The sequence below is a fragment of the Cibotium barometz genome, chromosome 62 (genome assembly GCF_041138505.1).
Source record: "Cibotium barometz isolate CiBa-2024 chromosome 62, ASM4113850v1, whole genome shotgun sequence".
Lineage (NCBI taxonomy): Eukaryota > Viridiplantae > Streptophyta > Polypodiopsida > Cyatheales > Cibotiaceae > Cibotium > Cibotium barometz.
Window position 1 is genome coordinate 17,531,622 of NC_141107.1, and position 136,524 is coordinate 17,668,145.

At 44.7% G+C, this 136,524-nt stretch overlaps 3 protein-coding genes across 3 annotated transcripts in view; 1 reads left to right on the forward strand and 2 right to left on the reverse strand.

Moving 5' to 3' along the window:
• The first annotated feature begins 24,806 nt into the window (after positions 1 to 24,806).
• ECH2 (enoyl-CoA hydratase 2) lies at positions 24,807 to 116,692 on the forward strand. Its single transcript, XM_086795225.1, has 11 exons — positions 24,807 to 24,964; positions 38,408 to 38,430; positions 64,753 to 64,858; positions 64,972 to 65,042; positions 65,147 to 65,219; positions 102,380 to 102,419; positions 102,526 to 102,598; positions 113,401 to 113,566; positions 113,654 to 113,724; positions 115,656 to 115,835; positions 116,366 to 116,692. The coding sequence occupies exons 1-11, from the start codon at positions 24,905 to 24,907 to the stop codon at positions 116,448 to 116,450; spliced, it is 948 nt and encodes a 315-aa protein (XP_086651351.1). The 5' UTR covers positions 24,807 to 24,904; the 3' UTR covers positions 116,451 to 116,692.
• Positions 93,995 to 96,121, reverse strand: LOC147604200 (uncharacterized). The gene has a single exon (XM_086795224.1). It carries the CDS (start codon positions 95,823 to 95,825, stop codon positions 94,785 to 94,787), a length of 1,041 nt encoding a protein of 346 aa, XP_086651350.1. The 5' UTR covers positions 95,826 to 96,121; the 3' UTR covers positions 93,995 to 94,784.
• Positions 116,693 to 135,469: 18,777 nt separating the features above from the next.
• LOC147604201 (uncharacterized) overlaps positions 135,470 to 136,524 on the reverse strand; it is a 2,479-nt gene continuing 1,424 nt past the window's right edge. The window contains exon 3 of the mRNA XM_086795342.1: positions 135,470 to 136,524. This exon is cut by the window's right edge and continues 233 nt beyond it. Coding sequence (XP_086651468.1) covers positions 135,626 to 136,524 — 899 coding nt within the window. The 3' untranslated portion in view covers positions 135,470 to 135,625.

Here is a 136,524-nt window from a genome sequence, read left to right on the forward strand (position 1 = left end):
AAAGTAAGTCTCCTTATCGGCTTAGTTTTAAGGAAGCACAAAAAGTCGATAAGGAGACTTACTTACTGGCTTAAAGCCAGTAAGTAAGTCTCCTTATCGGCTTAGTTTAAGGAAGCACAAAAAGTCAAATGAAAGTTAAAGGAATACCTTAAAAGTGGATTCATTCAACCAAGCATTTCACCAATTCTATTGGTGAAAAAAAAAGATGGGTCTATGTGATTATGCGTAGACTACTGTGGTTTGAATCAACTCCAAGGGAAAAAGTATGTTATGAAAAGGATTTCCACACCAATTCTATGACATATGTTACATAGATGAGTTGTTTGATCAACTCAAAGGGAAAAAGTACTTTATGAAAATCGATTTACAGTCTGGATATCATCAAGTGAGAATTCAGGAAGCGGATGTCATCAAGTGAGAATTCAGGAAGCGGATGTCATCAAGTGAGAATTCAGGAAGCGGATGTCCAAAAGACTACTTTTTGAACTAAGTTTGGTCACTATGAGTTTTTAGTCATGCCCTTTGGTTTAACTAATGCCATATTCATGACACTCATGGATAGTGTCTTGAAACCTTATTTAGAAAAATTTATCGTGGTTTTCCTAGACGATATCCTGATCTATAGTCACTAAGAAAGAATATCTCGAACACTTATTACGACAAGTATTTGAGTTAAGAGAGTAAATGTGAATTCTTTATAAAAGAAATCCAATACTTAGGCCACATAATCTCGGAAGATGGCATTTGTATGGATTTAACGAAAGTTGAAGCTATATTGAAATGGCCACATCCCACAAACTTAGAAAAATTACAAATTTTTCTTGGTTTGTCTAGATTTTATAGAAAGTATGTTCAAGATTATGCTAAGATAGAAGTTCCCATGATGGGTCAACTTAAAGGAAAGGGAAAGACCTTTGTTTGGGGGGATTCCCAGCAGAAGTTTTGAAAAACTTAAGGTAACTATAGCTATAGCTCCCATTCTCCAAGTTGTTGATCCGAATCAACCCTTTGTGGTAGAGAGACGGATACTAGTAATGATGTAGTAGGCACAGTCCTTTTACAAGGGGGGAAACCTATTGCATTCGAAAGTAACATTAGGTAAAATATGGACTCTCACTTTTGCCCCTTAAGGATTTCCACACCTCCTCTCTCTAGAAAAATGGGATCATGGTGAAGTTTTTGCAAATCGACTCAAAAGTGAGTGGAGTATGGACATTTGGAATCTACTCTTCGAGGAGACCTTTCCAATGATATATAGCATGATAAGCAATTTTGAATATTCAAGAAGTCCCCAAATTGGTGATGACATGGCATGTAACATGCCATGTCATCACCAATTTGGGGCCTTCTTGAATAATCAAAATTTTCCATCATACTATATATCATTGGAAAGGTCTCGATGAGTAGATTCTAAATGTGTAATCTCCACTAACTTTTGATTTGATTTGCAAAAATTTCACCATGAGCCCATTTCTCTAGAGAGAGGAGGTGTGGAAATCCTTAAGGGGCAAAAATGAGAGTCCATATTTCACCTAATGAAAGTTGGACCGAGCTCAACAAAATTATTCAGCTTATGAAAGGGAGTTATATGATATTATTCATGCCTTAAAGAAATGGAGGCATTATTTATATGAAAGGGAGTTATATGATATTATTCATGCCTTAAAGAAATGGAGGCATTATTTATATGGTGCTAAATTTGAGATAGTCTTTGATCATGAGAGTATCAAATGGCTATCTAGTCAAAAAGAGTTGAAAGGATGCAAAGCTCGATGGGTAGAGTTTCTCCAAGAGTTTGACTTTCAACCGAGATATAGAAAAGGACATTACAATGTGGTAGCCAATTCATTGAGTCACATGCCCATGGTTAACGAGTTAAGTTTTACTTAAATTAAGAGTGATTTTTTGGAATCACTTAGGGGGAAGTGCATTGATGATCCACATTATGCCCACGTGTGGAGTTTCATAGAGAAGAGGGATCCCTTGACTATAAATAAAGATAGCCCCATTCACGAGATAGACACTTCCACTAGCAGTAAGTCTCGAGAGATGTCTCAAGGAGACATGTCACTTACAAGTGATGAAAGAAATTGTTGGAAGAATTTTTCCATCGATAATGGTTACCTACTTTACAAAGGTAGAGTATGTATACCTTCGGACTCAAATATTAGGCATCGTATTTTATATGAATGTCATGATAGTCTGAGTGGGGTCATTCTGGAATACAGAAGACATATGCACTAGTTAAGAGACAATGTTATTGGTCTAGCTTAAGTAAGGACAGACTCCAGGACTATGTCTTAAAATGCCAAAAGTACCAGGTCAATAAAGCAGAACTCCTAAAGGTAGGTGGTCTACTAATTCCACTAGAGATCCCAAATGGCAAGTGGGAGAGTATCTCGATGGACTTTATAGGTGTATTACCTTAAAAAACCAGAGGCCAAGATTTGGTTTAGGTGGTCATGGATAGGTTGACTAAAATGTGTCGATTTTTTCTGACAAAAACAATAGTAACTATGCCTCAATTAGCAAGGCCATTCATTGAAAATATCTATCTATTATATGGCTTACCCTGCTGATATAGTTAGTGATATAGATACAAAGTTTAATAGTCATTTCTTGCATGCTGTGTTCAAGAGATAAGACACCATGCTAAGTATGAGTACGGCGCTGATCATCCTCAAAGTGATGGTCGAACACCGAGAGAGGGTCAATCAAGTCCTGGAAGATATGCTATGAGCATATGTAAGCAAAAAGCAAACCAATTGGGAAGAATATTTATTCATATTGGAATTTGCTTATAATTGTGCCAAACATTCAACAATAGAATTTAGTCCATTTATGTTGTTGATGTATGGTTTTCAACCGGCGGCAAGCTCCCGTGGTTGGCCGTTAGACTCGAGAAAGAAAAGATACAAAAGGTTAAATATTTTCTTCAAGATCTTCAGGAGATGACAAAAATTACAAAAGATAATGTTAAGAGAGCACATGACCATGCTAAACATTATGTAGACAAAGATCGTAAACAAATCATCTTTGAGGAAGGTGATAAAGTGTTTTTAAAGGCTCACACTCTGAATCTTTGAAAACGGGGAGAAGTCCGAAGCTATCTCCAAGGTATTGTGGTCCATTTACAATACTTAAAAAATTAGGTAGTGTTGCTTATAAGTTAGCTTTACCAAAAAGCTCTAAAGTTCATCCACTTTTTCACGTCAATGGACCGAAAAGGAAGTTGGGTGATGACGATAATCTCATCAGTCAAGAGATCCTAGTAGAACTTAATGAACCCCCATCCTTACCACATGAAAAAAAAAGTCTTGGATCTTGAAGAGAAAAGAACTCGATACTCTATACGATAGGAGTGTTTAGTCAAGTGGAAGGATAGACCAGAAGAAGGTTCTACATGGGAAAAGGTAAGCACACTCAAAAAGAGGTTCCCGAATTTCGTTTTTGAAGAAAAAGACTCCTCTTAAGGGGGGAGTAATTTCATGACATCAAAATTATTGGGAGCCTAGAGAGCTCGACCATCTGGATAAGTTATGGGCGGGGTTTAGGGGAGCCGAAATGACCCGTAGGACTCAAGAGTGGTGGCCAGACACTAGTGAGAGTGGCCAAGCACATGTGAAGAGCTTGCTAGCTAATAAAAGAATTGAGTCCATGTATGGGGGTCTAGAGTTTATTTTGGCTATGGTTGAGAGGTGAAACGAAGGGCTCTCAGCACTCTTGTTCTTGAGAAGGTCACCTAGTTGTAGAGCTTGCTAGCTGCCTTCATAAGCTCCAAAGCTAGCTCCCTTGAAGAGGAAACTACTAGCAATCTCCCACTCAAGCCCACTCTACCCAAAGAAAATAATCCCATGGAAACTATGAAAACCTTCTAAAGAAACTCAAGGAGTACCCCAACCTCATGTTAGAAAAAGAGAGAATGAAACTCAAGGAGTACCCCAACCTCATGTTAGAAAAAGAGAGAATGAAACAACCCCAAGACCTTGTGAGGAAGGTATATGCTAAACTAGAGCCAGTGTTAGAGAGCAAGTGGTCAAGTACAAACCACCACAAAACATACCTGAGCATGTCCGAGACCATAGCTATACCAAAGTCAAATATAGAACTAGTGAGAATTCCTCAAGAGTTTGCCCAAGGCCTCAGGCCTCAGACAAATCCAATTTTGAAGCCTTTGCCTCTAGAACCAATCCAACCAAGCCTTTGCCTCTAGAACCAATCCAACCAAGCCCCACATTGCTAGATGCAGTGAGGGAGGACTCAATGTGGGAGGTGAAAGTTGGCTTTCCATGGGTTTCATGGGTCACCAAAGCTAATGCAACATCTTTTCCAAGGTGATCAATGATGACTTTACCTCATCCCCTATAGAGGCATTCCTTCTTAGGGAAGGATCATTGCATATACCTTACACATTAGCAGGTCCTAGCCCACCTCAAAGTGTGAGTAACGAGCCCAATGATGGGTGCGAGTATCACCCACCGTAAGCCATAGAAAGCCTCTCAACCTTCTTGTCCTCGTTGGAGGTCCAATTTTCGATAAGTTCTCTAATACAAGGAAATCCTCAACTTGGAGAGAGAGTCTTCATTGACTCTTATCCATTTTTTGGTTGGGTCTCGTCCTCTTCATTGAGTCTTATTCTTGCTTAGTCTAGCCTTATTTCCATCCATGAAGCTCAACAATTTGGACGTAGGCACACTCTCACAAGGACTAATAGACTTCCATCCATGGGGAATAATAAATTTGTGAGCTTCTAATTTAGAGCTTTTTGCAAGAAATTTAGAACTTTTTTAATTTGGGGCTCAAATTTACATTTCTTACCTATACGATGCGTTTATCCCCCACATACACAACCATTAAATTTGAGTAAATGGATATTATTGAGAGATAAATTACTTACCATGCCTTTGGAAGCTACGTCCAAGGCACATTTTTGAAGGGAAGAATAAACAACTATTCATAGAGCTCTGTATGTGGCCACACATGAGGTTGAGCATTTCCACATCGATTACTATGAGACACAATGCCTTGCAAGACATCCTAGGATACGTTATCCCATAAAAATTTTCATTTTGTACTATGGAGGTTGAGCAAAAAAAACATTTACTTTGGAAACCATAGATAATATCTTAAAACGATCAATATCTTACTCTACAAAACAAGGAGCCCAAAATACATGTCTCTAGTTGCAATAGTTTTTTTCAAAAACAACACATATAAACATAGAGATAAAGGTAAGAGAAGTGTGCAATCAAAATGCCCACACGACTACTCTCATAATTGTCATTAGGAGATGGCCCTGAAACCTTCTTTTGAAGGCACTCACTAAAAGCATAGAAATCAACCTCTAACAACAAACAATGGCGCATCTCCTCAGCACAAGCTACTCCCAATCCACCACATTAGGAGATGGCCCTGAAACCTTCTTTTGAAGGCACTCACTAAAAGCATAGAAATCAACCTCTAACAACAAACAATGGCGCATCTCCTCAGCACAAGCTACTCCCAATCCACCACATCCAGCCAAAACATCAATAACATAATCCTCCTCATATGCGAATGTCTCCATCAACCAACTATAGCCAACAAAAAAAGGAATCAATGAAACCACACACATTTTTGTAGTTTGTGAAAACTCACTACTAATAGACTATATATAAAAAATAAAACTCACAAGCTACTCCCAATCCACCACATCCAGCCAAAACATCAATAACATAATCCTCCTCATATGTGAATGTCTCCATCAACCAACTATAGCCAACAAAAAAAGGAATCAATGAAACCACACACATTTTTGTAGTTTGTGAAAACTCACTACTAATAGACTATATATAAAAAATAAAAACAACTCACATACATATTTTTGTAGCTAATGTAATTACCAAAAAAAGCATTGGAGTGCTCAGCCCCTCCTCTGACTAGTACTCCATCCACTCAGGTGGTGAAATCACTGTCGACGCGTGCATGAGCCTCTGTGATAAAACTCCTAGCTGCTGGGAACAAGAGATGAGATACCTCCTCACCCACCTCTCTATCATAGTGGGGCATACGCATGTTCTTACGATAGTCATTCTCAGCTATAGCAAGTCAGTCAGTCAGTCCAAGTCCCTTAACCCACTTGAAGAGATGCATTCATGCATGAACAGTCACTAAAAACCTTAGGGTTTGCATTAGAAAGCATTTTGAATATTGCATATCATTTATTCATGGCATGTAGACCATTGCAAAAACCCCATATATCATCTAGTAATTATCTGAATATTTACTAGGAATTTTTTGGTATTTTTTCATCATTTACAGTATTTTATAAATTATTTATGCATTTATTATGGACATAAGCAGTCGGCCAGCTCTGTACGTAGCTAACTCCTTTGGTCCATATAAATAGATCATCATCATATTCATCCATTCATTCATCATATTTCAACATAAGCATTCAAGCACTTGGCATCTTCAACACAAGGAGCATAAGCGATTGTAATTTTAGCCACCATCCCTCAACATTTGTCTCCTAAAGCCCTAGGAGCCTCAAACGCATGAGCATTTAGCACTTCTACATCAGCAAGACGCATCGATTCAACATTCAACCAACAGGGATCTCACACATTTAATCCAATCACCATATTGATTTTCCACAAGTACTTTGAATTCTTTGAACTTGCCTAAGGCTTCACTCTTCTCTTTTAGAAAATAAATCCATGTCATCCTGCTGAAATCATCAATAAATGTGATGTAATACATGCTCCCATTTATTGATTGGGTTTGCATGGGACCCCATATATCACTATGTACAACCTCAAGTGATCTTCTACTCATTTTACTATCCCTAGGAAATGGAAACCTTGCTTGATTCCTAAATTGTCATTCATCATCACAAACATGTGTACTCCCATCATACTTGAATCTAGGTAGACCACCAACAATGCCTTTTGGTTACATAGATTTCATCTTTTGACTCATCAAAATCTGGGGAGTCTCCACCTCTAACCCTAATAGAGGTTTCAAATGCTTTGTAATCCTTGCCCAAACCATTCAATGTAATGGCAACCAAATCATCATCTTCCATTGGGGCACCAATAGGTGCAAGTGCATCAGCACATCATTTAATCTCCTACACCACATAATCATTTATGCTCATTTTGTTTCAAGTCACACTATGTATCTTTTGCTTCAATTGCATCTTCTTTGGTTATGTAGTTGTATCATACAACTTCACCTATGTATCCCATGCATCCTTGGGATTATATGTCCTGAATATTGTATAACATGGTATTTGTCACACAAATTAAGAAATAATGCAGCACTTTGAAAGCCCTCTCTGTCCAATTCCTATGTGCTATAAGTTGGGTGGGTGTTGCATTCTTAGGGAGCCCTTGGCTCCGTCTCCTCACTTGTCACCAAATTCCAAAGCCCTTTTCCTTTAAGAACGTTTGTCATGTGGTACTTCCAAATATGGAAGTTGTGTGTATCAAGCTTTTCCCCAACAATCTTTTCTGGACTATCACACATTTTTCTATGCACAATGTTCACTGAGTATTGCAAACAATCAACTCAAACACACATACATACATGTACTTTGTCACCAATGATGACCGTACATTCCACAATTTTTATGGCGATAGAATCCAAGACTCAAAATCACTATTTGTATAAGCTGAAAATAACTTAGTTCCACTTAAAAAATCTAAGAAACACATCCAAAACAATCCTCCACTTTCTGAAACACTCCAATGAACTCACACTTTGCATGATGCAAGTTCACCCAAGTAGCATTTGAGCTTGACGATATATGAACAATCCACTATGCCGAAAGAAAATAAAATTTAGGGTTTATTTATGGGACTTAATACTACAAAGCTTTATAGTACATTATACCTAAAGAACTCTTCTCCTTGTTCAGGACTATAATGATCACCACATATCTCTGAGTATTTTTCCTTAGCTTTGGATCAAGCTTGTAGTATGTAGCCTCACCGTTCCTCGAATTCCTTTCAAGGGAGCTGATCTTTCAATATCTCAACTTCTTTTGTTGCTGCCAAGTACTCATCCTAGAACACGACATAATATATGCGAGTTTATATATGAATCAAACCATTGAAATTATGGTAGAGTTTTATGATTATATTGTGGTCACCTGGAATACTACTTGTGAGAGTATACCAAGTAGATAATTATACCAGGATGGTCGACCAACTCTTCTTTGGTTCTCAAAGTACTTCTCATTTCACTTCTTATTCAACTATGAAGCTTGTTGAAGTATTGTCTCCTCGTTGGATTGTCCCAATGCTCTTATCAGCACAATCTTGTCAATGGGAAGGGAAATAACATATCTAACCTCATCCATCCTGATAGAGCAAAATTATTAATATTGGATTACCATAAATGTGTATATGTAGAGATACATGGCATGCTTAAAACATGCATACATGTTCAATCTAGCAGTAAGAAAGAGCACCTCCCTCTTTGCCTCCTCCTCAAACTCTAAGAGAACCATGTCCAAAGTTGGGTGGTAGTCCTCTCTATGTCTGAATATTGCATTTTAAACTTCAAAACCTCAGGACATTCATTGCTCATAAATTTCAAGAACATTTAAATAATTGATTGGTTTAAACGCATACATATATTTATCTCCTCCATCCACACAACCAACCAAGGGTTTCCATCCCAAACGTAGAACATTTTCTTTGAGAGGAACAACCACTCTGTATCTTTGATTAGGTTCTCAAAGTCCTCATTTTTATTGTGCCATATGTCATCCCAAGATGCCTTATCAGCTTTCGTTGTGTCTCTTATAGGCAACTTTGATGACTTCAACGAGCATATAAACTTCGCCTTGTCCCTCACTTATCCATAATTTAAAAACTCATAACTGAGTTTTTGATATCTAGAAAGCACCCTTCTTATGCAAGGGTTGCTCACTAAATGACAAAGAGGGATAGGAGACATGGGAGTGGACTTTGTAACCTGTATGAGGATAAGAAGTGTGCAATTGCTATTATGTTACATTTCATGAACAAAGCATAATCCCAACAATGAATGAGGTAAAAGGCTTACCATAAGTCTCTCTATTGCGTTCTATAATATATTCAAACAAAGCTTGGTAGAATATGTTACTTTAAACATATCTTTCCTTACTCCTTCCTCTATCTCTACCTCTACCTCATCCTCCTCTTCACTTTCTACAATCACCTCCACTTCTTCCTCTTTGTCCTGCTCCAATGTGTTTTGAGTGATCTCCTCTGTCCTTTTTGTCCTCTAGCTAGGTGCAAATTTTCCATGGTCTTTTCCCCTTTGCCTCTTTGACTTGTTTTTTTGTTCTCCTAGAACACCATGAACTCTATGTCGTCGAGGTTTCATTTGCAATACGAAACCAGAACCAACATGTACATTGTTGTGGACAAGATTCACGTGATCTCCTCTTCAAAAAGCCATACTATTTGCTAAACATCAAAAAAGGCTATGAGCCCATATGGAAGGTTAAATCTCTAGGAAAACAAGAGTACCACAAAAAAGGTAGCATGCTAGCACTATAGACTGGTACTATTGCAAGCAAATTCAAGAGTAGTCTTCTAGCTACTATTAGGCATAAGGCTACTTGTAGTTGTCACTAATAGCCCATACCCTATTTCATAACCCTAATCTAGGGTCCAAAAGGTTTTACATTTTTTTTTACACATCATGCATCTCTTCCAATTGGCTCTGATAATAATATTCTATGCATAGGTGGCATCATATCAATGACATCAAGCAAGGAAAGTGCATGAAAAAAAATTGCAATCCTAGATTGCAATAAACCAAGAGATAAAGCCTGAATCTTCTAAGTAGCAAAAAAGAATAAGAAATACAAGAAAATGATTTGTAAGTAGAAAAAAGTTTCTATTTTTAAGCTAGTACTCCTTCAAAGAAACGTGTTTACAGTAAAAGATATAACCTTCAGCGTACGAACATATATACCAAGTAACTACCTCAAAGAAATGATTTCATGGTTTTTGTGACCTAAGAATATGTAGATATCAAAGGCTATAAGACCATATGGAAGCTCAAAAATGCAATAAAAGAGCACATCACACCATCATACACCAGGATCAGAAAGAAACAACCTCAAGAACTGCAACAATAAAAGAGAACATCACACCATACACTAGGGTCAACCAAAACTTAGCCTCTAGAAATGCATCACTAGCCATCCTTCAGGACCTCCAGCATTGCTTGCAAGATAGAATCATACACTTGAGTGAGCAATCTGTATTATGTAAACAGGATGAAAACAAATATCCAAGAGTTTCTTGCCAGTAACCACAATCACACAGGCATTGGCAGAAGTGCATCCTCACCTTGTGAAACAAGCCATATCTTTGTGGGCTTTGTCAAACAAGCCCATGCTGCAACTTTGAGGAAAACACAAGGCTATGGAGATAAACTAATCAACCATTGCATGATTTGTCAAACAAGCACATGCTTTAACTTTGAGGAAAACATTAGTGACAAGACTATGGAAAACATGCTTCATTCGATAAACTAATCAATCTTACATATCCACAAATGGAGAAAGGTAAAGAAACATGCATGTATGATGATATACTAGTAAGGCTATAATGAGGGAAAAACCTGAGAGCACAACAAAGATTGAAGATGTGAGTGCTAAGAGTCTGATTGGTGAGCCTTCAAAGTTCGAACTTTGCATTCTATCACATGTGACTTGCCTATGAATTTGCCCTCCTTAAGTCCTATACAATAGACATAAAAAGAAGGGCCTAGAGGGGCTAGAAGGCTAGCCCTAAATAGATTTGTCAAACAAGCACATGCTTTAACTTTGAGGAAAACATTAGTGACAAGACTATGGAAAACATGCTTCATTCGATAAACTAATCAATCTTACATATCCACAAATGGAGAAAGGTAAAGAAACATGCATGTATGATGATATACTAGTAAGGCTATAATGAGGGAAAAACCTGAGAGCACAACAAAGATTGAAGATGTGAGTGCTAAGAGTCTGATTGGTGAGCCTTCAAAGTTCGAACTTTGCATTCTATCACATGTGACTTGCCTATGAATTTGCCCTCCTTAAGTCCTATACAATAGACATAAAAAGAAGGGCCTAGAGGGGCTAGAAGGCTAGCCCTAAGTTGGCTACCGGCTGCTGCTAGGATCAGAAGCCCACCAACTGCCCAAGGTCAACGTCTAGGCCCCAAGGATGGTCCAGAGCTGTCCTAAATTCTAATAGGCTAAAGCCTAATATGATCCACGAATTGATTAATCATTAATCGACTAATAAGTTAATAACTACTAGTAGTTTATTAACTAGTCTAGACTAGAGTACAACTTAATAATCAATATATTTATTATCTACTACTAACTACTAGTGATGACGACTAGTAGTTAGTTACTAGTAGTTAGGCTATAGTTAACAACTTAATGATAAGTATATCTATTAACTACTAGTAATGACTAGTAACTACTAGTAATGACTAGTAGTTACTAGTCTAAACTTTAGTTAAACTATAGTTAATAACATAATAATAAATATATATATAATATCTAGAGCAACATTGAAGGGAATGGAGGAGAAGAAGTGCATAGAGAGGAGGGGGTGAGGTGAATGGCGGGCAAGTAGAAGTCTGCATCAAGCTAGATGAGTAGTCAAAGAGGAGGGGGGAGACTAGAAGGCTTGGAAAGGAAGAGGGGGCAGCAGTGGGGCACATATGGGCATTGACGCCCCCCCCCGCCCCTTATCTCTCCTAGATACATGCATTTAAATCTAACACCATTCAACTTTGGTCCCTTAGTATGCTTACTTTTGATTGAGATGTGTAGATTCTATCCTCTGTATGTGTTTATAACATCATATGCCCCAACATGCAACATTCACCCATCAATGGATGTGCACATCAAGTTTTATTGTTGCAATGTGACATTATTGAAATGTGGTCACGTAAGACCTGAGCATTTTTTGACATATACATATTTTAAATTTCATATGACCATATTCTCCATCATTATAAGGTAATAAAATTAACCTCCAAGATTCAAGCCTTTGGCAAGGAGATAAGATGTCTTTTTAAAACTAAAAATTATATATGCTTTTCTTACCCCTCCCCACCATCCTCATCATAGTGAATACAAAGGGGGTGTAAAGACACAAGGGTGTGTGTGGAGAGGGAGCCATCCATCGATGTGAGTGTGGAGAGGAAGCTATCCATGATGTTTGGCAGGGGTGGGGTGCATATGGGCACCGATGCCCAACCCCCCTCTTCCTAAAGGCAAAAAAGGAGGTTTGGGGGGGGTGCATATGGGCGTCAGTGCACACCTCCCCCCCTCTAAAGAGAATGTGGAGGAGAGAGGGATCTTGAGTTCCTTGCAAGCAAGCACACACACACAAGAGAGAGAGGGATCTTGAGTTCCTTGCAAGCACACACACACAAGAGAGAGAGGGATCTTGAGTTCCTTATTGCAAGCACGCACACACACACACAAGAGAGAGAGTGAAAGACACACGAGAGAGATGGATGGCTGAATTTTTTTCTATCTTCTTTTCTTTTGTACAACCATATAACTAAAAGATAAGAGTACATACATAAAGAGAAAGTAATCTCCTATAAAAACATACAAAATGGTCGGTCTATAGTGTGAACCCGACTATATGAGCTGGCGCTATAACTATGCCATAACTCTAGTACTCCAAAGTGGTTGTCACACAGCCTGTCATCCAGTGGCGGCATATTGACCATAATCTCACCAACCATGCCAGTGGCATAAGTGCGGAAGCTATCACCCAGGTGCGCTATCAATGCCCTCCGTGTAGCACTAGTTGAGCTTGATATCTCAACACTCCCCCTCGAGCTCAAATCCATACACAGCACTCCAAGTAAGGTCCTAAACCTGTAGAGATTCTTTGTGCCCAATGCCTTTGTGAAGATGTTAGCCACCTGATCCTTTATGCTAACATATACCAAATCTACATAACCTACTAGAACTTTCTCCCTCACAAAGTGATAGTGCACCTTAATGTGCTTTATTCTAGCATGGTATACTGGGTTACTGGCCAACTGTATGATACTCATGTTATCATAATAAATGACAACTGCCCTATCCACGAGCTCGCCCATATCACCAAGTAGCTTCTGAAATCAAGCTGCCATCATAGAGCAGCTTCTAAAACCAAGCTGCCATAGAGCAGCGCCCCTGTACTCTGCCTTTGTACTCGACAAGGCAATTGTTGGCTGCTTCTTACTGCTCCAACTCACAGTAGCACTCCCAAATGAGAACATAAAACCACTGGTAGATCTCTTGTCTACAACACTACCAACCCAATCAACATTTGTGTACCCATGTAGCTATATCTCTATACCAGCCTCATAGAAAAGTCCATAATCAATTGTGGACTTTATGTACCTAAGAATCCATCTAGCCGTATCCAAGTGTGACTTCCTAGGGGTTTGCATAAACTGACTCACAAGTCCAACAACATAGCTCAAGTCTAGCCTAGTAATGGTCATGTAGATCAAGCTACCCACTATGCACCTATATGTAGTGGGGTTCTCTAAAAGCTCACAAGTCCAACAACATAGCTCAAGTCTAGCCTAGTAATGGTCATGTAGATCAAGCTACCCACTATGCACCTGTATGTAGTGGGGTCCTGTAAAAGCTCACTTGTATCTGCGAAAAGCTGTGTTATGTTCCAATAGCACTGAAATAGGCTTATAGCCTATCACACCATACTCGGACAACATGTCCAAGTCATATTTCCTCTGCAATACCCACTATGCACCTGTATGTAGTGGGGTCCTGTAAAAGCTCACTTGTATCTCCGAAAAGCTGTGTTATGTTCCAATAGCACTGAAATAGGCTTATAGCCTATCACACCATACTCGGACAACATGTCCAAGTCATATTTCACACAAAGCTTGGAGAAAAAGAAGCAAGAATGCACACGACACAAAGTGTATTAGATTGTGTCAATGTACAAAAGATAAGTTAGCCCTAGAATTATGGGCGTATATACAAGCCACGGGAAAAAACCTCCTAAAGAGGGAAAAAGTGCCCCGGCGGTCCTAAGTGTGTTCACACACATCACTGCCTATATATATGGCAACAAATCCCCCCTGGGAGTGATGGTGTGAACGAGAGCTGGCACTCATGTATAGGGGAGTGCCATGCCCGAAGTAGATCAATCCACAAAGGGGAGCAAGCCCAAAGCTTTGCGGAAAGCTTCAAACTTCTTACGAGGAAGCGCCTTTATGAAAAGATCGGTGAGGTTGTTCTGTGTTGGCACATAGGCCAAGCTGATCTCTCCTTCTGCTGAGAGTCTCTCCCTGACATAGTGATAATGCACCTCAATGTGCTTTGTGTGAGCATGAAAAACTGGGTTTCTTGCAACTGCCAATACGCTCTGACTGTCACTGAAGATAGAGGTGGCAGACTCCTGTCCAACACCCAAGTCAGCCACCATAAGCCGTCTGAGCCACACACACTCAACCGTAGCTGTAAAAGCTGCCCTGTACTCAGCTTCACAACTAGAGTGGCCACAACTGCCAATGCGCTCTGACTGTCTCACTGAAGATAAAGGTGGCAGCCAACACCCAAGTCAGCCACCATAAGCCGTCTGAGCCACACACACTCAACCGTAGCTGTGAAAGCTGCCCTGTACTCAGCTTCACAACTAGAAGTGGCCACAGTAGGTTGCTTCTTGCTCAACCAAGATATGCATGAGCTACCGAGCATGAAACAAAAACCACTTGTGGACACTCTTGTGTCATAGCAACCAGCCCAATCTGAGTCCGAAAAAGCATGCAAATCTGGCGGCAACGATCCCCCCTTGGGATAAAACAACCCAAGATGTATGGTGCCACTCAAGTAGCGAAAAATACGTTTAACTGCCTTCCAATGCTGAGACCCTGGGCTATGCATAAACCTGCTCACCTGTGAGACCACAAACTGAATGTCCGGCCTCATAATGCATACATAAATGAGGCAACAGCTGTCTGATAGAGTGTGACATCAAAGTGATCTCCAGCATCATGTAGACTCAACTTCAAACCTGTCTCCATTGGAGTGGCAATAGGCTTGCAGTCTTCAAGGCCAAATCTCAGCAACAATGTCTCAATATACTTTGTCTGACACAAAGCAATACCTCCATCACACTGCTTAAACTGTATCCCCAAATAATGATGCAAATGTCCCAAATCTGACGTCTCAAAAGAGGCATTCAAATCAGCCTTAAAATCAGCAATATGACTCTCATTTGGTCCTGTGAGCAGCATGTCATCAACATATAGAGCAATGATTAGATGTACATCATCCACACGTTTAGCATACAAAGTGCTTTCTGTTGGACTATTTTGAAAACCTTGTGTAGTCAAATATGCATATATTTTTTCATACCAAGCTCGTGGAGCTTGCTTTAAACCATATAAAGCCTTTTTCAACCTGCACACTTTGTTTTCCTTCCCTCTTTGAACAAAACCACGAGGCTGCGATACATACACCTCCTCATGCAAATCTCCATTCAAGAACGCAGTCTTTATGTCCAACTGATGTACATTCCAACCATTATGAGCTGCCAATGCACAAATGCTACGAATGGTAGTCATACGACAAGTGGGAGCAAAGGTCTCATCAAAATCAATGCCCTTTTCTTGAGCATAACCCTTTGCAACAAGTCTAGCCTTATAGCGATCAACACTACCATCTGGCTTTCGTTTCAACTTAAAAACCCACTTACATCCAATGGCCTTTTTACCAATAGGAAAATCACACAAAGACCATGTATCATTCTTCATTATAGCATCATATTCACTTTGCATTGCAGCCAACCAATTTTTTGATTTTTGTGCCTCATCAAATGAAAGAGGTTCTTCCTCTTCACACATACTAGACACAGCCAAAGCATAACAATCCGATGCATAAGAGGCATGTTGAAAGCCTGAACGCGTACGACTAGACATAGGTACATCAATTTTACTATCATGCAAGGTTTGCACCAGCCATTGAGGCATACCTCCAGCCTGCTCATTTTCAGCCCTATCCTCATAGATTACATCCTGTAAATCTGCATCAGAAATAGGCTGATCTATGATATCATTTCAAATCTGCATAGGCTAAATATTTTCCTCATTAGGACTTACATTTGAATTCCCACCTGTAAACAGAGGCAACAATGTATCAAATACATCCCGTGAGCTCACACCTGTCTCTTTGGCACATGATAACAAAGGCTGTACAGCATCTTCCACAAAAACAACATCTCGACTAATCAAGATACGCTTTGACTGTGGATGATACAATCTGTAACCCTTGCTTTCAGCATTGTAACCAACAAAAATGCATTTGACAGCCTTATCATCCAATTTTTTACGTTGTTGCACAGGCACTAAAGCATAGGCCAAGCAACCAAAGACACACAAGTGACTAATAGAAGGCTTCCTACCATGCCAAGCTTCATATGGAGTAATAGACTGCAAGGCCTTAGTGGGACACCTGTTGAGTACATATGCAGCACACATGACAGCCTCAAGCCAAAACGCATGTGGCAAAGCTTGGCTCTTGACCATACATCGTACCATCTCCATAAGTGACCTGTTTTTCCTCTCAGTAACACCATTTTGCTGAGAGGTATACGGCACTGTACATTGGTGTTTTATCCCACGACTAGCCAGAAATGCATCAAACTCTTTAGACGTACTCCTCTCCTCGATCAGAACGGAGGGTGCCCACAGTACAATTGGATACATTTTCAACCATAAGCATAAACTGTTTGAAGCACAAAAACACTTCAGACTTTGCCTTCAGTGGATATACCCATGCATGCCTTGAGTAATCATCAATGAAAGTCACGAAGTACAAGTGTTTACCAAATGATGGAGTTTGCATAGGCCCACATACATCACTATGTACAAGTTGCAATTTGCGAGTGGCCCGCACAGAACCATCCTTTGGAAACACAGAACGCTGCATTTTGTCCAAAATACAGCCTTTACAAACATGTTTCAATGGTGTCCCAAGAGGGGGCAATGAAGCAACCATATCAAATTTCTGCAAAACGCAGCAAACTAGCAAAGTTCAGATGACCAAAACGAGCATGCCATAGTTTTGCATCTGAAACTGCCTTTTCATCAGAAACTGCATTTGCTAAATCTTCCACACACTTGTCATAAGAATTGAGCCTATATAGCCCACGAAACAAGGTGCCAGATACAATAATTGTATCACCAGAAGTCAAATCGTGAACAGTACATCTGTCATCCACAAATTTGACTACAAGTCCAAGTCTAGCAAGCGCAGAGATAGACAATAGATTCTTCTTTATCCCTGGCACATACAAAGCATCTGAAAGTGTGAAAGCGCTGCCATTTGTAGCAGCAGTAAGCATAATTTTACCAATGCCCTTCACTGGGTAAGAAGCATGATTGGCACATGTGACAGTATTCCCATTAGGGATAGCCTCAAGAGAAGTGAACATATCACGATGCGAGGTAATGTGCTTTGTAGCACCACTGTCAAAATACCATACATGAGAGTCAACAGAAACTGCCAAACATGCATCATGTACAGATGGGTCATACTGGCAATACACGCTAAATGCCCATTCTGTATTCTGCACAACATTTGCAGAATCTACATTTGTAGAAGCATCCGCTATTGTGGCTGCATTTGACTCTTTCTTCTTTGCCTCTTTAGTCTTTAGCTTAGGGCAATTCTTAATGACGATCATTTGCCTTACAATGGTTGCACCTGATCTTTTTCTTGCCTTTATCAAGAGCCTTCTCAGACTTATTGTTGCTACCTGTGGAAGGAGAAGAAGTTACAGACCTATTAATAGGAGAAGAAACAGTGGAAGGGGCTGCCTTACCACTTCTTCTCTGCTGGGCAGCAACAAATGCCTGATCAACTGCACGTTGCCTAGCCCTGTTTTGCCTGGACTACGCTTCTTGCAAGAGCTTGTTGACTAAATTATCATACTTGACAACATCAGGTCTGTCCTCTCAGTAACAAGTCTCCATGTGGAAGCAAAAGTCTGATATGACTCAAGTAAAGCATTAAGAACAGTCTGCAGAAGAGAATGATTAGGAATAATCTCACCTGCAGAAATCAATTGTTCCTTGATTAATCTCAGCAAGAAAAACATTCATGTCATCATCTTCCTGCATAATCTTCGATTCTAGCTCTTTACGCAGGTAAGAGATTTTTGCCTCGTTACGACCTACATACAAACCAGCTAGAATATCCCAAGCCTGTTTTGCTATTTTAGCTGACCATCCCAAAACGAGCTTGTTCAGTAGTGGGTAAAACAGCAGCAACAGCAGTAGAGCTGCTAGAACCTGCAACATCCTCAACAGATCCTACATCCACAAAACCTGGACGTACATCCATACCCTGCACAATGTTCCACACTCCTTTTGCAACCAAAACATGCTGCATCATGTATGCCCAAAGTGGGTAGTTGTTGCTGTCTCCATCCAATTTGTCATCAAATAGATAACATGCGAAATACATCATTGCTGTTATCAGCCATGGCCACTGACTGAAACTGATGCAAAAGCTACCTGTAATGAAGCAAAGACTGAACAAAAAACAACTCGTGCTATGTAGCACGGTCCACAATAGAACACGTATGCCTATTTTGCAAAAAACTGCACTGTCGAAATTTTTACAGAAAATGACGAAAACACCTGTACAGAACTTGAAATGCAAAAACGGAGCCCAAAACGACCTCAGATGCGATTTCTGCGCGAGCGCAAAGCCCTACGAGCTAATTTACAGAGTTTAGGGACTTGCAAGCGCTCGTGAAAGCTCACCTCAATCGGAGAATGTGAGTCGGAGGGTGCCGCCGGCGTAGCCCTGGGAGCCGATGCCTGCTCTGATACCAATTGTTGGAATTAGGGTTGCAGGAAAGCACACAAAGCTTGGAGAAGAAGAAGCAAGAATGCACACAACGCAAAGTGTATTAGATTGTGTCAATGTACAAAAGATAAGTTAGCCCTAGAATTATGGGCGTATATACAAGCCAGGGGGAAAAACCTCCTAAAGAGGGAAAAAGTGCCCCGGCGGTCCTAAGTGTGTTCACACACATCACTGCCTATATATATGGCAACATTCTGCAATGTGCCTGTTTTTTCTTTCTATAACACCATTTTGTTACGGAGTGTACTTGCATGTAAACTGTCGCTTGGTTCCCTGCTTCCTCAGGAAATCGCTAAACTCATTGGGAAAATATTCTCCCCCACCATCTGATCTCATGCATTTTATCTGCATGCCTTTTTCCTTCTCAACCAAGACTTTATATCTTTGAATGTGAGCAAACACCTCACTTTTCTCCTTCATGAAGTAAACCCACACTTTCCTAGTGTGGTTATCAATGAATGTAACATAATACCTGCAACATGCAATTGTTGCAATCTTGGCCGGTCCCCATGCATCTAAATGTATGACATCTAATGGCCTTGCATTGACATGCTTATCATGTGGCAAATCATGTTTGGCATGCTTACCAAGCTCGCATGCTTCACATACTTTGTGCATACCATCAACCTTAAACTTTGGCAAACCTGCAACAATATTTTGGGCCTGCATAGACTTCAGTCGTCGCTATACATTCACATGACCAATGCACTTGTGCCATATGCCAATATTTGCAATAACTCCTGTTCCATGCACAAACATAGATGCCTTTACTTCAGGCATATTCACATCCAAAGTAAATGTTCTACCATTTATGTTACCCTTTGCAACCAAGCGACACTAATTTTTGAAGTCTTCCACAAAACATCCTTGAGGATTAAACCTCACTTTGCAGACCCTACTTAACCATCTGTCCCAACAGAAACCATGTTCTTTGTAATATTTGGGACATGAAGTACATCTGCTAAGTACTTCATTTTGCCATCTTACAATGGCACTTTACCAACATCCGCAATGGGATGCGCAGTATTATTACCTATTTCTACATAACCTAGTTTTTTCATTTTCTACATGTCTCTAAACCACTCAGCATGACTGGTCATGTGGTTAGAGATGCTAGAATCCACATACCACATACCATGTATCGTGAGATCCTGACACATCTCTTGTTATGGAATTAAGCATGTGGTCAACCGCTCACTTCTGTCATCACCTCCTTGTTTACTAGATGATGCATAGTTTCCTTATTGTAACTTTCCACTTTTAATGTCATTTTGCTTTTTACAGTAGTCCTTTGCCATTTGCCTTGGTTTGCCACAATAATAGCACTCTATGCTATTTGCATGCTGATTCCTTTGCCAACCACCTCGACCTCTTTGGATCCCCCTGCCTCTAGACTAGCCTCTTCCACATATGTGTAACTGATGCCTGCAAATCATTGGACTATTGTTGTCTAGAATTCTGATTTCCTTGTCGACCATCACCTTGGCCTCGACCATGACCTCTACCTCTGCCTCTACCTGAAGTAGAGTAAAAGTCATGTTCTGATGTGTTCTTGCTTTGTGAAGAAGAGTCCTCACCTAGTGACTTTTCTTCTATTATCAGCATAGACACTAAGTCCCGAAAGTTGAAAATATTCTCCCTGATTGCAATGGAGGCCTTGAATGGCTTGTACTCTTTGCCAAGCCCATTCAAACAAACACTCACAAAATCATTATCTTCCGCCAATACATTGATGGACCCAAGGGATTCAACAGTGCCCTTGATCTTTAAAGCATACTCATTGATAGACATGCTTTTCTTTTCCACAGTATGCAGCTTTTGCTTTAGCTGCAAATTACTAGAGTGTTGGCATCCTATATGTGTCTTATCATCATGTCTGTGACACTAAGTGAAAGCCAATACATGACTTTCCTTGCACCCTGGTTCTAATCCTTAAATGCCTTTATGTCTGTTGGAGTGGCATTCTCTTCAGACAATGCAGGAGGCTCCTCATTGTCTCCTTCGACATAGTCCCAAAATCCTTTCCCATAAGGAAATTGATCATTCTGAACTGCCAAGCATGGAAGTTGTTCTTGTCCACCTTCTCACTGACAATATGATTAATTCCGTCAGACATGTTTTCCTACAACAATAAAAAAATTGTAACAGTCAATTTCCGTATGCAACCTGTAACACAACAATATCTTCTATAACTACTGCAGCAGTACTTCAGCACAACTTATAGGTCACCAAATCTGACCCAAGTACATGTACATACACCCAATGTCCACAATACATATGCAAACACTATCTGCACTCCCAAAATGCACTGCTGCATTGCAGCAACTAGATTTCAACCAGAGATAGTTCTCAACTAGAACTTCCCAAAAGTATCAAAAATACCTCTTACAGTGATAGAATGGAGACCAAGACATGCCCAAAACACGATTCTGGCTGCAAAACCGCAATATAAAGTACTATGTACTTCACAGGCACCTCCAAGCTTACGAAGACAGCTCCTCAATCGGAGATGTATAGCTCCCGTAGCTATCGAGGGGTGTTGTACCTAAACCAAGAAGGGAAAGAGATGATGATGCCCGTACCCGTGTACCGCTTCCCCGTGTGCCGCTTCCTTGCTTGCTTGTTCTTGCCTATTGCTTTCCTCCTTATCTCTCACACGAGCCGAAGCTTTGATACCATAAAGAGAATGTGGGGGAGAGAGAGAGAGCTTGAGTTCCTTGTAAGCAAACACATACACACACACACACACACACACACACACACACACACACACACACACACACATACATACATATGAGAGTGCAAGACACAAGAGAGATGGATGGCTGATTTTTTTAATGTCTTCTTTTCTTCTCTACAACCATATAACTAAAAGATAAGAGTATATACATAAAGGGAAAGTACTCTCTTACAACAACATACAAAATGGTCGGGGGTCTATAGTATGAACCTAACTATATGAGCTGGCGCTATAACTATGCCATAACTCTAGTACTTCAAAGTGGTTGTCACACAGCTTGTCATCCACTCGCTGCATATCGACCATAATCTCACCAACCATTCCAGTGGCATAAGTACGGAAGCTGTCACCCAGGCGGGTCATCAATGTCCACCGTAGCACTAGTTAAGCTCGATATCTCAACACTCTCTCCCACCATCCTCATCATTATGGATATAAAGGGGGTGTAAAGGACACGAGGGTGTGAGTGTGGAGAGGGAGCCATCCATTGATGTGAGTGTGGAGAGGGAGCTATCCATGATGTGCGGTAGGGGTGGGGGGGCGCATATGGGCACCGACGCCCAAACCCCCCCTCCCCCCTCTTCCCAAAGGCAAAAAAGGGGGGTGGGGGGGGCATATGGGCACCGGCGCCCAAACCCCCCTTTCCCCCTCTTCCCAAAGGCAAAAAAGGGGGTTGGGGGGGCATATGGGCACTTGTGCCCACCCCCGCTTCTCCCCCACCATCCTCATCATCATGGATAAAAAGGGAGTGTAAAGGACACAAGGGTGTGAGTGTGGAGAGGGAGCCATCCATCGATGTAAGTGTGGAGAGGGAGATCCATAATGTGTGGTAGGGGTGGGGGCGAGCACCATCACCCAAACCACGACGAAGGCAAAAAAGGAAGGGGGACATATGGGCGTTGTGCCCAAACCGCCCCTCCCTCCCTATCTTCACCTTACTCCTTCTCTCGCTCTCTCCCTCTCCTCCTCTTACTCCCTTACTTCCTCCCTCCCTATCTTCACCTTACTCCCTCCCTCCCTCTCTCCCTCCCTCCCTCTTTCCTTCTATCTTGTTGCCTCTCTCCCTCTATCTTGTTGTTCTATATTAAATGCATAATATTCTTCATTAAATGTTCAAAATTCTCCATTAAATACATAATATCTTTCATTTAATGTTGAATATTCTTTATTAATTTTTAAATATTTATATCTTTCTATTTTTAATTAATACATATGAATAATTTATTAGGTCATTATTAATGGTAAAAATGTTTGAGAGTTTTTTTTAAAATTAAGTGTATTAATATTAGATTATTTGTTTCATTATTTAAATTCTATTCTTCATTTTTTTATTCTTCTTCTTAGATTCTAATCTATCTCTCTTAACATTTTTGAGCTGATCACACTTCTAGCTTCTCTAAGTGTACATTTAGAGCTTTGTGTTTGATGGATTGCTCTGCTATATTAGGATTCTTTGGTGCTTGCGGCGACCATATATTCTCCTTCCCATGTGTAGGTCAATATTTCGTACTGAAAGATTGGTAGTTGCAATCTCCTCTCTTTCGTATATATAATGGCAACATTGCTTTTAAGCTCCTGTGCACATGTGATTCTTCACTTTCTCCCATGCATGGAATGGAACAAATGTATGATGGCCATTGTTGGACCAAACTAGCGAAGACTACTGTGAAGTCCCGAGTGTTGTGATGAGGAAGAGGGTTTTGAATTCACCAATAGTCTATGTGGGAGCTTTAGAATCAATGGCCAACTAAACAAGATGTCATGGTGTGGTGAGTGTTTGTATATATTTAATTTAGTACTCACACAATATGATGCACCTAACTAATATCTTGAATTGTAGGTAAATTATCAGAGAAAGTACCCCAAGTGGGGACTTCAACCCATGGTATTGGATCATTATCTTGTTTTTATGGCAAAAGCATGCCTATTTGCATTGCAAAGTGTGGGGCCTTTGTATACTACTGCATGCCTGACCTTACTCATTCAATGAGGGAGCTGATGATACACCAAGGCGAAAGTGCCTTGTCATGGATACAGTTGGTGAGCCGGAAAGTGTAATTGATAATCAGATCACCCTAGTGAAGCTTGGGAGTCTTTTAGAGGAAATGCAACCTCTCATTCAAGCACATAGGTGTAGGGTTCTATAATGTATATATTTCAATCAGAGTTTAATTGAAAAGATTTTTTATTTATTAATAATGCCATATTTCATTTGTACTACTTAGGTTCAAGAGAATGGTTAAGGCTTCGAAGCATGCTGAACGCTCTAGTGGTGAAGAAACAATGTGCATATGAATTCTTTCACGGGAGTAGGTTCCTTGGACAAGGGACAAAGAACCACGAGCGTTGCTATGTCTTTAAGATGTCTACTGGACCATCTTCGTGTCAGTTGCAGTGGGTTGGAGGGGGAGAGAGAGCATGAGGGGGGGAGGGGGGAGGGGCTGGGCTGGAGAGGTGGGTTGGGTTGGGTTGGGTTGGGCTGAGAGTAGGGAGGAGGGGAGAAGAAAGAGAAGACATGGGTAGAGAGAGAGAGTGGTTATAAAAAAAAACCCACTCCAAAACCTGCTCGCTCCGAGAAACCCGCTCCATGCCCATCCCCTTGAGGGATAAGTTTTCAGGACCATTTCAACATCCTCCTCCTCTCTTAGAGTTGGCTAGTTGCACTCAACATTCAAATGCTCAAACTTAAGAAGATTCACTCTCTTCACATCCCAAGACCTCAAAGGAGTTCTTTGAATATATAAGGGGAGAGGGGATTCACACCTTCTACCCCTACCGACACATTTCACAATAGATTTTCCACTTGTCTTTGTTGCGAGTATTTCACGTCTTCACCCGTTGATAGAGCTTTTCCAACTGTCAATACAAAGATAGGTGTTTTAAAAACTACCAATATCTTAGTTCTTAGGTGCTTCACACAATTTGCAAATGCGGGAAAAGGGAGTGAATCTCAGTAGAAGGGGGAGATCTCTCTCCTACCCATCTCATGGACGGGGAGTCTCCCTGTCCATTTTCAAAAAATTGTCGAAGTCTCTAAAGACCCTACTAGACTTATTGGGAGGATGGTGTGTGTGCTACACTTGCCCCCCTTTTTTAGGTATGAAATTCACATATTCTAATACTCTATATATATATATATTATATTATATAGAGAGCGCCAAGTTCGGTGAACCTATGACTGCTGAGCAAGACTCAGATTCTCTCACACGTCGTTAATTTTATTTAGTGCGCAAATACTGTAGTTGATCTGCAAATTGGAGGATGGAAGGAACGGTTCCTCGCATCGATCCTGAAGCTGTACTTTCTTACCAAATACCAGAGGTACGCTTCTTCACAGATATCTTAATTTCTACGAAGGGTTTAATTTACCTTTAAGAGAAAATCTGCTCGTAAAACTTGCAAAATTTCGGTTCTGGATCACCCTGCTCAATTTGCTAAGAATCATGGCTCTCAGAAATAGTAGTAATTCTGTGGCATTTCTATAGCATATTGCTATACTTAATGGAGGCTATGGGCCCAAAATTGATGCCAAGTTTATTTCTGCTGCTTGCATGTCGCCCCCAATTTGAAACAGTCACCCAGAATTGTGTGCCCATGACCTTTCAATCAACTAAGAATGGCTTAGTTCGCCTCTTGGAGGGCTGGGTAGCTGGACCCAGAAGGCGTCCCCCCTCTGTGGCTCATGCTCTTCCCACACAAGACACTTTTTCTATATAAACTGAGGGCAGCCGTGCAGCTTTTTGAAAAGATGTGATTGGTCAAACCACAACAAAAAATGAGGTGCCCATGACCTTTCCACCAACTAAGAATGGCTTAGCTCTGCTCTTGGAGGGCTGGGTAGCTGGACATGTAAGGCTGGGGTCACACTGATGCGGCGGACATGCGCAAGGGCTGATGTGGTAAAAAGAAGGGTTAGAGAAAGATCCACCTCACAGTCCAGAGGGGAAAATTTCTTCTGTCCTAGAGAGGTCGGAAATGTGTTGGACATCTCACTAAAGAACAAGCAAAACCTGCAGCTCGTGGAATTTGAACCCTGGACCCACTTGAGGAGCCCAACGTTCTAACAAGTTGGGCTAAGCCTATTTGCTAAAATGGGTTTGTGTCATATTTTACTTTACATGTCCGCCGGTGTGTGTGAACAAGGGCATGGGCACCGCTTCGGTGTGACACGTGCAACCTGGGAGGGTTCTGGGGGAAGACAAGGGCGTGGGCGCTGCTTCAGTGTGACCTGGGCCTAAGGTCGCCTTCTCTAGTTCATGCACTTCTCACACAACACTTTTTCTATATGAACTGAGGGCCTTTGACGTTGTGCAACTTTTGAAAAGATGTGATTGGTCAAACCACAACAAAATTTACAGTTTCTGCTTGCATGTCTAAACTTCTGAGGCCAGATACCTTAGGCATGATATGGAAAGTTTGGTATAACCTCAATCTGGCCACAGCCTTTGTGTGAAGTGCATCCTACATTTTAGCCACAGCATGAGGTTCCACCTCATCTCAGAGGGATGTCTGCCATTTCCTTGTTGCCACCCTGATTTTCATATATAGTATTGGTGAGTCCTAAAGATCATGTGAGGAGAGCTAGCTAGCTCACCACCCAGCCATGAGCAGCCAGGAGCCTCAGGCTAGATCAACACCAAGTTGAGCCATTTGCTCATATCTCGTTGTCCCATACCTTTTTTGTATGGCTAGAGCTTAGCGGAGGCAAGATCCGGATTCTAGTAATCCATTTAGTGGGAACCCTCACTATCCAAGTGAGCCATTCGCTCATATCTCGTAGACAATTTGTCCCATACCCTTCTATTCAAGTGTATGGCTAGCTCGAGGCTAGATGTGACTTGGTTGAACACAACGCTAATCAATACACTTAAATACACCAAGATTTAGTGGACAACATGCTCAATACAAGAAGTAATTCGCTGAATTGACAAGAAACGCACAGTGAGCTGGAACGGCCGGCCCCTCTCTCAAATAAAGTATATTGATCTTGGGAGAATCAAGTACATAGTGTAATGGGCATTTCTGACCGGATTTCCATACCAATGCATATGAATACAATATTGCAAACAATGTAGTTGTCGGTGTAGACTTGCAACTCACACTACCCTCTCAAGTGCCCATGTGCCCTACCATATGCTCTCTATTGTTTCACCAACACATGGTAGCAACAATTTGCAAGAGAGCACGTAGGACAAGAGAATAGTTGGGAAGGAGAAATACAGCCAAAGAGGCCTCATGAAGGGGGCGCCTACTTTTAGAGAGAGAGGAAAGAGAAAGATAGTGAGTTGTCTACTCTAGGTGTCAGGTAGAGAGGACAAGTGGCTTGTGGTGCAAGCTAGAGCGAACACATGGCTGGTTGCTCTCTTTGTACAAAGGGGATAAAGTTTGGGCGATGAGCATTGGGTTTTGTTCACCTCGGGACATCAGTGTGTGCGAACACAGGGTTGGTCATAACTTATAAGTGAGTTTTGGTTTCCCAAAACTTAATGAAGTGTGTACACACTCACTTTTAAATTAGTGCTAATTTCTAAAGCTAGGTTTATGACCAATACTTACCACTTGTCACATGCCACATAACCATGTCAGGAGAGACAATTATACGCACGGTTCACAGGCGGGCGTCCTCTTACTCGGAACTACACATTGGTCAAGCAAGCATGAATACAACATGCAATTTCAATTGCAAGCAAGCACATAAAGATGCTATGCAATGCAGCATTGGTATGGACAATCCCCGTTCATGAGACTATACCAAAATAGACGTACTCCAAGCAAGTACACCAATCCACCAGGCATTTCCGGGCATGTACACACAGGCACAAGTCCTAGCGGAAACAATCCCTGGCATATGCAAGTGCCATAGACGTCAGTCCAATGTACATAGATAATCAGGAAACACGGGTGGACCAATTGGGTGGCCACATGGTGACATCCCTCCGGTTTCTAAACAGTTGTTTGCAACTGCCGGCATAGTTATGGGATGGTGTCAATGGCTGTGTGCGTTCTTTCATCTTCCTTAATTGCACACCCTAGGTGATTAATCAAACACATGACGCTGGTCCGAGAGATTTGGCAGCACTTGACTTCTCTGTATAACAGGGTATCACCTATGAAGCGGATTTCCTTGGAAGTGCAGGTGTGAGTGATGAATCCTACAAAGTCTTTGACGATGCGAGAGCACGTCAACAAGCTCCAGGCTCTTCAGCAGGAGGTTCTTTAGGCTGGGAGGGAGATATCGTCAGAGGACATGGCCATCATTTTGCTGTGTCATCTGACCTCTCAGTATTCAGCTTTTTATTCCTCTTTGATCACCAGTGGGAGGCTCAACACCATCACATGGGAGGAGCTTGTGCCTTTGGTCTTGGACCAGGAAGAGCAGTTTACGAACCCTCCATGGGGCGGAGGTTCTGAGGCCTTGACTGGCCAGCGGTCGAAAGGCCGAACAACAACAACAATAAGGGCAAAGGGAAGTCTTCTGAGAAGAAGCCCGACTTAGAGCGTGATGCTTTGAAGGCCGATCGGACATGTAACTATTGTGGCCAAAAGGGTCACTATTGGAGGAAGTGTCCTCAATGGAGTACCGAGAAGAGTGCTGATAGGGTCACTATTGAAGGAAGTGTTCTCAAGGGAGTACCGAGAATAGTGTTGATTCTTCAGCTGCAGCTGCAAAGACTCCAGCTTTTGTGCACTTGGAGATTATGGACACAGTTGCTTCATCTTCTTCGAGCAGGGATGTAGTTGGTCTCACTGCTAGGGATACTTGGGAGTGGATTCTTGATAGTGGTGCTTCCAGGCACACGATTCCTTCCCGAGAGTTATTACAGGATCTTCGACAGCAGTCAGGTCACATCTTCATTGGTGACAAATCCACCTTCCGATTCACAATGAGGGCAGGTTGGAGATTATTCCCGATGGCAAAGGGGGGAAGCATTCCTCCCGGGTTCTTTATGTCCCAGCTCTTGGTTTTCATCTTTTGTTAGTGCATGAGGTTTGCAAGGCTGGCATACGGGTGGAGTTTGATGAGTATTTTATTGCTCTCCGGGACAAAGCAACAGGCGAGGTTGTTTGGGAAGGTAGTGGAGAATGGGATCTACAAACTCTCATCACTCTCTTCTCTGACAGGTACTCAGCTTGGTGATTTGTGGCATTTCTGTTTTGGCCACTTGAATGTGGATGCGCTGCGGCGGCAGGCTTTCCAGGACCAGACGGTGGATGGCTTGCCAGATGTTGGTAGCTGGCACGAACACTGTAGTTCTTGCATTCATGGTAAGCAGCACAGCCTACAGGGAATCTTTTCCGAAGCAGTTTAGTAAGCGGGCTTCGAAACCTTTGGAGTTGGTACACATTGACTTGTGTGGACCTATGCAGACCCCATCTTTGGGAGATTCTTTGTACTTTATGCTGCTTGTGGATAATTGTAGTAGTTTACATGGGTTTATTTTCTTTCCCAGAAGGACCTAGCCTTTGCTTGGTTCAAGGAGTGGCATGTTATGGTGGAGTCGTCGTCTGGATTGTAGGTGAAGACTCTTCGGGCTGACAAAGGAGGGGAGTTTTCTTCTAATGTCGTTGTGCGGTTTTGTGTGGAACATGGCATCAAGTGGGAGCTGGCCAATACAGGATCGCCTTCAGAGAGAATGGAGTAGTTGAGTGTAAGAACCGGACTGTGGTGGAGATGGCGAGGACGATGCTGGAGCATTGGGATCTTCCTCGTCCACTTTGGGGAGAGGCTGTGGCTACGACTGTCCATACCCTCAACCGATCTCCGACGACTTCAGTACCAAAGATGACTCCATATGAGGCTTATTTTGGCGGAAACCAGATGTCTCCCATTTCGGTGTGTTTGGGAGTGATGCCTATGTTCACATTCCAAAGAAGTAGAGGGGGAATCTTGACTCGAAGTCATAGAAGCTTGTATTTGTGGGATATAACTCTCTTTCCAAAGGATATGACCCAGAGCGGAACGAGGTTGTTGTCAGCAGGGATGTTGTCTTTGATGAGCATGTTCTAGCTTCCACTGTTGATGAGCCACCACTTCTTGGAGAACCAGATGAGTCTGAGGATGATTCCCAGGCTATTGTTCCAGCTAAGTTCTAGAGGTTGAGCTCGAGGCTGGAGATGAGCCCCAGCAGCAGCAGCAGGAGGCTCCGCGTTTTGTTTTGAGTACCAAAGTGGTTGTTGGACACCATTTGGGAGTCGGGTGTTACGGAGTATCCCTCCGAGTGGACCACAACGGAAGGACCTCGAAGATCGCACATAATTCATGATAAAAGTCAATCAGAGGAGCTGTTATAGGTGAACTATGCTTTGATGTCTCGTATCATTCGGGACAAAGAGTCCACTTCCATTAAGGAAGCTCTTTCCTAGGAGACTTGGAGGAAAGCCACGCAAGTGGAACTTGAAGCCATTGAGAAGAATAACACTTGGGAGTTGGTTCCGAGGTAGTCAAAACGGTCAGTCATTGGTCTCAAGTGGATCTATAAGACCAAGTATACGTTTGATGGGTCGGTGGATAAGCACAAGGCTAGACTTGTGGCTAAGGGTTATGCTCAGCGACCTGGCATTGACTATGAGGATACCTTTGCACCGACAACGAGGATGACCATGATTCGGACAGTTCTTGCCCTTGCCTGTTCTCAGCGGTGGCCAGTGTATCAAATGGATGTAAAATCTACGTTCCTTAATGGTGACGCGGAGGAGGAGATATATGTTGAGCAACCTCCAGGCTTTGAGGTTTCGAGATCAAAGGGGATGGTTTATAGGTTACGGAAGGCCTTGTATGGTCTTAAGTAGGCTCCTAGGGCTTGGAATCAGAAGATTGATTTCTTGTTTCTCCGGAATGGTTTTTAGAGATCATGTCATGTGCACACACATGTACATGCTTCTCACAGAGGCTAACCCTAAGGAGGCAACAAGATAAAGAAGAGGAGATCAGAACAGAACCAGATTTTTGGAGCATTTTCTGTGGAGTATCTTGTGGAGGGACACATCATTATGTGAATTATTTGTCCAGGAGCTGGCCGACCAGCAGTTGGCCAGTCCATGGGATATTCTCCAGCCTATAAAAGGCAAGTTTGCTCATTGTTTTAGTGATTCAGCCCCTTGTTGGCTGGGTCATAGAACTAGGAGTTTGTTTAGGTATTTTACTACCTTTCAAGGCAGCCCATGGCTGCAAGGATTTATGTACCTTTTTGTACCATATGAAATACTGAATTTCCAGCTCTGTCTCTCTCTTTCCATACTCCCATCCTCAATGCATCTGTGGTCTTATAGACCCTACACCATCATGTGGGGTGTTTATCCGTAATGATGATCGGTCATCACAATAAATGGCCCATTTTCCTGCCTTGTGGGTGTGTTCCACCTGTAGGGGGGTGAGGTCATCTCCAAGGTATATTCTGGTGGTTCGGAGGGTGGCCTTCTTCTTCAGGAAAGTCAAACGGGACTCCGTATGTTTGAACTTGAGGAGAGGCCTCTCCCTCGTCAAGTCCTTCCCAGCTCGCCAAGCATCTACAAAAGGGGTGTCAGTGAGGCCCATCTGTTTGCATAAAGTCTCACCGTCCTCTTTCCGTGAGTTGCCCGCTTGCAAGCCTGTTACTCTCACATGTAGAGCCCTGGATTGGTGACGCTTCTCTTCCTCAAGCGTGGCCGTCATGATGGATGTGGCATTTGGGATGTGGATTGTTTTTTGCTTTTTTCACAACCTCAACCAATTTGGAGCTTTCTCCAACCTCTTCTTTGGTTGCTTCCATGTCTTTTTGGAGGTTTGCATGCTCCTCCCGGAATCCTGATTTGGCCTCTTGAATCTCTGCTGTGATTGCCTTCTTAGCCTTCTCTAGTTCCTCCTCGAGTTTGGCATTGGCGTCTTTCAACTGGGAAATCTCTAGAGCAAGGGCTTCTTATGTGGCTAGCTCTTCTTCCTCTTTGCCATACTTGTGCATCTCTTTCTTACATAATTCCATACATTTCTCCATGCATGCAGCTAGGCATGCATCATTCCAAGCTTCGATCTCTTGTCGCATCTCATCTTGCAGCTGTTTGTACATTTCCTCTACCCGGTTATCTTTGCCCTAGATTTCAGTCCTGACAGCATGAATCTCCTTTTGATGCTGGTTCAATGTCCTCTCTATCAGCTTCTTTTGGTTTGAAAGGGCCTTCTGAGCCTGTTCTTCGATCTTGTTCACTCTGTCTTCAAGAGGGAGCACCATTTTCGCTTTTTCTCATTTAAATCTTCATAATAGCCAAAGTTCTTGATTTGTGCTTTTATAGCTTCAAGGCCTTGCTTTTTTAGCTTCAGGGCCTTGCTTTTTGGCCTTGGAGCTGCTTTTTGGAAAAGTGGCTTTTAGCTTTTTGATCTAGTTCGATGTCATCTTTCCAATGGTGCCCTTAGCTTTTAGTCAACACTTTTTGCTTCTTCCTGCTTTTTGACCAAGACTAGTGCTTTTTCCTGTGCCAACCAAAGGATCCCTGTTCCCATGTGTCCATCAACTTGTCCAAGTGTCCGGGCATGAGTTCCATCATGCGAAAAGAGCTCGGAGGGCCAAATATAGGATAGGTATAGGTGGTGGACATATAGGACACAAGAGGCTCCGGAATACCCAACACCGCTGGCCTCTTCTCTACTCGGACTGCTTTCACCGCCCTGTCCATTGCTTAGCCCTTGTCCATTGCTCAACACTTGCTCTTCAGCGTCCTTCGTCGACCACTTCCAAGCAAACTGTCCTAATTTCTCTCACAGTAGTCCCTTCACAACATTAACTATGACACCTGATTCCCTAGGTGCGTCTTGCAAGCTTGCCATGGGTCTGGAGGGTGCTCACTCCATGGGGACATCTAACTTTGTCCTAGTTCATGTGTCCTGGCAAATCTCATAGAGGCAGAGTGCCAGCCCAGGTTCTCTGGTAGGGGGGAGAGAAAGAAAGAAGAAAGAAGTAAGAAGAAAGAAGAAAGAAAGAGAGTTGTATTAACGTCTTCAAAAGGCCAAAATGACCTATGAGACCAAAAGGTTACATCATATCCATGAGGTACATCATTCTGGGTACAAAATAGTAATAAAGAAAGATAACAAAAATCTAGAACTTTAAAATCTGACCTAGGTACATGAGGAGAGAGCTCTCATATCACCCTAATACATCCCTCATGGGCCGTTGTGACATGGTGCTCAAGGCGGTAAAACTGAGCTGGTGCGAGAAGGTCCTGCGATGATGGGAGATGATGGCCCGGATCCTCTTGTGGTGGCATGGCCGTGGGCGAGATCCATCGAGTCTGGGCGTTGAGCTCTGCATAACTCAGTGGCTCTGTCGAGTGTCACACCTCTCGGCTGAGCTCATGCACTAGCGTGTGGTCTGGGTATGATGGGTGGATCGGCCCTCGGAGTGCTGGTATGGAAGAAGTCAGTGAGAGCTCTTGTGCTGGTCCTCGAGCAAGCACAACTGATCTGGATCTCACTAAGGACTCCCTGTGTCTACAGAGCTCTAGAAGAAAAAGTCCCAGGCATCTCTGATCTAGGAAGTCTATGATCCTGAGTGGTCCGAACCTAGCTCGGAAGAGGCAGTGGAACATCCCCCGAATCTCATAGCATACAGGGCATTGGCATATGTAATGATCCTTTGTCTTGGGCTCTGTGTGACAGAGCTAGAGCTGGCATATCCTGTCCTTTGGTGTGGCCGCCCTAGGCCCATATCTGGCAGTCTCCACTCTCAGCTGGTGGGATGAGGTGCAGATTTGGCCGATCGCACATCTCACCCCTAAGGATAGGTGTTTGTCCATGTAGTGTGGGCGGATGATGAACCCATCCTCTGTCAGGCATAGGAGGTGATCTCTGTAGAAGGCCATCTTCGTCCCCAGTGGACGACTAGGTGAACTTTATGTCCTCTGAGTATCCAATGTGACAATGTCCTTCTTGATAACCCTGCTCCGCTCTGTGCGGCTGAGAGCAAATGACGGGGCCTCTATGTTGTACTGGAATGGGGGGAGTGCCTCCATCTGCATATTGTGCATGCCAAACCAAGTGCCTACTTGTGCATACCAGCACTCTGTATCTCCCTCAAATGTCAACTGTCTCGGGGACTCCAGGGCTAGCCGGGGGTATCTATCAAGTGGAAGCTCCCATAGCCTATGGCAGTATGTCACTGTCTGGAATAGAGCCTCTGTCACTATTGGTGATCACCATCCTCATCATCATTGATACAAAGTGGGTGTAGGGGATATGGGGAAGAGTGTGGAGAGGGAACTATCCATCGATGTGTGATAGGGGTCCATAAAGGATGTCCAGCATCGGGGAGGGGGTGAGGAGGGCCCCTAGATTTGCAATGGAGGTATCCATCGATGTGTGGTAGGTGTCCATAAAGGATGTCCAGCATTGGTGAGGGGGTGAGGAGGGCCCCTAGATTTGCAAGGCTGAGGAGAAGTTGGGTCGAGGTAGCAGCTACAGATGCTCGGTAGTGGGCGAGGATCTCATCAATTTTGGGCTGGTGAGTCTGGGGGTGCTTGAGGTCCAGGAGGATCAGGCTGTCTGGCTCTCCGAAGTACGATGGCACAAGGTAGGGTAACTCCAGTTGAGAGGTGAGATGGTGGGCCCCTTGTCGGTACTGGTGTGGCCTCATCCGTCTTAGTGTCCTCCTCCTGTGGGCTAGAAAAACTGGTGATGGTAGAGTGAGATGGGTACCGGGGTCGAGATATCTCTGAATAGTAACTCTCTATGTCGTCGGATCTCCAACAGGGACAATGCTGAGCCACTCCTTAACCCGAGATAATGGTCCCCTTGATCTCATAATGCTCCTTAGACTCTACTCCTCCATAGCACAATCTACAGTCTCCCCTCTCTAGGGATCCTTGTTGCTCTGCCAACGTCAATCTCAAGCCTATGGGATGAGACCCTAAGCTGACCAAGTGCTATCCTCGTGGCATGTGACATGAAAACATCGAGCTACCCTAGCCTCTGTATGAATCCATCCTCTGTAAGCCTCAGAAAATGGTCACTGTAGTACTGCATCTTGGGTGGTAGGGGCTCCCCTGGGTAATCCATGTATCTTGAATGTGTAATTGTAGTACTGCATCTTGGGTGGTAGGGGCTCCCTTGGGGTAATCCATGTATCTCGAATGTGTAACTGTAGCAAGTCATATTAAATTACCCATTTCCTGTCTACATGTGTGAGCCTAGTGTAGGGGGAGCCTGGGTCATACTGAAATGGGGGTAGTTGGCTCATCTGTAGTCCATGTGTGTGCTGAACCATGCGAGGACATAAGCATACCAGGATGGATGCACCCCTCTCTCCGCTATCGCCCGAGAAGATTGTAGTGCTAGGTATGGCAGTCGTGATGAATCCATGGCTAGTATCCTCTGTATGTACGTGACAGTCTGCAGTAAGGCCTCTACCACCATAGATGCTATGGCAAACTCTGCTTGAATGATATGGTGAGGGACAGATGATTTGTTGTGTATCAATCTGGATAGCATCAAAATTTGTGGACACTCTATGCACTGCCAATCTACCCGCTGATAAGCTTGGTGCCCAGAATGGGGATGCATACATCATCGCCGGAGTCACTAGTGTGTCAAAAAGCCAACCCTTCGTCCTGGGCTTCTGAAGCGTGTCTAGTGGCACTGTCTCTCTAAGAGGGCAAGTCCAGCAAATCCCCCGGTCAATCTGTCCTCTGTGATACCTGTCTCATGGAGAAGCGTCTGCGAGAGCTCGTGAAAGTGGTCCCCAAGTAGGCATATGAGTTTGCTACCTCCACTTGGCTGCCCATGTAGGTGATCTCTGTATGTTTCCTCACACTAGGGGAAGTATAGAAGACCATGACCTTGGTCTTCGCAAGGTTAACTGACAAACCTCTCTGCAAACAGAAGTCCTGTAGGGAATCCATGTGCTTCAGTAGTCCCTCTTGTGAGTCTATAAGCACTATATCATCAGCATATAAGAGAATAGACACAAGTATGCCTGCTAGGGATGCCCCTCCACCTCCTGCTCTATCAATAAAGTTTGAGATCTCGTCAATGTATAGCCCGAAGAGGGTGGGTGAAACAAGAGGGGGACCCGGAACAATATACAGACACTTCAGATGCCAACAAAGATATGAAAACATAGCGGAAATAACCATAAACAATATCAAAACACAGCATTGAGCCGGAACGGCAGGCCCCCCCGTAGGAACCGCTTTATTCCAATAAATAAACAGATACAGATAAACCAAGGTGCGGGTGCAGTCTTGCACCGGATTTTCCACAAAGCTCAGCAAACACTTGCTCAAAGGTTTGGGGTACCAATCAACACCACAACTAGTGCAAATCAACCCCTGAACAACAGCCCGGTACGGTGCCAAATCCAGCCCCGAAATCCGTGCCAGAATAGCCAGGGAGCCTCAAATCTGCCCTAGAGGAGATCTCAAATCGGTTGCATGTGATAGGTGCTCTGATCTAATCCCCTCATTATCTTGGGAGCAGCCGTTTTGGAGTTTCTGGATGGCCTTTTCCACCGTGCTTGATGTGAAGAAAGTGGATGTTGTGGGGCGAGGTTTGGGTGGGTGTGGAAGTGGAGGCTGATTGGGAATATGGTAAAGTGAGTGTGCATAAGTGTGCCAGATGTGAGGGTCTGTGATGGGTGTGGGTGGGCGTCACTCCCTCAATCTATGCCGGGGCTCCTCAGAGTTGCTGCTCAAGAAGAGTTGGTATATCTCCCAGTATTGCCTTATCGCATATGCTCGTTTCTTGCAGCGAGTGAGAGAGCGGTTAATCCTTTGAGCATCATGCTCGAGGATTTGACCAGTCGCTACCTCCCGCTTGAGACGAGCATGTGTGGTGTGGCACTCGTCATCATACCAACCATTCTAGGGCATGGTATACCCGTTGAGGCTTAGCGTTGGAGTGGGGAGTGTATGGAAAGCTGGCCATGGCTGTAGAATGTAGTTGAGAGGTGAGGGTGGCAAGGGGAACTGATGGGTCCATATCTACCAAGCCATGATCAATGTTGTTGGCATATATGTGGTCATAGTCGTGTGTGAAGTGGATTTTGGTATAGCGGGAGGTGGGTGGGGGTGACGGTGGGCTGGGTGGTGTACAGGAAATGGAGAAGGAGAGGTAGGGCATGTGGAGATGGTGAACTCGGAGATTAGTGAAGGCTTGCTCCTAGCGTTGAAGTCCCCAATGAGGAAAACTTCACCGAGTCCCAACATGGCTGAGATCTCATGAGACAATGATGCATAAGGGGACTCCTTGCTCTCCTTTTCCTGAGTGGTTAGGCTGTCCTGACTATCCTGTATAGCATATCGCGAAGTATCTGGTGCAAAGTAGCAAACCGCCACATGTATGTATCTGGTGGGTGTAAGCTGTTGCTGTAGCCTAGCCCACATGTGTGTGGCATCCTCATCCTGCCTGACTATACTGATCATACCCTGAAGGTGTGACCTAAATAGGACCGCTTCTCCTCCTGACCCCCGTATTCCTGTCCTGTGGGTATGCCCACAGCAAGCCGACTCCCACTGGTATCCGGCGACACGAGGCAATCCCCTCTCCGAGCTCTGGTGCGTCTCCCCACATCTGACCATAGAGCCCCATTGGCTGCCATCTTGATGCCTATACTAGACCTTGCACCCCTATTTAAGGGGGGGGGTGGGGGGGGCGCCTCTCTGTAATGATGACTCCCATCTCGGTATACTGCCCACTTCCCTTCCATACGGGCTGCCATGACCACCTGTGTGGGAGTCAGATCCTTGTCCAAGTAGATTTTCTCCCCCTTCAAGGCTACTATGGTATCTAAAAATGCTTGGTGACTCCCTAAGTCTGGGAAACAGAGGAAAAATGGACGTGGTGGGGTGGTATCCTTTCCTGCTCTCCATACATCCACAAATGGGAACCTTCCACCTTCAGTTTCTTGCATAATAGCTCCAAGGCATCTGCCTTGGGTGACCTACCCTCTGCCATACCTGTGACGCGAATGTGTAAGGCCTTAGTCTTCCTCTGCTTCTGTTCTTTGAGTGTCTCGTGTATAATGTTCCTCTTCTCTTCCACTATGACAGGTGGGGCGGAGGCTCGATGTTCCTTGACCACTGCTGTCTACTCCTCCGCTTCCTGTTTTACTAGGTCGGCCCATCCCCGCACAAGTTCTTCTTTTGTTGCTACCATACTCTCTTGAATCTTTGCTTCTACACTCTTGGTAAGCTCTTCCATGTGTGAACTCCCCCTCCTTGATAGCGCCTTGGCATTCTTTGAGCTCGTATGTGAGACATGCCACTTGCTTTTTCAGTCGGCTCACCTCACTAGAGAGCTTCTCAGCCTGTAAGGTGTGGGCTTCCTTCATTTCCCCCAATGCTTTCTCATAGGAGTCCTCTTGGATCCCCATTATGTTCCAGATTGCCGTAAGGCCATCTTTGAGTAGTGAGCCCAGAACTGGTTTCTCCGTGCATGCATTCAAATTTCAGGTGTGTTTCCATCTGACCGATAAGACTGTTCAGCTGTTGGGATAGGTCATCCCATTTCCCTGACCTTGGTGGCATTCTGTTCAACCTGCAGAGCTCCATTGAGAGAGAGAGGATTATGTTGCTGCCTTGGGGGCCTGAGTAAGGATGGATGGGGAAAGATGAGAGAGAGACATCGGCAGCGAAGAGAGAGAAGGGGCGGGTGGGGGCAGCGAAGAGAGAGGACAGATTTGTTGCTTACAATTTTAAGAGCTTGATCATGGTGGTCTTACTAAAAAATAGTGAATGTCTAATCTTCATTAGAGATAAATCGTCTCATTGTTTTCATGAATTGTCGTGATATTGATGCAGGGGAGATGCAGCTATACGGAAAGGTTAGAATTGATCTTTAAATTGTCACTACAAATGGATGCTTTTTGCCTTTTTCTATGGTGCAAGGTTGTAAATTCACATGATCTTCTTTTTAATGCTTGTATATGCACAAAACAATAAAGAGTTCCAAGCTTGATGGCACGGAGTCCCTTGTGTGCTTCTGCTGGAATGATTAATGATACAACATGCGATTATGTAGCAATTTGGTTTTGTTTTAAACCTTCTGAACTTCTCTTCTACGTACAGTATTCCTTGCTAGTATGGATTTTTAAACTTATTTTGATAATAAGGCTTGGCTATTGTATGGACCGGATTCCAAATCTCTCTCTGAATAGGCAATTGAACCAGTCAACGAAGACACATTTACCCAGTCTTCACCCCTGATTTTTACGTGATCTTACTCCATTGAGGTAAGTGATCATTTGTAATGCTGCATCTATAAATGGCAGAGCTGCCTTGAATTTTACAAGCACGATATGGACCCCAGATATTCACGCGAGTTCCACGCGAGTTTATGCAGTCTACGCAGCCTTTTAGTCAATGTTATTCCCAACACGGTGTCTAATTGGCTATATGAGAAGCTCCCAAACATTAGCTTTGCATCACCCCAATAAGATACTTGCTTTGTTGCCAACCACTAATGCATTCCCAAGAGTAGACAGCCACCTAAAAGGGACCAAAACCAAGCCAGAAATGATCCAAATGCTGAAAATAAGTCTGCTAAGAAGCATACCTACAAAATGGCAAACTATGGCCATATTGCTGAACAGAAACAACAATATATGCACGAGGGCAATTGCTGTACTTACGGAAGCACTTAGCATATCGCAAAAGCATGCCCAAGCGTGATAATGCAAATGCACCAAAGTCCAATGTGCAGGGGGATATGGTTTCCGATGTGCAAGGGAATACATCACATTACGGCAAACAGAAGGTTATATGCAAAGCTTGTTTATGTTTGACGATCTTGCAATTGAGAACTTTTTCTCTAAATGGCAGATGCTTTGGGTATTGAACTGGAGGACATGGGTCCTCAAATAGAAGCAGGGACTGCCCTCGTTGGTAAAGAAGTGCATGTTATGCCAATCATTGGCAAGTTGCACATACACATTCAAGGCTATTTGGATCATGAAAACTTTCTCTGGTAGCGCCTTTGAATGGCTGTGATGTATTGCTTGGTAAGCCTTGGCACGCACAAATTGATCTGCACAAGGCTTACAAGACCAACTAGATCACCTTCATGCGTAAAGGCCGAGACCATGTGATTGATTCTCGCGAAGAGGGTGAATCGCCACTTAAGCACGCCGCCTAGTAGCAGCAACAGCTCCGCCTCTTCTGCTCACCACTCCACGAGCATGGCTTGCATCCTGCCACTCTGATACCATTGCTGCTGTGAGTTGCCCATGTGCTGATTCCTGTGTGTCTCCATCCTTGTAAATGTTGTCTTGCTGCTTGAGTGCCACCCCATTGCATAGCCGTCGTGATCCCTTCATTGTATCTAGCAAGGTTGAAGACTTCAGGTGGGTGCCATGTCAACAACTCTACATCCGGATTCACATTGATGTGATGGACTTTCACATGCTCTCTCTCGGAAACCGTTTGGGCAGAACTTATTAACCAAGCCATTATACATATCAAGTTGCTTACAAACAAAAGAAAGGGGGAGTTTTTAGACTTGGTTAAAGAAATTGTTTTGTGCTTTTTGGTTTTGAAATTGTGTACTCTGGTGGGCTTTCACAAAGTAAAGAGCTTTGTAACAGCATAGCCCAAAAGAACTGTATTCTTCTTATGAAATCATTTTTATTTCATTCCAAAAAAATGTAAAGCTTTTTCTTTTTGTAATATCTAAGCTAAATGATTCCACTTAATTGGAAAGAACTAGCCATTGTTTGGACTTTCTGAGATCACAAAGATAAGAAGGCTTTGGGCATCGACACTTGTCATTGGACTGTTTTAATTTGCTTGATATTGTTTGGTTTTGGAAATATGTGTACATAGGTGGGCTTTCACCAAGTAAAGAGCTTTGTAACTCTCATAACCCAACATAACTCTATCCTTCTTATGAAATCATTTTGATTTCCTTTATTTTATTTTAAAAAATCTAAAGCTTTTTTTAAAGTAAAATCTAAGCTAAATGATTCCACTTAATTGGAAAGAACCATCCATTGTGATGGATAGATTTGTGTATATAAAAAAGTAGCTACTAAAGAGAGACCACAGGTCATGGGAGACCCACACAGTGGGTTAGATCATAGATTGTGCACTCTCACCTATATGTCTGGAACGGGCACCTATGGTCAAAAACTTGAGCCTGCTGTAAGAGTCTAGTTTGGACATAAAAAGGATTAATGTCTCGGAGTGTGGGCTAGATGTTTAGGACAAGACAACCACAGTCAATAGGATGGCATGGTCTAAGCCCTAGAAGTCATGAATGCTTTGGCTTCTTAGCATTGATATTGTTGTTGGACATCAATGCTCCACCCTCATATTGTATTGCCCAGGCACCTGATAGCTCATGTTTGTACGGCTCCCATTATGAGGAGGAGCCATGGTTGAGTAGTTTGGGCATCCAGCATCCCCGTATTCACATGGGAAGGTGGCCTAGAAGGCTAGATTGTTTACAGACAGCTTGGATTAAATAGGATTCATGCTACATTGGACCGTTATCTCAAATTGGTCTACGCTTGGAGTAGGTAGAATTTACTCTTGACATTGTGGGGCTCGAATGGTGCCCAAGATGAGCTTGGATGGCCGTGGGAGGCGAGTCTACACTGAAGATGGTGGCACTGACTATGACCGTGGACCTACGTGGTCATGTCATGGTCGCCCTTCGTATACAGGTCTATATAGATACATGATGAAGTTGGATCTTGGATTAGATCCTGCTGATGCATGCCTATCTACTGAACCATATAAGATAACTTTGCTTATTCACATCTTCCGTGATGATGAACTCTAGATGCTTGTGTTAATGGTTGAGGATTGCTTTCAAGAGTTGTATCCACCATGTATATGTGCAAGATTGAGATGTGAGATGCCTTAAATGAGAAAATCATGCACCTTTGTTCCACTTCTATTCGAGTCAAACTGTAGGCTCAGCTCCATGTCCACTTTGTCTATCTCCAAGCTCTTTGGCTTTGTTACTGGATCGTCTACAAGAGATGTAGACTCATCCTCCTATGTATCAGACTTGGGAGAGACTCTTCGCAAGCTCCTCAGAAATTGGTAGAGCTAATCTCAACCTCCTCTCAGAATTCGGAGAGATCCACCACTTTGAGAATTTGTTGGCTCCCGATCGGGTTGTGGTGCTCACAGCTTGTCACATGCACACCCGTGCCATGGCTAATCTCCAGCATGAACAACATAATCCTTGATTAGGACAGCAGTTAGGACAACATTTAGAGCATCATCATTATCAGCAGTAGCATCATCATCATCATCATCAGTGGTAGTAACATCATCAACATCATCCTCATCATCAACATCATTGGAGGGGATGAGGACCCAATCGGCAGCCCTGGACATCAGTTGGCAGCCAGCAGGGGTACTCAAGCAGCAGTTAGGCGAGCGTTAGAGTGAAGACCAGCAGGTGTGGGCAAGCATTGAATGAAGCGCAGCATTTATAGGATTTATTCCATGAATATTTGTCCAAGAGCTGGTCGACAGCAACTCCAGAAGCAGGCCAACCAGCACCTCAGCATATAAATAAGCATATTTCTGCATTTTGCATCATTCATATCAAGCACATTCATCATTTACAGCATTGAAGGAGTAGAAACATGTAGAAGAAGGCTAGAGGTCACCCTTAACGGGGTAGACCAACAGCCTAGCGGATGAACAGACTTTTCAGTCACCTTTTTGTACCATATAATAAACAAAACCTTGACACCAACTATCTCTCTCTTCTTCTCTCTCCTCTGGCTTAATCATGTTTATTCAACATCTTGTTCTTAATCAAGCTTAGGGCTGTGGATCAGTACATCAAGGCTTCCGCGCATGCAACATTGGTATCAGAGCATTCAGGCTCAGCCACTAAGCAAGTCCCAAGTAGGTGCACAGATCCATTAGAAGAATGCAGCTAGGGTAGCATATGGAGTGGTTTGCAATAGGCGAAGCTGGAGGAAGGCATTCTGTGGGGGTATGTACTTAGAACCAATACATCATTAGGTCTCATATTAGTTCCAAAGGCTTACCAATAGGCATGATTAGTTCCAGTAGGTGACCCGTTGCCGTTGTGTTAAGGGAAAGGGATAGCAGGCATGGGGATAGCAGTGGAGCAGATGCTCAGTTCTTCAGCAAGACTTGGAAGTGGAGGTCAGAAGTGGAAGGTGTTCGGACAAAGTGTGAAAGTCAGAGTCAAAGTCAAAGTAGAAAGCCAAAGTCAGTAGTCCAGGGAGGAAGGATGACAGGGTGTTCACCCCGTCATCAAGTTTAGCAAGAGGGGATGTCACGTGCACGCCCGTGCCATGGCTAATCTCGAGCATGAACAACATAATCCCTGATTAGGACAACAATCAAGATAGCATTTAGAGCATCATCAGTAGTAGCATCATCATTATCAGTGTTAGCAACAACATGAGCACAAGCATCCTCATCAGCATCATCCTCATTATCAACATCATTGGAGTTGGTAGCCCCAGACATCAGTCGGCAGCCAGTAGGGGTACGTACTTAAGCAGCAAGCAGGCCAGCATCAGTGTGAAGACGAGTAGTGTGGGCAAGCATCGAATGAAGCGCAGCATTACAGGATTTATTCCATGAATATTTATCCAAGAGCTGGACGGCAGCAACTGTAGCAGGCCAACCAGCACCTATAAACATATTTCAGCATTTTGCATCATTTATATCAAGCACATTCATCATTTACAGCATTGAAGGAGTAGAAGCATGTAGAAGACGGCTAGAGGTTACCCCTACGGGGTAGACCAATAGCCTAGCAGATGTACAGACTTTTTAGTCACCTTTCTGTAGCATATAATAAAGAAAACCCTGACACCAACTCTCTCTCTCTTCTTCTATCTCCTTTGTCTTAATCATGTTTATTTAGTATCTTGTTCTTAATCAGGCTTAGGGCTCTGGATCAGTACAGCAAGGCTTCCGCGCATGCAACACAGCTCCACCCCGAGCAACGATACCTCTTCGAAAACACCTTCTTTTGTGATTGCATCTCCTAGGAGGTTCTTCTATCTTGGAAGCTCTCCCTTACTTGGACTGACGTTCTTGGTCTTAGGGTGCTCCACAACCCTAGAGATTCCTCTACAATCCTTACCCATGGTTGTAGTGCCTTCTTCACCCTTTTTGTCACCATCTTGATGAACTCTGTTGTCCTTTGCTCTTCTTGAAGCCTTGCTTCATGTTCTTGTTGTTTCAATTTATATTCGGCTACAATCCTTTCAGCTTTCTTGCTACAGGGTGTCCACTTTGTGGATGTAGGGGGGAGAGAGCATTTACATATCTGGGTATATGCGGCTTCCTTGCCATGAGACGATTGGCTACACCCACTGTAACCAAACCAGGCCGGGGGGGTCTCTGATAGACTTTTTTGTGACCATCAATTTGAACTTAAACATTTAAACACTGGGCACATCCATTAAGCATAATCACACGTGCAGACAAATAAAATCATATGCACAGGACACCACATTGGGACCGGAACGACGGGCCCTCCTTCGACAAAATGAACAATGTTGAACAAATACTAAAAAATGTGGGAAAAATACCAGATAAAGTTCTAATGCTTCTGCAATGGTCTAGATGGCCTACATGCATATGGGATGAATGCTATGCATAAATGCACACGTCCTGATGCAAACTCTAAGGCTTCTATGACATCTATATGCATGAATGAATCTCTTCAAGTGGGTTAAGGGACTTGACTGACCGACTGACTAGCTATGGTTGAGGAATGACCTACGTAGCTCGTGCCTGACATATCCTGAACTGAGGATTACAATGGGGTCAAGGTGTATGACAATTATCATCCTAAAGGGTACTAATATTATACAATGTTGCACTGATGATTATGAGTCATCTTGTTACCATGCACTACAGTGCAGAGTGCATGTGACAAGAAGAAAGGCTGTCAGCTAGTTCATCTTGGACAAATAATGCCAAAAACTAACATTAAATGCGAGCGCAAACATGAAATGTTGGGCATAACATTTAATGCTAGCTGATTGGACTCCTGTCACCCGACCTGCTGCTGCCTCTTCCAATGCTGGCCAACTGGTGCTCTAGGGCTCCCATGCTTATGGGCTGGCCAACTGGTGCTCTAGGGCTCCCATGCTTATGGGCTGGCCCATAGATAATTCTTCAACACTCTACATGCTTACTAATGAAACCCTACTACTAAGGATAGACCTCTACATGCTTTATTTGATGAATTCTCCGGGTGGGTTAAGAGGACTGACTCCCGACTGACCTCTATGGCTCGAAGACTGACCTATGTAGCTCGTGCCTAACTGTCCCTGGATCGAGAGCTCACAATGGCGTACTAATTCTGTACAAATGTTTGCACTGATGATCATGCCAATGTGTCACTGTGTACCCCAATGCAGGGTGCACGTGACATTGCTATGTCCACGACAAGAGTATAACTACATTGGTCCAGGCACTGACCACACCAGAACTAGCCCCTCTGCCTCTAGATGCTCAGCTAGCATGGTAGACACCACTGCGAAATCAATAAACTACCACACTTGGAGGTGATCCAGACAGATGGAGGACAGCCCATCCCAGAGTCCATTCCAGGGGATTCCTAGGCTCATCCTAAAGAATCAACTCCTTTCTTGGGGACTCCTTCACCAATACCACTTCCTTTCTTGAAGGCTTTCTAGCATCCTAGGACACTCCCTCCTGTTAAGCTTTATCTATGGATGGACTTACCATTGTATGTGCTGCCTTTCTTGCTTGGATCTCTCGTTGGCAAGCTGCCAACAACTAGCTCTCCAACTGCTTGATAGTCTCGTCACCCCTCACTATCCCATATGTTTCCATTATGCTCTTGTAGAGATCAAGGTTGGTGGACCATGGTTTCTCTAAAAATACCAAAGAGCTCTCTGACATCTACCAAAAGCCCATGTTCTATGCACATGTACCTGCCGCATATCTACTTGAAAAAAACACACACATCTTTGTGAACTAGGTGAAGGTTTCATACTTGCACGATGGAGAAAAGGTGGGTGTCACCATTTGGTCCACCCTTATGAATTTGGACAATGTCAGGTTAGCTTGAACTTATTTTTACAAAGGATGTGAACAGGAAATTTTTCCAAGGTATGATGGGTTACCAGGGACCCTAGAACTCATGTGGACTATGGTTTCACATATACATGGTATGATGTGCACAAGTACTGGCTCATATTTTATAAGATATGGACATTTTTTTTTCAGAAAGGAGACTTCTATTAAGTATGAAAATTTTTTACAAAATGGAGATTTCACACCAAGCGAGGTGGAGATCTCAACCAATCAGGAGCCCTGTGCTGCCAATAGGGTTCCAAATGAGAGGATGTGAAAAAGATACCAATGTCCCACTCTCTCATAAACTGGCCGCGCTTCCTCTCTGCAGCCCTCGAAGATCCCTGGATTCTGGGCCAGGTAGCCATAATGGCATGAATAATATCACTCCAAATCCTGCAAAGACACTGAGAAACAAGGACGAGAGTACCCTCAATGGCCTCAGTGCATCTAGCCTTCCAGATATTCTAGGCTGAGCTGCTAGTAATAATCTCCCAAGAGCTATCTAACCTCTGTGCCAGAGGGACAAAGTGTGAAAGTGGCAAATCGTGAAGACAACACTGCCGAGCAGCTCCTTGCCTAACCATAATGGCCAAGCTCCTGTTGGTCCCCTCGAATCTCAGCTGAGGCCCAGACTGTGTCAATCAAATGATAGAACCAAAAGAAATGATAGCATCTCTCTTAATCCTACCAAAGAGGTGTGCAATCGCAGACCAAACCCTCTGTGCTTCCCTGCATTCCCATAAACAATGGTAAACTGACTCCGAAACTCATGCACATCTAGGGCATGCTGGGCAAGCACCAGTAACAGACCTCCACTGATTGGTGGCCAGACCACCATGAAAAGAAACCCAGATAAAGGAGGAAATCTGTGGCTTCCTATAAGAATGCCACAATCTCCGCCAAAATACCCTCTGAATGTCAGTCGAAATGCCGTAAGATTTCCAATGGGGCCTAAGAGTAGGGACACTCTGATTGTGTCCCAAGATAAGATGTCTCGCATTCTACATCGTATAACTGAGAAAAGGCATGCTTTTCAAAGGGTTACAAGCATCCATCCACTCCCACTCACCGGGGTCCCAATGCAAATGTCTGATAGGGCAACCACCACACAACCAAAGGCTAACACTCTCTGTGATCATCCCTGGGGGGGGGGTCAACAAAGACGTGCTTCCCTAACCTGCCAACAACTCTGGCTGGACGAATTTGGGGGCCCTCAATAAGGTCCTGCACGTCACATCTCTCTAGTTGCCATCCATCTTGTACATAAAAAAAGACCGGTACATCATCCTCCCTTGGCAAGGGGAGACCCATAACCTGAAGAGGAACACCTGTCCGAGAAAAAACCCCAAACCAAGAATGATGACGGCCATCCAAGAAAGATCCAGTAATCCAGTGGGTTGGGAATGGCTGTGAAACGTAGACTAGCAATCACCTATCCAATTGTAGTCCAGACAATTAACAAATAAACAAGGGCTAGAATGCTCCAAAACAAAAAGGAGAACGACACCTGTTGGCCCCAAAGCTTGGCGCCCCTTTCGGTATTTCTTTATTCAATTTCAATGGAAAAGCTTAACTGAGTACAATAAAGCCAGTCAAGGAAAATAAACCTGCATGTCCAATCTGGCAACCCTCAAGACCTCTTAGCATAGAGGATACACATACAGATCTGTGTCCCACAAAAGCAACACACTGCTGTCTCCTCTAATCAACCAAGACAATGCAACAAGGAAGCCTTGAGCATGCATCTGGTTGTTCCATGATCATAGCTTGAAACTCAGCCAAAGAACAAATCCACCATCTAACTCTGTTTCCACCCTTCAAACTGCCACACCCCTTCTCTCACAAAGGGCGAGAAGAAACTACTCTGAAGCAGTTGTAAGCCAGTGGAAAGAGAGAAAGATATTCAGCAGATTCACTGCTGTCCCTCAGTCCAATCCTTCTCAAAAACACCAGCCCTGAGAGTATAGAGTATGCTGTCCTGAAAGTGCAGCCACCCCCGCCTTTGCCCTCCAGAGCTCACACGAGGGGAAGAGAAGAAGAGAGAGACAGAGAGAGAAAAAGAAGGATTTAGCGTGTACCAACAACTGCCCTGTACAGCTCTGCACCAGTCGGCCTGCACAGCCTGTACCTGTCTGCGCCAGTTGACCTGCAGCCGCCTGCGTCAGAAAACCTGCAGTAGCCTGTACCTGTCCGTACCAGTCGCCCTGCAGCCGCCTACGTCAGAAAAATTGCAGCAGCATGTACCTGCATGAAGCGCCGCGTGCACCAGCAGGACTGCACCTTCTGTACCAGCCTGTACCTGCTGACTTGCAGATGCTGTTCTGTACGGCCGACCTGCAGATGTTGTTCTGTAGTACGGCTCCCCTTTAAGCAACCTGTACGTCCTCTCTCCACGCAGCCAACCGACTCCTTTTCCAAAAAGCAAGGGAGAGAGATGGAGAGGGAGGCGTGTACTCTAAAAGTGGAGTAGCCCTCCCTCCATAATTATCCTAGTGGCCCTTAAAGTTTTTAAAACTTTCTAAGGGCCACCCAAGGTTATAAACCTTACAAAGTTTAATCCCTTGGTCCCCCTTCACAGTTGGGGTTGTCCACACCTGTTACCTTTTTGTCCGGACACCCAAGTATGAATCTTTAAAAATTTATCTTGCTCACCGACCACCATGCCCACACTTGTGCTATTCCAATTTCACAAGGTCATGATAGGCTGCATCAATCTGTGCAATCCTCCGGCTAGAGGCTCTCAAATGCTGCGTGAAATCCAATCTCTGTACCTTGGTGAGGCTCTGAAGCCTCTTCCAAGCGAGCAATGTGGGGCATAGGGTCTCCCAGCCAGCCTAAAGAATATGCATAGCTGCCCCAAGAGGCCTACCATGCACATCTAAGATCAAATCATTCCACAGAATGGGCTGCTGGCGGTTAGCTTCCTCCACTGAACGCGGGGCGACGTGTACCAAAAAACTCCTCAGGCAGTCCCAGGCCCGTAGTAGGGACCTAACTTGGGAGGATGAAGGGGAGCAGTGAATTGCATCCAAAAAAATAAAGTGTGAGCCCAGACACCTCCGCGAACAGGGACACACTTCGTGATCTGTTGCATGAGAAAGTCCTTCCACGGCTCAGTGCCTGGAAGAAAGCCCCTAACAACAAGCTTACAAAGTAAAACCTTACATTGTACCTCAGGGTCAATGATATTCAATCCCCCTTCTTGCTTAGGCCTAATAATGGTTTCCCAAGCAACTTTGGCCTTGGTGTGTGCATTTCCATCAAGCCCCGACCAAAGAAAGTTCCGAATAAGGCAACGAAGCTGGCCAATGCAGCCCTTATGAAAAATCCAGCATGAAGCGATAAACCAAGCCGTGGCTAGCAAAACTTGGTTAACCACCAAAGCTCTAGAGGCCAAGTCGAGCTTCCTCCTACTCCAATGATGAATTTTGCTTTTAATGCTTAAGAGCATTGGAGCAAGCTATGCATCTGCCGAGTCAGGAGAAGCATGGCATTCCAGACAGTGAAACTGAAAAAAGAAAGGCTTTTCAAAGGATCGAAGGCATCAATCCACTCCCACTCTCCTGGATCCCACTGAAGATATGTGATAGGAGTGCCACCATATAACCACAAACACCAAGAGCCATGAGTCACTGTCTGAGGAGAAGGGTCAATGAACCAATGCTTCCCCGAACGACCAACAATCCTCACTAGACTAAGCCTAGTATATGGGATGATCTCCTCCATACTACATCTCCTCAATCTCCCTCCAGGCATGATAGAGATGATAAGAGTAAATGATGCAAGCTTTGGAAAAGCGGGCTTACCAATATACATACATTTTTACATACATACATACATATATGCAAGTTGGTTCTCTGCCACGCATCAAGGAAGCAACTCCATCTCGCTCCCTCTCCATTGGAAGCCATGACATCATCATTGTCATCCACTGTACGGCCAGATCAGTAGTACGGATAAAAGGCTATGGCCATCCTGTACGGAATGTTCAGAAACCCTAAAAAAGTGGAAAAACTCTAAATTCGCCTCAAAAACCCTCGAAGAATTCGGGGACATTTGATCGCACGAAGAAGGCTTCCCAGGAGTGCCTTAGCACTTGTGTTTGTGAGCGTCACTGTGAAGATTTGAAGACTCCACGTTTGGTGTGGATTGCTGGACCTTTGGGAACTATTACGCATGAAGGAAGAGTTTAGGAACACATCTTCCTTGGAATCCTTACGTAGGTTGGAGGGATTCAAGGAACGGATTTCTCTTGGGTTCTTATGCAGGGTGTAGAGCCTAGGAAAACTTGTTTTGGAATCCTTATTTATGGTGGAAGAATCCAAAGGCTACATGTGTTTGATTGTATTCATTTCATGTACTTGGATTGGTCAGGTGTAGATTGGGGGTGAACCTTGGAGATCAGGCATCGGAGATCTTGTATTTGGAGCAGGCTCCTTTTGGTAATATAACCTGAAGGGAGAGGGTTGGTCCATCTTTGGTCCCCGTGTGGCGTAATTTGTAGATTTTCTACGTGTGCTTTGTTGTCATTTTTGTTCTTAATCTTATTTACAGTTAATTCATTCCAAGACACATTCTTCCCCGTACAAAAGATGGCGACAATAAATTTTCCAAGCTGTCAGGGGAAGTTTTCTGATGAGACGATTAGAACTCCAAGGGTAGGGAGTCCTGCTGCCCGAGCAACCATCGTCTCACTGCTGTTCAAGGGACCCTAGAACCTGGCTGATAGAGCACCTAGTCACTGGTAGAAGCTGAAAGTATTCCTTGGGAAGATCGAGGAATTCACCATAACCGGGAAGCAAGTTGCATCCACTAGTGGGTCAGTGGCCAAAGTGAAACTGTGGTTCCATTTGGCGAAGTACTGCAGTAGGGCTCCCCATACTGCAACAAGGCTCAACTTCATGGTCCTCTCTGTGAGTGTGGCCAAGTTGAACTCAATCTGGATATAGCCATTATTGAGGGCTTGGACATTGATGATGCAGGCCTGTTCAATCACGTGCATTCTATAGAGTACCTTTTTCTATGGTGAATGCTAGATTGGGAATTTGCATCTGAATGATTCTCACTTTCTACAGGGCTTGATTTTTTGGGCTTTCCCGCTCAGTGTTTTGCGTAATACTAGATGGGCCATATTGTTCACGCTTGTCCTCCCCGCGTCACATCGGTGTTGGGCGGATGGCTTGCATCTCCTCAGGAGTTGTCCGTGCAAACAATGCCAATTTGGTACCTCACCAACCTCACCATCTGCCCTGTGCCCCATGCCTCTACCCCAATCCTCACGGGGGGGTGGCACCTCCCCTCAGCAGGCGAATGTAGCAGCAGTGACAGGTGTAGAGCTAGAGTGGCACCCTGGTTGGTGCTGTCTGCACCGGCAACAAGGTAGAGGGAGAAAATGCATCCCTTCTAGCATAGAGCGCAAGTATCAGTTCTTACGGTGAAGCGTTACTCGCATCTATCACAAGATATGCCAATGGTGCAGTTAGAGGAAGAAGTCTTAGGGCTCAAGGGCCACTTTCACTTCCTCTATGGGGTCCCATCCCATCCTACATCTGAGGGTCAACAGACCGAGGGGTTCTTGTGGGATGGCTCCTTGGGTGGGAAAGTCCCTCCTTCAGCCCCGGTAGATTTCTCATATGTTGACTTGACTCTTTGCACCCTGTGGCCGCGCCAGCGGCACTTGACCCTCCGAGACCCATTAAGGAGCAATCGATTTAACATTTTTTTTGATCTTGTGGAGAGGACCGTCGCCTTTTCTTTGCTATCAGCTCTCTCCTAAGATTCCTGATGCCTGCCCCGCGCCTGCAGTGGATTACAGATTTTTCAGGTCTCTCCTAGTCGAGATGAGTGACTGTTGAGGTGGTAGCCCCTCTTTGTGTTTGTATGGTTGGACACCACTCTCGACCCATTGAGCATGATGTTGGGACCGCCATCTTCTCCTTCCCATCGGGTGTAGCCCATAGTTGTAGGAAACAGCCGCTACATGGCCTTGCAGCAACCCAAAACACATACTCATTGGCATCCCAGAAACGGCCGAAACGTCTAGTGTCATCCTCGTCCTTGCGCACTGGCAAGGAAACAGCCAGATCCGTTTCGCAATGGCCGTTTTCCCTTGTTAAAGGGAAGAAAAAGACGCCCAATCAAAATTGGACTCAATTGTACATTGTCTTCAAAATCTCATTGAATTTTATACAACTTTTTTCCCTTCGAATTCCCCCACTCAGTTTTATAAATTTTCCCAAAATTTCTGACTTTCCCTTTCCATTTTGTATTTTCTTCCCAATTTAACATCCCCCTATAGTTACTGTTTCCTAACCCCTATTTCCCCCCAAATTTATATTTCTCCCAAAATCTTCCCCCTCAATTTGATACTGACCGGCAATTTTACATGTCTCCTCAACTTTATATTGCCCGAATTTTTTCCTCGATCTTATATTTTCCCTCCAATTTTACGGAGGAGGGGTGTGTGTGTGTGTGTTGCTGGCCCCTCCTCAGCCCCCAGTGTGGTGTCTTGTCCATGAACTCATGGCACACATACAGGTGATTATTATTATTTTTTTCGTGAAATGGTGTTTTATATTATATGTAAAAAATGTACATCAGCCACATGGCTCACACAGAACCTATGGCCCCAAAAAAACCCCCACAAAAGATCCTCTAAAGGATCATGACCATGCAAACCTGTACACTAATAAGAAAGCCTCCTAGCCAAATAAGCATCCCAGATAAAAGCATCAAAGATGAGCCAGCCGAGCCGTCGTAGACCATAACGAAATAACATCTACATCCAGTAGCTGAGCTGAGAGAAGAGAAGAAAACTGCCAAAGCAGCAAACCGCGGATACCGCGGATACGTAGAATGTGCCTATGTATTCTAGACAAGGAATCAAAGATGAACCCATTCCGTGTAGTCCAAATATGCCAAAGTCGTGTCCATCTAAGGAAATGGAATATCACAAGGTGACTGTCCGAAGTAATGACCTGAGGACAAATCCCAAATATCCACTGATGAGCCGAAACAGTAGACCTCTCTACTGCTTCCCAAACACGAGAGACAAAAGACCAAATCTGACGGGCCACTAGACAATAATCACCTATCACCCCTTCTCACAGGTGATTATTCTTGTATCCATCCCATGTAGTAAAATTAAAGCCTCCCAATTGGGGTACGCTCAGCTTGTCAAGATACCCTGATCTGGCCCATAGCAATCCTCATGGCATGTGACGTGTCTATGAAAGTATCCAGGCTTCTCAATGAAGCCATCCTTTGTGACCCGCAAAAAGTGCTCTCTGTTGAACGCTTGCTTCATAGGAAGCTCTGGGGGTGTCAGCCATGTCCGACTAGTGTGAAGCCATGTGAGATCCAAACAGATAATGGAGTTTGATCTCCCACCGAGAGAGAGAGAGAGAGAGAGAGAGAGAGAGAGAGAGAGAGAGAGAGAGAGAGAGATGAAATGAAATGATATATTAACGTCTCTAAGAGGCCATAGTGTCCTATGAGACCAAAACTGATAGTACATTTGAAGTTGGTGTCTCATCAAAGAGAACAACTAAATGAGACTAAAAAGGACAATAAACCTACAGTTATAAGAACATAACTGGAAGACTCCGAGATGATACTGAGTACAAAATACTAGAAAAATGTATATCAGGTAGATCCATGTATGCGGATCAGTTGAAGTGTTGCCCTCTCCTTAGATCAAGTATCTCCGCCATGGGGCTGTCTAGAATGGAGAGGTCGTAGAAGCGAGGTAGGCGCCTCTGATGCCGAGCAATAATGGCTCTGATCTGGTGATGGTGAGGATGCCGTGGTCGGGATCCTGGTGGGTGTGGCCGACGAGCACGACATAAGATAACTGCTGTATCAGTGTTGACTCCCTGGGAGCGTGGTTGGTGCCCTGATGGCCCCATGGAGGAGGTATCAGGAGGTGTGTGGGCTAGGTTGCTGGTGCTGGTGCCGAAGAAATCTGTCAGGGTCCTCTGTCTAGGTACATCATGGCTCGGCTTCCTGTCTGCCACCAAGAGGGTCTCTTTGTGTCTCCTGAGCTCAAGTAGAAACAATCCCAGGCATCTCTGATCCTCAAACTCCATGACCCTGCGTAACGGCCCAAAACCCTCTTGGAAGAGGTAGTGATATCTCCCTCGGATCTCATAATAGATAGTACATCAGCAAATGTAGTGTTCCTCTGTCTCTACCTCCTGGTAGCATAGTTGACAAATGCGGTCATCCAAGATCTGATGCACATATCGCCCTGTCTCAATCCGCAATTGGTGTGATGAGGTCCGGATCTGTCCAATGGCACAACGTATCCCATGTGATAGGTGTACATCCATGTACGCCGGGTGGGTGATAAAATCATCCGGTGAGAGGTGTAGAAAATGGCTCTTGTAATGAGCCATTTTCGTGCCCAAGGGCTTAAGGGGGCTAGTCGATGTCCTCTCTATGTCCACTCTGATGATATCCATCCTAATCACGCAGTTTTGCTCTGAGCGGGTGAGATCCAAAAATGGACAATCCAGACTGTACTGAAAGGGTGGTAGTTCCTCTATCTTCAAACCATGTAGGTCAAACCATGATCTCATCTGAGCGTACCAACAATGAGTATCTCCATCCTCTGCCAACTGATGGATGAGGTCAATGCCAATCGGGAGTACCTCTGCTGAGCCATAGCCGATGTAAAAAGGTAACTGCCTGGAATAGGGCCTCGGTTACTACTGGTGGGGCACCCAGCTCAACCCGAACAATCTCATGTGGTACTGATGATTCGCTCCGAATCATGTGGGCAATCATCATAATCAGTGGTCTCTCCATTTGCCTCCATCCCTCATTTGTCCCTCTCTGAGATCTGTGATGTATACAAGGCTCCCAAATTGGAGCTCCGTACAGGAGGGTCGGTGTGATAAGCGTATCAAATAGCCACAATTTGGTGCGTGGCTCCTAAAACTGTATATGTGCACACTGCCTCTCAAGTGCCCCCAAGGCTGCATGCGTAGACATTAATATATCTTTCTTTCTTTCTTTTCTCTCTCTGCTGAATCTCTTCTCTCTTCTCTCTTTCCCCTACATGGCTTGAACCCCCCCCTCCCTGCTGTGCTGCTGTTTCGCGCTGGTGTCATGGATTAATTTCCAATCCATTGGCTGTGGGAAGTTCTGCAAAAAGTCATGGCCAAGACCAGGTTTAAAGAGGAGCTCGTGAAGGTGGAGGACAAGCTCGGCACAATTATCAAAGAAAACAAGAAGATGGTCGACTCTTCCGTTACCGCAATCATAAACCGCCTCTCCAAACTCGAGAAGGGATTTGACAAAATCCAAGAGCTCGAAGAGAGAACATCCAAGCAAGAGGCTGAGATTTCAGCCTTAAAGGAGGAACTAGTGGAGGCCAAATACCATCAAGGAACGAATGAGGATCATTCGAGAGGAGGAGGAGCAACATAAAGAGAAGACATCTTCATGGGTGGAGGTGATCACAAAGACACAAAAGAAGATGGACGAGGCGGAGAAAGGTAAAAAATCGCCACCCATCCCCACTCCCACCATCATCAACATGACCCTTGAAGAGGAGCAAAGGAGGAAGACCCGGGCCTTACATGTGCAAGTGTCCGGTCTAAAAGACCGTGATGATGCGGAAGGGGAAACCAAGGAGCTCTTCTCTATGATGGGCATTGAAGCCACGCACACAAAGGCATGGAGAGTGGGAAAGAAGAGAGAAGGTAGTGGCGAATCTTCTAAGGAGAGAGCAGTTATCATTCGTTTCCCCTCCATGGAAGCGAAGGACTTCTTGAAGAGACGTCCTACACTCAAGAAGACGGGAATATTTCTTGGAGATGACCTCACACTCTCGCAACTTGCCCACATGAAAGAAGTTATGCCCGAGATAAGGGCAGCCCGAGAGAAAGGGAAAGTGGCCTTCTATAGAGATGGTAGAGTGGTGATTATGGAGAGACGCTCTTCATGACGGCGCGAGACCTATGGGACTACACTCAAAGTTGCTACTTGGAATTGTAATGGATCTCTACGCCTTGATGTAGGGGCTTTTGAGGATAGTTTCACTGGGAGGGACAGCATCTTCTACTGTGAGACGCATCAGGCTCCTGGACAGTCCATGCCACATGTTAGTGGATACCGATGGGAGACAGCTTGTAGACAAGAGACTCGTTCAGAGCATAGAGGACGGGGCTCAGGAGGAGTGGCAGTATTGTTTAAATAGGAGCTACAGCCACTGATACATAAAGTCCGCAGAGATGAGCAGGCTAGGTACATGTGGGTTAGACTAAGGGCAGAGACGGGCAGATATCTCTACATTGCTATATGCTATTTTGCTCCTAGTACATCAGTGTATGCATCACCTAGTGGGCAGTCTCCCTTTTCTATTTTGGATGATGACATTTGGGAGTTCTCCAGGGATGGTGACATCATTCTCCTGGGGGACTTCAATGCCAAGACCGCCCATAACCAGACACTATTTTATGATACCTCAGAGGAGATGTTGAGGGAGCTTGATGTTAGGGATATGGGCCTATCTAGACTCTCACAGGATGAGGAACATACAGTGTATGGGCGGTATTTGATAGACATGGGGACTGCACATGGATTCGCCATCTTGAATGGCCTACAGAGATTCCCGACATCGGGCGGTTTCACTAGCTTTCCACATCGGCATGGTGCTAGTACAGTGGACTATGTTATGGCTCAGCCCAGTCTCATTCCCTCTTTTCAGGATTTTATGGTAGGCACTAGGCCGGTTGGAATAGCAGTGGATCATGCTATCTTGTCCTTCACTCTCACATTTCAGTTCAGCATCGCTCCATTGGGACAGGTCTCCACACACACTCATTATACCTTTACGAGGGAGACTGACACCGTGTACACGGATGAGATATACAGACGCTTATGTGCCGAGGAGCCAGGACGGCCATTAGATGAGCTCACTCAGATATTGATAGAGACGCTTCATGCTGCAGCATCAGAGGCATATCCCCATAGTCAGCCTACACGGAGACGACTTGGGAACATGCCCCAGAACAGTTGGTATGATGAGGAGTGCAGAAAGATGAGGATCAGATTACAGAGAGAGGTGCTCATGGGTGTTACCACTCCCAGACAGTCACGGATTACCTTCCGGCACCTAGTGCGACGGAAGAAGAGGGTTTATCTTGCTCAGTTAGAGAGGGATTTGTATCAGCATTCACCATCACCAGCCATTACCTCCACAGAGATTTGGGGTGAGTATGCAGCATCCCTGTACACAGCACCAGGACAGCCGCCCTTGCCAGACCCATCGGAGCCATGCCCAGAGACATGTGCTTTCTTTACTGCTGAGATGGTAAGGAAAGCTATTGACAGGATGAGGACTGGGAGAGCATATGATCATGATGGTTTGGTAACAGAGCACTTTATTCATGCCAGAGATATGCTTGCAGAGCTTATTGCTATGATGTTTAACCGAGCCATGTGTGAGGGTTTTCCTGAGACTTGGAATATGTTCACGATTGTGCCTATCTTCAAGTCAGGGGATCCCATGCTTCCTGGGAATTATCGTACCTTGGTCACACATTGGCTAGATTATATGCATCTATTCTTGAGCAGGAGTTAAGTAGCTGGGCAAAGAGAGAGGGCATACGTGCATTAGAGGTTTCTCCACTCTTGACCATATCTTGACACTCAGAGCTATTATTGAGGAGGGCAGATTATATGGCAGGAGGATTTATTGTTGCTTTGTGGATTTCCGCAAAGCTTTTGACATAGTACCGAGAGCCAAACTGATGCGCAGACTTCAGGAGATGGGAGTGCCCACAGAGCTGATTTGGGGAATCATGGCTTTATACAGGATAGTTGTGGGGTAGGTACGTACTACTCACGGTATATCTGAGATGGTTCACTCCACTATTGGGGTGAAACAGGGCTGCTCCCTTTCTCCCACCTTACTTGGGATGTATGTGGATGAGGTTTCGGACTATGTAGAGCGGGAGGGTGACAGAGGAGCACAGCTAGCAGGGACATGGATTCCGCTGTTATTGTATGCTGATGATATTGTGCTGATCTCAGATTCTCCAGAGGGGATGCAACGTCATTTGGATGCTTTGCACACGTTTGCACAGGACAGTGGATTGTCTATTAACCTTGGTAAAACCAAGGTGATGGTGTTTAACACCACAGCACAGTGGGTTAAGAGGTCAGTACCCACCTTTACATGTGGTCAGGAGACAGTGGAGTATACAGATGCATATACTTACCTTGGTGTGGTTTTTAGTGGCCCACTATTTTCCTTGAGGAGAGCAGCGGAGACCAGATTGACCAGAGCTTATGCAGCATTGGGGAGACTAGAGAGGATGTGTTCGCAGGTTCAGTTTCAGGAACCTCGAACAAAGCTCTGGCTCTTTGACACTTTGGTCACTTCAGCCATGCTGTATGGAGTGGAGATATGTCAGTGGATCACCACAGCCGAGCTGGTAGCACTGATGGATGGAGACGTATGGAGAGGCCCTTGGTTTCTATGATTTCCCGGATGATTAGGGCCAAGGCCTCTGTACCACATGATATTATCCGTGCAGAGATGGCTGCCCCCCCATTGGTAGTAGAGGCACTCACTCGATCAGTCTCCTTTATACATAGCACTTGGGCTCTCCCTAGAGACAGATATGCTCGCTTAGCCCTGGAGTCTTCACGACAGTTGGCATCACAGGGAGACGGATCATGTTGGTATGCACAGATGACAGCTTGGTTCCAACTGCATGGCTTTAGTATGGCAGGCTACCTCCATTTCAGTACTCCCTGGATGCACCCTCCCTCTCTCTCACACGGGCAGAGATTACCAGACTTATCAGGCAGAACTTGACTCAACTGGACACTAGGAGGACATGGATACAGCTGACACACGAGCTTGGTACGAAGATGGCTTTCTATAGAGATCATCTTCTCCAGCTCACGGAGGATGGGTTTGTGATTAGACCCAGCTACATGGATACTCATCTTTCTCATGGGGTACGGTGTGCTATTGGTCAGATGCGCACATCCTCACACCAGCTAGAGATTGAGACTGGCACATTCAGAGGAGTACCAGCTGAGGCCAGGATTTGTCAGCTGTGCCAGATGGAGCCAGAGACAGAGTTACATTACATATGTCACTGTCCAGTATATTATGAGATACGAGGCCGTTTTCACTGCCTGTTTAGAGAGGGTTTCAGACCACTTTCTAGAGTCATGAGATACCACGATCAGAGATGCCTCGGATTATACTTGCTGGAGCTGCGTAGACATAGAGACGGTCTCTTGAGAGGGAGGGGATCAGAGAGGGAGAGACACCTACAGAGGCAGATTACAGACTTCTTTCGACCAGAGATTGAGCAGTCAGGCCAGCAGGCATTGCAGCTAGCCCCAGAGTATAGCCGCACCAGAGGTACACTGATTGATCGAGCTATAGAGCTGGGGCGGTCCAGGCGCCCCAAGATGAGAGGCTCATCTCGACACTGGCGGAGACTACAAGAGAGGATCAGGACCATTCTAGCACGGCATGGGAGACGTCCAGTCAGAGTACTCACCATGGAGGACATTGAGGATATCCGCCATCGACCGATGAGAGACATCTTTGGATAGTGATGTGTATGATGCTTACCTTTGTTGCTGGAGTTTTCCTCCCAGATGTTATCCATTAGGAGCTCCTAGTACCGTACTTTTCCTCATAGTTGTTTCAGTTTCATTTTCAGTTAGTTGTTTAGTTGTTTTTAGCTTTTCTTACACAGACATTGTATCAGATCCACCAATTGTTGTAACCTTTTTGATCTCATAGATCATTTTGGCCTTTTGAAGACGTTAATATATCATTTCATTTTCATTTCTCTCTCTGATACCTCCTCCATTGGGCCATCAGGGCACCGACCACGCTCCCAGGGAGTCACCACTGATAGAGCAGTTATCTTATGTCGTGCTCGTTGGCCACGGCCACCAGGATCCCAACCACGGCATCCTCACCATCGCCAGATCAGAGCCATTATTGCTCGGCATCGGAGGCGCCTACCTCGCTTCTACGACCTCTCCATTCTAGACAGTCCCATGGCGGAGATACTTGGGCAACACTTCAACTGATCAACATACATGGATCTACCTGATATACATTTTTCAGTATTTTCTAGTATTTTCTACTCAGTATCATCTCGGAGTCTTACAGTTCTGTTCTTATAACTGTAGGACAATCAGTTTATTGTACTTTTTAGTCTCATTTAGTTGTTCTATTTGATGAGACACCAACTTCAGATGTACTCTCAGTTTTGGTCTCATAGGCCATTATGGCCTCTTAGAGACGTTGATATATCATATCATCTCTCTCTCTCTCTCTCTCTCTCTCTCTCTCTCTCTCTCTCTCCGCAGGAGAGAGAGGACACCTAGCTTTCGGACACCACGCCTATACCAGAGAGAGATGACAGAGATCAGAGCTCAGTTTCACAGAGAGGGTGCGGAGCGACTGGCTCGCTTCAGAGCAGACCCAGGCATGTTCTTCAGGGAGCTGTGGACACCCCCTTCACTGATGTATACCATTTTATACCCCCAGTATGGTATAGGATGGAGCTAGCTAGGTTGCATATCATGATTGTATACTCCATGCATATAGCTTTGCATTCTCCTAGTAATAGAGCTCCATCCCCTGCACACCCAGATTCAGCTTTTTTATTCAGTACTTTTTCATTTTGTTGGGATGACAGAGGATACCCCATACAGGTACTCCGATTTGTCTCATAGGCCGAGTTCGGTCTTTTGGAAGACGTTAATAAAATCTTTCTTTCTTTCTTTCTCTCTCTCTCTCTCTCTCTCTCTCTCTCTCTCTCTCTCTCTCGCAACTCTCTCTCTCTCTCTCTCTCTCTCTCTCTCTCTCTCTGGCGGTGATGCACCAAGCGACTCTCTCTCGCGGTGATGCACCAGGCGACTCCTCCCGTGAGCTTGTCGAAAGGGGAGAGCGACAAGATGCGCGCGCGGAAATAACCCGCCGCCACCAGCAGATCGACGATCCTCTGCAGCACCTCCGCAACATCACCCCCCTCCATTTCTCTCTCTCTCTCTCTCTCCCTCCACATTGAATACTCTCTCACGCTCTTGAGAAGGATAACCCCATACAGGTACTCCGATTTGTCTCATAGGCCGAGTTCGGTCTTTTGGAAGACGTTAATAAAATCTTTCTTTCTTTCTTTCTTTCTAGGCACAGGAGGTGCAGTTGGGCAGAACTCTCTCTCTCTCTCTCTCTCTCTCTCCCTCCACATTGAATACTCTCTCACGCTCTTGAGAAGGGTGCGGCAGGAGACAGAGGCACACAGGCGACTGGCTGATCCTCTCCTTGGGCACACAGTCAGGCTGCAGCATACGTGGGTGGTTTTTCTTTGAAAAAACTGGTCGGTTGGGCACACAGGACAGAAACGATCTTCTCTCTCTTTGGCGACGGGTTTGGACTCCACGTGGTAAGACTTTTTGGTGTGAGAAGGCTGGCGGGCTTGACCTGTGCGCCTGCTCTATGCACAGCCAATTCTCATATTTGTCCCCTTTTCCCACCCACCCTTCCCATCCAGCCTTGCTCAGGCCCCCAAGGCAACAACTAGTAGGGGAAAACATGTCTCAACCCCTTGAGGGGGAACAGGATGGTGAGACAACCTTTCACACCCCCACGAAGGCACCAAACGCATGCCGCAAAAGACTGAGGGAAGGAATCATGTCCCCTGGCTCACGAAGGATTACGAAGATGGCCCGACGAGATGAGGCCCTTTATGAGGAGCTACAGCTTCACATAAGGACAGAGATGAACACCATGCGACAAGAGCTTGAAAAGGAATGGACCGAGCAGATGCATGCCCAAAGGAAAGGATATACGAAATGCTGAAGGAAGAGATATATGAATTGAAGGGAGAAATGCAAGCCCAAGTACGGGTTGAGATGGAATTAGCCCAATGACATGCTCCGAGAGATTGGCACAACAGTTGCATCGTACGAAGGCACTTTGAAAACATGTATGGCTGACCGTGACAAAGACATCACAGAAATGCAAAACACTTTGGATTCATGTAAGCAAAAGTGACTGCAGGTGAGAAGGAAATGCATCCATGGGCTGAAATTGCCAGTGCCACAAAGAAACAAATTGAGGAAGTCAACCCATGGATTGAAGTAATAAAAAAACAGAAGGATACACCAGTCAATAAAGTAGAGGTGATGAATGCTACATTGGAAGAGGAAGCCAAGAGACAGGCACTTGCCTTACATGTACGTGTAGTTGGGTGGGAAGATAAGGGAAATCCCCAAGAGGATGAAAAAGCTCTTGCAACAAAAATTGGAGCCACTGATGTACCCATTACCGGAGCATGGCGAGTAGGCAGAGCTGAAACCAGGGCGAAGATATTGATCATCACGTTTGGTGACTTGGAGAAGAAGAAGGCCTTCCTCTCCAAAAGGATGGCCCTTAAGGGGGAAAGGATTTATTTGGATGAGGACGTTACATCGGCACAGATAGCACACCGGAAGGAACACATGCCGTGTGTGCTTGAAGCAAGGAAAGAGGGGAAATGGGCGAGCAGTATACAGAGATGGCCGAGTCATCATTACGGAGAGGAGGCCTGCTTGACGGTGCGCGGCCTATGAGACCTTGTGATTACGGTGTGGAATTGCAACGGAGCCCTTAGAACAGATGCACGATACTTTGAGGATACTTTCAGACACAGTGATATTGCTATGTATACGGAGACCCATCAGTGCACAAACAAGAGGCTTCCTGACGTTAAGGGTTATAGATGGGAATCAGTTTTCCGCCCTCAGCCACGCACAGTGGGAGGTACTAGAGGATCTGGAGGAGTGGCAATACTTTACAGGGAGGAGCTTCGTGACAAAATACATGTGGTACATACAGATGCAGATGCGAGGTACATGTGGGTCCGAATATGCAGAGGGGGGCTCCGCAAGCTATATGTGGCGGTATGCTACTTTCCCCCAGCCCACTCCAGGTTTGCACCATCAGGAGAGTCGCCCTATATACCACTATATGATGATATCATGAGGTTTGCCAGCATGGGAGACATATTACTATTGGGAGACTTTAATGCACGTACAGGCACAGAGCAGACAGAGTTGTATGATACTCAAGAGGCTATGTACAGGGAGATCACAGCAGAGGAGGTAGGTTGCAGAGATCAGCACAGGATGAGGGGGAGATTACAGATTATGGCACGCATTTTCTCACACTCGGGAGTGCACATGGGTTGGTCATATACAATGGCTTATCGAGGTGGCAAGGATAAGATGCTCTCACACACTGGAACTCTAAAGGGGGAGCGAGCACAGTGGACTACTTGATGGGATCTCCTTCATTGATACCTGATGTGCGGGGTTTCACAATTTCCAGTAGGCCCATTGGCATAGCAGTCGATCATGCATACCTGAGTTTCACACTAGTAGGTAGATCCCCGAGAGATGGGCCAGCCACTCATCTACCTAGGTACCCGAGATATCAGTTTACACGTGAGACAGTTGGGGTTTATCGAGATGCAGTATCTGATGGCTTGTTCGCTTTAGACCCGCATAGCCCTCTGGACGAGATCATGAGAGGATTGGCAGGTGTACTACATGCATCCGCCCATATGCGCTTCCCTGCACTATGATCCCTTCCACCCACCCTTGCAGCACTGCCCCACAGAATAGTTGGTATGATGATGAGTGTCGTGAGACACGAGCACAGCTACAGGGTGAGATTGCCATTGGGTCTCACACGCATAGACAAGCCAGGATGATCTTTCGGTGCCTTGTGCGGAGGAAGAAACGAGCCTATCTGGCTAAGCTAGAGGAGGAGATCTACCAACTCTTCCTGGGGAAGGACAGCAAGAGGGCATGGAAGATGTTTCAGGGGTACTCCGATTACTGCACCTGAGGCATGGCATACTTATGCTAGAGAGCTATATGATGCACCAGGACAGCCCCCCACCCCCCCTCCACTGGGAGCTAGACCAGCTAGCGTGCTAGATGCGATAGACAGGTTACAGAATGGAAAGCACAGGATCATGATGGGCTAGTTGGAGAGCACTTCTCATATGCACGAGACACTTTGGCTCCGCTCATCGTACATGTGTTTAATCGTGCCATTTGTGAGGGTTTCCTGACAAGCTGGACAGAGCATATCATTGTACCACTCTTTAAGAGTGGGGACCCCATAGTACCAGGCAACTACAGGACGATCATGATTGATCATTACTTGGCCAAATTATATGGGTCTATATTGGAGTGGGAGCGGAGCCGATGGGTAGAGAGGCATGGTCATCAAGCACATGGATAGGCTGGCTTCAAGAGAGGATTTACTACCTTGGATCACATACTGACACTTCGGGCACTTATTGAAGAGGGCAGGGCACAGAAGAGAACGATATACTGTTGCTTTGTGGAGCATTCGATACCGTACTACGTGCCAGGCTTATGCACAGATTGCATGACATTGAGGTACCCGAGGATATGCAGTGGGGGATATATGCTTTGTATGAGTCTGTTTGTGCGGTCACCCCACGTGGTACATCAGCTAGCACTGGCATAGCTCTCTGGAAGAAATCTGTGAGCTGGGACTGTCTCCCACCCCTAGTGGGAGCAGGTGTCTGGAGGAGTCTCTCTCGAGAACTATGAAGCTCTAGTAGTAGTCTGCCAAGCTGTTGCTGGTCCGAGGCCTCCATCAACTGATGTAGTGAAGAGTGCTCCTCAAACAATCCTGCATATCTATCTCTGACCCCCTGGTGGGCTCTACATCTACATACAAAGTGATCCTCAATCTCCACCTCCTCGCGGCACAATCTGCATATCCGCTCAGCTCTGGGAACCCGTGCCGCTCTCCCAGCCTCTATCTCTAGCTGATGTGATGAAACTCGTAGCTGTCCAATAGCAACGCGAGAGCTGTGTGGCATGTATACATCCATGTACCGCGGTCGATGTATAAACCCATCCCCTGAGATGCTCATAAAGTGGTCTCTGTAATACAGCATCTTCGGTGGTAGTGGAGAGAGAGAGAGAGAGAGAGAGAGAGAGAGAGAGAGAGAGAGAGAGAGAGAGAGAGAGAGAGAGTCAATGCAGTACATTGAATTCAGGGATGTTGTACTGTACGCATTGGGAGTTGGTGCTTGTGGAGTTGATGCATCTGATTCAGCTGAACTTGCATATGTATACAGTGAGGATGGTCAAGATGCAGTTAAGGTTAGCATTTAAAATTGTCCGGGTCCTTTTTAGGATAGATACCAAAATCTGAACTTTCTCAATGTGTTTAGAAGTTTTGGCTAACAAGTCTTTTGCTTTGCAATTCTGTATAGGTTCTACCAACATTTGCAATTTTACTTTCATTTCGGTTGCTGGAAAAACTTGGGACAATTCCTGGGCTGAAGTATGCAGACTTTTTTGTTTGAATTTATGCTCAAATTCTCTCTTATAGAAAATTGAATGATACTTCTTTCAATTTACTTTGAGGTTTCTTTTTTGTGGTGCTAGTTTTCTTCCAAGTATGCTGTTGCATGGAGAGCAGTATTTGGAGATCTACAAGAGTCTTTCTACAAGTGGCCAAGTAAGGCTATGTGAACATATATACTGTTGAGATCATGCTGAGACTTTTGTTTTTTTATCTACATTTGACACATTTGTTTTTGCGTCTAATTATATTGTATTATATTATATGATACTATATACACTACTACTACCCCTCTACTAGGGGTTGGACCCACACCAACTCGCTGGGAGTCAACTGTCTTACTAACCCTCTACAATGCCAGGGACTATTTTGACACATTTTGAATGATTTCTTTCCATTTTGCACTTTTCTTTGTGTTTATCTGTGATTATTGAGGTAAGCACGCACATATGCATGTGTATGCATTCCTGTGTGTGTAATTATCAATGTAGGCATTCACATACACATGCTTATACATGCCTTCTTTTAATGATGATGTTTCCCTCCTGACCTTGGTCTTGCTAAGATGGAATTCTATGTGGGGATTGTTTCCCTGGCATCCTGGCTAATGGTCATCACGTTCATCTCAGTGTGCAGCAGCCATTGCATCCCTTAGATTGATTGCCCCTACCTGGGAAGAAACTCCTGCAGGAATCCTCCTCTTCCCGCCCCTGTCCCCGCTACAGTGGTCCACCTATATGAGCTTCTGGGTCAGTGCTTTGAAGTTGTTAAGAGGGTTATGAGAGGAAGCATCACTCTTTTACCTCAATGGAATCAATCCTTGTGATTACTTCATCATGTTGATCTATGGCAATCACTTCCACATTGATGGTGGGTCCCTTCATCTCAAACCAGGTACTTCCTCTTGTATGGCGGGCATAGGAACAGTGGAATGGCTCAAAGGGATTCTTGCTTCATTGCCAGAGTCCTTTTAGGATTTGTGTGCCAAAAAGATATCTAGAGCAATATATGAGGGGCCGGAAGTAGATGAAGCTCAAACAAGTGTCAGTCACAGCGTGTTTTGCAAAACGAGTAGTTCAAATTTACAATTAACAAATGGATTTGTACGAGTACTTGGACTGCTCATAGAGAGTGTGGTAGCGTAATTAACAAGGAGACAAGTGGAAAATGAACAACTGAGGAAGCAAAGTGCCCAGCATTTATCTGAAGCTTGGCCACGTGCAAAGACAATGGGAGAAGGAGAAGCAGGGTTTAGAAAATTAATTTGGAAAGTTGGAAGCCGCCAACTTGTCCAAAGCAATCCAACTACGAGAGTTGAGTGATGCCAACAAAGAGATGAACAATGCCATAAAAGCAAAGATCTATGAAAGGACTGCTGAGAGAGACCGCATACTTACTCATGGGGTCCATGCAAGAGGATACAATGTGCGGTGTACACCAGAGAACACTCACAAGAAGTAGGAGCTTTCACATCACGATACTTCAAACTCAATAATAGAGATAGGGAAGCATACTGTATTACTGATTGATACAATAAATGGCAAAGCCCCACCTTTGTGTGTTCCTGTGAAGGGAGCTTCAATAGCTGATCGGGAATTGCTAAGATGGAGGTTGTATGCTAGCAAAAGCTAGGGAGTAGGCTTGTATACGCAGGGCGGCCATGACATGACCGCATAGGTCCATGGTCATAGTCGGTGCCACCGTCTGTGGTGTAGACTTGGCCCATAAAGATGTACGGAAGAGTGCTGCACAATTTTCTCATCTCCCACGGCCATCAAGCTCATCTTGGGCTCCACAATATCAGGACAGGGTGTCCATCTAATCCAAGCCGTCTCTAAATCGCCTGGTCTCTCAGATCACCATCCTATTGAAGTTCATGGTAGAGCTGTAGCTATGGAGGGTCGAAGAGCTACATGGCTATGGAGTGTAAACAACAAACATGAAGGAGAGAGGGTTAGAGAAAGAACAAAGCTCTTGGAGAGAGTGAAGTACACGACTGAATGATGCAAGTGTTGCTTAATTAATTCAATGAAGTACAAGTACCTTTATAGGTTACAAAGGTTGGCCTTTTGACATCATTGCTTATGTCATAGCATACAAATATCTAGATATTATTGATACCCCTCTAAGGGGTGGTTCACACACAAATACTACTGCACTCATAAGAGTGGATTCACACATAGGTAAGACCTTGATTCCCAGCAAACCCCCCTCTTAAAGGAATTACCTCATACTATGCTAAGGATAAATCTAGGTTCATGGTTTCTCATGCTAGATTTCTTGGTCAAGGATAAATCACATGGCTCTAGTTTTAGAGGCTACTTATGGATCCCATGGGTAAGGACAAACAAGGATCAGGTCAGACACACGCAACTGAAAGCAACATGTAACTCAATAGAAAATAACACATATCTTGGAATTTAAAAGCCCAATCATCATAACAATAGTTTGCTTTCACTGTGGGAAGCTCTTTCTCCTCAATGATATTCGCATCTACCTTTTTGTGAAAGCATTGTGGTTGTTTTTCCCACAATATCTGCACGGCTTCTTTGAATAAGAGTCCTTCTCAGCATGATTGTTTCTACCACAAAGGAAAAAATTTATACCTTTGAAGCTCTTCTTTGTGAAGGAGTTGTTCCCCCGTGCTTCTCTGTTTTTGAGCTTTCTTTCTTTTCCTTGAAGGAGGCTATGATCCCCTCCAAGGTGAGATTGGGCAGGTTCTTTAGTGTGGTGATGCGATTGTGGTATTGCTCTTCAGGCATTGACTTTATCAATACTGCTAAAGCCACATCTTCTTCCACATTTTTAAGTCTTGCAAGCTGGTTCATTACAGACTTCCTTTTGTTCACATGAGCATCAAAGCTCTCACGTGGTTGCATTGTGAGTCCATAGAACTCTATGTGCAAAGAAACTTTGGAGTTTCTCACTTGAGCTCCGAAGAGCTTATCCAGCTTTTCATAAGCCTCTTTGGAGGTAGGGAGCTCTGCAGTGCAAATGGGCTGAATGTCTCCTCATAGTCTATGCCATAAGTCTGCGCATAGCCCTTGGCAACCAATCTTGCCTTGTACCTTCTCACTGAACCATCAACATTGTGCTTGACTTTATACACCCACTTACATCCAATTGCCTTCTTTTCCTTAGGTAAAGGCACTAACTCCCATGTTGCTTTTGCATCCAATGCTGCCATCTCCTCATCCATGTCATCTTCCCATTTCTTATTTCCAATTGCATGCTCAAAGCAAGTGGGCTCAACCTCCTATATTGCTTTTACCATGTAAGCATAATGATGGGCTATATATCCATCATATCTCAACTTGTCAACAGGGTATCTAACCCTCGTAGACCTGCGTACACTTGGATCACTGCCATGTGTCCTCAAAATAGCCTTGGTTCTCCTTACACCAGGAGTAACCACAGACGGAATGCAAAGCTCCTCATCAAAGGTGGCTCTGCTCAGAGCCAGTGCTCAGAGCCAGTCACGATCCACATATGATACAGATCAAGTACAAAAGGTTGATCTACCTTTTCTTTCCCTTTCCATGATATATGTATACCTGCATCATTCCTCAACCTGCGTGACCATGGGCTAACATTGGATCCACTGCTCAAGGACTCCCCATGTCCACTCAGCACCTGTGATTGCTACTCTACATGTGGTGCAACATCAACACTTCTTACATCTGCATCTTTTGTTGCCTTCACTATACTGGTGCATACTAGCTACTCAGCTCATCAAAGACAACATCTCTGCTTACTCGCATCTCACAAGTGTTAGGCTTATAGCATCTATAACCTTTTTGCTCCATAGCATACAAATCTCGCATAGCAGATAAGTCTCCATGAGAGGCCACTGAGACTGCAGCTATATAAGGCCTCCTGGATAGTGCATCGGCCACCACCACATTTTTCTTTCCTGGAGTATGCACAATCTGAAAATGAAACATGGAAAGAAAGTTTGCCATTCTCATCTGCTTCTCTGAAAGCTTCGTTTGAGATAGAAAGTATCTCAAGCTTTGATGAACTGTCTTGACTACAAATTCAGCCCCAAGAAGATAATGTTTCGATATCTTTAAGGCGTGAATTACAGCCAAGAGCTCTTTCTCATAGATATCCATATGAAGCTCAGCATCATGCAAACGACGGCTCTCGTATGCAAATGCATGCCCTTCTTGATTTAGAACAGCTCCTATGCAATCACCACAAGCATTACATTCAACTACGAATGACTTGTGCAAGTCAGGAACAATCAAAACTGGACCACATATGATAGCATGCTTGAGCTGCAAGAAAGCATCCTGTTCCTTTGAAGTCCATTTGAAAGCAGTTTTCTTCTTCGTGAGATCATGTAGAGGAGTGGCAATCATAGCAAAATGCCTTATGAAACGCCTATAATACGAACATAATCCCAGAAAACTACGTACTTGATGTACGTTTTACAATTCGGGCCAATTCCGAATGGTCTCTATCTTTGCAGGATCCATTGTAACTCCATCTTTGGATACAATATGTCCCAGATAATGAATCTCTGAAAGGAAAAACTCACTTTTCTTGGCATTAATGAACAGTTCATGCTTCCGCAACTCTTTTAACACTGTGACCAAATGAGTTCTGTGTTCTTGCTCATTCTTAGAGAAAACCAAGATATCATCAAAGAATACTCCTGTAAATTTGCGATGGGGTCGGAATATCCTATCCATCATACGATTAAACGTAGCAAGAGCATTGGTGAGACCAAAAGGCATTACCAAAAATTCATATAATCCGAAGTTGTCCTGAATGTAGTTTTATGGACATCTTGTGGCACCACTCGTATCTGGTGATAACCACTCTTCAAATCAAGTCTGCTAAAACAAGCTGAGCCATCAAGCTTATCCAAAATATCATCAATTCGCGGAATTGGGAATCTGTTCTTGATGGTAAGCTTGTTCAAAGCTCTATAGTCCACACACATACGGAATGATCCGTCCTCCTTTTGAACAAGAAGCATAGGAGAGCAATAAGGTGAGGAACTGGGCTGAACCAAACCTTTCTCTAAAAGCTCATTTACCTGCTTCATGATTTCTTCTTGTTGTGCAGCACTCACTCGGTATGCGGGTTTATTAGGTGGAGAACTACTTGGCACAAGATCTATGCGGTGATCTTTAGGCCTTTGGGGAGGTAGTTCACCTGGCAATGAATCAGCAAAACAGTCGTTGAATGCATTAAGAAAATTCAGCCTATCATTAGACATAGCATCCACATTTTGAAGACTTGGTACAAGGCTATCACGTACAAAAACCAAGTACGCAGAAAGACTCTTTTTGATTGCTTTATTAATTTGGATGTGTGATACAAGTGGGATGGAATCCCCTTCTTTGCCAGCATCAATAAAATGCATGCGGCCTTTATGCATAAAAGAAATCATATTGGACTTGTAGTCTTTGCGGGGCTCAAGCCTATGGTGCCATGGCTTGCCCAACAATACATCACATCCATTTAGTGGAGCAACTAGAAAATGCTCATTATCAAGGTAGCCCTGGATATGGATGCGCAACTTCCCTATCAAAGGGGTAACCTGCACCTCTTTACCAATAAATGCAGCTTCGGCTTCAATATGAGGTCCCATGTTCTCAACCTCAATATCCAATGCAGCTGCCATTTGCATAGAGATGAAGTTATCGGTTGCACAGTCATCAAACATGAATAAGGCGGGCTGATCCTTGATTTGCCCCCAAGCCTTGCAAACCATTCGCTCTTTTGCATCATGACTTGTATTTCCTTGCACATCAGGAATTGCATGTACATTAGCCTTGGTCTGCTTGTCCTCGTGCTTAGGTTTGCGATCTGGGCATTGTCGAAACATGTGGTCTTTGCTACCGCAAGAAAAGCATTTTCCATCCTTGGCATATTGCTCTCTTTGCTCTGGGTTAAGCCGAATTTGTTCTTCCTTGGGCCCTGATCTTTAGATGTGTTATTTTCAGCTTTACCTCCCTTGTGGGTCTCCCGGAAGTTCTTTTTAGGTGGCTGTCCACCCTTTTGCAGATTTGGGACAGCCTTGTCTTTCCCCTTTGAACCTCCTTGATCCTGTTTAATCTTGAGCACCAATTGCTCCGTAGCAAGAGTAGAAGCTGTAAGCTGTTGCAAAGTATGTTTCGGGTGCAATTCAATGCCCGAACGATATGCTGATTGCAGTCCAGAACGAAACTTTCTCTTTCTTTCATCCTCAGTGATTTGCATAAAGGGAGTTACTTCCAGCAACACTTTCCAGAACTTGTTAACATACTGTTGCACACTTTCATTATCTCTTTGCTCCAGCCTGTCCCACTTTTGAGTGAAAGTTTGCTCCGCATTCGGTGGCAAAAACTGAGCATAGAATCTGTCTTTAAATTCCTTCCAGGTGCAGATGGGATCCTTGGTGATCTTTTCAGTGATCCACCAATGAGCAGCAGTCCCTTTCAAAAACATGCTAGCATGGCGTACTTTTGACTTTTCAGTAAAGTCCTCATCGCTAAAAGCAATGTCGAACTGTGCCACAAAAATTTAACAGGTTTGTCACCTGCTTTGAATTCCTTGAGCTTTCTGGCATGAGGCTCATGGTCTTCTCTTTTTCTTTTCCCCTTATCCAACGGGGTAGCCCTATCTGCATGGGCTCCATGGGCCGTCATAGAAGTTTCATGAGGCACGATGGCATGTGCTCCACGAACTTGAAACTCAGATGCATGTGACTTACCTGCATAAGGCATTGTCTCTCCATGAGACAACTCAGAAGGCAAAATTTTTCGAGAAGCAGACCTGTCACCCTTACCATGGGATACATGTCTTGCATGCATGTGACTTTCATGCCCTCCATGAGCACTAGCATACATATATCTGTCAGGCTTTGTGCCTTGTGGAGAAGATGCATGTCGAGAGGTGATTGTCACCTCTTCCTTTTGCATAAAAGATTTCAGCCTTTGAGATGCAGGATCTCCATGCTTTAGACGAGGTGGATTTCTGAATTTCAGCTCTCCGTCGTCCCCCTCTTTGATATCATCTTTGCAGAGGAGGTAGGCAAGTGCCAACTCCCTTGGCTTATTGCCCACTTCCCGTGCCATAGACTCAAAAGTTACATCTACCATTGCATCAGCCTTCCTGGCTTCAATGGCACTTTGCACATGGGGATCTTCATGCAAAAACTTTAACTCTTGCTCTTGAGCCTGCAGAAGTTTTCTCATATGTTCCATTTCAGCCCTCATTGCATCAGGCTCTTGTTCAAGCATGACTGTCTTTCCTGGAGACAGTTGACCCTTTGATTCACTATCATTAACCCTTTCAAGGGGCTTGTGTCTTCCTCGTAGGGCATCAGACCCACGAGAGGCACTAGATGGACCCCTCGAATTAGGCACTTCCAAAGGGTTGCCTTGGCTGTCCATTGTGTTTGAAGTGTGCTAAAAGCGGGTTGTCCAGTACACAGGTTTGTTTGCCCACTAGAAAGAGGGAAACAACCGTGCTCTGATACCAATGAAACCGATCCCGTCAAGTGGGAAGACTCTGTTGGACACCCACATGCTTAATAGCACAACTTTAAAACCACAATTTGAAATGGACAACTTAATACAACTTGAAATTGAAATGAAATGAAATGGAAAGATGGACACCAGCACTGGGGCCGGAACGGGCTGACCCCCCCTCAATATATGATATATTTATTGGGAGTATTTAACAAATACAATGCTCCATGGGTTCCAAGAACCAGATGATGTCCATGTACATATGAAAACAGTACCAAACAAATAGGCTCGAAGTCAACATTCGAAGTAGACGCTCGAAGCAGAACGACCACTAGCGTGGTCCAGTCTCTACGGTCCTGTGCTTTCACTGGACTCCGTGCAGAGCGCCTCACTGGTACCACGCACAAACAGGCGCTCTCGTACTAACGCCTGGCTCTCCCGATCTCAGCACCTTTGGGCCGAGGTTCTCCAATAGAGCTTGGACTACCCGGCACCGAACGGGTGTTGGCCGTATAGGGAGTCGGGAATCCCTTATCAGATTTAACACAAAATACTTTACTTAAATCTGAAATTCACTTACTTGTGGATGGTAGATAGAGGACAATACCCGTGGTATTTGTGTAGAAGGTGTAGCCACCCAGGAGATGTGAAGTCCTCTTGTGGTCGCCAGTGGAGAAGACGTGCAACCTTGTTAAGATGGCACAGCCGCCTCGTAGAGAACTTAGTGCAGCCACTAAGATATGTACAACCGCAAAGACCACAGCCGCCTGCTGTGAGAGAAGGAGTACCCACTTGCAAGGGAGGAGATGCCTGGCTGCAGCGTGGAGGAACCAGCTGATTTGAAGAGGCAGGCGCCTGTAGATAGTGGGGCAGTCCTGCTGGAAGACAGGCGCAACACGTGTAGTTTGCAGCCGCCAGTATATGGTGGGCAGCCGCCTGTAGGTATGCTGCCGCCTGTAGGAGCAACCGCCAGAGGCAGCACGCTGAGGTTCTGCAGGTTTGCTGCTGCCTGTAGGAGCAGTCGCCAGAGGAAGCAGAGTCATGCAGCCTGTGCTTGTTTAGAGTATAGAACGTACAGCCGCCTGTTGCAGGGTTGGGGCAGCCGTTAGCAGAGATGGAGCGCAGCAATACCAAAAGTGATGTAGGCGCACCAAATTCGTGTACGTGCGCAGCCTGAAGGAGCGAAGAGATGGTCGCCGGTTGTCTTACGTAAGAAGGTGGAAGCAGATCGCCAGGTTAGTTCTGCGCTGGAGGTGGAAGTTTTTTTTTATAAAAATTAAGGTGGAGTTAACACATGGTACTTGGCTGGCTCCCCACGATTGCATGTGGGTGGCCAGTTCCAAGGTGGGTTGGGTAGGTGCCCATGCACCCACCCCCACACACACTTAAGTGGGGCTCCCCACCTTGGCCCCTAAGTGGGTGCCCAAAGGGGGTGCCCACTTTTAAGTGAATGTGAACATTTAACCTTATAAAACAAAGGGTTAGAATATAAAATATTAAAACGTACCTCTCCAGTTCTGAGGACTAGCCGTGGCTTTTCCCAGGAGTGGGAGAGAGAGGTAAGGTTTACATCGTCAGATTTTCCCTCCCTTACCTATGCGAGATGTACTTCCGCCTCTAAAGGGGGTCCTTCGTCGACCACGAGATTTGGTCGTTCCTACTCTGAGTCATTATGAGGATTGTCTCTTGGAACATTCAGAGTCTTGGGGGTTTTTTTCCGCGTCGACGGAAACAAATTGTAAAAACCGAGCTTCATTGTGCAGTCACAAGTGGACCTATGGATATATTGCTCTTGCAAGAGCATAAACTGGATGCTAGTCAGTGTGGGAGATCAGGCAAGCTTCTCTCGGGACATACCTTTTGGTCACCGGATGTTGGTACCAAGGGTGGTGTTTGTATCTCTGTTTCAGCTTTGATCTTGCCTTGCATCATTGGACACATGGTGTCATTTTGCCTGCGAGAGCGCAGTGGATCCTTCTTATGCAGGGTACTACACGCATTGGTATTCTCAACCTCTATGCTCCTAACCATAGAGGTGAGAGGATTGGCTTTTGGAAATCTCTCACTACATTGATGCCTCTTGCCGACCATTGGATTATTGGTGGGGATTTTAACATGGTTGAGATGCCAACGGATAAAAGAGGTGGACATGAGGGCTTGGTGCATCCTCTTGAAAGAGCGTCTTGGGAGAGGTTTATACTCTCCATTCATGGTAGAGATTGTTGGCATGAGGATGACATTTTGAGGAGTCCATCCACTCTTCTTTATTCATGGTCTAACAGGAGAAGAGATGTAGGATGTATCTATGCACGGTTAGACAGATTTTATGTGGATGATTGGGTGCTTGACAGAGGTGGACATTTGCTATAGGCACCTCCAAATCGGATCATTGCCCAGTGGTTTTATGTATTAGAGATCCGAATTGCCATGGATCAGCACCCCATGTATGCATCCCTGATCATTTGTTTTCAGATGCAGAACTATCGCGTCGTATGCTTGATATTTGGAGATCTCATGACTTCTTACAGGCCTCTCAAAGCATGGCCTCTGCTCTTTGTGATATTAGTGACTTTTATCACACACGTGTCCTGTCTAAGAGGCAAGAGGCCTTGGCCCAAACCCGCCTGCATCTCGCCCCGCCTGGTTGCTTCCACACATGTAGCCCCCTTGGAGCCCACACGTGGCCTGCTGCGCTTCTTAACCTGCAGTCTTGCAAGTCAATTAGGAGCGAGAGGGAGATCGCCAAGATGCGCCACCACACGACACCACCATGCTTCAGAATCCGCCACCCTTCGCTTTTATAACCATGCAATTCACTTTTCTCCAAAAAAGACTAAAAGCAAATAGTAAAACGCATGCTTCCAAAAATATTAATATTTTAAGTCATCAAAGGTTATAAAACCTTATAAACTCAAAATCCCTTTTTGTCCCTTTCACACTTGGGTTGGCCACATATGGGTTTCCTTTTCATATCCAAGCTGATGCCGTTCACACTGTCCATCCCGTGCCCGTGTCCACTTGCTTGTTGTCCAAAGAAAAACACAGGGTCGTAACACCTTGCAAAAACTTAAGAATTCATCAAACATAATTTTTACTCCTAGGTTTGTTCTGGTTCCTGTCTCAGTTTGCAGCCAATGCAAGACATTCCTTAAACTTTCCACAAGCGTCAAACTTTTGCTTGAGGAAATACATCCAAATCTTCCAACTTTAATTATCTATTAATGTGAAAAAATAGGAAGAATCTCCAAGTGCAATAGTACTCATCTTTCCACATAGTTCAACATGTATGAGTTGAAGAGAAGCTTTGGTCCTAAAACTAGCCTCTTATGGAAGGGGTTTCTAGTGCTACATAATGTATCTTGCTGAGTTTGCATAGTGAACCCACTCTTGAGATCAATTGGGCTAAAATATGCCAATCCATCCAACTTTTCAAGAATGTCTTTTGAACCAAGAGGACGGGTGAACAATATGGCGAAGAGCTTGGCCGAACCAAATCCTTCTCAAGAAGTTGTTTTAATTGCTTCATGATCTCCTCTCTTTGGGATGCACTTACACGATAGGCTGGCCTATTAGGTGGTGAGCTACCCGGAACAAGATCAATGCGATGATCTTCTGGTCGTACCGGTGGATCATAAGGTGGCAACTCATTTTGGTAACTCATCAACAAAACAATCATTGTACACTTGCAAAAATTTCAGTCTATCATTACTAAGAGTGTTTACATGCACATTAGTTTCTTCCACATAATCCCATACAAAAATCAAGTATGCAAAAACACCCTTCTTCTTTACTTTCCTAAATCGTGCATGAGATACAATAGGGATAGTATCACCCTGTTCACCACCATCAATCACATGCTCTCGGCCTTTATGCATGAAGGTGATCTTGTTGGTCTAGTAAGCCTTGCGCAGATCAATGCGTGTGTGTCAAGGCTTTCCAAGAAATACATCACAACCATTCAAAGGTGCTACAAGAAAGTTTTCATGATCCAAATAGCCTTGAATGTGTATGCGCAACTTGCTTAGTTTGGGCATGCTTTTGCTATATGCTCAGTGCTTCCACAAGTTAAGCATTTGCCCTTGCATATATACAACTCTTTTTGCTTAGCAATGAGACCATAGTTTTTGCCACTTTGAAGGGACACTTCTTAGTAAACTTATTTTCAGCCTTTGGACCGTTTTTGACTTGGTTTTGGTTCTTTTTAGGTGGCTGTCCACTAATTTGCAGGTTTGGCACAGCCGTCTCTTTGCCTTGGAATGAGGGTTTAGCCTCGACTCCACTTGAGTTCCAATTGCTCGGTGGCAGTGGCATCTGCGATTAATTGTAAGGTGTGACCAAGATACATTTGTAGTCCTGCTTTGTAAATGGGTTGTAATGCTGATTGAAACCTTCTCTTCCTTTCTGCCTTTGGAATATGCATAAATGGAGATACCTCCAAAAGCGCTTTCCCAAACTTGTGCTCATATGCATTCACGGTTTCCTTTTCATTCTGCTTCACCTAATTCCACTGCATTGTTATCTCATTTTTTTTTCCGAGAAAAGATCCTTTCATTAGTTTAAAAAAACGCCCACTGGGCTACAAAACCCTCTCCTGCTCATAAGAAGGCAGAGCAAAGATCCAATCAAGGCAGCTAGGAAGACTCTCCTTAGGTGCAAAAAAAGTACAAATAAAAGTACAAATAACTGAGAGGCTATATCATACAATAGGAGGGGGGAAAATCCAAACAGGTGGCCTGTAGTGCCAGCGAGGGTACCCGCGTGTAGAGTATAGAAAGGGCCGCTACACCAAGTGGTGTGGAAGGCCTGGTGCCGCAAGATCGCTCGATCCGAGTCGCCCCGGATGCGGTCATACTGTCCTCGCAGGGTGTGAATCAACTCCTGCTAGATAGCCCGAACAGTCTCTCCTGGTGGCTCCAGTCTCCCCTCAAAGGCCCTGAAACAACGGGCTCTCCAGGTGAACCATATGGTGAGGCTGCTGAGGAGCTCCCATTGTAAATCCCTCTCCTGTGTCCAGCCGGCGACGAGAAATCCGGTGAAGGAACAAGGCGAGGCTGGTCCCTAATGAATCTGATGGCCTGGCTGTCCTGCTCCATCTCGTATCCCAGAGCAGGCCCTGACGAAGTCGACTAAGTAGCGGCTCCCCACGTATACATGCCCTCTGGAGAGAGGGAGGCCAAAATGTGCAGCATCCTCAGCCAAATGTGCTGCGCTTGTGGACAGTCCCATAGGCAATGTCTCTGTGTCTCCAATGGGTGGCCGCATCGGACGCAGGCCGGTGGAAGGCCACTGTAAGCCAGGTGCCAACTGCAGAATCCTTGTGGGCAACCAGCCACTGGAAAGCCGAGATCCTACGTGCCTGTCGGCTAGCCCAGAGCCTGCTCCAAAAGTCCTCCAGGAACTACTGTGAGAGTCCATGTAGCCGCCAATGCTCCGATGCAGCTGGAGAGACCATCCTCCTCGCAGTCAAAATATGCCTCCCCAACCGAACAGTGTACTGGGAAAAGGTGATCTCTGTGTCCTCGGGGGACGCATAAGGATCATGCCACTCGTACTCGCCAGGGTCCCACTGGAGCCAGGCCAAGGGGCGCGCAGCATATGCCCATATGCGCCAATCAGAGTCCACATCTGCAGGGTCTGGATCAATATGCCACTTCCGAGAAGCGGCGGCCACTACCCGTATCCTCTGAAAGATGCACTCTGCAACCAAAGGCAACTCCGCCTCCACTCTCTGAAGTCTGCCCTCATCCTGTATCTCATAGTAGAGGCATCTACCATCCTCAGTGCAAGCTCTGACAGCAATCAAGATCTCCAACTGTGTAAAGGCTCCCATCCACCGTGGGGCCGCTGGCTCGAAAGACGTGAACCACTCCTCAGTGAGTGCCTCCTGAATGTCATCCCTCATAATCAGCCCCCCTCTAAAGTGACTCAGCCTCTCCGCCTGGATATCCTCCGAGAGACTGCAAAAGGCCTGCCAATCTCCAAAACTGCGTGCTGGGCCTGCCGCCGCCAATGGTCCCCAGGCTAGACGAGACCGAGAACCCAGCATATGTACCTGCTGTGTGCATACCGCGGGGCTCCAGATGAGCGGCTGTCTGGCCGGCTCCTCATCACAAGTGGGAGGTCTCTGAGAAAGCCCCGGTCTTAGCAGCTCCCAAGCTCGCACGATGCTCAAGGCAAGTTTGTCCTCCCATCCTCTACTGAGGCGTGTCCTCCTCATCTCTATGAAGATCCACCGTATCTCTGGTGCCCAAGTGCCCCCTGCCGGGGGAGCTCTAGCCTACAGCCGCTGAAAAAGAAGCTCCTTCCAAGGCTCAGCGCCTGGAAGCAGCCCCCGAACAATAAGCTTCCCCAACAAGGCTCTACTCTGATCAGCTGGATCTATAATGCCCAAGCCCCCCTGGGCCAGCGGAAGAGTAATAACTGCCTAAGCACCCTTAGCCCGGGCCGGCTGACCATCCCGCCCAGACCAAAGAAAGTTCCTGATCAGCCTCTGTACTTGGCTGATGCAAGAGCTCGAGAAGATCCAGCAAGACGTGATGTACCACATAGTCGCTGAAAGCACCTGATTTGTCACCACCACCCTCCGAGCCAAGGATAGCCGAGCTGTACTCCAATATAAAAGCTTCTTCCGAATGCTCAGAAGAAGCGGGGCGATCTGCTGCTCAGGTGACAAATCAAGTCCAATCTGGCATCCCAGATACCGCACTGCTGTGCCAGGAGGAATCCATCTAAAACCCGGGTCTGGGCTCCATGCCGGAGCAGGAGCGCTACTAATCCAAAAAGCCACTGTCTTGCGCCAATTGATCAATGCTCCCGAAGCCACACCAAAAACCTGTAGCGACTGCTCCGCCCTCTGTAGATTGGCCTCCTGGCCATGTAGAAACAATCCCGTGTCATCAGCAAACTCAGAATCGAGCTGGTCCTTACCCCGGACTGGAAGTTGGAGTCCTCTCAAACCAACCTCCTCTGCTGTCAAATACATGCTCATAGCCTCTGCAAAGAAAAGAAAAAGGAACGGGGCGAGAGGGCATCCCTGACGGACTGATCTGGTCAACTCAAAACTCGGCCCCCATCCTCCTGCCATAAACACTTGGCTACGAGCTGTGGAATATAGAGCCGCCACTCCTCGAGGCGAAGCATAGTGCCCTCTAGGAAACCCCAATCGACTCTATCGTATGCCTTCTCAAAATCGAGAAGCATCACGACCAAGTCCTCACCGAGAAATCTAGCTCGGGCCGTCGCCTCCCAGAAGGTGAAAATGTTGTCAACGATACTGCGCTCCTTGACGAATCCTGTCTGGGTAGCATGAATCAACTCCCCAAGGAAGGGCTGGATCCTCAAACTCAAGGCCTTTGCTAGGACCTTGTAGACAGTATTGAGGATTGTAATAGGCCTCCAATGCCAAATATCATCTGACACTCCCTCCCCCTTGGGGATAAGAAAGATCAAGCCCTCTGAAAAACTCTGTGGCATCACCCCAGTGTCCAAAACATACTGAAAGCCCCTGTGCAGGCCTGGCCCCAAAAGGTCCCAATAGCGCATAAAAAAGGCAGGCGTCAATCCGTCCTCCCTAGGGCAACTATGACGCAAAAGGACCCTCAAAGCCTCAACAAGCTCATCCTCTGAAAGGGGCTCACCCAAAATTGTGCGCATACGATCTGTGACCCTCCTCTGCACATGGGCCCACACAGTCTGTCTGCAAGCATCACATGCCTCCGTGGTTGGCTCCGCTAAAAGCAGGTCTCTATAGAACTCAGTGGCAATAGCTCTAATCTCCCCGGGCTCAGTGTGGCTAACGGATCCGTCCTGCCTCCTGAGCTGGCGTACTCCTGCTCGAGCATGGCGGGGTCCGGTGATCTCAAAAAACTCCTCAGTCACTCTATCACCAAGCTGCGTCCACTGAGAGGCCTGACGATGATAGTAGAACTCGTGTCTCTGCTCCACTGCCTCTCTAACCTCCTGGCATGCCTGGCTCAGCTGGGACGCCACCCACTCGCATGTAGGCAGCTGCTCCTGAAGACGCTGGAGCGAAGCAAGGCTACGTCTCAAGCTATGCTCCCGCTCTCATGTCTCTCCCAGCCGTGTCAAGGCTGTAGCGTGCAAAAAGGAGCTGAGCTCAATGAGTCCCTGGGCACACTGGCCTGCTGCTTCCAGGTCAGAGCTCTGGCTATCATGCCATATCCTCTCAATGTCCTCAGAAAGACTGGGATCTGTAAGTATCCTCTCTGGGATCCTCAACTCCAAGCTGGTCTCCCGTGTCCTCTGCTCAAGTGTCAAAATAACTGGCGCATGGTCTGAAAAAGAGGTGCCAGCGAGAATGCCAACGGAGCCACCACGCTCCCCCAACCTGTCGCCCACATAGAAGCGATCAATCCGTGATAAATTAGTCCCTCCCTGCCCCGGCGATCCGACCAAGAAAAACGAAGACTGTCCTGAGAACGGGAGAAAGCCTCATGCTGCCATGCATCAGTGATCCGCAGTGTCATACAAAATCGCTCCCAAGCTGCAAGCTCCGTGCCGTGCACTGTAACATGACTACCTCCCACCCTATCAGCCGGGTCCTCAAGCATGTTGAAGTCTCCCCCGACACACCAATGTGCAGCCTCGGGCAATGCATCTGTAACAAGGGTCCAGAACTCTGCTTTGGCACTAGCATGGTTGGGCGCATAGACATTGAGCACACCAAAGTGCTCATCGTGCATCCTCAGAATAACATACTGCGCTCTACCAGGCACAATGACCCCGCGATCCACAATGGCTTGTTGCCATACATCCACAGTGGCCTGCCGCCATACATCCACAATGACCATACATGCTCCTCCCTGCCCACCCAAGGGGCCAAAACCTGCAGACCAAAATGTGTCCCATCTCCCAGGCATCATCGAACCATATCTCCGAATCCTGCTCTCACTCAAATGGTGCTCCTGCATCATCATAATATCAATACTGCCCCCAACCAGGCATCTCTGAAGCTCGTGCCTCAAGCAACCACGATAACGTACATAGTGTGCGCCGCCAAGGCCCTGTACATTCCATGAGATGATCCTCATGGATGACCTGCTGAGGTGGAGGCTGTCTCAGCCGTACGGCGGGCCTTCGCAAGCGGCTTGGATGGAGAGTAATCCCCATCCGAGCGGCTACGAATCTGCCCACCCGGTGTGCTGCAAGAGTCTCGGACCAGGTGCCAGTGGCTGTGTCCCATAGCGACTGCCTCCCGCTCGGAGAGAGAAACCTCATGTATGCATACATAGCCAGGGTCTCGTGCTAGGTCTGCCAGTATGCGAACCACCAAATGTCGATTCTCGGAGGCATCCGCACTCCCGATAACAAAGAAATGTGCCAACTCCCAGAGTCGGCCTATCACGTCTGTCATCTCCAAATCGCTCACATGGTGAGAAAACTCAACTGCTTGAGTCTTCAAGATACTAAGAGCAAGATCCAGAGTCCACTCCCGGTCGCTAGTGCCGCAGAGAGGGAAGGAGAAGGCCACCGCTGAATCAAGTGCCTCCTCCCCTCCGGCCGGAGGTATCACCACATGAACTCTGATGGGTGCTAGCTCATGGGGGCCCTCCGCTCCAAAAAGGCGTGTGAAGGAGTTGTCGAGAGCCTCCGAGCGCTGTCTAGTGTCGAGCCTACTCAGCCAACTGCGGATAGAGGATCACTGCGATGCACACTTCTCCGAGATCGGCTCGCTGAAGCTCCCACCCCCCCCCCCTGGCTCGAGCTGCCTTCGTCGTTCCCCGCCTGCTCGCACACCCCCTCTCCTTGCGTCCTCGCACCCCCCCCTCCGCGCCCTTGTGCTTCTCGCGCCCCCCGCTCTCCCTTTCGCGCCCTTCGCCCCCGTCTCCTTCGCGCCCCCCGCTCCCCCCCTTCCTCCGCGTCCCGCCCCCCTGCCTGCCCCCGCCCTCCCCCCCTTTCGCGCCCCCCCCCCCTTCGTTCCCCGCTGCCCCGCCCCTTTTTCTCCGCCTCTGCCTTCCGCCCCTCCCCCTTGGTTTTTTCCGCCCCCCTCTGTTTTCCACCCCTCCCCCTTTGTCTTCCGCCCTTCCCCCTCTTCCCCTCCCCGCTCCGCTTTTTCGTGCAGCTTGGTTCTTGCAGGACCCTCCGTTTTTCGCTTTGCCCTCGACTCAGCTTCAGACTCTGATGGAGGTTCCTCCCGCCCCACCTCAGAGGGACTCTTCCGCAGCCCCCCTCGCCCGCCCCGGAGGATACCCCCATCAGGCTTTCTCTTTCGCCAGAAGAGGAAGCGAGCCTCGCCGCAAAGGTGGAACGCCTCCAGGCATATTCCACCATCTGCCATATAGTTGGCACTCGCCCCAGCAGAGGGGAGATCCGGGATCTTCTCCAAGCCCGCCTTCTTGCAGATGTGGGCAAGATCCTGGACGTTCAGTTGCTAGGCACGGACACTACCAGATTGAGTTCGAGACAGCCCAGAGCGTGGCCCAGGTCCTAGCCATGAGTCCCCTTGACAACAGGGGCGCTCGGGCCTTCTTCAGACCTTGGCAGCATGGTTTCGACCCAGCAGCGGCCGAGCAGGGAGAGCGCCTATTCCATGTCACAGTTTGCTTTCTTGGACTTCGCCACGAGTACCTTCCGCTCCTTTCTAGGATAGGATCATTGGTGGGCTCGGTGCTTGAGACTGGCCCCACAACAGCTTCAGTGGTGGCTAGAGCAGCTGGCCTACCTTCGGTTAGAGTTTTGGTTCTTGACATCTCCTCCCTTCCGAACGTCATTCAGTTACCTAGGATAGGGGGGGGATGGATCGATCAGAGAGTGGAGTTTTTGGGGCTCCCGAACCAGTGTTTTATATGCAGGCAAGTCGGCCACCTGGCCAAGGCCTGCCCTCGCAGGAGACCCCGACCTTCACCGCAGCAACAGACCCCCGATGGCCCGCCCACAGATGCGGCTCGGCAGGCAGCCTTCGGGACACCTGCTCAGCCTACAGAGACCTCGGATTGGCAGCCTGGACAAGGGCGCCGTAGAGGGAGACAGCCACAGCAGCATGCCCAGGCCCCAAAGACCGACGCAGCAGTAGTGACCACCTCAGCATCACTGGGTTCCAGTGAGGAACAGCTTTGCTCCCCTCCAGGAGGAGACCCCAGCCCAGACTGAGGATCAGGAGATGCCAGCACCCCCCCCTTCGCCCCCCTCCCCCCTCCCCCCCTCCCGCCTCGCTTCCACCTTCGCCTCCTCCCGTTCCCGCTCCCGCTTTTTCAGCGGCTCCTTCCCCACCCCCTTCTCCCCCCCTCCTCCCCCTCCGCTCGCCTCAGTTCCCCGGGAGGCATTGGCAGCACCCTAGCGCTCACCTGCAGTCTAGCGGGCACTGAGCACCGACCTTGCTCGAGCACCGCAGAGGAGACCATGCAGGGTCATTGTTATCTCATTTAATGTATTGGGAGACAAGAACAAGCATAAAACCTTTTCTTAAACTCTTCCCATGTTCTAACAGGATTTGGGTAGAGCTTCTCAGTAAGCCACCAATGTACAGTAGTGCCTTTCATGAGCATGCTTACATGTGCTTTTGATGCATCACATTCTCTATGATATGTATCAAACTTAACAGAGATGTGCATTTCCATCAAGCCCTGACCAAAGAAAAATCCGAATAAGGTGACGAAGCTGGCCAATGTAGCCCTTATGAAAAATCCAGCACGAAGTGATAAACCAAGCCGTGGCTAGCAAAACTTGGTTAACCACCAAAGCTCTAGAGGCCAAGTCGAGCTTTCTCCTACTCCAATGATGAAGTTTGCTTTTAATGCTTAAGAGCACTGGAGAAAACTGTTGTGCAGGGGAGATGTCAACGCCCACCTGACAACCAAGGTATCTGTAACGGGAGGCGGACGCGTGTATTGGAATCGTATAAATGTGAACAAGATTCTGAGCACTTAACACTTTAGCATTACAACCACAAAGCTGAAAATGACAGTACACCACATAAAGGGGCCGATGATAGGCTGACCCCCCCCCTTTAGGTTATATTACCAAAAGAGTCTGCAAAGTACAAGATTATGGGTGCCTGGGGATTCACCACCAGCCTGCACCTGATTCTTCCAGATACATCATGTATGAATACATCTCAAACAAGAGAATCTGTAGGTACATCCGCCCTACACACAGGTACATCCGCCCTGCACAAGCCTCTTCACAGGTACATCCGCCCTGCACAAGAGTATCACAATCCTCACAGGTACTCCGCCCTGCACAGGATGTAAATGGATCTTTAGGCCCTGTTTCCACGCGAGAAACTGATCCAGAAACCTGTGTTCTTCGCGAGCAAGTGTTCCCAATGCTTGCCCTAAACACCTGTTACACCAGGAATCCTTGAGACACATCCATGCTCACATATTCCATTGCTGTCCGGCCTGTTTTATGCAATAACCAGTCCAAAACAGCAGCTTTCCATCGCGAGAAATCCACCTGTAAAGGGTCCTATAGCCCTGTGGAGGTCCCTAGAGCTGTCCTGTATTGTCCAAGTTGACTTTGGACACCTGTAACCAGCCCAAAACTCGCAATAACCAGAAATTACAGGTCTGAAATTTACCAACCAGCCCTTTAGAAGAGTGTGGGGATCGACATCCAAGCTTGTGTGAGTCCGGGAAGCAAGCAACCAGCCCTGTAGCAACTCCCAAAGCTTCAACCAGCTCTCCAATGTGCTGAATAATGAATAAAACAGCCCAAAAGGCCTCTTGAGGGAGGCGCCTTTCTCCAGTGCCACCTAAGGGGCTTGGTGGGTGCACAAACTGGCTGACATGTGTCCCCCATAAGGTGTCCAGGTAGGTGTCCAGCCCATAGTGCTCCATTTGTCCTGTTTGTATAAGTTTAGGTCCAACCAAATGGGAAATGGCCATAAGTTGTCCGGACTTCATTAATTTTGGTCCAACCAAATGCGAACGCATTATAAGTTGTCCGGCCACTTATTAATGAGTGTGGACCTGCAAACTAATAAACTTTAGTAGTAAATGAAATAAACTGTAAATTGAATGTGGACGCACTTACCACCTGCAAAACCCATAAGCCCACAGTTTTAGGCCCAAACAGGTGTGCACACACGCGTCCACAAGGTGCCCGGGCATCCCCGGTCCCTCGGACTTCACAAGCCAAAATAACAAGCATTGTCCAGACAGCAAGACAATGTCACACAAAGTAAAATAAAGTTATGGCATGCATCATTTATGCATTGTGCACATGTAAACTTGGAGAACCACCTATCATCATTCTTGTACTTGAAAATATTCCGCCTGCCATCATAACACACCATGTGTGCATGGCCGGAATCCACACGGGCACCGTCCGAAAGTCCACAAATGTCCTGCCATGTCCTTGGACTCATATGCATCCACTCATATGATCCATACACATGCCCAGGTATAATACATACATGCATCCGCATGTTTCTAGGCTTGACACGCATCCGCATGTCCCTAGAATATAGGGATTTGTGACATCCCCCCGGCTTCTAATCAGTTGACCGCAACTGAAAAGCCTCCAGATAGGCCTTCAAAAGATCTGGGTAATCCTCGAAGTAGGCCTCATCCATCCATTTCGCATCCAAAGCTGAATAATTCTTGAACTTCACAAGGTACCTACGAACAAGTTTGCCTCCCGCAAGCTTTCGTTCCTTGTGAAAAACAATCTGTTCAGGTTGAAGAATCTCTTCCAGCTCATCCACCTCGGGTGGGTCTTCCAAAACCGGCTCAAACGGTGTCGGTCCCACATAAGGCCTCAATAGGCTCACATGAAAAGCATTATGCATGTTCCAATGATCTGGGAGTACAAGCCGAAATGCAACATCATTGATCTTCTCCAAGATCTGAAAAGGTCCATAATACCTGTTGGAAAGTTTAGGGTACTTTCCCTCTTTTCCTGGCCTCTTCCGAAGGCGTGCCTTTTCAAATTTCAGCAAGACCCAATCACCTTGTTTGAATTGTACATCCCTTCTATGCTTATCAGCTGCTTTTTTATTCTTGGTTTGAGACCTCTCTATGGCCGTCCGTACCTGTGCAAATGCAGTATCCAAGTCTCTGACATACTCATCTGCTGCAAAAATCTCATCCTTTGTATGAAGGATGGGTGGTAGTACCACCTTGCTATAGATAATCTCAAAGGGCGCCTTGCCCGTAGAAGTATGTACCGTGTTGTTGTAGGCAAATTCCACAAGTGGTAAATACTTCTCCCAATCCGATTTGTGGTCGGATACATAAGATTTCAGCAAGTCGAGGACGGCTGAATTTGCTATTTCACTTTGCCCATCTGTCTGTGGATGGTAAGCTGATGAGAAGTTCAGCTTTGTACCCATATTGTCAAACAATGCGCGCCAAAATAAACTTGTGGTTCTAGGATCTCTATCCCCCACAATAGATTTAGGCATGCCATGGTGTTTGAATATCTGTGCCAAAAACATCCTAGCCATATGATCTGGCTTTATTGTCTTGCGCACGGGAATGAAATGTGCCTGCTTGCTAAACCTGTCAATAATGGTCCAAATAGCATCATTCCCCTGTGGCGTCCTTGGCAAATCCATAATGAAATCCATAGCAATGCTTTCCCATGGTTCATTTGGTATAGGCAAAGGTTGAAGCAATCCAGGTGCTTTATGTCTGTCAAATTTGACCTTTTGACATACCATACATTCACGTACATATGCTTCAATATCCTTGCGAATATGTGGCCAAAAGAAATACCTCTCCAAAGCTTGTGCTGTGGCCAAAATGCCTCTATGACCTGCATATGGAGGAGCATGGCACTCATCCATAACCTTATGGCGAAGGTTCTTTACCACACACATACGATTTTGCATCATGAGATATCCATCTCTTATGACATAAGATGGGACAGCAATACCCTCTTGCAAATCAGCCCATACATGTGCAAAATCCTCATCCATATGATAAGTATTACGCATATCCGATAAGTCCTCATGGTATGCAACTGTAATAGCATGAACCTGTGGTCGTCTAGATAAGGCATCCGCCACCACATTCTTTTTCCCTGGAGTGTGCAAAATCTGAAAATGAAACATTGAGAGGAAATTTGCCCATCTCATATGCTTCTCTGAGAGCTTACTTTGAGTCAAAAAGTATCTCAAACTTTGATGATCAGTTTTGACCATAAAATCAGCCCCTAAAAGATAGTGTTTCCAAATAGTAAGGGCATGAATTACAGCCAACAACTCCTTCTCATAAACCTGTAAGTGAAGCTCTGCATGTTGCAAGCGTCTGCTCTCATAGGCAATGGCATGTCCTTCTTGGTTCAAAACAGCCCCTATGCAGTCCCCACTTGCATCACATTCCACAACAAAAGGTTTGTGCAAATCCGGAATAATGAGTACCGGTCCCGAGATGATTGCACTCTTCAACTTTTGAAAGGCATCTCTCTCTTCTTGTGTCCATTTAAAGATTGCTTTCTTCTTCGTTAAATCATGTAACGGAGCGGCAATGAAAGCAAAATGCTTGACGAACCTCCTGTAGTAAGCACATAAACCAAGGAAGCTCCTGACTTCATGGACTGATTTCAGCTCTGGCCATTCTTGCATGGCTTGTATCTTTGCGGGATCCATGCGCACACCATCCTTTGATACAATGTGACCAAGATAGTGAATCTCTGGGAGGAAGAATTCACTCTTTTTTGCATTTATGTAGAGCTGATTTTCCTTAAGCTCTTTAAACACAATAGCCAGGTGCTCACGATGTTGGGCTTCATTCTTTGAGAATACAATAATGTCATCAAAGAATATACCTGTGAACTTTCTATGCTTTCTGAACACCCTGTCCATCATCCTGTTGAAGGTAGCGGGTGCATTTGTAAGGCCAAAAGGCACCACCAAAAACTCATAAAGACCAAAGGCTGTCCTGAATGCAGTCTTGTGTACATCTTGAGGTGCCACTCTCACTTGATGATACCCACTCTTGAGGTCTATTCGGCGGAAACATGCCGAACCTTCAAGCTTGTCCAAGATGTCATCAATACGCGGAATGGGAAACCGATTCTTGATGGTTATCTTATTGAGGGCACGGTAATCAACACACATCCTGTAAGTACCATCCTTCTTTTGAACAAGAAGTACCGGCGAGCAATATGGCGAGGAACTAGGCCGAATCAAACCCTTTTCCAAAAGTTCATTCACCTGTGCCATAATCTCTTCTTGTTGACTAGCACTAACCCTGTATGGTGGCCTATTAGGTGGAGAGCTACCGGGAATTAGATCTATGCAATGATCTTCCGGCCTCTCTGGTGGCAACCTTGCTGGCAAAGCATTCGCAAAACAATCTCTGAACTCATTCAAAAAGTCAAGCTTGTCTTGATCTAATGTACTAACATCAACACTAGAATGTTCAATGGTATCACGTACAAAAACCAAGTAAGAACAAGCTGATTTCTTTATTGCCTTATTAATTTGTACATGGCTTACAAGAGGTATGGTACTTCCAGTAGTACCAGCATCTATAGAGTGCTCACGGCCTCTATGTACAAAGCTGATTTTCTTCTCTTTGTAAGCCTTAATAGGCTCTAAACGGTGATGCCAGGGCATCCCCAACAAAACATCACAACCTGTAAGAGGAGCCACTAAAAAGCTCTCATAGTCGAGGTAGTCCTGTATATGTACACGGAGCTTACCAATGACCGGAGTTACATCAACCTGTTTGCCCTCAAAGGCGGCATCTGCATTCATTTGCATTCCCATGTCTTCCACATTAAGACCTATGGCGGCAGCCATCTGTAGGGATATAAAGTTATCTGTGGAAGCATCATCAAAAAGAAACAAAGCGGGCTGATCCTTCAATTTGCCCCAAGCCTTGCATATGACTCTACTCTTGGGCTCATGCCCTGTATTACCCTGCACATCGGGTACAACATTCACAAGAGGCTTTTGCACATTAGGCTCAGCATTCTTAGGATTCTGTGGGCATTTAGGATATATATGATCTTTACTGCCACACTTAAAGCATTTTCCAGCCTTCCTGTACTCTTCCAATTGCTGTTTTGAGAGCCCAAAATTGTGGCGTTTACCCCCCGGCTTCTTTTCGGAGTCATCCTTTGCATCTCGGCCATCTTTGGGAGCATTCTTAGGTGGCTGTCCACCCTTTTTCTGGTCATAACCAGCCCTGAATTTGCTCTTGTTTTGACCTGCAAATGGCTTATTTGTGGGTGCTTTTATGTGCAAGTTCTCCGCAATCATGGCTGAGTGTATAAGCTCTTGTATGGTCTTATTTGGGTACACTCCCAAGCTTTGTTGGATGATGTGATGGAGCCCCGATTCAAACTTTCTCTTCTTCTCGTCCTCTCCAATCTTCATGAAGGGAGTAACCTTGAGAAGGACTTTCCAAAACTTTGCTATGTATGAAGCAACGGACTCTCCCTCATCTTGGGACAGCCAATCCCACTCCTTGCGTACATCCTTTGCAAAGTTTGGTGGTAAGAATTGATCATAAAACTGAATTTTGAAAGAAGACCAAGTTGGGGCAGCACTTCCATCAAGTATTTTTGCAAGCCACCAATCACTTGCCGTATCCTTGAGATGCATTCCCACATGCCTGAGCATAGACTTTTCCGAAAAGTCTTCATTGCAAAAAGCTATCTCAAACTGTCTAATGAAAGCAAGTGCTTTGGTAGAGTCCATCCGTCCCTGAAAGTTTTCAAACTTTACATCCTTGTCACCGGACTTGAACTCTCGAGGCTTCTTCCTTCTATATGCATCCCTATGTACATCCTGTTCATCTGCATGATGATGATGCCGCGATGAAGATTCACGATCCCTCTTCATTCTCTCTTGAGTCACACTCTCCAAATGAGTGGAAAGCTCAACACGAGAACGGACATGTCTTCTTGGAGCAAAGCGGGAATGAGTAGAGGATCCCTCATCTTTACTCTTCTCTTGACCTGCATCAAGCCTAGCACCAGGGACTCTTGTCCTTTCAGCATTTGGCACTTGCTGTGCTCTTTCTGCTTGTTGTGCATCATGTGCATCACCATGGGCAGCCATGAGGGGTGGCTTCTTGAAAGCCAAACTACCATCTGCTTCAGTGTATACATCACCCTTAACCATTAGGTATGCAAGTGCAAGCTCTCGGGGTTTCTCAACATCCATTTCCTTTGCAATTGCTTCAAAAGTGACTTCATGGACCGAAGCCTTTGCCTTCGCAGCCAACACCCTTTGTACATCCGGGTCATTTTTCAATGACCTAAGCTCTTCGGTTTCAGCCCTATAGCGTCGCACTTGACGCCTCAAAGATTCCAAATCAGAATGCATAGTGTCATGAGTACCTGCATCTCCATAGACATCATTGCCTGCAGCATCTCTTGCATCCCTTGTACCATGAAGTTCACGGTCCTGTGTGTTCTCCACACTGTCAGAAATGTGGCTGTCCATGACACTCAAATCAGGTCACCACTTATGATTCCAAGCCTCAGACCGTTTTCCAATAAGGGGAAAAACTAAGTGCTCTGATACCAATGTAACGGGAGGCGGACGCGTGTATTGGAATCGTATAAATGTGAACAAGATTCTGAGCACTTAACACTTTAGCATTACAACCACAAAGCTGAAAATGACAGTACACCACATAAAGGGGCCGATGATAGGCTGACCCCCCCCCTTTAGGTTATATTACCAAAAGAGTCTGCAAAGTACAAGATTATGGGTGCCTGGGGATTCACCACCAGCCTGCACCTGATTCTTCCAGATACATCATGTATGAATACATCTCAAACAAGAGAATCTGTAGGTACATCCGCCCTACACACAGGTACATCCGCCCTGCACAAGCCTCTTCACAGGTACATCCGCCCTGCACAAGAGTATCACAATCCTCACAGGTACTCCGCCCTGCACAGGATGTAAATGGATCTTTAGGCCCTGTTTCCACGCGAGAAACTGATCCAGAAACCTGTGTTCTTCGCGAGCAAGTGTTCCCAATGCTTGCCCTAAACACCTGTTACACCAGGAATCCTTGAGACACATCCATGCTCACATATTCCATTGCTGTCCGGCCTGTTTTATGCAATAACCAGTCCAAAACAGCAGCTTTCCATCGCGAGAAATCCACCTGTAAAGGGTCCTATAGCCCTGTGGAGGTCCCTAGAGCTGTCCTGTATTGTCCAAGTTGACTTTGGACACCTGTAACCAGCCCAAAACTCGCAATAACCAGAAATTACAGGTCTGAAATTTACCAACCAGCCCTTTAGAAGAGTGTGGGGATCGATATCCAAGCTTGTGTGAGTCCGGCAAGCAAGCAACCAGCCCTGTAGCAACTCCCAAAGCTTCAACCAGCTCTCCAATGTGCTGAATAATGAATAAAACAGCCCAAAAGGCCTCTTGAGGGAGGCGCCTTTCTCCAGTGCCACCTAAGGGGCTTGGTGGGTGCACAAACTGGCTGACATGTGTCCCCCATAAGGTGTCCAGGTAGGTGTCCAGCCCATAGTGCTCCATTTGTCCTGTTTGTATAAGTTTAGGTCCAACCAAATGGGAAATGGCCATAAGTTGTCCGGACTTCATTAATTTTGGTCCAACCAAATGCGAACGCATTATAAGTTGTCCGGCCACTTATTAATGAGTGTGGACCTGCAAACTAATAAACTTTAGTAGTAAATGAAATAAACTGTAAATTGAATGTGGACGCACTTACCACCTGCAAAACCCATAAGCCCACAGTTTTAGGCCCAAATAGGTGTGCACACACGCGTCCACAAGGTGCCCGGGCGTCCCCGGTCCCTCGGACTTCACAAGCCAAAATAACAAGCATTGTCCAGACAGCAAGACAATGTCACACAAAGTAAAATAAAGTTATGGCATGCATCATTTATGCATTGTGCACATGTAAACTTGGAGAACCACCTATCATCATTCTTGTACTTGAAAATATTCCGCCTGCCATCATAACACACCATGTGTGCATGGCCGGAATCCACACGGGCACCGCCCGAAAGTCCACAAATGTCCTGCCATGTCCTTGGACTCATATGCATCCACTCATATGATCCATACACATGCCCAGGTATAATACATACATGCATCCGCATGTTTCTAGGCCTGACACGCATCCGCATGTCCCTAGAATATAGGGATTTGTGACAGTATCTGGCAGAGCATCTTCTCTCAATCCAAGTAAAACCAACATCTGTACCCCAATCTGCAAGAGGAGAATCACTGATCCAAAAACCAATTGACTTATGCCAATTGATAGTAGCTCCTGTTGCCAAACAAAAGGCCTCCAAGGCTGTCCGGAAAGCACCTAAACAAGCATGTGAAGCCTCAAGGAACAAGGCCGTGTCATCTGCTAACTCAGAGTCCAAAAACTCTTCCTCCGTGCATAAAGGCAGCTTGAGACCCACAACACCAGGGGCAGCTGCTCATAGCCTCAGCTACAATGAGGTACAGTAAAGGGGCGAGGGGACAACCCTGCCTCACTGAACGGGAAATCTGAAAACGCTCACTGCACCCCCCACAAGCCAAAACAGTGCTATGAGCCTCCCTGTATAGGCAGGACACCCCTCTGATCTAGTTTTGGGAAAACGCCATGTGTGCCATAGTGCCCTCCAAAAAATCCCAATCCACTCTGTCATAAGCTTTTTCAAAATCAAGCAAAAGAATGGCAAGAGGTTGCTGACTAGACTTTGCCCACTCGACAGCTTCCCAGAAAGAAAAGATGTTATCAAATATACTCCTTCCTTGGAGGAACCCATTCTGGTTATCATGGATAGTCTTTTGGAGAATCGGTTGCAACCTTATACTCAAGGCTTTAGCTAAGATTTTATATGCACATCCAAGGAGGGTGATTTGTCCTGGCTTTGAAGTCCCATTCTGGTTATCATGGATAGTCTTTTGGAGAATCGGTTTAAACCTTATACTCAAGGCTTTAGCTAAGATTTTATATACAAATCCAAGGAGGGTGATTTGTCCTGGCTTTGAAGTCACTAGACTTTGATGTTTTAGTGTGCATCTCTACATGTTTTCTTGTGTGCATGTCCATTTGGATAGCCCCCGTAACCGGCATCATTTTGAGAACAAAAAGGTAATGCATTGGGCAAAGAAACTTGTGCCCTGGAAGCATGAGGCATGGCTAGCTCCTCAACATGCATTGGTGCACTCTCACCCATAGCTTCTTCTTTACGAGCACACTTGGGGGCATGAGTAGCATGAGAGATATGCGGAATATGTGCACCAACAGAAAATTGCAGCCCATGTTGCATGTGTTGTGCATGCACATTTTCAGCTAGCAATGGCATTTGACATACATTTTGACCATTGCCATAAACATTGCATTCTTTACGGGCCACATAAGGTACACCTTTGGGGATACCAAGACATGTGGGATAGTTGCATTTTCTCCATAGGCATCGTCAGTACGAGCTAAGTATGCATGGGTTGTATCCCTCGGTTGCATGTGCGTGCAACTCTTGAGCATAGTTGTCACGGTACGAAAATACGATACCGTACGGTACGATACCGTACGGGAATATTCTGTACGATATGAAATTTTGGGATACGGTACGATAAAATACGGTTTTTTAAATTAAAGAACACCTACAAACATAGACATTTTCAATTTGGAAGGGTAGAGTCTAGAGAAGTTGTTTCAAACCAAAATATCATTAAAAACAACTAAACAAGTTTGAAGTGACAAACAAAAGTACATAAGTATAGAGGTGCGATGCGATCATGCGCGCTAGGCGCGAGTACAAAAAGAGAGGCTAGAGCCAAGGCCCAAGGAGAGACTAGACAAAGGCATCACTATCAGAGCTCTCGCTGAAATCATCCTCATGAGAAGAGGACACATCAGTGGCCTCGCCGAAGTCGCCATCGCTAAGAAGGTTGCCCTCATCATCGAACTCGGGCTCTCTAAGCTCATGTGAGAAGCCAAAGGGAGCATCCTCATCTGCAAGAGCGAGTGTGGAGCTACCCGATCCACGCCGCACATAGGTATGCACTATGTCCCTGGGAGCACCACGAACCGTGCATCCACGGCTTCCTACTTGCACTCCTCTGCCACTACCTCCACGCCCACGACGAGTGCGAGTAGGTCGTCGATCAAATGACTCGAGCTCTCGATAGATCTCTGCATAGATCCTCTCCTCCTCCTCATCCTGCACTTTGTTTACACTCTGAAGAGTGTCCCCTGTGAGCTTGAATGCATCCACATTCACCTACATTGTACAATGATCAAGTGACAAGCAATGTATTAGAATTTGGTTCCAAATTTCAATAAACATTGAAGTTTGAAATTTGAATGCTTATAACTTATAACTTATAAGTTGTAACTTATACCTGTCTCGCTGATTCCATCTTTTGCATTGCGCGCAGCATGCGCAAGTTAGCGCGGCAATACACTAGCCGCTCTAACTGTTGCGTGCTCAAGCGATTACGTAACTTCGTGTGTACAAGTGAGTAGGAACTCCAATTCCTCTCACATGCACCTGAAGAGCAATCCTGAGCTAGGATTCTCAAAGCCACCTTTTGGAGGCTTGAGAGCGCATACCCAAATGTCTCCCACCAAAAGAGGGGCTTCACAAGGGATTCCCTCTTCCAACAGGTAGTAGATGCAAACGCGGCTCCTCCCCTTTGGTCATTGTAGCTTATGAGCTCCTCAAGGAACTTCCCATGGCGATCCTCCGGCAATGCTTTGGGCAAGTAAGCATCTCGGGCTTCAAGTAGCTCCACGTTGGTGAAGAGGGCGGGTGATTTGTAAGCCGGATGCAATAAAGCGGCAAGACCATGGATAGGTCTTCGCATCCACTTCCATCTCTTCTCCACAATGGCCAACATACCATCGCGCTTCTCCTCGTCGATGGAAGGAGAAACGCGTAACTCTGCTATGGCCTCTCCCATGAAGTGAACAAGAAGGCCCATGGTGGCTCCCTCCATGTCGGTCATCCGCAATACCCTATAGAAGGGCGTGACCGCAATGACAATAGTGCGGACCGACTGCCAAAACTCCTCCTTTAGGCAAAGCCGTTGCATGGCTTTGGCCTCCGCCGATTCTCGCTCATCCCACTCATTCCACATTGTGGAGACCACTGTTTGGCGAAGGGAGGATTTCACATCTTGGAGGCGCTCCAAGAGGAGCCACATGTAGGCGAAGCGTGTAGATGAAGGCTTCTTCAATTCCAACTTGCTATGTTCGCAGAACATGGCAAGCACCTTCACCTTTGTGGTGAAGAAGGTAACAATAGAGATAGCTTCGGTCATTACTTCCTTCATCCACACTAACTTGCCCATATCCTCCATGAGCAAGTCAATGCAATGGGAGGCACAAGGCGTCCATACTATGGAGGGATAGTCCTTCTCGAGCAACTTCCCCATTCGACGGCAATTTGAAGCGTTGTCGGTGATGACTTGCACCACGTTCTTCGATCCAACCTACATGTCACAATGCACATGAATGGATGCAATGAGCGTATGCCGTATGAGACTTGAGTCATGACTCATGATATAGCCACATATGATCATATCACATATACCAAAGCCTAAACTTTAAAGACTTTAGTGCAATTTGAAAGTTGAAACTTACCTCCATGATGGCTTGCTTGATATGGCGATATATGAATGCACCCGATGTTTTCCTCCCCGCCTTTCCGGAATCCACGCCCCGCACAAAATATGTGCCAAGAGGGCAAGAGACAAGTATATTGATGATGCCTCTCTTCTTCCGGTCACTCCATCCGTCGGAGAGGATGCTACACCCATACTTGGACCATGCTGCCCGCACCGGATTGAGAGATCTATCGATTCTTTCCCTCTCGTCCACAAGCCTCTTCGTGCACATGTCATGATAGGAGACGCCGGTCCATCCTTCACATGGGCCCACATTTGCAATGGCTTTCACCATTGACTTCCATTGATCTACCTTGAGCACATGGAATGAGAGATTGCACTCAATAATGGTGCGTGCAATCTCTATATCCGCTAGCCGTTGCCGTTCTCGGAGATGTGATAGAGAAGAAGAGAACCCCCCGGTGGCTTGGGCTAGAGTGGCTTGCCTCATGGGAGACTCAAGCCTTTGTCTCTTTGAGGAGGCGGAGGCGGAGGCGGCACCGATGGAGGTGGCACCGATGGAGGCGGCGGGGGAGGATGTATCACAAGGCGGGGAAATGACCTCATCATCCGCCCTTGAGCTTCTACCACTATCATAGTGAGCACCCAATCCACCCTTGATCTTGTTGAAGATCTCATCGGATATAGCAAGGGGGACTTCCTTGCATGGCGCAACTTGCCCCCCCACCTTTCCAACATGTTGGAGAAGCCTAGTAACTCCACTTGTGTATTGTTTGCCACAATACTTACAAGTCCACCTATATGACTTGGACTTTCCATCAGCTTTCTCTACATGGATAGCATGCACATTGAAGGCTTCATTCTTCTCCCTTGTCATTGTAATAGAGAGAGAGAAGTTAGAAGATTCAAGAGATGGATAGGCTTGAGAGAGAGAGAGAGAGAGAGAGAGAGAGAGAGAGAGAGAGAGGCTTGAGAAAATGAGAGAGTGAGGCTTGAGTCTTGACTCTTGAGAGAGAGAGAGCCTAAAGGCTTGAGAGAGAGAGAGAGGCTTGAGAGAGGGCCTATGGGGGAGAGAGTGGCTTGAAAGTTGAGAGTTGAGAGAGAGAGAGAGAGAGAGGGGGGGGCTTGATGGTCACTTGAGCAAGACTCAAGAGAGGGGGGGGCTTGATGGTTACAACTCACTAGAGTAATGAGCATTGAGAGGCTAGAGCTTTGAGAGAGGCTTAGGGGGTGGGCATTTTATAAGGCCATGTAGCATGGGCCATGGCCAATGGGCACATGGGCCACAAAGCATGCCCAAAACGGCCAGCAAACGGCTACAAAACGGCTACAACAACGGACAGAAACGGCTACGAAACGGCTACAACAACGGACAGAAACGGCTACGAAACTGCGCAGTCGGCGGTGGCGCAACGGCTAAAAACGGGCAGAGCTGGCATATCGTACCGTACGATATCGTACGATATCGTACCGTATGAATCGTACGTACGAATTGATTCGTACGCGTACGAGAAACAACCCTGCTCTTGAGCTATCACTTACATGGCATGATCCATAAATGATTCAACTTTCTTGGCCTTTATGCATAAATAATTCACGGTAGAGCTTCAATTCTTCTTCTTGTGCATAAAGAAGAGCCTGTTTACGAGTAAATTCAGCCCTTATGGCTATGGACTCTCCTTCTTGCATTTTTTCGTTACCATGGGACGGCTATTCCACATGTTCTTGTTCCTTGGTATGGACCACATGAGTATGTTCTTCTTGTAAAGCATTGGAAGCATGCATATCATTGTCACTGCCTCTTGTGTTGGCATCTTTAACATTCACTGTACGGCTGTCCAAGTGTAGAGATAGATAGCTAGTGTTCATGGTGATCTTTTACGATGGAAGTGAAAGAGAACGGTATGCTTTGATGCCATTGTAATTCCATCAGTTGGTGTGGAATGTTTGGTTGAACACAATGCTAATTAATATACTTACATACACTAAGATTTAATGGACAACAAGCACAATACAAAATGTAATTTGCTGAATTGACAAGAGACACACAATGAGCCGAAGCAGCAAGCTTCAAATAATATTTATTGATCTTGGGACAATCAAGTACATAGTGTCATGGGCATTTTTGACTAGATTTCCATACCAATGCATAAATAGTAAAGCAAACAATATGTTTGTCTGTATTGTATTTGCTATTGCGCTTCGCACATGTGGCTCCTCTTCGCCATCTTCTTTGCCTGCGCCACCTTATTCTGACTACATGCACCTGGCCCCGCCCATTTCTGTGTGCGCCGCCCTGCTCGATCCACATTGCACACGACCCTCCACCTCGCGTTTCCCACCCACGCACCCTTGCTTAGGCCCCCAAGGTAGCAACATAATCTTATCTCTCTCTCTCTCTCTCTCTCTCTCATCACATAATCCTCCGAGCCCCTTACACATTGCTGCCTCCCCTGACAAGAACCCACTCAGCATTGCGTCCAAGGAAGGGTTGAAATACATGCGGGACATTCTTCTCTTACAGGACGATTACCAAGCCCGGGAGATCCGAGAGAAAATCGCGAAGCTCAAAGAAGAGCTTGCTGAATGCAAAGTGCAGATGAAGGAGGGTGGTGAGATCTCCAATATTATGGAGGTCAAGGAGGAGATAATGATGAACATGGAAGCACACATTCAAGCTACAAAGGATGAGCTCACCAAAGGGTGGGTTCCAAACCCCAAGGAGATCCATGCACATGCTTCTATGGCACATGACAGAACACGCACATGCACCTATGTGCACACAGCACATATACACACCCACGCTTGCACGTGCACACACTCTACACATGGTAGCATACACATGCGCACACACAACCCCCCTCTAAAAAACTATTCCTCTAGGACCTTTAATCCTCCCCCCTCCCCCAAAGCAAAAAATTTACACACACACACACAAAAAGGGTTACGTGTGCCATGTGGCAACAACGTAAGCCCACGAGTGCCACGTGGCACTAAAAAAGGGTTATGTGTGCCATGTGGCAATGCAAGCCTATGTGTGCCACATGGCACCCAAAAGAAAATATGACGGAATAAAAATAAAAAATCAGGGTTGTGTGTGCCACATAGCAACACAAGCCCATGGTGCCATATGGCACTAAAAATTTAAAAAACTTGAAAAAAAACATGTTACGTGTGCCACATGCCAAGGTAGGTCACGTGGCACCCAAAAAAAAAAGACTCAAAAAGTTTGTTTTTATTTTTATTTTATTTTAGAGGAGAGAAAGAGAGGAAGAAGGAGAGTAAGAGAGAAAGAGAGAGGAGAGATGAAAAAGAGAGAAGGAGAGAGGAGAGAGGAGAGAGAGCATAAACGAGAACCTAACCAGGTAGAAGAGTCGGCAACGCAATCGAAGCCGGCAAAAGTCCAAGAATCAACTGGGCTCCGCATCTCCCTTCAAGGTGCAAAGCATTCCTAGTCGAAGAAAGGAGACAAATAAGTGGTGAAGAAAGGGGTGTGTTGGAGTTTTTACGGGAAGGAGCTTCTACACGGGCACACCTTGTGCCCAATGCCGATGCACGACACTTGCAATACGCACACAAGCTCTGCATCTAGTAGACACCACAATATGCATGACACCTGCAATATGCACACAAGCTCTGCATCTAGTAGACACAGCAACAAGTACCGATATCTCAAGCACTTGCATTAAGCCTCATCGTCAATAGCCGTCCAGGTACATTTCTGGATTGGGGGACCATGGCGGGCGCAAACCTGGCCCATCATTCGACCCATTGCCTAGGCCTTGCTTAAATCATCAAGAACATTCTGGAGCCTCTTCTTCGGTCCCACCACCTATTGATCCACATTGCCTCTATCCCCAATTCTCTGAGTGCTTAACACTAGAAATAGAGGTTGGACCATTTTAAGTTTGGTGGGCCTAAAGTGAAAACTAGTCACTTGTATGTAGTCATTTTTGACACTAAGCAATACACAATCATTTCCTTACAATAGAATACTTGTGAGCTTTTCTCTTCTCTACTCTTGCTTCCTTGTATGCTATTGGGTTCATGCCTGCTAGATGGATGCTTGCTTGAATAGATTTTCTTGTAGGATTCTCTCTTGCATTAGGTTCTTCTTCTTCTTGCCTTGCCTTTTGTGAGAGAGAACCATCGTGAAGGACAATCTCTATTTGCTTCCATGTAGGCAAAGAGAGCTCTTCCTTCACCCTATTGTGGCAAGGAGCATTCTGGTGTGACAACGAAGTGAGGACACGACATACGAGTTAGCGACATCCGGGAGTTGCATTGCGGCTCTAAGACAAGGCACAATGACACATGATTCGGCAAGGGTAAGGTAAGCTCTTGACTTGAATACGTGTGTAAGAGAACACTCGCAAGAAGTAGGATCTTTGCACATTAATAGAGATAGAGACGAATATTGTATTATTAAAGTGATACAAACGATGGCAAAGCCCCACACCCTTGTGCTCTTGTGAAGCGAGCTTCGATGGTTGATTCAGAACTGTTTAGACAAAGGTTGTATGGTAGTAGAAGCTAGGGAGTAAACTCACAGTGATAACTGATGAACTGTGTAGAGAAGGGGCTGGCTGTGTATCTATATAGGCTTGTATACGTAGGGCAGCCAATGACATGACCGCGTAGGTTTGCGGTCATAGTCAATGCCACCGTTTGCGGTGTAGACTCGGCCCATAAAGATGTACGGGAAACTGTGACACTGCTACCCTACCTTCACGGCTATTTGGGCTCATCTTGTGCCCCATTTGGACCCCGCAATGTCAGGGCATAGTGTCCAAGAGTAAAGTCTACGTACTCGTGTGGACCGCTATTGGATAATGGTCCACTACAGCTTGTATTCTATTTGGCAGTGTGCCAAGCCGTCTCTAAACTATCTGGCCTCCCAAGTCACCATTCAATGTGAATATAGGGATGTCGAGCACCCAAGCTGCTCAACCATGGCTACTGCTCATAATGGGTGCCGTTCAAACATGAGCTAGCCGGTGCCCAGATTATACGATATGAGGGTGGAGCATTGATATCTAATAGTCCAAACCTCTACTCAAGTCAACTGATTGAACACTCTGGGCAGGATCGAGCTACTACAAAATGGAGTTGATTTCCTTGGAAGGCTGGGTTTCTTTAAGAATGCTTCAAGACATGATTGCAGAATGCACAATCATTAAATATGAATAGAGTTGATTGATTTTGAGATGTGAAAAAAGACACTGCTTGTCTCATATCTTCGCAAAAGCCGAAGAGAAAATAGTTAGGATATGGCAAGATCTTCAGAATTCACCCCCATTTCCTGTGTATGCTTCACAAAACCAGTTTTCACAAAAGAAGTTTTGATTGCTCTCTTCTTTTCCTTCATCAAAGCCCATTTGATATCCCTAGTACACTTCAAGATCTGTTCACTGAGAACCATTACCTGTAAAAATCCTAGCATGGTTATCCAACTGTCAAAGCAAAGTCTGCATCTCTTCCCTCAAGTCATTGCACGTCTCGATTAACTATCAAGATCTTAGAAAGAGAACTCTCACTTTTGAGAATTGAAGCTTAGCACAGGCTTGGCCCTTGGTTCTTAATTTTGGTTCAGTTCAAACAATGACAGTGCAAGATGGAATGCATACATAATTTGTCACGTGTATGTGTGATTTGTGTGTGCTTTGTACTAGGGACTGAATACGGGCCAGTCTCCCTGTCCCAGTTTTATAATATATATATATATATAGTATGTGTGTGTGTGTGTTGCTGCTCACGACCGTAGACTTTCTGCAATCAAAAGCTGACAAGCACAGCTTGGAGTTACTTTTCCTTCAATGCTTATGAAGTCCACATAGCTTATCTCCCTTCCTAGGCAACCCACCTGTGCATCCTCTCCTGGTCGTTCACAGATGTAAGAGCTGTCTACACTCTTGCACCGAAATCCTAGACGCGTCCATACAGCAGCAAAACATGCGGGACAGCAGTGTCAAGTCTGTATCTGTACAGGAGTCCCTTCAGGCTGGTGCTTGTCCTTGCAAGGTTTTCAAAACTGTGAGGGTCTCTGTCACAGGCTAGTGACACTATGATTTATGTTGGTCTCAACTTACTGTGGTGCATATGTAGTGCTGATGGTCAGAAAGATTTTTTTTGCTGGCAACAATCTCTCGAGTTGCAAAGCTGGCATCAAATCTAATGTACTAGATAGTTACGTATAGTGTAGTAAAGGTGAGAATGAAGTCGTCTCCTTCTTTCCTTTTCCCCTTTCTACAAGTCTTTCCTTGTAACCAAGTTTGTTATCCAATGTCAACGCTTTTATACCAAGATGCTGTTTGTTTTTTCTTAACCTTTCAAAAGTTTTGTATTTCTTGTGGAACCTTCAGGTGATCTATCAGTCTCGAGTATCACAACTTCATGACAAAGGTACTCTTTAGTTTTATTATATTTGAAAGCTATGCTTTGAGTATGGTAGGGGGGACAAGAAACTTCATGCTGTTTCTTAAAAAACTTGCGGGTTTGTTTGTTACAGAAAAAGCAGCGGTCCTTGAGATAGAAAATATTTGTCGGGACTCCCAAAGTGGCGAAGTCCTTTGCATGAGCAGGTAGTTTCAAAGACTTCAATAGTCTGGACTCTGTAGTGATAGTACCTGAAATTCTTTATATGGTTGTTTTACTCCAAGCTTACCATGTGGAGACAGATCTAGGAAGGAAAGGGTCCAGGATAGAAAGAGAAGGGAGGGGGGGGGGGGGGGGGGGGGGGGGGGGAGATGGTTGGTGGTGTTCATGTTCTCTTTTATACCAATAAAAGTTTCTTTAATGGATCATAGTTACAAAAATTGTGTTGTCATTTCAAAATGCTTGAAATGCATCAAGACTAAAATGTATTTGGAACTTTAAAGCTGGACGTGTTTCACAGATTTTTTTAAAGACGTTTTTTTAACCATTTTTCTTTATGCCTATTGCGCTCAATGTTACTCTCCCAAATTGCCAGCGTGTTTGCTCCTGTTGTTGTCCCTTTTTTGCAGCCCTTGCTGATCTTCTTCCCTCCTCCCCTTACTGTTCATATTCTTCTCCGGGCTCTTACTTCTGTTTCTTCTCTCTCTCTCTCTCTCTCTCTCTCTCTCTCTCTCTCTCATGCATGCACACGCACGCAAGCGCGGAGTCCTGACAGAGAGAGGGCACATTCCCTCAGTAAGCAAAATCCAGGCTCTCCTGTTGTTAGCTTCAGATCCAGGACATCCTCCAACGCCATAGAGCGAGATCGAACAGGTGGACGCTGACTCCGGTCGTAGGAGAGGATGACACAATTCTACCAGCTTGTTTCACTGTATATCTATAGGGTCTGCGTAGTATGCGGGACCTGTTTCTTTAGACATGGATTTAGGCGATCTGATGAATGACGATTGTTAACCCATTTTAAAGTACAGGAGCCCAAGGTCTAAAAGAAGAAAACCTCCGCCCTGTACTATCTTTTGGTCTCATAGATCTACCCTTTTGGGTCTTCAAAAGATGTCAATACAATGTATACTCTCTCTCACACACACACATTACACTCAGGTCCTCTTTGATCACGAGCTTGACCTTGTTTACTCCAACCACATCTACCGCAAACTCCAGGATGTGGAACCTACTGTCCCCCTATCCACCCTCACAACACAACTCACCACCATACTCCACACATCCGCCACATCTTTCATTTGCACGCGGCGGTCTACCGCCAAGCCACCTTGCGGTTCCATGCCCTAGAACTGTTGGTATGACGACGAATGTCGGGCCACATGCTCCCGTCTTAAGCATGAGGTACGGATTGGGCAAATCACGAAGCGCCAAGCGCAACAGATTTCTCAACAGCTCACCCAACGCAAGAAACGGGAGTTCTATGCTCGGAAAGAGGATGAGTTATACCGACTTTTCTTAGGGCCGAAGTGCAAAGAGGCATGGAGGAAACTCCGAGAACATCGCCCTCCCACACCTATCACCTGCCCGGACACATGGCACTCCTATGCACGCTCCCTCTATCATATCCCCATCAGCCACCCCTACCCCTACCCCCACCACCAGACCCCTGCCCCACCACCTCCACCTTCTTCACAAAGGGCATGGTCCTCAAGGCCATTCGTAGACTATGCAATGGGCGAGCCCAAGATCATGAGGGACTCAGTGCCCAGTACATCTCGCATGCCCATGATACCCTAGCGTCCCTACTAGCCTACATGTTCAATAGAGCCCTTTGTGAAGTATTTCCACCCTCTTGGTCCACCAACACCATCACCCCCATCCTCAAAGCCGGAGATCCACTTGATCCTAATAACTATAGGACAATCATGATTGGCCACACATTGGCCAAACTCTATGGATCAGTGCTAGAGGCGGAGCTCAGTTCATTTGCAGAGAGTCACGGATGCAGAGCCTCAGGACAGGCTGGCTTTTGGAGGAGCTACTCTACCCTTGACCACATCTTCACCCTCCATGCCATCATCGAGGAGGGTAGAGCACGACACCAGAGGATTTACTGCTGCGTTGTGGATTTCCGCAAAGCTTTTGATATTGTACCCCGAGCCCGCCTCTTACACCGTCTATAGGAGATTGGAGTCCCATCCGACATGGCATCATCGCCCTCTATGAGTCCGTCACCGGATGAGTGAGAGCCCCAGGAGGTACATCACAAGAGATTTCTAACACCATTGGGGTGAAACAGGGCTGCCCTCTATCACCCACTCTTTTCGGCCTCTACATTGATGAGATCTCGAGCTTCATTGATGGATTAGGCAGGGCTGGTCCCACACTGGCAAGCATATTCATCCCCATACTACTTTATGTAGATGATATCGTCCTCCTCTCAGACTCAGCCGAAGGGCTTCAGAGACAGTTGGATGCCTTACATGACTTTTGTACTGAGCGGGACCTCTCTGTTAACCTTGGTAAAACCAAGGTAATGGTCTTCAATACCTCTCACCCCGTCACATCTAGATTGAGCTTCACATATAGAGGGGATCCCGTGGAGATTGTCTCATCCTATGTCTACCTTGGTGTCACTTTCAATGGCCCACGCTTTACCATGCTTCCCGCAGCACATGCTAGAGTGACGCGGGGATATGCAGCCTTGAGCTTACTTGAGCGGCAGTGCTTCCAGGCACATTTCCAGGAGCCCAGGACGAAGGGCTGGCTTTTTGACACCCTCGTCACACCAGCCTTGATGTATGGAGCAGCTTTCTGGGGGCCAGATTTATCCGATGAGGATTGGCAATGAGTTGAGAGGCCCCAGGTCATGATGTTCTCCCGTATGATCCACAACAAACCATCAGTCCCACACCAGATTATCTAGGCAGAGTTTGCTGCAGCCCCGATGGTAGTGGAGGCACCCTTCCAGACAGTCACGTACCTTCATCGCATGAGTCACATGGATCCTCACAGGTACCCGAGGCTTTCCACTTGGTTCTCAGTATATGGGCTCTGCATGGACCGCCTACCCCCCCTTCAGTACAGTTTGGACTCCCCTTTTTTCTGGGTGTCTCACAAGGATACCAACCGGGTTATCCAGTCAGATCTTCTTAGCCTCTACACACATTGCACATGGATCACACCCACGGAGCTCCCCACAAAGATGCACTTTTACAGAGACCACTTCCCCACACTCACTGAGGATGGATTCATCCAATAGCCGGGCTACTTGAGTATTCACATGTCCCATGCCATGCGGATTGCGATTGGCTAGATATGGGTTTCTTCCCACCGCCTCAAGAGTGGAGACAGGTAGAGCTGAGTGCATCTTCAGAGCTGGGAAGCTCGTACAGACACCCAGAGAGGGCCGACTATGCCACACAGAGGTTGAGACGGAGGAGCATTACATATGCCGCTGCCCAATATACTATGAGATCCGCGAGAGGTTTCATTGTCTATTTCGTGAGGGATTCAGTCCACTCTCCAGGATCATTGACTTCCAGGACCAGCGTTGCCTAGGCCTCTTCCTGCTTGAGCTCCGTAGACACAGGGACACCTTCTTGAGACACAGGCCCCAACCACCCCGCCCCCTCCCTCGGCAAACACAGGGACACCTTCTTGAGACACAGGCCCCAACCACCCTGCCCCCTCCCTCGGCAGCCAACCATTACCAGTTTCTTCCGGACCCAGGAGGTGGAGGACACCAACATACTGGATCTTGTGGACCCTCCACGAGCTGCTCTGGACCTACCTCGCCCGAGAGGAGTTACCTCGGACCAAGCCTCTGCACTCCAGCGTGCCCGACGCCCTCGACCCCCCCCCCGTCGGCCACGATCACCTCATCAGCTCCAGATCTAGGACATGCTCCACCGCCATCGAGCTACCTTTCCATGTGACATAGCTGAGGGAGACCTCTCGGCCATACTCGTCAATCCCATGCTTGACATTTTGGAGAGTGGTATACCATCTACTCGGAGCTGATGTTGCTCCCATGTTTTCATGTTCTTAGTATTCCACGACGAGTTTCCATGGACAGTTCTGTATCACCTCAGTGAGATAGCTATATTTATGTTTTCATTCTATTTTATTTTCCATTCCATGATGAGATATGCCATGGACATTATTGTACCACTTTGGTCTCATAGGCCCATTGGGTCTTTAGTGGACGCCTAATATATCTTTCTTTCTTTCTTTCTGTGGATCACTGGGGATGGATTCATTGAGTGCCCCAGTTACCTCCACAGACACATGTCCCATGCCATGAGGATTGCCATTGGTCAGTTGAGACTGTTATCACATTGCCTTTGGATTGAGATGGGGAGAGCAGAGGGCATCCCCCCACGAGACATAAGGATATGCACATTGCAGGCTATGTAGTATTGGGAAGACAGTCTCAGAGGAGTATTACATACTTAGATGCTGAGTTTACTACGAGATGCGGGAACGCTACCACTGCCTCTTCAGAGAGTGGTTTGGGCCTTTGTCACGGGTGATGCATTACAGAGATCAGAGACATATTGCTGCCTTGAGACTGACTTCTCAGGCAGCAATCTGAGAGGTGGGATACCTCACAGACATCTATCACTGCCTTCTTCAGCTCCTGTCCACAAGCCCTGGCTTACACCCTTGAGTGAGACCTGCCAGGACAGATAGCCCCTACCCCCTAGGCGTGCGGAATGCTGGCACCTCACACTCACGGGGTACTCCGTGAGAGAGCACATGCCCTCCAGAGAGCCAGACGCCCCAGGCCCAGGAGACCCAGATGCTTTACCCAACAGATTCAGATTCGAGACCTGCTTCAGTGACATAGAAAGGCTCCGTGGATATTGAGGCCAGGCACACGGTTCATGAGGAGGATGCCACATTATGAGCCATTATGAGTCTGAACAAATGAGGTTCTTGTGCTGCCTACTTTTTTTTTTCCCAGAAACAAGATCCTTCTATTAGTTAACAAAAACAGCCTCGAAGGGCTAAATACAAACTCACTCCATGCACGGAGCGAGGATCAAAGAACAAAAGGGGAGGAAGGATGCACTTCTCCTCCGGCTGGCCGCTCTATGAGGAGAAGGCTATCTCATACAAGGGGTGGGGGAGGTAATAACCACACCAGTGGCCTGTAGTGCCAATTGGGCTCACCACCTCTATCAGTGAGAAAAGGGCCAGGTCGCTAGAGCCTCAAGAAGGCTTCCCAATGCTTCCACATACGGTCAGAACCACCCTGAAGCTTTCCTCACTGGCCGCGGAGGGTATGAATGATGTCGTGCCGGATGCTCCTGATGGACTTCGTAGGTGGAGTGGGTGCCTTCGATGACTTCACTACATCGAGCTCTCCAGATGTGCCATGCGACAATGCTACTGCAAATCTCTTATCTCTGGCACGAACCAGGAGTCCAGTGACCAGTAGATGGGGCTAGGACTGGCACTATCAAAACGCAAAGGTGAGAGACCAAAAGGGCTAAGCCCCCACCTTCCTCCTCATAAGCCATGACTACCTTAGCCTCAGTGGCCCAAGCGATAGTTCCCCATGTAATAGTATGGGAAGAGGCCTTGTCCATATGGGAAGAGGCCTTGTCCATAGTGAAGATGCAGAGAATCCGCTACCAAACTTGTTAAGCCTTTGGGCAATCCCAAAGTCAATGTCGCTGGGACTCCTGGTGATGGCCACATCTCGGACATGCTGTTGGTCTACCTGGCCAACCACGTGCCGACCGCCAAATTCCTATGTGCCGGCAACCACAAAAAGAGGGTGATCTTCCGAGGTCGAAAACTGTCCCAGAGCCTCTTCCAAAAATCTGAGAGAAAACATGGTGAGAGGCCCTGAGATTGCCAGTGTCTTGCTCTGCCGCCGGAGTGTCCTCGACCTCGGGCATGTGGATCCTACAACCAAGCCGTGCGGTATATGCAAAAAACTGGGTACCGAGAGTCAATTGGTCGGAAGGATCACACCAAGATGGGCCGACTCTCCCAAATCCATAAACGCCAGAGTCTCTCCTTGGCTTGCATCCAAGGTGCCACGGCAGAACCTAAGAGAGAATACATTCCCTCCCATATCTGCTCTATCGTACTGCATATCTCGGAGTCTTGTATGAGGCTGTCTGGGATCCTAGTGCTCAAGTGTCTTTCCTGCCTTTAGGGGTCCTCCAAGGACAAAATAACCAGAGCATGATCGGAGAAGGTAGTGCCTAGATACCAATAATGCCCCCACGACCGCATGCCGAGGTACACCCGTCGGAAAGATGATACTCCAGGAGGAAAAGAGTATCAATGGGTCCCCCGATTACTGCTCTATGGAGCTCTCCTCTAAGGACGCCGCGCCTTTGAAAACACTGAAGCTCCCCCATATCGTGAATGTTCCATGAGGCAATTTGCATATCAATCTCTGTGGGAGGCAGAACTATCGGAATTGCCCTCCACTCGAAGAGCCTTGGGCATAGGTTTCAACAAGTAGTAGTCACAGTCAATCCTAGGGCGAAGGCGCGCTTGGTGGGCACGATTAATCCTATGTTTAAATCCCATGAATATTGGTAAATGAATAAGTAAATACTCTGTGAGAGAAAATTCTATTGTTTCATATTCTCGGATAGTAATGAGAAAACTCAGAAAAGAAAACTATCGAAGTTCGAAATTTTAGATAAATGATTAATTTATTCTTCATAGGAATTCGTGATTAGTTTAGAAATCAGTTAAGCAAATATTCAATGAATAAAATTCAGAATAGTAGTAATTGAAATCTCACCCCCTTTCGAGAAAGGTAGTTCAGGAAGGACCTTACCAGACGTGAACCCAGAATCAGACTTTGACCAAGACCAACCTCTTCGTCAGTTTCAAGGAAAGACGATATGACCAGTTCAGGAAAATACAATCAAATCACCCACCGAATCTGAAACTAAGTTGAGACCCTTTGATTTTGATCTGAGGATCAAGGTTACAGAATTCGAGGAATTCTGTTTGGAATTCAGACCTGTGATCAGAAAGTCTTGGGATAATACCTCTCTGTCTGAGCTCGAGAGTAAGCATACTCTAAATTTCACTTGTCGCAATGCAGGTACGTGTAGGAGGGGAGAAGGGGTACTGCTACTTAGATATGAAGGAACGCAAAGAGCAGCACCTCCAAGCTAGAGGACACCACATCCCCATCCTTATCTCTATGGCCTGAGCCTCCCAGCTCCATCGAAGCCAGGGGCCAAAGATGGGTAAGCACATTGGTGATGCATAGATCATATAGATGATGAGAAAGCTCCACTACCTGCCCGTGGATGGTGACCGACACCAACTCCGAGTCCCAATCCGTCCCTGGGGCTGCACTCAAGGGGAAGGAGAAGATCATTGCACTACTCTCCGGCATGGATGGCCTGGAGTGATGAAACACCACACAAATCCGAATGGGAGCCACCGTCTCCTCAAAAATATCAATTCCACATTGAAAGAAATTGTAATCCACTGGCTACCCCGGGATCCTAGGGGGACCACCTGGCGACTCTGGCGGGAGAGCCCTCACCGGGGAGGCGGCGATGGTGGCTCCGAGAAGCGATGAATCATTGGGCGGACTGGACTCGCCAGTTGCCTCCGCTTTGGGTCTGGCGCGGTCCGAGGGCAGTGGGAATGCTCAGGAGAGGATGAGGGAGGGGGGAAAGCGAGCTTTGAAGAAGACAGGGCAGGGGGGCTGCTGCAGGGGGAGTTAGAGACGAGGGTTGGACAGGGAAGCTGCGAAGAGGGGGAGGAAAGCGGAAGGGAGGAATCCTCTGGAGAGGAAGGGTGTGAGGTGATTTTTTTTTTTTGGGGGGGGGGGTGGGGGTGGTTGCTGTGTGACAAATGCTTGAAACGTTTCTCTGACAAAACCGTATCCTCTTGTGCTACTTCTTGCCGTTGCACCAGGATAGCACTACCTATCACCGGGAGAAGAGGAAGGTATTCCTTCCTGAAGCGTGGGAACCAGACTGTCACAGGAAAGCCTGAAATGCCGACCAGTGGGTCGGATGCTGGGTCAAAGCCATGCTGCCACCTCGGCGCTCGCAAAGATAGGCTTGGGCCGTATGTAGTGTGACGGGGCTCAGCTGCGTGACTCTATCTGACGCCGCTGGCGAGTCAAACTCAACCTGGTAGTAGCCATGCCTCAAAGGATGAATATCAGTAATCTTTCCAAGTGCGTCGAGGAGGCTAGCCTATAATATCCCTGAGCTGTCTGCGCACCGGGCGGCTACCAACAACCTTGCACACCAAAGTGGAGGCCTCTAGGGATGGGATTGTCGAAGCAAGCAGCTGGAGGTACACTTTTGAAAAAGGATAGGCAAGGGACAGCGGCCTCGGTCGGGGATGACGAAGCAGCTGCCATGGAGTCCTCCTTGGGATGAAGACCGAAAGAGGCCGAAGCTTGCTGAAAGATAAAGATGCCCAATTATGGAAGAGAAGAGACAAGAAGGGAAGTGGGAGCGGGAGGAGGAGAAGCCAAAAGGGACTTTTGGGGGGGGGGGGGGGGGGGGGCGGGGATGGCAAACAGGGGAATGGCAGTGATGGCAGGAAGGTACAGGTTGGGGGGGCGCTCCCAGCTCAACGAGAGTCACTTCTTGATCTTTTTCCATCCCTGTCCGGGATTCCATCACTCTCCCTATAGCACTACCTATCACCGGGAGAAGAGGAAGGTATTCCTTCCTGAGGCGTGGGAACCAGACTGTCATCACAGGAAAAAGCTTGAAATGCCGACCAGTGGGTCGGATGCTGGGTCAAAGCCATGCTGCCACCTCGCAAAGAAAAGAAAGGCTTGGGCCGTACGTAGTGTGACGGGGCTCAGCTGCGTGACTCTATCTGACGCCGCTGGCGAGTCAAACTCAACCTGGCAGTAGCCATGCCTCAAAGGATGAATATCAGTAATCTTTCCAAGCGCGCCGAGGAGGCTAGCCTATAATATCCCTGAGCTGTCTGCGCACCGGGCGGCTACCAATAACCTTGCACACCAAAGTGGAGGCCTCTAGGGATGGGACTGTCGAAGCGAGCAGCTGGAGTTACACTTTTGAAAAAGGATAGGCAAGGGACAGCGGCCTCGGTCGGGGATGACGAAGCAGCTGCCATGGAGTCCTCCTTGGGATGAAGACCGAAAGAGGCCGAAGCTTGCTGAAAGATAAAGATGCCCAATTATGGAAGAGAAGAGACAAGAAGGGAAGTGGGAGCGGGAGGAGGAGAAGCCAAAAGGGACTTTTGGGGGGGGGGGGGGGCGGGGATGGCAAACAGGGGAATGGCAGTGATGGCAGGAAGGTACAGGTTGGGGGGGCGCTCCCAGCTCAACGAGAGTCACTTCTTGATCTTTTTCCATCCCCGTCCGGGATTCCATCACTCTCCCTATAGCACTACCTATCACCGGGAGAAGAGGAAGGTATTCCTTCCTGAGGCGTGGGAACCAGACTGTCATCACAGGAAAAAGCTTGAAATGCCGACCAGTGGGTCGGATGCTGGGTCAAAGCCATGCTGCCACCTCGCAAAGAAAAGAAAGGCTTGGGCCGTACGTAGTGTGACGGGGCTCAGCTGCGTGACTCTATCTGACGCCGCTGGCGAGTCAAACTCAACCTGGCAGTAGCCATGCCTCAAAGGATGAATATCAGTAATCTTTCCAAGGCCTATAATATCCCTGAGCTGTCTGCGCACCGGGCGGCTACCAACAACCTTGCACACCAAAGTGGAGGCCTCTAGGGATGGGACTGTCGAAGCGAGCAGCTGGAGGTACACTTTTGAAAAAGGATAGGCAAGGGACAGCGGCCTCGGTCGGGGATGACGAAGCAGCTGCCATGGAGTCCTCCTTGGGATGAAGACCGAAAGAGGCCGAAGCTTGCCGAAAGATAAAGATGCCCAAGAACTGGAAAACTGCCTGCAGATTACGGAAGAGAAGAGACAAGAAGGGAAGAGGGAGCAGGAGGAGGAGAAGCCAAAAGGGACTTGGGGGGGGGGGGGTGAGAGGTGGAGGGAGAAAGGGCAGGGGGCGCACGCGAGGAGCAAGGGATGGGGGGGGCAGCGTGCTGGAGAGGGAGAAGGTGGAGGGGAAGCGGGCTGGCGCAGGAGAGGAGGGGGGCAATGGCTACTAGTGGGAGTGGAAGATACGAGGGGCAGGGCAAAGGGGAAGGGGAGAGAAGGAAACGAGGGCGAGCAGGGGAGGGAGCAAGGGCGGAGGATGGCGGGCGCAGGGGGGGAAACAGGGGTGGAAGATGGCGAAGCAGGGGAAGCGAGGGTGAGCAGGGAGGCGGCAGACAGGGAGGAGGAGGGCGAATGCGCGAAGGGGGGGGGGGGGGGGGGGGGGGGGGAAGAGATGGCAAACAGGGGAATGGCAGCGATGGCAGGAAGGTACAGGTTGGGGGGGCGCTCACAGCTCAACGAGAGTCACTTCTTGATCTTTTTCTTAATGGACAATCTAACGGTATACAATTGAAGATTTTTATCTTGGACAGATAACTTTGGAAATAGAAGGCAAAAACACAATTCTTATGAGAGAGTTGGCAGCAACAAAATCAAATCACAAGCTTCTCACGGGCATTATACAGGGAAAAATACTGCTGCCTACTTTATTGTACGCACAGGGTCTACATAGTACATTGGCCCTGTCTATTATCTTTGGCAGCTAGTCTTTTTACTTTTTTCATGTTGTCTTGATGTCCAGTTTACTCATGGATCACATATAACAGCTTTTTGGTCTCATAGACCCTTCGACGGGTCTTTCAGAGATGTTTATAACATCTCTCTCTCTCTCTCTCTCTCTCTCTCTCTCTCTCACACACACACACACACACACACATATCCAATTTCCAGATCATAATTTCTTATGAATTCTCTCACGTGTGTGCGCACACATGCATACGTGTTCGTTTTCAGAAAGTGAAACAAAACTCTCTTTTTTTTTTTGAATAAAAACCTTTTAAGCATTTCTTGTAACTATGTCATGGATAGATCTTGTTGTTTCGTGTCTCTTGACAAAAATGGTTAGGAGCACAATTTTTTTACGGGGAGCTGGAGGATTTTCTAAATCACGCTCACAGTTGTACTCATATGACAAACGTTCTCCGTCAATTACACCATCTACAAGATTACCCGTTCTACCTCCCAAGTCTGCATCAGTGACTGTACATGAAGAGTGCACTCAAGTAAATCAGGTTGGGAACTTCCAAATAGAACGTCTCATGATATGCTCATCTGACCCTTTTTCCCTCGTTTTAAAGGATTTAATTATGTTCTTGTAGGCTTTACTCTACCGATTGTCAGGAGACTACAACCCTTTGCATTCAGATCCTGAAGTGGCTAAGATTGCTGGGTTTGTGGACTCTCTCTCTCTCTCTCTCTCTCTCTCTTTCTCACACACACACACACACACACACACACACACACACACACACGGGCACGTACAAGCTTACACATGCACACACTTTCCTGGATTATGTGGTTTGCTTGGCTTGGCTATGATGTTAAAGGACCTCTTTCTCTTTCTCTCTCTCTCTCTCACACACACACACACATGGGCACGTGCATGCACTTGTCTGGATTATGTGGTTGGCTTGGCTTGGCTATGAGGTTTGAAGATTCTCTCTCTCTCTCTCTCTCTCTCTCTCTCTCTCTCTCTCTCTCTCAACACACAGGCAAACACTCCCCCTCATTTTGGTGCTCGTGAGAAGACCTCTTACTTCCTGGATGCTTAATCAGATCTCTTTATTTCGTGGAAATGTGCATGTATTATGTACAGCTATTTACAAGAGCCACATGACTGCCATCTCAAAGTCCAAAGTCACATGCAAGAAAGGAAGGAGGCTAAGCAGCCCCTGCCATCAAGAATCTAAAATCCTAGAAAGGAGTAGCCCATAATGCTCAAATCCATGGGTCAGCTTTAAGCTGATCAATCACATGTCCCTTGACCATGGAAGAAATCTGCCATGTCACTCCTTCCTCTTGACTCGTTTGGTGGCCTCTTGGCAAGAGGTATTGGCCCATACTAAATGGAGCCCACCGGAAAATAGATTGGGGGCGAATTCTCTGCAAGGAGAATCGTTTCTCTCTTCGAGAGTGGTGCACTGGGAGAATAAAAGCTGCAAGCGCAGACAGTTAAATCATATGGCTGTTTTTGGCCTCGTGAGAGTTCGAGATGGGCTGGTCCCTTCTGGGGAGAGGTTGTTTTCCTTCCGCCGGATACGACAGTACTTTGGGGTGCCGAGGAATTACAGAGGCTTGCGGTCCACACCATACAGGATACTTTGGCTCTTATGGGAGATATCCCGCCTCTGGATATACATGTCCCTTGGATCGATTGGATGTTTGCGAAGCCTGGTGATCTCATGCTTGTCACAGCGAATGATGTGAAGGTAAAACATGGGTTACCAATAAAGTTAACAAGGAATGGCGTAAGAGGAAATCCAAGACATGGTGGAGGACAGTCCTGGATAGGGGATGGCACTCTAAGCTGCCATTCCAGGGGAAGGTGTTTCTATGGAGAATGGTAATCGGTGGGCTGCCGGTGGGAAGCCACTTGAAAAAAAGGAAAATCGTGAGGGGATATTTCTTCTTCTGCACCACCTGTATGACTGCACGGTGGCTAGATGTGTCTGGGATTATCCGTCTCGGATCTGGTATTTTGTTCTGCATGCCGAGGTGATGCCACTTATGTGGGTCTTCGGTCAGGCCCCAAGCGGATTGCTCGAGCCAGAGCATGATGTGATTTTGACTTCTTCCGATGGATTGGGGCATGGCATATATGGTTGACCAGGAATGCTTTCTTTTTTGATGCTGCGACGGGCATTCGTGGTCACCTTGGCCGCATTCGGGGTCTTCTGCTCTGGCAGATTTCTTAATCAGATCTCTCTCTCTCTCTCTCTTCTCTCTCTCTCTGTGTGTGTGTGTGTGTGTGTGTGTGTGTGTGTGTGTGTGTCCATGCTGGCACAGCGGTTTACATATGATTGAAGGTCAAAATCCCATCCCCTTGCATTTTGATGCAGTCAGAATGAATCATTTTGTTTTGCTTGGCTAAGACATGCGCATCTTTTCTCGTCTATATGCACCCTAGTGTGCCAGGTTTGCACTCAAAAGAAGTCAAAGAATGGTCTGTGCTTGTGTTGGCTTTAGTTCAGTTAGAGAACCCGGATACACCTTGGCAACTTAATGACATTTTTTCCATCTCTGTTGAAAATAGAAAAGATTTTTTTCCCCCTTCCCGGAAGGAAAATATCACTTATGTGTCTAAGTCATATGCCCCTCCAGATTCCAAAGGCCCATATTGCATGGGCTTTGCACACTCGGATTTGCGGTGCGTGCTGTCATCAGACACTTTTGCCAAGGGGAGTCATCTTTGGTTCAAGCTATTCAGGGGCGCTTCCTGCTTCATGTTTACCCTGGAGAGACACTGATTACCAAGATGTGGAGAGATGAACACTCTGAGAGGTGAGAGCTCTATCTGGAAGTGAGGTTTTCAAAGAGTTAAAAAACGTTCATTAAGGCTGGTTACACAATGCCCCCCACCACTACCACCACCACCCATCTCTGGCTGACCAGCCTAATCAGGTACAAAGGGGTGATAGAAAAGCCAGAAAAAAAATTAGTATTAATTTAGGCACAGCCTAATCAGGTACAAAGGGGTGATAGAAAAGTCAGAAAGAAGATTAGCATTAATTAGGCATATAGCCTAATCAGGTACAAAGGGGTGATAGAAAAGTCAGAAAAAAGATTAGCATTAATTAGGCACAGCCTAATCAGGTACAAAGGGGTGACAGAAAAGTCAGAAAAAAGATTAGCATTAACTAGGCACAGTCTAATCAGGTATAAAGGATTGATAGAAAAGTTTAGCATTAATTAGGCACAGCCTAAATCAGGTACAAAGTGGTGATAGAAAAGTCAGAAAAAAGATTAGCATTAATTAGGCACAAAAGGTGATTGATCTCTCTTTTTAAAATTCTTTTTTCCTCTTTTCCCAGGATATTTTTCGTATGCAGCGTAAAGGAGAGATCACGCCCAGTGCTTTCAGGAGTGGTGTCTTTACACCCATCGGCACGCCTGTAGCTTTTGCTTGTCTTCTCTTGTGAATGTCTTGAAGTGAAGCAACATAAGATTTTTCCAAACCACCACCACCAGAGGGTTTGAACTTTGAAACTCCTTGTCTTGTACCATAACAGACAGTCTTCATTTTGTGTGGAATGATTAAGTTTCAAATTTCAATGCTTTAATGTGTGCGTGTACTTCAACTTCACATGATTATAATGTAGTCATGCTTACCCTTTCATTCATTATTAAAGGGGAATTTGTTCTACATTCTTAAACAAGTTAACATATAGATGATTTCAAAGAGGCTAATAGAAGGCTTTGCCTCAAATTTCTGCCATAATGATAAAACTAAGCTTTGTTCTGCTTGAACAAATGGATCAAGATTATAATCATTTAGTTTTCCAAAGAGGTCATTGGATCTGTGTTCGTGCAGCCCTGATTGTTCACTAGACTTAAGGTGTCATAATTGGATAGGCAATCTGGTCTCTTAATGAAACAGAATATCTCCCGGCCAAGCCCCAAACATCAGTTGTTTTCTTGAAGCTAGCTAGGGTTATCTATACCTTTTGCATGTGTTAACACACACACATGCTGTGACCTCCTAGGTGTGTGAATACACACCCAAGGGAAAATTTACACGCATCAATCTGCATGTAGAATCCAATATCCCAATGCAATGGCCGGAGGACTGGAGTGTATTGATGAATTCCTTTAACTTGTTAAAGCTCGCCACTAACTTGTGCAATGCCATGCACCTATTCCAAGTACTAGCCAAGTAGTCTAAGCAATGTCCACACATCAAAAACAACACACAAAGTCAAAGAAATTCAAACATACATTAGTATGCAGTGCACAAGTAATGATCATCCTGTTCATGTGTTGTTCTGTCTGGTTTCATCGGAAACCATGCTCAGCTATTTGTCTCCAGGGGGAAACCACTCAGACTATCGCTCAAGGCATATAAAGCTTGTAAGCATTGTGTACATTGCCACTTTATAAGCACAGATTCCTGACTCAATAGCAAGTCTTATCTCATGGTGATCCTTGGGTTCAACAAGAACTTTACAGTACTCACTAAATCCATCCAAGAAACTATGCACTTCATAGCTTCCTAGTCTTTTTATAAAATCATTCCTAAAAGGCAAGGGATAGTGATCTTACTGGTGCATACATTGTTGTGGTTTTTGATTGATCTCGAGAAAAAAGGGCACTTGTGAAGACAGTTGATGTGCTTGATCTGATTAATGAATCCTTCATCCTACAACTGTTTTGTTTACTCTTATCATTTTCACACAATTGGATCACTCTATAATGGAATATTGTGCATCACTACCTTTTTGGACCTCCACCATTGAAGGATTCATACAAATGTGTGGTTGGTAGGCCCTTAGCTCATTTCTGAAAGTAGTCTAGTAAGTTCTCATAATGGTAGATTTTTTGAAGGATTGGTATAAATGAGTGTGGTTTGTAGGTCCTTGGCTCATTGATATCTTGTCCCAAGCTAGAGCTATGAGTTTTGTCTACTAATCAATATAATCATCACTAGGTGCTTTTCCAGCATTATTGAAACAGCATGAGTCTCCTTGAGTTTTGTTGGCTTTTAGAAATGTTACAAGATATTGAATAAGCATTAGTTTTGTGAATTAATTAATATGTTTTTCCACACACTATTGTTTCTATGAAGTCACAGTATTATAGGGATTCCGTTGCAAATATTACTAAAACATCTATTAGTGGTTAACCCCAGGGACTTAGTCCCTAGTAATGTATAAGTAAGGACTTCGTCCCTACTTGATACATGAAATTCTCATTGAAATTAACCACATTTTTAATACAAGGCCTTGTTGATGAAATTGATTCCTAGAAGAGTAAGCCATCGATGCCACATTTGTATTATTTGACCATTTGTAGGACAGTGAGAAGCTTGGTTTTCTAGTCAATGTAAAAGGTTGAAATTTTTGTGTTTAAACGATTGAGAAGAAAACTATTTTCTATGTTTTTCTCAATATTGCATGTGCTGGTTCAAATATAATCAAATGAATAAATATACATTTTAATGAGGGTATTTTTCCATCTCTTTGTTTTCTTTTTATTTAAAAAAATCACTACTGGCATCAAAGTCCTTTGTGGATATTCATATGTGGAAGTAGTGACAAGTTGTAATTTTTTGTCTTTTTTTAAAAAAAGTTGGGTGGAATTGGATTTTTTTTTCATTTCTTTGTGGAGTGATGAGTGAATGATGGTATGTGCATGGTTTTTCCACCATTTTGTGTTTTCAGTAATGTCATGTTTTTTTACTTGTAATGCATTACCATGATAACTCATAATGTAAATACAACCTTTGATGTGTTATTAATAGAAGTAAGCATGCATCTTAATTAGATGATTAAAAGATATGTTATATTTAGTATCTAGGATATTCAATGGATTAAACCATTAATTAAGACTTCATGAAAGTTATTTATTATATTCAAGTGCTAAGGAAGAGGGTGGTTATTTATTCACCATTTGAAACATCTAATTGAATCTAGTAGACCTAATGCACTTGAAAATCAGACCACCATTTTATTGCATTATTGTATTTTTGAGTAATTTCTAAATTGGTGTATATAAATTTTGAGTAAGTTCTAAATGGATGTATATATATATTTTAAATCAAATTAGTACTAAAGAAAGACTCGTAACATGCATTAGGCATTAACACTATATATGGATGTGGCTCAAAAATAGTACTAATGATAAGACTTGTAACATGCATTAGCCATTAACACTTGCTATGTTAGATGAGCACTACATTTGCATCAATAATCTCTTGTTATTGCTTCATTGTGATTCATTTAAGCCCAACTTTGTTACTCAATGAATCATCTAAATTCTAATGGTATTTAAAGTAAACAATTCAAGACATACTTTAGTAAAATCACAAATTTATGAATTTGTGTTAATTGTGGGACATGCTGTAAAGTATTACCAAATTTTAATTATATTCTTAGCAAAGGCACATGTTTACAATTATATTTCAAGTATTACAAACTTTTAATTATATGCTTAGCAAAGGTACATGTTTACAATTATATTTCAATTTTTCTATTTATAAACTTATTGTTTAGGTTATTTTGGATTCATTTTAATGTATTTTACAATAAAGGTATATATAAATAGTTTTTTTTATTTAAATTATGCTTGTATAGTTTAACTTTTTTTTGGGAGGAAGGGGCACCTCAGGGGGTGGGGGGGAGAGGGAGGAAAGGATTGGAAGATTATATTGAAGAAAAAGAGACAAGGGGATTATTACATGAAGCTTCAAATGAGAAACTTACAGAGCTTCCTTATTCTTCACACGTGATGAACAGGTGAGCGATAGACTCTGAATAGCTTTTACATCTAGGACAAAGTCCATTTCCTATGCCTATTTTATGAGCCCTTTCATTAGTCCACATAGTTTCGTGTAAAGATAAGCCACATAAGACGAAAAATTTTAGGAAGGATAAAATTAGACCATATGTGAGTAAATTTTAGGAGAGAAAATTAGACCATATGTGAGTAAATATGTAATCCCATTGCCTCCTATCCCAGCTTAAGTTCCATCTTAAGTTTAGCTTGACATGGATGGGAGGTTCTAAAACTTTGAAGTCAGTGACATGCATGAGATTGTCCCTCCCTTGCCACATGAGATTCATACATCCCTTAATTTGGATAAATGCATCTATCTTCTAGTCCTATATGGATAGTCTTCGAATCAACTGATCAGGCTCCTCCTCATTAAGCCTAAAGGCTCCTCTGAGCTCAACCATCGTTCTCCACCTTTGCACCTTTGCTCCCTCCCTTGCCACATGAGATTCATACATCCCTTAAGTTGGATAAATGCTTCTCTCTCTCCGTCCTATATGGATAGTCTTCGAATCAACTGATCAAGTTCCTCCTCATTAAGCCTAAAGCTTCTCTGAGCTCAACCTTCGTTCTCCACCTTTTCTTCTAATAATTCTAGACATCACCCCAAGTAGAAATTCCCTTTTTGAATTTTGCAGGCTAGAGGAAGAAGGTCACGGTAATGAAAGCATGGCAAACCAAAGAGAACCATATAAAGTTTGAATGATAGATCCAGTATAGTTTAACTTTAAGATGTTTCTCCATCTCTGTAATTTTGATAATAAATACATATGTTGACGTGTATTTTGACTTGTCTTTATCACAGTTTTAGCCTTCACATTTTATAAATGTTAACAAAATAAGCATTTTGATTAAACTTCTACTTAGATTCCAAGAAACATCATTTTTCCAAGGTTATTTTTGGATTGTGTTTTACCATTTTTGGATTATGTTTTTTTTAATCATCTTTGGTATACAATCTTGAGATTAGCATTGCAAATATGTAATGATAAGGTTCTTCTCTTTGATTTATTTACTAGTTTTGATACTTTATTAGTATAGAGGTTGTACTTGATTTAGAACTTTATGTTGATAATTGTTAACGTGATTGCTAGGGAGCACATTCATACATGTTTTGCTTGATTTTATAAATAGAGATTTCAGGTAGAATATGATTCTCTTTTTTTTCAAGGCATATTGCTATTTTCATTGTAATGATAAACTATTTTATTCCTAATCAAGAAATAGTAAATAAATAAAATGAATGGCTAACACTATACACGATTTTCAACTTGTTAATTTAACAATGTAGTTTACATGGAGCTTTTCACTAGTTTAATATTTTGGATATGGATTCCATGCTCTTTTTACCAACTTACATGTTTTAGCTATGGAAGGAGAGTAATCTCTCCTCTCCCTCGTTCCCCTTCACTCTTGTTAGTGGAGGAAAGGAGAGCCTAGGCTACTAGCAGTTCTTGTTTGGTTTAGTGCCCAAAAGAGAGGGCATTAGGCACCTACTTCAAAACCTCCGCATGGGCTTGCCATTCCACATATTCCTTGATATTTGGGCTCCCCTTGAACAAAAACCACCCTCTCCTTTGGCAAGCTTAAAAGTCTAAAAGTACTGTGGACATTGATAATCTTACTAAGAATAAAGAAATTAATATCATCTATTCTCCCAAATTTTTGTAATAGAGCCATCTTTTCCCTTAAAAATGATTGAAGGTTGACTTGCAAATGTTTTGAGAGAGAGGAAAGTAAAAAATCAATGCAACAATTGCTTGAGTGTGCTGTGTAAGCATGCCTCTACATGTGGAAAGAGTTTTGAAAGAAATTCATTTACAAAGCAAAATTTCCATTCTTAAAATTACCTATATATATATATATATATATATATATATATATATATATATATATATATATAATGTAAATCTATATTGTGTCTATGTTTAACTATGTGCATTACTGAAATCCATGGGAAAATAATGCTTCCTTGCTATGTCGGTGCATATATGTAGGAAATATCTTTGGACGCCTTGTTTAAAACGTCATGAAGTGAGTGTTGTGGACTATTCTTTTTCTAAACATATTAGCATGAGCTTGTTCCAAGGTAAGAGAACTTGAGAAAGGTAAGCATGAGCTTGTTTCAATGTTATAGAACTTGTTTTTTTTTTTAAATAAACATTTTGTAGATGATGAACTAATCTTTTTTTTTTGTGTAGAATGGATATGACATAAGTATGAAAGTGAGAAAATTGAAGTTAAATTTTAAGGTTTTTTTTTGTGAAGTGGGTAATGAAATCAGTATAAATGTCGAGTGTTGGTGAAATAATGGAATAAGTATGCCATACATATAGGGATCCAAAGGAAGGTGTATAAGAGGAAATAAGGTTTTTTTTCTGGGTAAGGATGAAATTAAAATTTCATCCTTAAATATTTTCTTGTTCATTTTCTTTTTTTTTTTAATGGAAGTTTTGAAGTAATAAATAACATATTTTCTTTTCTTTTTTAATGGAAGTTTTGAAGTAATAAATAACATATTTTCTTTTCTTTTTAATGGAAGTTTTTGACATCCTTAAATATTTTCTTGTTCATTTTCTTTTCTTTTCTTGTTAACTTAAAAAATAATTGTGAAAGGGGGGGGGGAATCCATTTTAAAACGAGTGAAGTAACTAGGGTTGAATGTTTAACTAGGGCGGCTAAAATGCTGATAACGCAAAGTGGGCGTCATGGGGGACCTCAGCAGCCCACGTTACAAGGACCCCCAAGGGGAATTTTTTAAAGGTTTTTTAAAAAGGTCAAAAGCTTTCCTTGGTTTCGGTGATTGATGATTTCCTTACTCTTTTTTTCGTACACTCAATCGCTCAATCAGACCATGTTTTTCCTCTCGAGAGAGAGCCAACATGGATTGCTCTTTTCATGATTGTCTGCCTTCTAAATGGACCACATCACAACCGTCTACACTATACTTGCTACACATCAGTTCCAAAGTTTTTCTTGTTGGTAAAGTATACATGTCAAAACTCAATGATAGCTACCTCTTTGCCACTCCAACCCACAAACACTGCAAATATTGTGTGTGTGTGTGTGTCACATGTGGGGGCAATGCACGTGTATTTATGTGTGTGTGAGAGAGAGAGAGAGAGACAATGTGTGTGTGTGAGAGAGAGCATATGTAAACTCAACCGACATTGTATGTTTATTGTAGGAGACTAGAGAGAGAGAGAGAGAGAGAGAGAGAGAGAGAGAAGAAGAAGAAGAAGAAGAAGAAGAAGAACTGTTTTTACATCGTATGAGACTATCCCGAGAGAGAGAGAGAGAGAGAGAAGAAGAAGAAGAAGAAGAAGAAGAAAAAGAACTGTTTTTACATCATATGAGACTATCCCGCGAGAGAGAGAGAGAGAGAGAGAGAGAGAGAGAGAGAGAGAGAGAAGAAGAAGAAGAAGAAGAAGAAGAAGAAGAAGAAAAATTGTTTTTACATTGTAGGAGACTATCCCAAAAACATGAGAGAGAGAGAGAGAGAGAGAGAGTTAGTGACATGTATGTGTGTTGCCCAAGCATTCACAATCAATCCCCTTCCACTTTTTCGTTACTCTCAACGTTTCTTGTCTCCTTTCAAATGAGAACCTTAAAAAAAGGCCATCTCTTGCTTTCTAAGAGATTAACGTGGTGGGTTACTTGCAAGCATCCCTACAAAAATTGAACCCCATATCTTCCATATCTTGCAATTTTCAAAATGTACCTTATCTTAGAATGTTTTCACATTATTATGACAAGACATTTCAAACTCCAATAGCATAATGGGTCATCTCTACCCTTCATTAAATGTGATAAAAACACTTTATTTGACTTCAAGCACCTTACCGAGAATGCTTTATCGTGTGAACATGTGCACATCTTTGTGTAGGAATGAGTGCATGCAATGCAACACATGAACTAACAAATGGTTTTTATTTCTTTTTTCACTCTCTCACATCCATGTGCAAAAAAGTCAGTGTGTGGTTTTCCATCCATTGCATAATAAAAGAAAGAGAACTATGCTTGTGCTTATGCATGTGTGATTGCTTGTTTGCCTCCACATATAGTGAAAGAGAAAGCAACATTTATTTCAATAATTTTATATGCATAAGCAACATTATACATATTTAAGTAACTAAACAATCATGGACTAATGCATGAATCCTACAAGGTAATAAATACATTAACGAGTGAGTGAGTGAGTGAGTGAGTGAGTGTGTATGTGTGTGTGTGTGTGTGTGTGTGTGTGTGTGTGTGTGTGTGTGTGAGAGAGAGAGAGAGAGAGAGAGAGAGAGAGAGAGAGAGATGAAAATGCTTTTGCCATGCTAGAAGATGAGTTTTTTATACTCAATTTTTACTCAATCTCAATGGAAGCGAGAAAAATGACATGGGGCTAAGTAGTAATTAGAGCTAATGTGGTAAGAAATAATGCAAACAAATCAATAAACATTGGCCAATATGGGACATTACACAATTTGTAATCCAAAGATTAAAGACTTAACTACTTTTTGTGGAAATCGTGTGATTTCCTTTACAATATCTAGTGAGAATTGAGACGTTGGGTTGAGGTTATATATGGCCACAAGTCTTAGCACATTACATGATGTTACAAATATAATGCTTTATAATAAGGTTTCTCCATGGACTATAAGATTAGGCTCAACATGGACTATAAGATTAGGCTCAACATTCAAAAATAAAAAAATAATGCATATTATGCTTCAAATCAACAATCTAAATGAAAGAAACTACATGAGACAATAGCATTATGGGAAAAATACGTAATGTAAGACCTAGTTATAAATCCCTCCCATTGAACAACCCTTGCTCCCCTTTTGGGCTAGGCAAATGTTCGGCAAAATTTGGACTCAAAAAGGGGCCCTCTAAGAAATGACATGTTCGCTTTTTCTAGAAAAACGGGTTGATGGTTAAATTTTTGCAAATCAAATCAAACTTTGTTGAAGATTATAGATTGGGAATCTACTTTTCAAGATCTATTCAATGATATAAAGCATGATGGAAAATTTGCATATTCAAGAAGTTTCCAAATTGGTGATGATGTGGCATGTTTTACATATTTAAGAAGTTCTCAAATTGTGACATGTAACCAATTTGGGAACTTATGCAAAATTTCCCATCATGCTATATATCACTGGAAAGATCTCAAAGAGTAGAGTCCCAATCTACAATCTCCAATTAATTTTGATTTGATTTGCAAAAATGTAACCATGAACCTGTTTTTTTTCTTCGAAAAAGCTAACATGGCATTTCTTAGAGGGTTCCTTTTTTAGTCCAAATTTTGCCCAATGCTCCTCCGAACTCCATAAAGCCTAGCCATAAAAGAGAATTAACTTATATTTTTGACTATTAGTAAATTTTTTCCTTATTGAATGTTCTTTACTTATTGGTTTAAAACTTTAAGACTAAAGATTTTATGTCTCCTTTCTAAAGGTGAAGCATAATATTAGCGGTGGGATGTGAATTCTTTAGAGATGGTGTCTCCTTGTAACACTTCATATACCCCATATCCGCTCTTGCCAAGTGGTTGGTCAATGTAGGTTCACTAAATTGTGGTATAGTGCTATGAAGCATCCCTTTGTCACATTCTGCCCTTTCATGGTTTATATCAAGCAACTCCCCAACTGGATAGCACATACACACGTTGTTAGCTCAAGCTCTTCCTAGACAACCTTGCTGAGGAACCTGAATCCTTGAATGTACTCATGAAGCTACACGTATTCCTTTTTTTTTTTTGAACTAGGAACATTAGCTTCTAAGTAACTACATTTCTATAAAGACATAGAAGCGCAAAAAATCCTAGAGACCTAGAGTTTGGCATTTCAACATTATCTCACATAAAGTCTCACAAATGCAATCCTAATATTATTTAAATTTTTTCTTTTCATATTGAATATCAATAGAATATACCCTAGATCATTTACATGAAAGAATAATATGTTTCTTGTCACCCAAACATGCTAGTGAACCCAAAGATCTTAGAGACTAGAGTTTGGCATTTCAACATTATCTCACATAAAGTCTCACAAAGGAAATCCTAATGTTATTTGAAATTTTACTTTGCATAATAAATATCAATAGCATATACCTTGGATCATTTACATGAAAGAATAATATTATTATTTCATTTACATGAAACAATAATATGTTTCTTGTCACCCAAACATGCTAATGATAATCCATATTTTTTGCTTTTTAAACCAATGTTTTCACAACTATATCTCCATTTGCAGCTAATACTACATATTGATCTACAATAAAATGCATTCATCATTTGTTTTTTTGTGACTATATACTACATGGGGATGGCCACTTGCCGTGGGAAATATTGAGGGTATGGAATTAGAAAATTGACGAGAAAAAATCTCAAAAGCCCTAAAATATATCATGTAGTAGCCCTTGGAATGAATCTGCTAGAAATTATAAGAAAATCAAAGAAGTCTATAGGGATAATACCCTTAATACTTTTTCCCCAAGCTTTAAGACTAGTGATAATAATTTTCTTTTGGGGTAAAATGGTGCACGATTCACCATTCTACATTTCATTTCTTAAGTTTATATAGTTTAGTATAAGGTCAATTAATGGATCTTTAAGAAAGTCTTAAGAGTAAGTGAATGCTAATAGATTAAAGCACCATATAAGGTATGCACAAAAATGTAAAACTTGCGATGCTATGCCACAAATCAGCCCTAGGAAAGAAAATGTGTAACTCTAGAGAGGAAAATACACATCCATATGCAAAGCACAACAACATCTTTCAACTATTACCAATGTGTGTCCATAAATAAAGCACAACAACCTCTTGCAAATGTTAACAATGTGTGTCCAAACCCCTAAGCAAATGTTGACAATGTGTTCTATGGAGCATTGTTGCATCCACTTGAAGCCCCACAAAATATGGCAAGAGGCTCCTTAATAGTGTCACCATCACTTGTGCCTCATCATTATTAAAGATAAGAAATTTGATATACACCAAATGAGAATGTACATTTTGGTGGTGCATTGTATTTTGGCAGTAGGTTGGCATTGGGCCCATATGTTTTATTTGAGTACGAAATTGCTTCAAATATCTTTGGTGACAACTTGATGCCTTGTAGTTATCACGTTTCCTAAGTTAAAGTCTTGCAAAAACAAAAACAAAAAATTATACAATAAATAATTGAATGAATAACAAAGAACTATCGTAATGAAGCTAGCAAATTGTCCAATATGTAAGGAAGTCTAAGCTTTGTTATTTCCATATAGGGCTAAAGAGAAATAGCCAAAAGAAGCTGTAAGAGAATTGCCTCATGAAGCTTTAGGTAAGGCTAGTGGAAGGATGGCAGTCAGGGCTCTACCAATGATCCTAGACCATAAAACCAACCACATAGAAGGTTTCACTTATATTTCATGTAGGGGAATCCACCATATTCAGCAACAAGGTCACCCTGATTCTTTGGCTAGATGCAACAAGGGGAACCTTGTATGGGTGGACCCTAGATAGTGTGATATTATTTTCCTCTTTCCAATCTTCTTGTTGTTGTTATTGTTCTTCTTCTTCTTTGGATGCCAAAAAAGAAGAGGAGGGAGAGATGAACTTCATCTTGTTCTTCTCATACATGTAGAAAAAGAAGAAGTTCAAAGAAACATAATGATCAGCAAGAGGAAAAGAAATCTTCTTCTTTTTCACACACATGTACAATGAGAAAAGAAAGAGGAAAAAGAAGAATAAGATATAAATCGCGGCTCTAGAAATTACCCTACACCCTAAATGAAACCACACTAGCTACAATTAATACATTTTGACCAAATCCACTAGATTTGGCCACCAACTCTTCCTCATTCTAGCTACATGCAAGAAATGGTACTTGGTGTAGTAGGTGGGTCCAAGTATGGTGACATTTCTATAGAAAATGGATTGTATTAGAAACTCTCTTTTCCTAATTCACATTTAAATTAAGAAGAAGAAATATACTATCATATAGAATCTTGGCTTCTTCTTTGTCCTCTTGAAAGAAAAATGACAAATCTTGAATTCAAATCTTGAAGATAAGGATGAAGATGAAGAAGGCAACAAGATGAAAAAGATTATTCATCTTCATCTCCATATATTCTTCTTTTATTTCTAAATAAGAAGAAGAATCTCCTTTCCTAGTTATTTAAATGAGAAGAATGTCCTCTTCTTTTATTTCTAAATAAGGAGAAGAATTGTCATCTTCGTCTTCTTCTTCTTTGTCTTCTTTGTCTTTATCTTTGTTGTTTATTCTTCTTCTACCTTTAAAATGGAAAAGAACACAAAGAGTTGTGAACTCATATATGATGTGTATTGACTACCCCAATCTGTTAAAAAATTCTTTTGTTTCATTCATATTATCTCTTCAATCATTACTAATATTGTTATATCTTTCTCAAGTACTAACACTCTGCCTAAAAGATATATACACGAATTACTGGCTATACCATTAATTGGCAAGATACAATGGGAAGTACCACCTTAAGCAATGTTGATCATGTTTCCATTGAGATCATCATGGAAAAGTTAAAGAGTAGACGTAGCCTTAAGCCTTCACTATTGTAGATAGGCTTGCAAATGTTTTTTGGCTCATCATGCAAGATCCCAAAAAAAATCTTGTAGCATTATTACAATCTTTATTTTCTTCATCTTTGAAAGAGTGGAAAAGCTCATGTGCTGAAATCTTTCATATAACAACTTGTTAGTGCCCATATGGGCTCAAGCTGTAAAATTTAAGAGGTTGTGCAGAGAGTGGATGGAAAAGCATCAATCCCATATCCACTAGGAAAAAATTGTAATCACATTGCAGATGTTGTTGGGTATGAAAGGTGGAAAAAATGTAATCACATTGCAGATGTTGGGTATGAAAGGCGGAATTATTGTCAATGGGGAGCCAAATGGTTTCATCCCTAAAACCAATCCTTGATATCAGCTCACATATGTAGAAACCTCGTCATCAGCTAACTCCATACTCTCCTCCTAAGAAACCCAATCAATAATCCAAGAACCAAGTCTATATGATTTAAGGAAGCATTAGCAACTCTCATAGAAACATGAAGCTTGATTCAAATGTGCAACCACAAAGTGAGAGTAAACCCATGATCAAGGCCCAATAAACCAAACAAAACCACACTCGATTCTCTAAAGGCTAATAGTGAGTTTCTTGAGGCACAGAGGTTACTACCATGGCAATGCTACCATATGGGTGTGCCAAGGTTGAACTACAACTAGAAGAGGATAGGGCAAAGAAGATCATAGACGAGGAAACAAAGAAAAGAGCCACACTATGCTACTAGCACGATGACCATGTGGATATCATTGTAATTGGATCTGTTAGTAGCCCAAGATTCTCTATGAAGGAAATACAAAAGTATGGATACCTAAGATAGGTCACAAAACACATTAGATGTCCTATAATAGTTTTCCTCGGAACAAGGAAAATACAGAAGTCTGGATACCTAAGATAGGTCACAAAACACATTAGATGTCCTATAATAGTTTTCCTCATAACAAGGAAAATTATCAAAGGAGTCATGGATTGAAGTAGGAAGTGAAGCCTACACTAACATTATCGAATCTAATGGAAGTTATGAGACAACCCAAGAGCCCAAGGAAAAGGTACAATGAAAAGCATGGATTGCCAAGGTAAACAAAAAGACCATATTAGGAAGTTTGGGAAAATCCCCATACTTTGGGAATTCTAAATGGTGGCACTTTTGAATCTACTTATTAGAGTATCTTGAGCACACAAACTCCAAATTTGTCAGAGATTATATATTTAGAGCCTACACGTCGATCTTTCCAACAATATGGCACATGAGGGGGTTTTGGCAAAAGATTAATACGGTTCACAGTGCTCCCCGTTTGTGAATCTTTGCAAAGTGGGAATTTGGATTTTCCTAAACTCTCTTATATGGTCTTCCAAGAAAAGGTACAATGAAAAGCATGGATTGCCAAAGGCAAACAACCTATAATAGAGTGTCAAACAACTTCAATTTTAGAAAAGAATTAGGCTATGAGCCTTCTACAAAACAACCCAAGTGTGCACTCAAGCTTCTAATTTTGTAATTGACCTTGTGAAGTTTTCAAATACAAGGGATGTTTCACATTTACTCATCTCTAATCTGGCATCTCCATGGAAACTAGATCTAGTGCACATTTACTATCACAACCTAGAGAGAGAACCTTGCAAGGGGCATGTATGACATTCTAATAAGTGCTACTTTCACTATGTGAACCATTAAAATGTCAAAGAAAGGAGATTTGTGTTCAGGAAATGTCAAAAAAAGTAGTGTGATGGAGTTAATCCTTGTTAAACCAATAGGAAAAATGTCGAAGAAAGTAGATTGAGTAGCTGAAATATCAAACGAAGTAGTTGAGTTGGCAAAAAAATGTCAAGAAAAAAAGTGATGGAGGAATATCAAAGAAAGAGAAGGGAAAGTGAAGAATAAGCCCAAAAAAATAGTGTGGCAAGGTCCCCAAAATGTGAAAATCATCAAAAATAGGGCAAAAACTTTAAAATGTCGAAAACCTATAGTTTTATGCCCATAAAATTCTTACTGTGCTAGCAATACCCAAAGGCCTTAACGACACCAGGCCCAGAGGTACACGACAACAACGGTGATTCTACCCAATGCTATGTAGACGACAGTTACAGCCGAACATCATCAACTTGTCCACACACATGGTCGTACATGCTTTTGGTGCCAACTACCAGAGGTGCACAATAGCAACCAACACGTAGCACACATAGTAGGCTGTGATACCACTATTATGTCCAGGTTATGCTACACCCAAAGGATTCGCCTAAGAAAAGGCCCTCCCATCACCTTATCTCGTAACCCACTAACCCAAAGGATATTGGAGGGATGAGAGGGGCCTTAGAGGTGATCATATATATAATATAATATATATATATATATATATTATATCATGCAAGGATAGATCACCATATGGGGGATAACAAGCGCAAATTCTCCAACACACCCAAAGGAGTGGGGGAACCATAATGGGGCTTCTAAAGAAGTGGGTCTACCCCATTAAACAAGTTCACAAAGACCCTAGAAATAGGTGGGTGGCACTCTAGATAGACATGGGATCTAAAAGGATGGCTCTAGTTTCACTGTATGCTTTGAGTTCTGGTTGCTCATACCGAGCTTATGGGCCCTTTTGCAACTTGATGACTCTCTAACACAAATGGGTGATTTTAACATGATGGAGTCACCAACGAATAGGTATAAAAATATGGGACCGGTTATCAGAGGCCAATAAAAGAAGCAATGGCTCAAATGCAAAGATCTTCGCTCACTTCAAGACATGGCCTTCGACACAGAGTTTATATGGGGAAATGGGAGAACGGGGAGCCTCATAAGGAAATCAAGCATAGGTGTTACATGTCCTCAGCCCTTAGTAAGGGCTTCCTAAACTCCAATGTTAAGGTGATAAGATCTTTGACCACTTTCCTAACCAACCAGAAAGTCAGAGCAGGGTGGTTTTACACTGACCCACAACTATTCCAATTGCCTTCAGTACGCAATAAAATCTATTTGGAAGGTTAGTTTCCAAATGGGTGTATCCCCAGCTAGGTGTCACCTCTTAGAGACACTCAGTAGCTACTCAAACATATTAAAAAATAAAGTTGGGAGGATAAGACCCCTTACAAGGGAAAGAAAATATGCCGTATGTGATAAAAGAGTTAGAGAGACTAGTCGATGAGGGGAACTAACATATCTAAGAAGAGAGGAAGAGATTTCCCAACATCTGAATCTTTTTTCGAGAGAGCTAGAGAGACTGGTTGATGAGGGGAACCAGAATCTTCAAGAAGATCTAGGAAGGAAAATAGCATATCTAAAAAGAGAGGAAGAGATTAATTTCCAACATTTGAAGCTCTATGAGTAAAGTCGACCATCCAAAGAAATGTCGAAGCTGTTTAAAAAGGACTGAAAAGTACCACGTCCCTCTTGTTCTTGACAAAACGGGCAAAAAGGCAGCTTCCATGGTAGAAAACATGGATATACTGCAAGAGCATTTCTCGTACCCCCTCATCTCTCTCAAGGGAAAGAGATGTAGCTTGAAAACTAATGTTAAAGTGTAGGGCCATGATGGTGCATGTAGGGTTAGCAGCAGCCCTTGAGCAAGAAATTACCTTGGAAGAACTAGCACGATCAAGAGCCTAATCAACTATTCTATGATGTTCTATTTTTTCTAACTCTTGGTATAACATTTCCTATGCTACCATAGGCAACTCGAGTACAATAATTTTACAAATAACATGAAAGGCACCTATGATCCCTAGCGAGGGGGTCTATATGATAATTTCCTATGCTACCATAGGCAACTTGATAACAATAATTTTATAAATTGACGTGAAAGGTACCTATGACCCCTAGCATGACCCCTAGCAAGGGGGTTTATATAATCCATATAGAGGCTAGGAGATAGCATAGCATGTCTGTTGGTTGTGAATCCTGCAACTACCTGACACTATCTCTGGCATGAGATGGGCCGTGAGAATTGTATCTTCTATTTCTTATACACAAATGAAGTCTGGATTGAGACCACATTGGTGCATCCATTGATTATACATGGACGCTTATTATCTATGATACCTTTCGTGTTGTATGAAATGAAGGAGATATCATTCATTTCCTTCAAAAAATGGTGCATTATGTAGGGACACTTACTATCTATGAGACCTTTCGTGTTGTATGAAATGAAGGAGATATCATTCATTTCCTTCCAAAAAAACATTTTTAAGGGGAGGGGCGGGGGGTGATACTATCTTGGGGTCTCTTTTCAATGGGAAGAGGTGAGGATATTCCCTCACCTATGATTGTCTCCTCTTAAAAAAGTGCATGACTGTGGTCTGTTGGCCAGGGTGTTCATGATATCATCGTTTAGGGTAGACGGGGTGATTTTTTTTTAGGTTAACCATGGAAGTCCATTTCCTTGGCGAAGGGGCCTTGCTCTTAGTTCCATGGGAGGAGCCAATTGGGTTCCTCACCATAGCTCTTTTGGGGAACTTGGAGCTTTTGTTTTGTAAGGGAGAGAAGGCAAGTGGAGAGGAGAGGATAAGATGATGTAGGAGCAAAGGAAAGTTGGAGTTTTAAATGTGCAAGGAAATCCCACACCAACCATGTGTGACGGCTAGATCTTCCTCTTTTGAGGTTAACCATGGAAGTCCATTTCCTTGGCGAAGGGGCCTTGCTCTTAGTTCCATGGGAGGAGCCAATTGGGTTGCTCACCATAGCTCTTTTGGGGAACTTGGAGCTCTTGTTGTAAGGGAGAGAAGGCAAGTGGAGAGGAGAGGATAAGATGATGTAGGAGCAAGGGAAAGTTGGAGTTTTAAATGGGCAGGGAAATCCCACACCAACCATGTGTGACGGCTAGATCTTCCTCTTTTGAGGTTAACCATGGAAGTCCATTTCCTTGGCGAAGGGGCCTTGCTCTTAGTTCCATGGGAGGAGCCAATTGGGTTGCTCACCATAGCTCTTTTGGGGAACTTGGAGCTCTTGTTGCAAGGGAGAGAAGGCAAGTGGAGAGGGGAGGACAAGATGTAGGAGCAAGGGAAAGTTGGGGTTTTAAATGGGTAGTGCGATCCCACACCAACCATGTGTGACGGCTACCTACCAAAATCGCTCTAGAATTGAATGTGAAATCATGCATGTGTGAGTGCCATATGTTCCTACAACTCACCTTTCACAAGGCAGAAGGTCTCCTTTGGCTGATTTCTAGAGCCACCCTACCCCTAGGGGGCCTACGAACCCTAGGGTCCTTGAGGGACGCTCTATTCCATTTTGTTTACGGGAAGGGAAAACTTTATCATGGAGCTTGTTTGACCCATGTTGCCATACCTTTTGGACATGAGGCGCCTTGCTTTTCCCGCTGGATTTAGTTCTCTTAAGCGTTGGTTTCTTTGGAGGATGGATGTCTAGTGGACTTTTTGTGTGAAGTTGGCAGTTATAGCAGGTTCCATTCAACACTCCCCCTAGCCTTGCGGTCGTCGGACGGAGCTTTGGGCAAAGGCCCTTTTTCTCATTGCCTCACTCGCAAAACACAATTTTTATCATTCGACACTCACTCACAAATCACATAATTTATCACATATATGACTGTTGTCTACCCAAGCCATCGAACTCTTCACTATGTCCGGCAAAGGCGAGAGCCATAAATGTTAATGGAGATGAAGAAGTACCCATGTCCGTAATGATCGTGCAAAAGTATAGGGCCATGGTTATGTGCTCACCTTCCTTCAAAGAGAACCCTTCACAATGGCACTTAATGAATTAATTTTTTATTTTTGAATTGGATGGAATTAGAAAGTACAACACAACACAGCCATGGGTGCCTCTGGTTGCCCCCTAAGGGCTTAAACCCATGACCTACACCTTCATCCACTGCACTATCTTGCGGTTAGCAATTAGAGTAATTCTGTTGCATGCGAACAGTCTCTAAATAAATTTGGAATAATGAAACGTTATTAATCTTAAGGTTTTGTGTTGATGGATGTCGCTGCTTTGCCTCTGCTGCTAACGCCGAGAGAGACAACTGCTCCAACGTTCTATCACCTATAAGTTGTGGAAGAAGAGCGACCACTGTTTGTTCTTAATGCAGCAACTCAGCAGCATCTCACTCTGGTAGATGCTATTGGCCCACTCCCTAGACACACATGAAGGTATACATGATAGTCGCAGTAGATCACATGACCCGATGGGCTGAGGCTATGCGTTATTGTGCTTCTATATATATATTTGTGTGTGTGTGTGTGTGTGTGTGTGTGTGTGTGTGTGTGTGTGTGTGTTAGAGAGAGAAATCAACAAGAGGGAAAAGAAATAATTTTAATGGCTCAAAATCCTTTTTCAAAACTCACATGTGACCCATAAATGTTAAGGTTTGGACAAGAGCCCAAAGGTTATAAGCAATTAGTCTCATATGAGATCCAAGCCCTTCACAAAAATAGGCTTGTATGGGCACCATTAACTATAACTAGTGCTCAACTCACGCGTTGTTGCGGTATGTAAAAGACATTAAGAAGCAAAGCGTAGGAATGGAAGCCGGAATACAAAGGGTCAAATTAGGAATGGAAGCCAGATTACAAAGGGTCAAATACGCTGTCACATGACCAAAATAGAGAAAAAAAAAAGTCCTTTCCTAATCTTGCATTTCACGTTCAAAAACCTCTTGTATCTACAAAAAGAGGAGTTTTAGAAAGAAATGCTTTGAATCTTTTGTTGGGTGTTAACAAAATACCTTCGTAGGGAATGATTAGTTTGCGATTAGAAAGCCAATGCGCTAAAAAAAATGAGTTTTGAATTAAAAAGAGAATCATACATGGTCAGCAAAATTGTTGTGGAGATAAACATATTTTTAAATGATCTTTGCAATTAATGCGAATGTTTTCCATTCCTCATATAACACTAGTTGTGTATTTACAAACAAAAGAACTACCTTAATCATGGTAGTTATGTGCATGCCAAGGCAACACCTAAATTTTTATACTTGGTGTATACACAACATGATTCATTCCTCCCAATATCAACTCACCACTTCGTGACCCCTTAAATCAAGCACTAGTTGTGTTTGGAAAAAAATATCTATTGCCATGTAAACAATGAGGAAAGGGCAAAAGATTGCATGATGGAAGACAAAAAAAAAAAGTTCTCCAAAAGTTATCATTACAAGGGTGCAATGGAGAGAGAGAGAGAGAGAGATCCTCTCCAATAGTGTGTCTTGAGGTCCCTAAGACTATCTGGAGCTTGCATGGATCGTTCATAAGTGGTGGTGGGATCTTTACATCTACATCTCATCAAGCATATATGCTAGACGTTGCAATTCGGACGATGCTGATGATGTAGTGCAAACCGTCTGCTTGGATGAATTGTCATCAATGGGAGTATTGGCCCTTGGCAACATAGAACCATCCCCTAATAGTTGTTGCATCATCAAGGTCCATGAGCCATCCCAAAAAGAGGTGGAAGGCATGGCATTCAAGGAACTCTCTTTTGGTGGCACGTGTGGCCCACTTTCCTCAAGACATCTCCATTGACATTGATGATGAGGCTCACATTGTGTAGAAGCTTGCTCGTAGAGCAATGATGGGGAGGCTTGATGATAGGAAGCTGACGTGGCGGACAATTCGTGCTGCATGGAGGCCCACTGGGACACCTGGGGCTGTTCACACGCTCCTCTGCCTGACGCAACGGCATGACATGCCGCTTGTGGAAGCACATTTACACCGGTTGCGTTGGCCCCATAGGTGGTGGTGGTGAGAGGTTTAATATCAGAGATATACTCGAAGTTATCACCGCCTTGCAGCTTTTGAAGTATAGAAGTAGACTGAGATGGCGGTGCATGCATGAGAGATGAGCTTTGTACTTCTAGCATTTGGCTACAGGGGACATAATCAAGCCGATTAGTCGCAAAGCAAGGCCTATTAGCAGACATAATTAAGGATTCTTCTGATAAATCTTCGTAATCTGTTTTGTGAGCTTGATTGACATGGGTAATCACACTAGTGGGGGAGCTCATAACACTTGAAGCTGGTGACCTAGAGTTAAAAGCATGAAGAGCAGCCCTCATCTTCTCCACCTTCATATGCGCCTCTCTGCTCTCTAGTTCCATTTTCTCTCTCTTAGAAAGCTCTCCATTAATTTTCTTGTCTTCCACAATGTTAGCTTCATTTTTGTAATATGTGC

Coding starts and splice junctions, on each gene's coding strand:
- ECH2 (XM_086795225.1), top strand. CDS start 24,905: ATGGAAGGAACGGTTCCTCGCATCGATCCTGAAGCTGTACTTTCTTAC. Junction 102,420..102,525: donor ATCACAACTTCATGACAAAG/GTACTCTTTAGT, acceptor TGTTTGTTACAG/AAAAAGCAGCGGTCCTTGAG. Junction 113,567..113,653: donor AGTGCACTCAAGTAAATCAG/GTTGGGAACTTC, acceptor ATGTTCTTGTAG/GCTTTACTCTACCGATTGTC.
- LOC147604200 (XM_086795224.1), bottom strand. CDS start 95,825: ATGGGGAAGTTGCTCGAGAAGGACTATCCCTCCATAGTATGGACGCCT.